The 144,179-nt window shown below is 35.6% G+C and overlaps 1 pseudogene; it reads left to right on the forward strand.

The window, feature by feature from the left end:
- Positions 1-3,679: 3,679 nt before the first annotated feature.
- Positions 3,680-118,082, forward strand: LOC138693830 (uncharacterized protein CG3556-like; annotated as a pseudogene).
- The last annotated feature ends 26,097 nt before the right edge of the window (positions 118,083-144,179 follow it).

Below are 144,179 nucleotides of genomic sequence, written 5' to 3' on the forward strand. Positions count from 1 at the left end.
AGGAAATATAGTTCTTCCCACGTGTTCATTTTTGTATTTGGTTTTAAAAAAATTACATTTCTTTGCATGTATCCCCATTTTCTCTGGAACAAGTGAAAGTAGACAGTTGAAATTTCACCATTTTTTTTTATCACAATACATTATGTCAGCCGTGCTAATTAACGTACTGATAGAAAATATAGATTCTGTAGGATTGAAAACTTTTTCAAATTATAACATAATACAAATAGGTTAATTCGACATTGGGTAATTCTAATAAATGTCTATTTCCCTAGTAATTACTTTTAAAACTAATCATTGATTAGAGTTCACGTTAACACTTTGTTAAAAACATAAAATTACTAAGTCACATGTTAAAAAGTGTTAACATTTTTAAAAAAGGTATATACTTTCGACAGACACTGATGAAGATGTAACATCACATCGAAACGGGCCGTCTGTCGAAGGTATATACCTTTTTTAAAAATTTTAACGCCTTTTAATGTGTGACTAAGTAATTTTATGTTTTTAAAACTAATATTGATAATACATAATTTTATTTAAATGAAAATAAATTTCACTGGTAGTTACACAAAAAAGAAACTTAAGTTTGAGGTATATACAATCAACATATTGCCTAATACTAGTATAAATCATATTAATTAACTGATTACATAAATTTTCTGTGTACAGAATGAAAGAATAATAAAATAAAATATGGTATATTGATATAAATTGATTAATTAAAGAAAGAAAATTCCATCTAAATAAGAGGACTTGTTTTCATTACCACGCTGAATGGTGATACCAATTTGCTGACGTAGATATTGACTGCTTCAGGATCCTCAAAAAGCTGCACTAAACTTCTGCCTATGGTGGAGATAAGAGCTTCGGCTTTACACCATGATCCAAAGGTTTCAGCCGCAAAAGGGATAAAAATATAATTATCTATAAAATGTTTATATTTATGATGTTTACTGATAGCAGCACTTTCTGCTGCAGATCCTGGTATCTTAGAGGTTGAAGACAGATGAGAAGGGGCCAGTGTATCCACACATGTGGAATCCCAAATTAAAGATTTGCCAACATGCCACGGGACTAGAGTCAGACCATCAGATCTTTTGCCATCTGAACAGCTGATCCTGGAAGGTTCTAAGATGGATGGAACCCCTGAGGATGTTAATGCTCTTTTAATGATATTATTAAGTGATGAATGATGAGAGAGACGCCCCTTACTCATGACACAACTAATTGATAATTACCATTGCATTTCTTTGGAATATGTACTATATGTCTTTCTCATGTTAAATTTTACCGTATCTGGTTAACATGTTTCGGCCTGCTATTGACCATCTTCAGAACTGTTTGTTGCTGGTCTTGGCGCCTTTTGTTTTGTTTCCTGTGAGGGTGTGTTTGTGTAGTGCAGTGTTGTCAGACAGAGACTAAACGAAGCGGAGTGCTCCATTAGACTGGTTGCATGCTCCGGTGTTTCCACAGACATAAGCAAGTTCACGCTCTGATCTAGCTCCACAACAGGTTTTGGAGCTTACAACTCTGACACTACTGGTGTAGTGTAATGTGGAGTCAAAGAGAAACTAAATACACTAGAACAATACGAAATATATAGACACACAAAAATACATCCAAATGAAATTCTCAACACACAACTCAATTTCAGAACACACATACTCTTTGACTCCACATTACACTACACAAACACACCCCCACAGGGAGAAAAAAAAAAGGCGCCAAGACCAGCAACAACCAGTTCTGAAGATGGCCAATAGCAGGCCGAAACATGTTAACCAGGTACGGTAAAATTTAACACGAGAAAGACATATAATACATATTCCGAAGTGATATAGTGTTAAAAGTTGTGTAATCAAGATGTATATTCCATTTCTATTTTTGGAGCTTACATTTTTGGAAAATTCAATAATTTCAACAGAAATATATCCATTCTGGAATCCTAGAGGATGTTGATGAAATGCCCTTATTTTTTCTTTTAGCTATAAAACGTTCTTTAGTACAATAATTCATTTTATTTTGTAATAGAACAAAATAATGGGTTAAACGAGCGTTGAGGGACTTCCGCTGATTTTGGAATAGATACCGACCCACTTAGGTTAATTTCAATTAAGAAACATGCCAAATGAATTATCTTTGCACCAAAAACGGATGCTCCCTGGACCAAATTATCGTATTTTATAATTATTTGACTGCAACAGAAGTCAGAAGTCTTGCTAAAATCGGCAGAAGTCCCTCAACGCTTGTTTCACCAAATCGAGCTTTGGGAAATCTTCGCCAAAGCGGTAAATAATTATGACAAACCATGATGAGCACCGGCAGAACTATGTTTCCATCTCATCCACCTCAAATACAGTTTTTTCTTATATTAGGCTATGGAAAGAATTCGTCTAACAGATGCACTCCTACGCAATAACAATTCGATACCCGGCCCCGGAACAATTTTTCCCTGGAAATTATTCAGTCTGCTTCACAGGGAACTTTACCTGAAAAACTAGACTTGCATAATAGGCCTATATACGTTACTGTAGGTATGTTAATAGATAACCACAATTCTAAGTTGCACAGAGTTTGTGTACACTCAATGTGAGTTTCTGGCGTATTTTCAGACTCGAGTTGTGTGGATATAAGGAGAAAAATTGAGACGATGTCGGGTGGAGGTCCTGGGTAGATCAGTTGATGGAGTGCTGGTACATTCAACCAGAGGTCCCAGGATCGGTACCCGGCCCCAGAACAGATGAAATTATTGACGTCTGCTTCACAGGGAGCTTTACCTGAAACACTGGACTTGCATAACAAACAATTCATTCATAGCATTCTGCCCAAGGGCAGATCTTTCACTGCAAACCCAACATTCTCCAATCTTTTCTATTTTTTGCCTTCCTTTCAGTCTCCGCATATGATCCATATATCTTAATGTCGTCTATCATCTGATATCTTCTTCTGACCCAAACTCTTCTCCTGTTCACCATTCCTTCCAGTGTATCCTTCAGAAGGCAGTTTCTTCTCAACCAATTCCTTTTCCTCTTCCTGATCAGTTTCACATCATTCTCTCTTTCCACTGCCGCTTCCGCTTTCCATGAAGTTTATTTTGTGCTAACAAGCTTCTCTGCTTGAAACCTGGAGGATCAGAGTAATTGTTTTGTTCCTGTTGTCTATTAGGGCCTAGCATTATGTGCACAGCTTTAAATGTAAGGATCAAGTTTAATTTCGGAGAATAAATTAATGCTCATTCAAATTACTGGTATATTTTGTCTTAAATTATGTGTGTACCTCTTGAATATGCATTGCAGATTCGCATGTTGTTTCATTACCACGTAATTAAAATGATAGATTTTTTTTTTCTGTTTCGTAATTAACACTTTATTTGTTTTTGTACGTAATACAATAGGATCCTAGTATGAAAATTTAAAATGTAAATTTCTGGAACTCTTAAATGAACAATTATATTAATTGTTCTTATTTAATCAAATTCTTAACTCAGGGTAACTGAAATAATACGGAAATGATAAAGAATAATCTACTGTTAAGTAAATTATTACAGGATGAAATTAATAATGGACTGGAGACCCTCCTTTTGAGGTAGTGTCACCTAGAAGCAAAACTTCGTGGCATTACCAAAGTATTGCCAAGTCTTCAGATCGTGCATTCTGATGCCCAGAAACTTGCTGAGATGATAACATTTACTTCAAGTCTGGCAGAGAATGTTAGTGCTAAAGTGCGTCGGCTAGATATTGCCAGGGTGAGTGATGATTTTAAACAGAATACATTTTCTTTTCGCGAATTCAGAGAGATTACAGTTATAAGTGATTTAACATTTGAATTTCTTAGATGGATAAGGGATGACTATGGTATGAAAGGTGGATAAGAGCTGACTATTGGACGAGGGAAAAGAAATGAAGCCAATACTGAAGGAGCTGGAGAGCTCCCATCTGTAAGAGAGTGCTGAAAGATCTATGGACAAACAGAGAATAGTGTATATTGGAAATCAATGAATGTGGAGTGTTTTAAAACCCTTTTATTACATATCTGTGCATGCGTGCGTGCGTGCGTGCGTGTGTGTGTGTGTGTGTGTGTGCGTGTGTGCGCGCGCGTGTGTGCGTGCGTGTGTGTGATGTAGCCAATTTCTCTTTAATTTCCTGTCCAGTTTCAGCATTATTGTTTCTTCACCCACTCTTTCTAGCACTGCTTCATTTCTTATTTTGTCTGCTGTCTCATACAAAGTCACATTCCACCCAAAACTCTTCACTGGTCTCATAGTTCTTCTTCCAAAGTTTCGTAGAAAATGCTCCTTTTTCTATTAGAAACTTCCTTTGTCATTGCTATTCTCCTTTTGACTTCCTGGTAACGGCTCATGTTCCTACACTCCAAGTATCTGAAGCTGTCTACTTGTTACTGACTCATTTCGAATTCGCATATTTATCACCTTTATTTTTCTACCAGTAACCATGGTCTTCGTTATCTTCATTCCATACTGCTCTCAGCTCTCATTTAGCTCCATTAGCATATTCCTTATTATCATCTTCTTTTTCTACTAACAATGCCATGTCATCAGCAAATCTTATGCACTTTATTCTCATGTCAGCTGCTGTGTTGCTGTGAAGAATATTCAGAGAAGAATTTTCTTGCTACCTCGAGAGAAGGTGGGTTCATTTTGCCATGTACAATTCTCATTTTGTAGTACAAAGAAAGAACATTGAGAGTTCATATTTAATACATATTTGTACTTTTACCCCATAAAGTACTATAATCAATCGCGAATAATTTGGGTTCTTGGTGCATCCTGAAGTTTGTGGTTTAGAGAGGTTCCTTACAATTGAGACACAGAAATCAAAAACTCCCTAATTCCAATAAGCCAAATTTTACAGGAGAGACAAAAAACTTATCATCTGTCATACTAACTTTCAATATTATACATTTATCTATTAATATTGTGCAAAATTACATTTTTTATCACTTAAATACTTCAAAACCTAAATTTTTTAGATTATCTTACGCTACAATTTGAAATAAACATTGCTGGAATTAGTGATTTTCTGATTTCCACAGTGTATGAATTAAGAAAAGTGAATAAATATGAGCCATGTGAAGTAAAAAGATAAGTATATCATAATTCCCTGATGATACAATGGAATATATGAGAAAATGGAAGTTTATTATTAAGATTAACATTGCTACATTTTTTTTAAATTTCAAATATATGAGACAGAAAATCACAAATTACCATAAAGCACATCAAAATCACAAATAAAACCACAAAAAATATTAAAATGTTAACACAGTCTGATTCGTGTTACAGATTCTGTTCTCTCTCTCTCTCTCTCTCTCTCATGTTCTTCGTGTGCATCTAGATTCTAGATTGTTACTGTCCACAAACAGAGTTTGGTAATTCATCCTACTTTGCTCAGAAATAAACTGCATTAAATTTTGCAAGTCCTTTAGCTTTCTTCTTTCAATGGCAGTGCTGAATTGTACTTTAGTTGACTGGAGAATAATGCATCTGTATTGCATTTCTGGAAGTTAAATCGACTCCATATTGTGCCTTTCATAGTCTTACATGGATTTCATAGATTTCTGTGAGATTCTGAATTCCGTATCACTTTACTTAGCTGGTTGAGCGATAGTGTTGCCACCTACCGGGAAGTTAAGCTTGGAATGCAAAAACACTTTTATTCCATGGAATAAGTGGAGTTCTGACTTCCACGAGTTTTAAAACAGCCCCCAGAATGCAGATGAATGTCGAAATTTGTGTATTCTTGCCTTCCACGCATACGGGGCAAACTAAACAACACCATCCAGCCCAGAATGAATTTTGTCAAAAATTGGAGTTAGTGAATTTTTTATCTCCCTATCTCAATTGGTGATTCCTCTGGTTATGTTTATTGTGTTTTCTATATCCAAACAGTGTCAGGGGTGAAAGTTGTTCCAAATGTTGTTGTTGTTGTTTTCTAATGCCAGGCGTTTGACAATAAAGTCATTTGACCTCTTGCACTCCAATACTTTTCAAAGATATTATCATGGTCAGCCACTGAAGCACAGATTTTGAGGTGTTCCGAATCCATTTCTTGGTTTGAGTTGCACAATGGGCAGTTAGGGGACTGATATATTCCAATTCTATGTAGGTGTTTGGCCAAACAATCATGGTCTGTTGCCAATCTAAATGCAGCTACAGACGATTTTCGTGGTAAATCGGGAATTAACTGTGGATTTTGATGCAGAGAGTTCCATTTTTTCCCTTGAGATTGTGTTATCAAATTTTGTTTGTTGAAGTCTAAGTGTGTGTGTGTGTGTGTGTGTGCGTGTGCGCGTGCGTGTGCGTGCGCGTGCGTGTGCGCGTGTGTCTAATGCTCTGGATTTAACAATGAAGTCATCATCCTTCTTGCTTCCCAATATTTTGATGGAAGGTCCACAAATGTCCTAAGAGTTTCACAATTAGCCAGGTGCTCCATCTCCATGTCCTCTTCTCTGGTGCACAGTAAGCATTTAGGTGAATTCAGTACTCCAATACGATGGAGGTGTTTACTGAGGCAATCATGACCAGTAATTAATCTAAACATGGCCACGGCAGATTTTCGAGGTAGATCAGGAATTAGTTTTGGATCTTTGAATGATTCTTTCCATTTTGAATTTTGATATTTTGCCTGGTCGCTGCAACTTATTCTCTTTATGACTCGCTTTATTGATTCATATGGGAACTTGAAATTTGTTTTTAAGTTGATATAAGTTCCTTTCTTTGCTAACATATCTGCTTTCTTGTTACCGTTCAGTCCACAGTGGGCCGGGATCCATTGGAAGACCACTTTTTTATTTAGCATTTGAATTTGTTTTACCATGCAATGAATTTCTTTTACTTTTTCCATTTTAGGGGATGTAGTTGAGCTGATGGACTGGATTGCAGCTTTGGAGTCAGACTATGTTTTTGCACTGGTTTAGCCAAACAAATACATTTTGAAGTGATGTATAATGGCTTCAACTTCGCCATCAAAATTTGTTGTGTACTTGCCAACATTTTTATAAAGAGAAAAGTATTGGCAAGTAGCTCCTGCTCCAGCTCCTTCATTTTGATCCATGAGAGATCCATCAGTGTAAATGTACAACCAGTCCTTTTGTGGATATTTTCTATTAATTATTTGTAGGGCAATGGCTTTTGCTATTTCTGGATTTATATCTTTTTTGTTGAAGACTTCATCAAGATCAAGGCAGCAATCTACTTTGAAGTTATTAAGTGGATTATATCGAGACATCAAGTTTTCCTTTTCACTTCGTATTTCTAGAATTTGCTTAAGCTTTTCTACCTCTTGTATGTATCCATTTTGGGTCCTCAATGTAAATTTAGAATCTTTGTATTTACTCCATTTATCCCAATTTGGAAGCCTTCTTAATTTTTCATAGGTTAATAGGGCTTGTGTTTCAAGATCTGTTACAACTGGTTTATTAGATGTGATTATATGCATGGCTTCAATTGGAGTAGTTTTAATTGCACCAGTGATGAGACGTAAAGCTTGGTTTTGAGTGCGTTCTAATGTCTGTTTATTTGTGGTTGATGAGGTTATTAGTGCTTCACCACAGTACGTTAAGATAGGCTTTATGTATGTGTTGTAGGTTGTATTGAGTGTACTCCTTGAGCTACCCCATTTCGTTCCTGCCAGTCTTTTTAGTAATTTAAAACGATTTGTTGCCTTTGTGCTGATCTGTTCAATGTGATTTCTCCATGTGAGCTTAGTGTCGAAATGTATACCCAAGTATTTTGCATTTTCAGTTCTTTGTAACTTATCATCTCTATAGTTTAGATTTATTTTCACTTGTTTTTTTCTTAATGAGAAGAGTTGAAAATTTGTTTTCTGTGTGTTCACTGACATGATATTATTTGAACACCAGGTTTCAAGTGCCCCTAACGATGACTGGATGGAATTTTGAAGTTTCTCTACTGCGTTGGTTTTATGTGACATCCAAATAACCAAATCATCAGCAAAGAGTGCTGTTTTAGTGTCATACTTTTCCAGCTCTTGTGGTAGGTCGTTAATATATATGTTGAATAGTGTTGTGCTTAATACTGCACCTTGAGGTAAGCCCAAGTGAGTTTGTTTATATTTAGAACTTGCTGATGTATGTAGATTTAATAAATCTTTTCACAGAGTAATACGTAGATTTAGTAACAGGTCTGTAAGTAGCAGTGCTGCCCTTCTTTGCTAAAGCATCCGCATTCTCGTTTCCCAGGATTCCACAATGGGATGGTATTCATTGGAATACAATTCTTTTATTGAGTGATATTAATTGAGAGAGCATTTTAGTTATTTCTGCTGTTTGAGATGAAAGTGTGTGTTTAGAGACTATTGATAGAATAGCTGCTTTGGATTCTGAAATATAACTGCATTCCTAAATTTATTGATGTGGCATAGAAGATTCCTGAGACATTCACTTATTGCAATGATTTCTCCATCAAAACTTGTTGTTCCATACCCAAGAGATCTATAAAGTGAGAAGAGACAGCACGTAACACCTGCACCGGCACCTTGTTCTCTGGAGATCAAGGATCCGTCAGTGTATAAATGAAGCCAGTTTTGTGGAGGGTACCTAATATTAATTGTCTCTAAAGACAATTGTTTTAGTATTTCAGTGTTTACTTCTGACTTTAGTATTTCTTCTGTTAAATTTAGATTATATTCTATATTTAATAGAGTTAAAGGGTTTGGTTTAATTTGTAGGTTTTCTTTTAAATTCGGGATATTGATTTTCTGTTTAATTCTTGAACAATGGATATGAAACGTTTTTGAGTTTTCAATCTACAGAGAGGACTGTATGAATGCCAATTGTTTCCTGGTAATCTGATAAGTTTTTCATATTGAATCAGTGCTTTTTCTTCTATTGTCATTTTGATGCTGTTAATGTTAGTGAGGAATCTCATAGAATCTATTGGAGTTGTTTTGATTCCACCAGTAATGAGTCTGAGAGCTTGGTTTTGAACATATTCTATTTCGTTTATGAAAGGTGAAGTACCGGTAATTAAAATTTCTCCGCAGTATGTCAGCACTGGCTGTATAAACATTTTGTATGTAGTGTTCAAATGTGACTTTGCAGAGGCACTTCTATGACAATGAGGGGTAGAATGATGGCTGGGATAATTTTAAAGGCAGTAACCTATGATACCTAATTATTTCTTCTCTATGCATGTTAGAACAATAAGTTAACTGCAGTTTGGGGTGTGTGTCAAAGCATTTCTAGTAGAACAGAATTCATAATTAGTAAATCAATCTTTAATATCATTACTTACGGAGATTTTAATGAGTTTTGCCGTTAAGAATCTTACAGAATGTTAGCTTGCAGTTTCAGTTATGATTAAATGGTCGTATAAGACATTCTAATCAATGAATATATTATCTCGACTTACGATGTGGTTACATCATTCTCATGAATCTGTTGTAAATTAAAAATATAGTAAGTCGAATATCAACATGACATGATAAGTAAATAATTACCGTAGCTAACTAAATACCAGTAATTGAGAAGCAAATAAATACAAGTTCTTGAGTGTACATTACTGTACAGTATAGAATATGTTTTACAGTACATTAACAGTGCAGTATATGCTTTAAGTCGAAATATAGTAAGTCAAACCATCGTAAATCAAGGAACATCATTATTAACAGTTGAGAAACGGAGTATGGGTGCAAGTGTATGTAATTCAGATTATTATATATATTTACTGATTAATAAAGAGCCTTGTAGTGGCAAAAAAAAAAAAAAACCGGACCAATGGAATAATCAAAATCCCCCAAATGAACTGCTGCGCATGCCACGCCCGCATTCACAAGATAGCGAGTAATCTATTGAAATTGTTGTAGTTTCGACTGCTGACGTAGCCCATTTCGAAAGCCATTACAAAATAAGCTGGTAAAATTCATGTTCTGGGAATAATAAGTTAATTAAGTAGTAAAATATCGCTGCAATCGAAAAGTATTGGGAATAAATTTGAATAAGGAACAAAAAAAGTTTCCTTCCCAGGCAGGATTCAACCACGAAAGTCTTAGTTACCAGTTTATCTTGGCTCTGGAGTAAACAAGGCTCTGAAGTCAGCTACAAGGGTCGGTCCGGTTTTTTTTGCCACTATTGTACATAAAAACGGAAATTCACTAATAATTCATGGCACCAAAAATAAGTAGTGGAAAAACCAAATACTAAGATACGGTTAATTTATTGATTCCTTCATAACATTATAGCTTGACTTCTTATGTTCATAAGGACTGCATTTTATTCATAACTAACATATAATAATGATGATGTTCATGGCAGCATTATGACATGAAAACAAAGACTGATAAAGAGGAAGAGGTGATCATGATGGATGTGTATAAAGAGTTCAATGAGAAGATAGCAGAAAGCCACAAAATCCTGCAGTTCAAATCCCGCAAAGTTGACGCAACTACGCATTTGATATTCCAGGAGTACCTGGAGGTTGTATACCCTGTAAGTAATGGGAAGGAAAGTTCTTTCCATGACATTGATTCTTGCATGAAAGGAGAATTAAAAGTAGTGGTTTCACAGAAAGATACACGAACAGACTGATCCAAATTTTGGCATCATTTCTAATGAGAAATGTTATTACTCATGGGTTTCATACAATTGTTGTGGAGATGTAATATAATACCAATTTGTAAAATCTTTCACAGCTCTGATTTAGCTTTTGTATGTTCACAGGTTGTCTCATGCTTGCTCAGGGGAAATTATGTATATAGACGAATCCAAAATTTTCAGTTTGCATAAATATTCAACAAGACAGACGTGTTCTATTTCTAAATTAACTGTTGCTACTTCTTTCCTTGGTTTAAATACGTTTTCCTTGCAAATTTTTTGTCCAGTGGTTCCTTCCCTTACCTTACACGAGTTTTGTGTAATAAAAGTAGTTTTATTGCATTTCATTTTTAATGTTATAATATATTATAATAACGACATTTTCTACTTAGAATACAAATTGGACTGAAAGATATTTCTGTATTAAGTGTAAAGTGAACAACCATAAGAAGCATTGATTGTTTATGTGCAGGCTAATCAGCCAATGGTACCAAGTGATCTGCAGGGCGAGGCATTCAGCCATGTGTTTGGCACCAATACAAGTGAACTGGAGCATTTACTGTGGGGTCTTGCTGGCTAGACCTGTCTGCTGGTGCAAAGTCGAGGTGCGTACCAAAGATTCAAAAGGGAGATGTCTGGGCTGGTATTTTTACTATTTAACATTTTCAATTAATACTCATGCTATAAATAGGGGTGTGATTTTTTAGTATTAACAATATACACGAAATGTGTTAAAAACTTAATTCTATGCATGGAACTTGCAATTCCCTTAATGGAAGTACAAAATTAAGTGGAATATATCCGCGAAACTTGTAGAAATCAATGAAATTACTTCAATAATCATGATATTTTCAATAAAAAGCAGGTTTCGTGGAGAATTCGCACGAAAAAAGACTCTGTCTTTCAAACAAAACGTAATTTTTTTTCGTTACAAGATATACATGAACATTTCTATATATAGGAAAACAGTGTAGTCTACAATTTCATCACATAAGGTGAGGTTAACATTTCTTTTTCTAAATGTGCTGTGTTGTATAAAAATTTAAGTACTGTACAGTGAAACCACTCTCTTATTCATTTATATAGTTTTCTCAAATATGCTACATTTTTTGTTCGTAGAGTCCTGGGAACAGGTCAAACAAGGGTTGCCACCTTTCAAAAGTCAGAAGTAGGGACATTTAATGCAACTATTCGGGGTAGGGAATGGGAGTGGTCCTTCCATGTATGTAGTATCAGTCCTAATGAAAAGTGATTCATATGTGTATGTGTATAATGGATAAAGATAAAGCATAAAGAATTGTGACCAATTTAAATAACATATTATTGTAATTAGAGTTAAGAATTTTAGATGCTGCGCCTTAATTTATTTTTTTCTGTTGAAATCCCCAAATTGACTTGTCTTGCAAAGAAAACATGAAATAAACTTCCCCAATTGTGTTTTAGTTGCACCTTTTGTCAATGTCACTATCTTTTTGTGCTTTTATCATTTTTTTTTTTTTACAGAACATTGCATGTTTATCAGCAAACTGGACATTAAATCCCAGTGCAGGGAATCTAAATAATTTAAATACAAGTGTATTGGGTTAATTCAACTGAATGTCAGAAAGTAAATTACGTAATAACAAATAATAATAAATAACACAAAGGTTTTTTTTTTCTCTCCCCCCAAACTGAAATACGAAGGGTTGAGGCAGATAAAAATAAACACATCTTACCTGTAACAAGTCTAAGAAATTTCATGCCGCCACCATCTGTTGTGCTCAATGTGCTGACCACGGTTGTGTACTATCACCCGACAGCACAGTTTCCATTGAAGCAGGCTCCTCCTGATATGAGCAAGGAAAATATCTTGCCACACTTCTCTACAGGCTTTCCATAGGCCTCCTACTAGAAAGGTCTCTCTTTGGTAGACCAAAGGCACAGAAAGGATCATCAATATTCCAGATTCAGCTTCCATTTGGCAGTAGAACAGCAGCGATAATTTCACAGTATGGCTGGATGCCTTGTCCATATGAATGTTTATGTTACTAGGATCTCTGCCATAAAGCCATGGGAAGGTACACTGGTCTCAACACCTCCTCTTGGAAGTAAACTGCATTGACCTTTGCTCTGCTGGCCACTCTCTTAATTTTCAGCTGACTCCGGGAGCAATAACCAGCCACCACCATAAACCCTGTAGAAAACTTTTCCTTGGATTGTCGTATGAAATTAGAGCGGCCTTTTTTTGTCCACATTTCTATTAAAATATGATTCGAGGTTTATTGGTATCATCAAGATAGATCCATGCTTCATCTAATATCACCACCCATTGCCATCTGTCACCTGCGAGATGCTGTTCATACAGCTTTCTTGTGTTTGTTAACCGCTCTTGAATGTGTTTCCCAGGCGATGATCATATGCTTTGATTTTCATGGATAATGTGTTCGACAGTTCGGGGAGATATTACTTTTCTTCTAGCAATGTTTCTTTGGGTTGGAGTATTTTCCCTCAGATCTTCAGACCTCACTTCTTTAATTATGCTTTGGGTGGGAACTCTGGTTCTTTTAATTTTTTCTCTGAAAGTAGTTGTGCACGAAAATACGAAAGGGGGAATACCTCTCCCCATTCTTTCTTCACATTTTCTCTGCCATCTAGTGATTGCAGACCAAATCGCATCTCATCAGTGATTGATGCTTGCTTTCACTTTTGCATTGTCCAGTCATATTTTCTCGCACGATTCTGTTGAGTGAGTTTTGGACCCTTGGCATCTCTTCTGGAGAGATCAGCTTCTTGCAATTTTTTCAGGCAGTTCTCTTACAGATTTTGGGCCTTCTAACTTGCTGAAGTCGATTTCAAGCTTCAGTAGCAGTGGTTTGCTGGTTGCAGAGAAACTGTAGCTATAGGAACTAAAACAGATGTTGCTCTTTCTTATTCTGATCACCTTTGAGTAGGGTAATTTTCTCTATATCTTCGTATAGTCCTAAAAATCGTGAAAGCAGTAGTTCCCAACACTTTTGCATATTAATAAATCTATATTACATCAGTATCTGCAAAAGGGTATCTGTCGGATAAAGGGGGGAGAGCCATTAATCCTTTCCATTGAAGGCCCTAAGAACCAACCTGGACAAATACCTAATGTCCCATCCCTACCTTCCCGTGGTGCAGCTGTTAGTAAGCATAATTTTACAAGCTGAACTAAAGGGAGGGGCTACTCATCAGCTTGATGAGTTAATGACTGAATTTGGTATAATTTTCCTCTATTCAATACCTAATTCCCTCTTTACCCTTTCCTATCCAGTCCTCTGACTGAACTCTTACTTTCTTCGACCCCGACGGCTTTAGAGCATTCGAGGCCTAGGGATACATTTCACTTTCCTTCCTCCTCTTTCTACTTTTCTGTTCCTAGTGCTGACCTGCTATGGCACTAAAATCGTCCTCCAGTGGCTTAAGGAGGGAAAGCTGGTGATCAACAAGATCTCCCAGCTAGGTCCAATGGACCCGTCGACCAACAGCAGGTGTGGTCCTCCAGACATTCTGGGGGTTGTGTGTGAATGAAGTAGCCACCAAAACGTTAAAATATGGTGTTCACTTAAATCGGCTACAACTTGCCATTTTCAAATATTGGAGTGCAAGAGGTCAAATGACTTTATTGTCAAACGCCTGGCATTAGAAAACAACAACAACATTTCTATATATTTGACCCTTCAGTATTATGTGCCTGTGACATTTGGCAACAATGTATGCACAGTTTCAAGGACTACTTCCAGGGAACACCGCAAGCAGACAATGGTCATTTCTCTTTCCCGCAACAACTGCCTTTCCATTTAACATGGAATAAGCATATTTTGGCTGTCTGAGAAAATTGCTCCAATGTCTGGTATTTTGAAATTTAATTACCTTACTCGCTTTCCCCCAATTTTATAATTAAATGATCTGATTTATTTCTGCAGAATTATACAGGGTATTTCAGAAGTAATGTTAAAAAATTAAGGATGAGAAGTAAAAACGAAAAGAAGCAAAAAAGTTCCAGTAAACATAGGTTCGCAAATTAACCCTTTACGAGATAATGCCATTTTTTTGCTGCTTGGGACTGCCAGTGAACCGAGCACCTGGACATGGTTAAATACAAAATTCATGTTTTGTACTCTTCCTTCTAAGTGTGAGATGATATATAAATAGACGATATCGTAAACAGTGGATGGGTAATTGAGGATCTGCATCTAGATCACTGGATTTAAATTCTTTGGATTTTTGTGTGTGGGGTTATGCAAAAAGCCTTGTTTACACAATAGACATCACCACACCTGAAGAATTGCAGCATCGGATTGTAGATGTCTTCCAGCAAATGAAGAATGGCCCAGAACTGCTCGAGCACATTCTTGGGTCTTTGCAGAGAAAATTAGACAGATGCATTCAAGTGCATGGTCAGTATTTTGAATACCTGCTGTAAAATTATTCAGTATCATGTTCATACTGTACTGTACCTTGTTTATCTACAAACTTTACTGTTGTTCAAACAAAAAAGTTTCTTTTGTGTGTGTTTAATTAGATTTCTATGGTGTTGAAGCCAAAATTATGAATTTTATTGTCTCTTGATTGATAAATAAAATTGAATTATCATTGCGTTTGCTGGAATTAGTACTTAGTAATCAGTGGGCCCCAACCTGCACAAAATGGCATTATCTCATAAACAGTTAATTTGTGGATCCATGTTTACTGGAATTTTTTGCTTCTCTTCGTTTTTACTTTGCATCCCTAAATTTTTTACCATCACTTTTGAAACATTCTGTATATGGATATATGTGATATATGTACAGTTAACACTAAATAATGGTTTCTGTAAAATTATCTTTAATATATCTTGGGAGTCAGTGTTCACAAAGCTTGTATCATTTCCAAAGCACATAGGATGGGTCTGTTCTATACAGGATTGTCAGATGTCTAAACATGCTTGGATTTTATTTTGCATGAAAAGAGCTCCTTGTATTGAGAATTATTGTGGTAGAATATCGTAATATAAGTATGGAAACTTAATAGATTTTATTTTTTCTGATACGTACACATGCACACACTCGCACATGCGCGTGCATGCACTCACTTGTGTGCACGCACACACACACACACAAGTATACTGTGTAAGATTGACAATCATTCTAATAACCTAATGAAATTCTAGAAACATTTTTTCCTTCTTAAAGAATTCACTAATAGACTTGTTGCTAATGTGTGCTTGGTATATTGTGGTCAGTTCATTAGTTCTTTTAGCTTCTGCGTTTACCACTATTCAGAATTCTGGTAGCAAAGTGAATGAGAACATATGTTTCTCTCTACCTTGTACTGTCTAAAATTATTGCACATGCATGAGAATTGTTAATGTCTGGCAATCTGATCTACATTAAAATAGTTATCAATTTATCCACACATACCAGTTGTCACAATAATGACATTCTAATTTAAATACAGTGTTGCTAGAAAGTTTAGGGACACCTTATAATTCTTATGAAATGCTGTCATGGCCTTAAATTAGTAGAGAAACTAACTATGTTTTTAACTGTTGATTAACAATAGCAAAGACTAATTTTTAGTGCAGTTTCGGTATTTATATGATGACTGTTAGTCCTTATCGAGAATTTATAAGTTTTTCAAACAAAATAAACAGTCTTACATTTTCAGTATTTTACTAAATCTACTCTGTGAAAAGATTTATTAAATCTACATACTTAGACTTCAACAAACAAAATTTGATAACCCAATCTCAAGGGAAAAAATGGAACTCTCTGTATCATAATCCACAGTTAATTCCCGATTTACCACGAAAATCGTCTGTAGCTGCATTTAGATTGGCAACAGGCCATGACTGTTTGGCCAAACACCTGCATAGAATTGGAATATATCAGTCCCCTAACTGCCTATTGTGCAACTCAAACCAAGAAATGGATTTGGAACATCTCAAAATCTGTGTTTCAGTGGCTGACTATGATAATATATTTGAAAAATATTGGAGTGCAAGGGGTCAAATGATTTTGTCAAATGCCTGGCATTAGAAAACAACAACATTTTCAGTATTAAAGTTGAAAATGAATACTTACTCGCTTTTAAGGAACCCGGAGGTTCATTGCTGCCCTCACATAAGCCTGCCATTGGTCCCTGTCCTGAGCAAGATTAATCCAGTCTCTATCATCATATCCCACCTCCCCCAAATACATTTTAATACTATCTTCCCATCTACGTCTCGGCCTCCCCAAAGGTCTTTTTCCCTCTGTCCTCCCAACTAACACTCTATATGCATTTCTGGATTCGCCCATACGTGCTACATGCCCTACCCATCTCAAACATTGAAAATGAATGAGTAACCTAATTAATTGGTGCACTATTCTCAACTGTTGCTGGATGATGTAGGATATATTACTCTTTAAATTAGTAAAGCTCAAATATTTGTAAAAAATTTCTTTGTGAATGTCCTAGCACTTTCTAAGGTTTGAAGTTTTAAAAAATGGGGACTTTTGTTAATAGTCGGTTCTTCTGTGACTGCTGAATAGAGACAGTACAGTAATAGTTATGAGGTTTGCACAGCTGCGCCTCCCTACCACTGTAATCCCAAGGAACGCAGCTCCATTCAAGAGTTACAGATGAATCAACCAATAACAAAATGTCCCCTTTTTTTTTTTAAACTTAAAACTTTAGAAAGTGCTAGGACATTCACAAAGAAAAGTTTTTTTACAAATAGTTGATCTTTACTAATTTAAAGAGTAATATATCCTACATCATCCATCAACAGTTGAGAATTATGCACCGATTAGTTATTAATTCATTTTCAACTTTAATGCTGAAAATGTAAGACTGTTTATTTTGTTTGAAAAACTTATAAATTCTCGATAAGGACAACAGTCCTTATTATAAGGATTATAAGGTAACAGAATTATAAGGTGTCCCTAAACTTTGTAAAAACACCATATACTTGTAGTCAGGTACAGTTTTGTAAGAAAGGAAAGGAAGTTTATGCTTTGTTATTTTTCATTTGTTTTTTCTCGTTTTAAGCAAAAGGCAGAGAAATATTAATGAACACGAAGGACCTCGTGGAGAAGATGAATTTTCAAGTTATTTATGGTGACACAGATTCGATCATGATCAATACAAACTGTCTGGATTACGATCAAGTCTTCAAGATAGGCCACAAGTATGTACAATCATCTCATTAAGACTTAGATATGCAACATATTTTGGAATGCGTAAATTAAACTATGATTGTAGGAGATACTTTCATCAATTGACACTTGGAAAAGTGTTTAATATGCAAGGTAATTCGAACAAACCATGTTATATGAACACTGTAAAAATCCATATGTTGTACTATGAATCAAGCTTGTAACATGTTTTCATCTTAATAAATAGCGTGGCCAGACTAAGGAGAGTGAGATTCTGCTGAAACGTGAAATACAGAGAGGTCAGGTCTGGTGACATCAGTTGTCGATAAGTAGCTTAACAACCATTTTGTGATGTTACATTGGAAGAGGTCCCATTAGAGACCAGGCGATGAATGTATTATCAACATGATGGTGTCTCCCTTCACTTTCCTCGTGTAGTAGCAGTTCACTTACGAAAGTACAGACTTGAGAACAATTAGTTGCTGATATTGTGAACACTGCTGTGCTTATCAACTAGACTGAGCTATGAAATGCTATGCTAGTGATTCACATCTGTGCCACAAAGTGCATGAAGTGGAAGGAGGAATATTTGAAAATGTGCTTTCAAACTGAAATTTGCTTAGTTTCTGTTTAATACCAGTACAGTATTTTTAATAATCTTTCCATGGATGAATATATAATAGGATGCGAAACTTACTGAGTTTTCCGTAACACATGCTAGAGGTGCTAATGTAGAAACTGATCTTGCTACCATTTGTTGGACGGTGGAAAAATTATTACATCTAGCAACGCACCTGGTGACGAAAATGTTAAACTATGCAGAAAATATTCCTTCTCTTCCACCCTCATCGATATTCTCAACTAACCCACTTTAAAATAAAACATTTACATTTTTATTTCTCACACCATCTTCCACTGAAAATTCTTACCAGAGCCAGCAGGAAGAGTAAAGAGATGATCTTTTTTACACTACCCAATTAAAATATAACCAAACAGAGACAGAAAATTAAGCAAAAGGTTAGATAATTGGGATTGTATTCTTTGGGTATTTAGTGTACAGCGCAATGGAAATTCTGCAAAAACTACTTACATAGTTCAATTTATTATATTACTATTACTTTACAATACATTCAACAACACTATTTTTACAACGTCCATAAACATCACTGTTTAACATACAGTGCTTATACACACATTTAATATCACTTTATGTCCACTCATTAGCAAGTTTCTGGTTGCCATTTTGTCTTCTCTAGCATCGTCTGTTCGTCTCGAACGAACAGATAAATAAAGAACTCTGGGTAATCTACCCAACACGTAGTTCTAATGTTCACCACACACTACGTCGGGCGCTGATCATCTTATTTGAACCCCCTTCTGTCAGATGGTGCTGACTGCAGTTTCGCATCCTATTAAATATTCATCATGATCTTTCTGTGTAGTTTTAATTGATTCCCATTAATTCTCTTCACAACTGCTTCTACTTTCTTAGGATTGGAATAGCTGTAGTTCCTTAAATATTCATCATCGTATGTATGTTCATGTGACAGTTTTTCTCACAATGACCTATAAACTGATTCCTAATGCATGGGTCATGAATCATCCTGCATAGTACAACTTCTCTTTTACACTTCTCAAGGGACCAGGGGAAACATGGTGTAAATTGAGGGAAAGTGCAAATCCAAGGAAATGATTTTATATAAAATTACAGTAACTTACAGATTTCATAATAACTCACTTACAGCAGTGGCGTGCGGATCCTATTGCATTAGGGTAGGCTCTTCATGTTTGCATGCTACATAGGTATACAACTTATAATATCTCGAACATATTGATAATAATTTTATATTTGATATAATTTTAGTGAGTTCTGACATCAAACCAGAGCAGCAGCCAGAAGGAGGGTAAGAAAACGGAAACCTTCGGAAACTAATGATAAAATAAATTAGTAATTAAATAAATCATACCTTATTTACTTTAAGGTGAACTCCATTTTGCGTCCTTTTTAGAAAACTCCTCAATGACATCGCTGTGGAATGTAGGGGATTTTCGGATTTCTTTCAGCTTTTTCTTCTCAATGGACATCAAGGCTAGACTACTCAATCTTTCTTGCCCTTGAGTTGATCTTTGAAATGATTTAATCTGCTTAAGGGCAGAAAATGACCTCTCAGTAGATGCAGATGTGCTTGGTATGGTCAAAACCAGTAGGGTCAATTTGTACAATTCGACAAATGCGGTGTGGAGTTCTTTTGATTTTAAATGTGTTAGCAGTTCATGAGGGTATCTTCCACGAAACTCCTCCATTGAATATAGGACTGTCAGTTCATTTTTTAGACGGACTATGTCAAACATTGCACTGTACTTTACATTCAGCACATCCAGGGAGGAATTAGGAAAATTTAATTTATAAGACTGAAATTTGGTTGGATCAAGCAATGAAATGATTTCCAACTGAGGGAGATTTCCAAACTATCTGTAATATCGTCGTGTGAATGCAAGAACTAGGTAACTTGATTTTTCATATTTTGTGACATTGCCTATTTACTTATTTATTGCACTAAGGAATAAGTCTCGTTTTCATTCACCTATTTGTTATATTGGAAAATAGATGTCGCTGGTATCGTTCAATCAGGTACCAAGTTCTTGCATTACATTTTGTGCGATTTTTGCTATGCTATAAAAGAGCTAACTAAAAAACGCAAATTTCGAGTTACCTAGTTCTTGCATTCACACGACAATATGGTTTGTCACATTGTCTATTATTTCAAAAAATATTCTCCTGTATTTTATGACATCATTTTCTTTTTCGCTGCACTTCTTCACATTCGACTTCATTACAAATGCATCAAATCTGTCTCTCTCGTGTAGAACAATACGTTTTGTTTCATTAAACTTTTCTACACAATACAGAATATCCAAATGCTTCGTTTGAAGAATGTTGTACAGAATATCAGTGTATGCAAAGATCTTTGATAACACATTTAGAAGAAATTTGGTCTCAAACTCTGAAAGGAAAGACAAATATCCACGCGCAAGAGCAACAGTTTCACTTTCCCAGTCTGATGAGTTGTTGAGTATATTTTTAAAAAAGTCCACCAGCAATTCACGGTTCTCCTTTACAACATTGACTATTCTGGAAGAGAAATTCCATCTTGTGGGTGCATTTCTTGGAATTATTCTGTTGGAATATTCAGTAAGAGCATGCACACGTTTTGTAGACTTGGAGAAGAAGCTACTTACTCCATTCAATGTTTGAAAAAAGATCCGGCACTCCTTAATACTCATAGCTGACTGAGATAAGACTAGATTTAGGACATGACTGAAACAATGAACAAATAGAGCTCTAGGATAAATGTCTTGAACTTTGGTTGTAAGTCCATTAATTTCTCCAACCATCACTGCCGCACCGTCATATGTTTGACCAACTAATTTGTCTCTGATATCATAAGATGCCACTATGTCCATTACATGATTAAATAAACCATTAGCGGATCTATCTGCACTCACATCAGTGAAGGAAATAAACGTTTCTTGAACCTATGCTGTCTGGTCATGGACATACCTGAGAGTGGTGGATAGTTGTGATTTGTTGCTTACATTGGATGTTTCATCTAAAGTAATTGCAACATGCTGGGCCATGGAAATGTCATTCTTAATAGATTCCATCAACACGCCACTGATAGCAGTTATCAGGTCATTTTGAATTCTGTTCGATGTTAAATGTTAAAATGTTATGTTTTATTTAACGACGCTCGTAACTGCAGAGGTTATATCAGCATCGCCGGATGTGCCGGAATTTTGTCCCGCAGGAGTTCTTTTACATGCCAGTAAATCTACTGACATGAGCCTGTCGTATTTAAGCACATTTAAATGCCATCAACCAGGCCCAGGATCGAACCCGCATCCTTGGCATAGAAGGCCAGCGCTATACCAACTCGCCAACCAGGTCGACAATTCTGTTCGATGTGCCCTTAAATGTTGCAGACGACTCTAGATGTTCTCGAAGAGTAGTGTCGTAGCTGCTCAACAAATGTAAAAGTTCTATATAGTTGCCTTTGTTAAGTGAATCTTCACTTTCGCCATGCCCTCTGAACGGCAGTTCTTGCATGGCTAAGAAGCACGTTGCGTCGATTAGGCGTATCAATATTTCTCTCTTCTTCTTCACCATTTCGGAAGCGCCAGCACTGGTCTTCCCCCACAGTTACAATTTCAACTTTTTCGCTAAATGATCTACAACCGAAAGGCTTTTTAAAAATCTGTTCAATTATACAGTGATCTTCTGCCATATTACAACAATATCGCACTAGTTATACCTCACTTTGTTCAAATAAACTCTATAACACACTCACTTTACCACCAGAAGTTCAAATAAACACTATAATACAGTAATTTCATCACCAAAGCGCTTTCAATAGCGCCTACCAGCCTAGCGTATTACGGCAATGGGTAAGACACGTAAATCAGGGCGCATGCGCCAGCTGTTCTAATGTACTGACTACGAAGGGGAACACTACGCTCACTGCAGGGCCGGGTAGGCTGTGGTGCCAGGAGCTCCACTCTCCAGTGACGAAAGATGACGCGAGGGTGAGCACACAGCGGAAAATAATTCAAATGCGACGTACAGTACCAGCCAAAAGGAAATGAAAATAGGATGCCAAGCCAAAGTTTGCTGAAATTAGTTAAGGACTCTGCAGACTTTCTTAAATTAACAGTATTACTTTTAAATACAAATTTAATAAATTTCTTTCTGTCTGTCTGGGTAGGCGCAGCAGACCTAGCCTACCCAGAATGCACGCCACTGTAACTTGCTGCATACAAAACACGTCGAACGCATTCAATTGCGTTGATTTCATGGAAAGATAATTTGGGATGGCGAATTTCTTTTTCATTTCTGAAAAATGTGAAAGAATGACAATAAAAAGAGAATTACTTCGAGAAACCAATCTACAGTACATACAGGATGATTCATAAATTCCTACTAGGGTTCGGAAATCGATACCACAGTTATCATAAGACACAGTAGAAGCAATCGACTCACATTTAGTGAATTTTAAGACACTGGAAATTTTTTACTTTTCACCAGTGAACGTCATGTTTTCGTTATAACTTCCCACCTAGTGGTTAAATTTATAAGTATACTATGGAACCTATTACGAATACAAACTTGGTTAGATTATTATTTACCGATATGAGTGTTTTTGCTGTGTAGGTTATGGTTATTGAGCTATCAACTTACGAAACCCCGGAGGGATTTATAAATCACTCTGTATAGCGTTTTTTTTTTACCAGGAATTTGACTTGCACCCGCTGACGTTTGAAACCAGTTCCTTGTAGTGAAGCCAGAATTCTTAATTTTTTCGAGTGAAATCCATTACTGATAGGCGATCAGCAATTCAATAGGACTCGCTGTGAAAAGCTTTAGATGATCGAACCCAGGTCCTTGGTTCTACATACCAAACGCTCTAACCAATGAGTTACGCAGAAGTTCAGTTCACAGCACCGGATTGAATCCCCCTTTTCTAGTGTTTTCCTTTGTGGCCTTACACCATGTTCAACATATAATATGTTGAGATATATTAAGTCAACTGCCATTATACAAGGAGCGCACTCAATTGAGTGGCTTGGTGGCCGAGATTCCACAGTATTATGCACTGTTGGGCGAAGAATCTACGTAAAGATTGGTTTTTAGTCCTACAGAATTTATCTGTTATGGTAACAATGGTTATTAGAGGAGAAAAATTAGCTCCAGCGCCGGAGATCGAACCTGGGTTCTTGGTTCTATGTACCAAGCGCTCTAACACTGAGCTGCATATATACTGTGGAATCCCGGCCACCAAGTCACTAAGTTGAGTGCGCTTCTTGTATAATGGCAGTTGACTTAATAGTCAACATATAATATGTCAAACAAGAGGTACAGCCACACGAGCTACATTTGTAGCAAGTTTTCTGCGACAAATGTAGCTGAATTATAGACTGCATTGAGTTAAATGCAAGTGGCCACACGGAGCAGTAAATGTAGCAAGTTTGGCGCATCCCAAGGTTGTGTCGCAACTCGAATGGGTCCCGGTCCATTTCTTCTGTGACATTTACTGCTGTTGGGTGGCTACACGTGCAGCTACAAATGTCGCTGAGATGTGCGGTATGTCAGTATGTTTGTCATTTCGTTACATATTGTAGCCAGGTCATCATTCCTTGTAACCTGGAAGTATATGACTTCTCTGCCTTCGGTTTTCTTCGCATAATTGTTGCATCCAAACACGGCACAATCTGGCATTTTGTAGTTATTAAATCATACGTAGGAAAATCTTGTATAAACTTTTTATATACATTTCTTAATTTTACAATAATAACAATAATAATGATAATAATAATAATAATAATAATAAAAATAATAATAATAATAATAATAATAGCAAGCAATGATCAGCGATAAAGTCATTAATAAAGTGATATTCGTGTGTCTCTTTATTCAACGAAAAACTTTCAATTTATTTAAATATCCTGTAAAGTTATTCTACAAAAATTTCCTCTCATTAGACTACCCGCACGTAATAACAATCCATTATTAGTATAAAGTTAAAGTTTAAAAATATGGATTTCATAATAAGAAATTCCTAGTAACTAACAACAATGTTACTTCGTTCAAGGAGGAAAATTATTGGTCACGAATAGGCCTAACGTGTCAGACGCTTGTCCCAAGTTTTATATTATTACTAGCCGAAAGCACCCAGCGTTGCCCGGGTTTTCCTTCCTGCTTCTATTTTTAATTAAACTGCCAAATGCCTGCCAGGGTTAATTCAATTTAAAACAGTTGTAAATCAGGCACCGAAAAGAAAACATTTCATCATGTGCCTGACGTTAAACTGTTGTTTTAAATTTGTTTATTTATTTATTTATTTATTTATTGTTATTTATTTATTTGTTTTTATGTATTTATTTATTTATGTTGTTGTTGTTGTCTAGTGCCTTACATCTGGCAATGAAGCCATTAGCAGTCGTGTTTTCCAATACTTTTGAACTGTAGTTTCTTCTGATCTTAATGCTTCACAGGTCTTCAAGTGATCTTCATTCATTTCTGCTGGATCGTTACACAGGACACATATTGGTGAAGCTGAGATACCTATTCTGTAGAGATGACTTGCTAGACAGTCATGATTTGTCAGTAGTCTGAAGGCTGCAACTGCTGTTTTCCTTGGTTTCTGAGGGATTATATCTGGGTTGGAAAGTAGTGTAATCCATTTTTTGTCTTTAGCATTTGATGCTATTTCTTGTAGGTATGAATGAGAAAATTTTGTAGTGATAAAGCGTTTTATTGAGGAATATGAGAAATTAAATTTAGGCTTTTGTTTTATTGTTGTGCCTTTCTTTGCAAGTGTGTCTGCGGTTTCATTCCCCATGACTCCACAGTGTGCTGGAATCCACTGGAGATGGACAATCTTATTAACTTTTTGGAGTTGTGTTACATTTTGTAGCATTCTCTTATTTTTGTTGACTTCTTTGTAGCATTTGAACATATTCCCTGAATTGCAGCTTTACAATTTGAAAGAATTACTGTCTTGTTATATTTATTTAAGGGAAGATTTAATAATTGTCGGAGAGCAATGTGTATAGCCTCTATGTCACCATCATAATTTGTTGTGTCTCTGCCAACAGAATGATAAAAGGAAAAATGTGTACATGTAACCCCAGCTCCAGTAAGGTTTTCTGTGGTGGATCCGTCGGTATATATATGTAGCCATTCTTCTGTAGGGTATCTAGTATTGATCGTTTCCAGTGCTAGAAGTTTTTGTATTTCTTTTGGTGTGTCTGATTTACTTATTTCCTCTGTTAATTCCAAACTGAAGGTAGGTTGCAATAATTCCAATGGATTTTCTCTTATGATGAGTACATTTTCTCTGATGTTAGGAATGTTCAATTTGGATTTAATCTGTGTTACCTTTTCTAGGAAACTACTATGAGTTTTAAGAATTGAAGAAGGGAGGTTCTTTCCTGTCCATTTAGAGTTTGGCAGTCGTAACATTTTCTCATGTTGGAGCAGTGCTTGTTCTTCTATTTTTGTTGTTATTGATGGGATCCGTGTTAAGGTAAGCATGGCATCAACAGGTGTGGATTTAACTGCTCCAGTGATTAGACGAAGAGCCTGATTTTGTAGTTGTTGATGTTAGCATTTGCTGCTGTTATTAATGCTTCAGAACAGTACAAGAGGTTTGGTTTAATATACATTTTAAGGACTCTCCTTGAGCAGCCCAATTTAGCACCAGCTAACCTTTTCAGGATTTGCAGTTTCTTTTCAACCTTTTCTGAGATGTTTGTTATATGAATAATTTCGAGGGAAAAATTGTTCCGGGGCCGGGTATCGAACCCGGGACCTTTGGTTAAACGTACCAACGCTCTCCCACTGAGCTACCCAGGAACTCTACCCGACACCGATCCAATTTTTCCTCTATATCCACAGACCTCAAAGTGGGCTGACAACCGTCAAGCAACCAACATTTGAGTGCACACTAACTCTGTGTGACTTTAAATTGTGGTTTTCTGTTACGTACAGTGACGTGTATTATGCAAATTAAGCTTTCAGGAGTTAAATTTATAACTATACTATCACACCTATTACGAATACAAACTTGGGTAGATTATTATTTACTGATATGAGTGTTTTTGCTGTGTAGGTTATGGTTATTGAACTATCAACTTCCGAAACTCCGGAGGGATTTATAAATCACTCTGTATAGCATTTTTTTTTACTAGGAATTTGGCTTGCACCCGCTGAGGTTTGAAACCAGTTCCTTGTAGTGAAGCCAGCATTCTTAATTTTTTTCTTCGACACTAAGACAAATATTGGGATGAAATGCAATGAAAATGGGCGACGAAGGTAATCCCATTCTTTAAATTTGTTTTGCTGGTACTTCTTACTATTTTCATTTTCTAAATTTTCGTTGTTCTCCTCCCAGGAGCTCTTAGTTCTTTAACTTCGCTGTCTGTAACATGTTCATTGTTTTTACAGATTCCCACTGAAAAAAATGATTTGTTAACTAAGCAGTGGGTTTCACAAATGAAGAGAGAGAAATGATTTCCCACAATACATAGTGTTTTGTGCTCCACACATTTCGATAGAAAACACATGTATTTTGTAAATGAGAGGAGACGTTTGTTGCCCAATGCAATAATAACTATGAATAATTTCGAGGGAAAAATTGTTCCGGGGCCGGGCATCGAACCCGGGACCTTTGGTTTAACGTACCAACACTCTACCAACTGAGCTACCCGGAACTCTACCAGACACCAATCCAATTTTTCCCTCTATATCCACAGACCTCAAAGTGGACTGACAACCTTCAAGCAACCAACATTGAGTGCACAATAACTCTGTGTGACTTAAATTGTGGTTTTCTGTTAACGAACAGTGACGTGTATTATGCAAATCAAGCTTTTAGGTATGACGTGTATTATGCAAATCAAGCTTTCAGGTATAACTCCTTGTAAAGTTGATTTCAATAATTTCGAGGATAAAATCTTAAGACGACTATGTTGAATAATCATATAAAAGAGTACTGCAGTTTTTGTTCTTCATCCAACTCCGCATTTAATACTATAAAACATGTAATTTATTTACTTTTAGGGTCTCCTCAGCATCATGAGGTGGAGCTGGATTTTGAGTTTGCATTTTCTTCTTTGGCTGTATGTAGCTCTGGAGCACATGTTAGAAAACGACAGATACAGTGTCTCCTGGATATCGCTGTAAGGGCCAGTGACCATAATGTTGGTAAGTTATTAATCTTTCATGATAACCTAAATATACAAATTCTCTCTATATGATTATACCTATAAATAATTCCTCATAATTCATGCAAGTATTGTTTTGAGAAAGTATAAAACTTAACTTCGAAGGTGTTTCACTTGAAACATCACCATCATCATCATCAACATCATTATTAATTCACAGCTATGAAGATTCTCGTGCCTCGGTCTCAAATTCCTCTGTTTCATTCACTCTGTTTTTCGAGTGAAATGCATTACTGATAAGCGATCAGCAATTCAACAGGACTCGCCGTGAAAAGGTTATGTAACAATGATTATTAGATGAGAAAAATTCGCTCCGATGCTGGGGATCGAACCCGGGTCCTTGGTTCTACATACCAAACACTCTAACCACTGAGTGACGCAGAAGTTCAGTCCACAGCACCGGATTAAATCCTCCTTTCCTAGTTTTTCCCCTTGTTGCCTTATTCCATGTTCGACATATATGTCGAGATATATTAAGTCAATTGCCATTTTACAGGGAGTGCACTCGAGTGACTTGGTGGCCGGGATTCCACAGTATATATGCACTGTTGGGCGAAGAATCTACGTAAAGATTGACTTTTAGTCCTACAGAATTTATCTGTTATGGTAACAATGGTTATTAGAGGAGAAAAATTCGCTCTGGTGCAGTGCCGGGGATCGAACCTGGGTCCTTGGTTCTACATACAAAGTACTCTAACCACTGAGCTGCTTATATACTGTGGAATCCCGGCGACTAAGTCATTCAATTGAGTGCGCTCCTTGTATAATGACAATTGACTTAATATATGTCAACATATATGTCGAACATAAACGAATGCCACAAAGGGAAAAACCAGAGAAGCGGAAGCAGATCAATGACATTTCAGCCGTCATTTTTCTTCTATCATAACCTGTGAAAGAATATTTCAGTAAAATCATAGTTACCGGTATTTTCTTTATGGGATAACTTAACTACTAGAAACAGCGCAGCAAGCCTGAACTTAATTAAATCAAGATGTAAAAATATTACTAGACAAAATGATTTTAGTGGTATCAATGAAATGCATTCCATAATATTTTAATGAATATAAAACGATATGGGGATGGAGTACATATATAGTTAATATGAAAATGAAAGAAAGATTTGGACTAGCCTGGTTCAGACTGGGGATTTGGAGATTAAGAAATAATAGAGGTAATATACCTCAAGGCACGTGCCCATTATGCGGACATAGCGAAGATGACATTCATATTGTTTTTGAATGTCAATACACAAAATAAATACGGATGAAATTCATAAATGAAAAGTTCCTAGAAATGAATAAAGAAATAGTTGTAAGAAAACTTATCAATAATAATAATAACATAAAGTTACAAAGGCAAATAGGTCTGCATCTTTTTTGGTCAAAAAATTAGAATGGAAAGAATAAATTAATGAAATAGCTAGAATTGAATAAGAAAAAAAAAATTGGATAAGAAAAAAGTTAAGTTTTTTAAATAGCACTGTCAATAAATAAAATAAAACATATATGTATTCAAAAGTTTTAAATATACTAGAATAATGGAAGATTTATATGTGATAGCTGCACATTGCAGATTGAAACGTGAAGTTCATCTTAGGCAAGTGAGCAAAGACTAATTGTAACAACATATTAAAATGAGTTGAGTCTTGCACAAAACTAGTTGCAAGTGCAAGACAAAACATCTTATATTAAAGAGTTAAGTTTAGAAATTATATTAAAAATTGTATATCTATGTAAATGTAAATTATAAAGTATGTAATGTAAGGCTTCAATGATTATATGTATACATATTTTTCTTTTTTTGTCTATGAACTATAATAAATATATCAACATCATAGTTATTTTCCTATGATCTGCAGAATGCAATAAACATTCCCGTAACTCTGGATACTTCTTAATAGGCGTACTAGTCTCTGATGTAAGTCACGTATCCACGAACCGAGGCTGCCTCGTGATGCTTGCTGCGCTCAGTGGATAATTTTCCTCACAATAGTGCGCGACTGCCTCACCTATGACTCATAGGTGAGGCAACCGCGCACCAGCTGGATTTGGCTCATAGGCTATGAGCCAAATCCAGCTGGTTTTTGGATGGGATCAAAGATGTCTCGCAGTGATTAACTTGCTCCGTGTGGACTATTTGTTGATAAAGATGACATCAAGCAACCCGACGTTAACTGCTTCAATTCCCGCGCACTAACTGGTGGCTGACACTGCTTCGCATTCCTGCCTCGCTACCAAAAGAACAAAACCGCGAGGCAAACAACAAGAGAGGCTGCCGCAAGAAGCTGCCGCGCGTGACAGCCTCACTTCGTGGATACGCGTCTTAAGTATTATGTCGAAGTTTTAACGTTGTGTGAAATCCACAGTCATGTATTTGCATCTGCTTTGGGCATAGGCATCTATCCTCTGTCAGCATAATACTACATTCTAGTATATACAGTCACGAAGCTTGAGTTGTGAGGTTGCTAGGAACAATAGATTGTGCAGGTACTATTCCGCATTGTCTGTAATGAGGCGATAGTAGTGATCCTAGTGGTTAGCAACTATCTATGGATGCATATTTACTACGTATTGAGCTTCGTGACTGTATATACTAAACTGTGATAATACCCTGTATATGCACAAGTCAGATGTGACTGTCTTCCAGCAATTGGGTGTAGATAGTCCAATATGTATCGTGAACACCCATGTTAAAGGGTGAATACATAAATACATTTTCGCAAACTATAATGAAGCTATTCTGTAGTACATCAAATTAAAATCAACGAGGTACATGAATCGTTCTTTTGGGTCAATTATATTAAGTATTTTCATTAGAAAAAATATATATGACCAAAATTTATCATTTTTCTGTCTATTGAGTTATAGTAAACTAGACTGCTGATAGAACTGATAAATTATAAAAAATATTATTATTATTATTATTATTATTATTATTATTATTATTATTATTATTGTTCTTTATTAAGCATGTAATATATTCAGAAGAGCAACAAAATATTTAGGAACACTTGTGTCTGTATGTCTCAGATTTAGAGTAATTATTACTCCAATGATATTGACGTAAGAAGAATCAAGAACTATTGGCAATTTGCACTCTCATTTTGTTGTCTGGTCCCTTCAATGCTTGCACTGCGTGTAGGCCTACTATAGAGGATTCCAGATGAAAAAAGCATTAGTCTTACGGGACTTGCCTAGTACGCTGTTGCCTTAAGATGCCTTCGTTAGAAGAAAAAGTGAGATATAGTACCTTTGTCTCACTCTCTTCCTAACACGTGCAGTGTTCTCGCAAGTTTATCGCACAAGATAGGTACGCCGAGTCCGCTTAAATGATAAAAAAGATAAATTAATGCCATAATGATTCCTGAAAAAAATATACATTATAAGTAGACTTCAGACATTTAGGCCATTAATCAACTTTTAGACACCTCAACTAGGCTCTAAAGTGATCATAAGTAGGCACTGAAATACAGTTTTAGGTACCTAAAAAGTTAATGGAGTTAATAATAATAATAATAATAATAATAATAATAATAATAATAATAATAATAACCGGTTAGCGCGTCTGGCCGCGAAACCAGGTGGCCCAGGTTCGAATCCCGGTCGGGACAAGTTACCTGGCTGAGGTTTTTTCCGGGGTTTTACCTCAACCCAATTTGAGCAAATGCTGCGTAACTTTCGGTGCTGGACCCTGGACTCATTTCACCGGCATTATCACCTTCACCTCATTCAGACGCTAAATAACCTGAGATGTTGATACAGCATCGTAAAATAACCTACTTATAATAATAATAATAATAATAATAATAATAATAATAATAATAATAATAATAATAAATAAAAAAGAACTGTGTCAAACATCAATACAGTTATTTTATTCGATTAAGAACCGTTTATAATACAGATTTAAGATTATGCACAGCACATGTTTTCCGTCATTAACTGTTCTGTTAAGGGGACACTCTGGATAAAAAAAAAATTGAATTTTAGGTTTTTTTTTTAAATCGCATCTTTAGTATTTTGTGAAACATATCCGCAAAGGATTTGACAAAACTCCAATTGTAAGTGTGTTAATAGTAATATGCGTTACAAGAGCAGTACCGGTATGTTGAAGTTTTCATGTTCGAGGAAAAGTTTGAAAAAGCGAAACGTAGTTGAGCTTTTTTAATTTCCGAGAATTGAAAGAAAACATACCGCTCGTATATCGTACATTATTTTGTGCGAAGATCGTTTATTACATACTTGAAAGAGGAATTTCTAATTAGTTGCAATGAAATCTCCATCTTGGTTTCTGTTCAATGACGGCAAATTAGCAAAACAAAAATATCTATCTTCAACATTGTTGCTTTAAAATGTTTTCTGTGTTTACTATACTCCAGCAGGCCGTGATATACGTCTGTCTCCCCCCCCCCCCCATTCTATAAATGCGAACTTCAAACAAACGGTAAGGTTATGTAATGATTTATATTTCATTTTAATATTTTAACAATATTATTTATATAACATATTGCAGTAATTACATTGGCATCTGGAATCTTGTTGATTTTTTCACGGCTTCCTTAATGTTACTTGCATCACGAATGCAATAACTTTAGTGGAGTTGTAGAGTTTACTTAATTTTTGCAAATATTTAAAAACAATAATTAACAGTGCAATTTAAGTGAAATTGCAGTGGTAAATTTCCAATTTACAATTATTACTATATTGAACGTCTCTAAAAAATAATATGTTAAAAGCACTGCCATCGTGATCTAGACCAGGCCGTAATGCAGGTTGTGTGACGTCACTCGATGAGTCGGGCTTTTCTATTTGAGTATACGGAGCTGAGTGAAATATATTACTTTATAGCGTGTCGGCGCTCAATTTTATTTAGTGTAATGTGTGTATAAGACCCCTTCACACTTCTTATTGCATAATATGTTGCAGAAATAATTACAAAACTGTGTTATTTTAATGTGAACGGAGTTTTACATGGTAACATAACCTGGTTGCATCAACATTTTAAGTTTGGAATGGAAGCTATTTTGAGATTTAATAAAGAAGAATTATCTATATTGTGATTTTAATTTAGCACATCTACCTTCCTTACTTGTAGGTACAAAATTTACCACAGTCCCTCCTATGAAATTAGTGTATGTACAGTTGTGTGTTAATCTGGTAGGTTAGATAAATACAATTCATTACAACCCAGTATAGTAGGGAACAAATACATAATACAATTAAATTTTTATTCAATGTAATATGTGCATAAGTTCCATTTATGTGTTGCATAATGTGGCAGGAATAATAAATAAAACTGTGTTATTTTTATGAGAAGAGAATTTACCATGTTAACATAAGCTATCTGCGTCAACATTTTAGGCTTAAGTTGAGAACGAAAACGGTTTTGAGATTTAATAAAGAAGAAAATATTTTTAGGATAAACTTCAGAACACGGTTACGTCCTTACTTATAGGTAGAAAATTCGCCACAGTCCCTCCTATGAAATGTACATACGTTATATTACTTAGTAGCGCTGAGGTATAGTTCCGGTAATTTCTGAACTGAAAACAGTTGAATTTATTTTTTGTGGAGATGCATTTGATCCTATAAGCAAGGCATATTAAGATCCTGAACGAACCGAACTAATTTGTATATGCAAGATGTATGAATACGAAGGGAACTACCTCAGCGCTAGTTTAGCCCTAGTAACATATTAAACTAATCAGACTTCAGACTGGAGTACCGTCTGAAACGAATAAATACAATTGAAGTGTAGACAAATTGCATTTATAAGTTATACGTAGCGTTATGCTTAATTATAATGCATAATTGCGAATACGGAAATAAGGCAAGTACTGATAGAATAAACATAACCTATAAATTCAACACATTAAAATATGCGTGCGATGCAACTGAAAATTGTTGAAACGTGCATAAATGAATGTGCAAGAATTTCGTAATGAAGCATGAGTGCTTTATTTCAACTAATTACAATTCTAGATACTGTAACAGTAATGAAAACTATAGGGTATAATTTTTCGTAATATACTATATCTCGTTTTTAGTTCAAATTGTGTATATTATCAAACGTCGTATTATTTACTCGTATAATGTAGGTTATTCACAAATAAAAAGGGCGCAATAATTTAAATTTAATAAGACAAATACGGTAAACTAGCAATAATGGATTAGACAAGAGTAACATCGGTAACGCTGCACTTAGGCCTAATCACAACTTACTTTACATGCCAGTCAATGTTTCACTTTCACGTATATATTATTACACATACTTAGCCTACTGTTTATAAGACCAAAATTTCACTTAACCACATAAGGGCGCAACATTTAATCGAAATAAAGGCAGGTATTACACATACGAACTTTGCCTGTAACAACGTAATTTTCACACCAGAAATAATATTATACCTTAAATTGCAAGTAAATTGTGTCACAAGTGTCTCACAATCACTGTTTAAAATTTTACTGACGCAATTACACTGCATTTCAGAGAAATATATGTTATTCTTCATGCACTGCAACTAATTCATATGGTTGAAAGACCGCCTTTCGCGATCAGCTGTTAAGCGAGTCACGTGGTCTGCCTTACGGCCTGTATTAGATCACGATGGCAGTGGTTAAAAGCCCAAAGCAGTAAAATCAATATCCCACTTAAACGGTAAGAGGAGGGAAATTGTTATGTGTGTTTGGTTGGGAATACTGAATGTGGAATTTTACACTTTCCGCGGATTGGTTTTGTGCGGAAACCAAGCAAATACGCACGATCTCGCACAAAAATTATTTATGAAATGCTTACAGAGGTGCGGTATATATGACAGCTGTCGTTTTGAGAAGAGCTTGATCTCGGCCTAGATCATATATACTAACAGATAGCTCTTTTATATAGGCTTTAGGGTTTGCAGTCGAGGCCGGCTTGATGTAGTTCAATAATCGTCAACAGATGGCACAATGACCAACACCATCACGAGACACGAACTCTGAACCAGACCGGTCGGTCTAAATCGATTATTTCTTGCTTACGAGATATTCTCGTAAGCAACGGTATGTACTGTCGACAATTGATGACCATGGATAAATATTATCGGCCTATATGACCTAGGCAAGTTCGGAACGAGGGAGTTCTAATTATAGTTGTCACGTGGGCGAAGCGGAGAGATAAGATAAAGTACCCCTTTGTATTGAATAGAATACAATGCAGAGTCTCGCGCAAAGCCAATCTACCTAGAATTTTTAGACCATGTTATAAAGTTATCGGTGGGCTAAATTATGATTCGTTATCTCTTCTGTTTTTATATATTTGTCGTGAATATTATTTATATTATCAACGTGTATAACATAATTTATCCGTTAATTGATATTTCACTAATGATAAATCCAAAGAACAATGGGAAATAAGGGACTAAACACTGAAAAATAAATAAAATAAGAGAATTTGACGTTCATGATTATAATGTTGTCGGAGTTTTGTTATACTTTACTTTGTATTATTTTAATTTGCACCACAAAAACTTATGAAAATTAATGTTAACATTACCTATTTAGTTATGATAGTAGTATATTGGAAAATTTGTGCATATAGCCTGATTACAATATATAAGTAATCCTATCCTAACCTAACCAATGGTAGTCTCGTTTATTTCAGACATGTTCGTATAATTATACAAAAACAAGAATTATCTAGTTTGCAGCCTGTGATATTGTCTCGTTTACAGTATTATATAATATACATATTACGATATTTACTAGGTACTTTAACAATATATAGTTAATAATATTATAAAATATACAGGCCTAATCCATTACCAAGAAATAGCCCTTCCCTCACATGTTCAATACTGTTTACCTCAAAAGGCCTTCAAACCTTAAAAACTATTAGAAACTGGATTAAAATAGTCATGTTGATGTAGGCCTATAACATTACATTTTTTGTCACTACTCCTGATCCCATTCTAACAGTTTCAGGTTTTGTAATTTGTAACAATACTAACAATACTGATGGGTCATTCCATAGTCACACACGTAACATTTTCGAAGTAACTATGATCTTCACAGGATACTTAATCAAATACTTAGGAGTTCATGAAAGACACATCATTGTTTTTTAACGTAAGCATTCCAAAATATAAACAGAAAATCATAATGAAAAGGAATAATTAATAATGTAAAAAATATTAAATATTATATGGTGTGACACATGAACATTTTCTTGCCACTTAATTTATTACCAAAATGGAAAATGTTCATATTATTGTGCCAAATGTCATAAATGCATTTAATTGTTTTTGAAACAATTAAGACATTTGTGAAGTACATGTAACTGCTAAATCGCATACTTTAATAAAAATAACAGTGCCATTAACAAATAAAATATTACAAATTATATTGTGACACACGAACATTTCTGTCAAGTTGATTACTAATCTTTTCAAATGCATATAGAGATTTACCGTATACACTGTGTCTACAGTTCTTATTATACAAAGCAACACTTGATTACACTAAAGTGTCCACACCTGTGGAGTAACGGTCAGCGCGTCTGACTGCGAAACCAGGTGGCCCGGGTTCGAATCCCGGTCGGGGCAAGTTACCTGGTTGAGGTTTTTTCCGGGGTTTTCCCTCAACCCAATACGAGCAAATGCTGGGTAACTTTCGGTGCTGGACCCCGGACTCATTTCACCGGCATTATCACCTTCATATCATTCAGACGCTAAATAATTTAGATGTTGATACAGCGTCGTAAAATAACCAAATAAAAAAAAATTACACTAACGTACACTTTCAGATTTAAAATATCCACGGTTGTTTACAACTATATGTGGTGATATCTCCTGTGTAATGTCACGTAACAAATACATCAATATAAGCTATCCACTTTGTCTGCCATTTGTAGTACGCTTTAAATTCTTCGCCACTACAAGCTTTTGTAACTTCCTCTTCTTATCTGACGTCTTTTTTTAAATTGATTATTTAACGATGTTGTATCAACTACTAGGTTATTTAGCCTCGATGGAATTGATGATAGTGAAATGATATTTGGCGAGATGAGGTTGAGGATTCGGCATAATTACATGACATTCGCCTTACAATTGGGGAAAACCTCGGAAAAACCTCAACCAGGTAACTTGCCCCAATCAGGATTTGAACCCGGGCCCACTCATTTCACGGTCAGATGTGCCTACCATTACTCCACAGCAGTGGACCGAACATGGGTTATGTACATTAATTCTTTTGACTTTCGGTTAGCTTTCTTAAGAATACGCATAAAGAAATGTAGTGTTTTCCAGGCTATCCTTGTAATATTAGTGACTTATTTCAACCAGTTTGTTACTAAAATATATACAGTACCTAAGTGTTTACTTGTGACACTGGTGATCCATTTAATTGGTATATGAGACGAATTTAATTTTGTGTTTTACAGAAGGATACATATTGATTTACTTTTGCTCACATTGATTTTAATTTTATTTGTTGTAGTCCAGTTTTCAATAACGTCAAGCTAGTTTTGCAAGGCGGTGATATAAGATTTATCACTAATTTTTTCTGTATATTATACAGTCATCCACGAATAACCTTGCCTGAGAAGTGACATTTTTAGTCAAATCCTACAATAATTTTCAGTAAATATTTTGCACCGAGAAGCTATTATACATTTAATTTTACTTCTGAGACCAGTGAAATATATGCCAATTTTATTAGAAAGGTGCATGTATAATTATCCAATAGCATGATATTATCTGCAACAAAAACTAAAGGGCATGAAAGAAAAGAAGAAAACATTAATGCTGTGGTTCTTAGAGTTCCATTAGAGTTACACGTTCATTGTCCACTGAAAGTTGTATTTCTCTATTGAAGTGTAAAAGAGAAACTGTCATAAATTATGTCAGAAACAAAGAAAGGCACCACCCAAATATGTGGGATAATTAATTTAATAATGTTATTACCGGGACTTGAAAAAAGCAATCATATGTAATGGGTGGGGAAAAAAATACTTTTTAATCGCGCTTCTATAGTTCGACAATACTGACTATTCAGAGTTTTGCCTGACAGGTGAGCTACCATAAATTCCTTGAAGTCCTAGTTATTACTGAAGCCAAATGTGTGTCTCTTGTCAAGAGTCCATTTTATTTATACTTGTTAAGACATCATTCATAGACTAGTTACCGCTTTCAGTTTTGATACTACATACACTGAAATTAAACTATTGTTATTCGTCCTATTTATACATTTATATTGAATGATTCGGTCTACCTTCATAACACATCTCATCAACAATACTCGATAAGAGTTGAATTAGCTTCCATGCTGCGTTGTATTTATTTTGTCATGTTCCTATAGCAGGAATATTAAATAGGAATTCTTTAAAACAGATTTATATTCACTCCTATGCCTTTATATAGAATACCAGTACATATACTGTATTTCTTAAGATTTGGTTACTTTATAAACAGTATGTTAGTGCAAGAATTCTTTTTTTCATATTTAATGATTCTGGCATGTGTCAATAAATATGCTTGAGACCTCTGTCTCTCTGAATTACTCTTTACTAACTGGAAACATATTCCAAATTTATATTTTAAAAAAGTATTAAAATATCCTCACAATTTAGAGCATAACAATTCCCGAAATAATCATCCTACATTAAATTATTAAGATAAAAATGATTCAATCTATCGCTTGTAACAATACCTTTATGGTCCTAATAAATTAAGAAATAATTTACATCCAACAGATTTATTTTAAAATGGCCTGCAGTTATTATTTTGAATTTTATTGTACCTTAATAAATTGAGTTAAGGTACAATAAAATTTCATCAAGTTTCAAACAAAGTAATTCCATCTTTCCAACAGGGGGACAATAAATACTTAAAGTAATGCTAAACTCGAAAAACTTATTGATGCAACTTAATTTCATATTCTATACCACTAACACCAAAAAAAAGTGTCCTATTGTTCATACTGATTCAAGATGAATAGTTTCTTAGTGTTTGTCCATTCCACTTTTTTTATTGTCCTTCCCATTTCTATTTCTCTCATTTTTAGTAGGTACTTCACATGTAGTATATGTTTTATTTTAATACATATAATGACCATGAAGATATTTGGATATGTCTTACAAAATTCTTGCTGAAGACCATTGTGGTAATATTCTGCCGCATCTGTAGTTAGTACATTTCGAAATTTTCGTGCTTCAGCCCAGAATTCAGGCGGGGGGAGGGGAGGTTGATGTGCCAATGTAGTTTTCCAGAATATAATAATATTCAAAACATTCTCTAATAGGAGGGGCCTCTGATATTAGCTCTGCAAAAAATCTGATATCGGTACTTCTGTTGCTGGTAAATAAGAAAGAACGAAATATAAACATTTTTAACCACTTTCGAATTTCAGGTGCTTTGTGTCTCAGCTGCTGGTTTGATATACTGTTTGTTTCCTTTAATTTTCCAGAGCAAAAACTGTCCTAAGCGAAATTTACACTCTGTAATTTTAAATTTTAACACTGGGAACATTTATTTTGGCAGCATTGTGTGATGCTATTTCATAATATAACAAGAGCTTTGAAATGATTAACTGCTAACTACTTACCTGGGTGAAGCGGTTCCTGTGATTTCTGAAGTGAAAACCGTTCAATTTATAAGGAATTTTTTTGTGGAGATGCATTTGATTGTATATGCAAGGTGTAAAAGTGCCTAAACTAACTGACCCCAGTGCTGTCATGGAGGCCACACGTGGCCATATATCGTATGGAACCTACAATTTTTTTTAATTAATCGTATGGGGAAATGAAAATTTTGTCCGTAAGGAGCCATACGGCATATGGGTGCCTAAGTTTTGTACGTGGAGATCTATACAGATCTTAGATCATCTCTTCCTGTTCCTACTGTACCTACCGGTACCTATTTTGATGTTCATAAACAAAAATTATCCACCTCTTCAGCACTGGAATCCAGAATTATATAAAATAATGGTTGAAAAATAAGAAGTGCTGCAAATATACACTCCAAGATTCATCGAGACAAATGTGCATCTATGGTGGTGCTACATGGTGTATTCTTTAAATCAAACTTGTACAATTAAATTGTAAAGCAAAACAATTTCTTTACTTCTTCTTTAATATTAAAAAAAAATAATTAAATGACAATTGGAGAAATAGAGAGAGGAGAGTAAAATATATTTCAAGGGAGAAAACAAGGGGTGGGGTGTATGGCCAAGAAAAAAATTACCATGACAGCACTGACCAAACCTAACCTGTTACAGACTCATGTATGTAAGGTGAATAAGCTGAGTATGAAGGAAACTACCTCAGCACTAATTTAACTCTTATAGATGAACTATATAAAGAACTTCAAGTGTCAATATTGTCTCAAAGGTTTCTGTGTAACAAATTTCATTTAGAAATGCCCATCTGCGATTATGTTAACTGTAGAAGAAGGAAGAAATATTGTTGTCATATGAAGTTACTCAAATTTCCAATTAAGGACAAGGAAAGGCTACAAAAGTTATTTTTGATTTCACCCTTATAAATTGAACGATTTTCACTTCAGAAATCACCGTAACTACCTCAGCACTAGTTTCAGTAATTTAAGGACCAGTATAAAGTAAATTTGATTAAAGTGAGAAAGAAATTCGTAAGGGAGGCGGTCAGGAGGGATTGAGGTTGTCTACTAATTCGTTGCAAACAACTATTATAGGCTATTTCATTTGACTAACGATGATTTGTAGAGAGCAAAATACCTACAGTAGGGTAAAGAATCTAAATCAGTACGTTTGAGAACGGATATAAAAGTGTCAGGAAAATAACAGAATTACCGTATATTGCAATTAACTCTGCATTGGCAGAGAAACCGCACAGGGTATCGTAAATCAGCTGAAAATTAGAAAATTGTGTAAAAAAAATGCATTCAGAGCTAATTTTCCAGCCTGATAATATCTCGCCCACGATATGGACATAATTCAATACCGTAAGACTGATATGAAACGAATACTAGAACAATTTGTTAACCAAAGACGATGTTCAGTAGTTATTTAACAACATACAGAGCAAATAAAAACACAAACGCATATTCTAGCAATAGTTCAGATGAAAAGAAAATGATTAGTACGACCGCTTATTCGTAAAAAGAACACTGCCAGCTGTGTAGCCTACGTTATGAACACGTTGAATTTAATGTGGACGAGAAACGTAGAGTTATTATTTATCTGCTTCCATATCGCATCATATAATACACCTGTAAAATGAAAACATATAGGCCTAGAAAAGAGGAAACAAGTTTGGGTGGAGGGAGTTGTAATTCTTCCCCTTTCGGATAAATTTCAGAAGAGGGATACCTGCTTTTCCTTCATATTCAAAAATTGTAATCTTGTTCACACAAAATAAATTAGTGCCTTTTCGTGAGCATCATGATGTGCATTCAACAAACGCAGACAAATCTGATCTTTTTAGTATTTTGTGATAATTGTTGCTAGGGAGGTATTGTATACTGAAAATTAAAAACAATTAGATTTCGTACATCAAATTATGACAGATTATATATTGAACGCAAACAACATTATATCAGCATTTGTACCAAAATGTCATCTATGTGTGTTGATGAATTTGGGTAAAACAAGCTTCTGTATACTACAATTTAGCGACACATCAAAGTCTTATTGTAACATAACCTCACATTACAATGAGAAAGAAATTTGGAGGTGGCATGACGTAAAAAAGTCATCCCACAGTCGTATTACTCTATGTACTGTTCAGGTACTCTGCCATCTAGTGTTTGTTATTGCAAGCTCATTTCTCGACACTAGCGACGCATAGCGTCCGTTATTTTCCAGTTGCGTCTAAATTTAATATAAGCTTGGTCAATCTGTTTTATATATGATCTAGGATCTCGGTAGACTCTATCTCAGTGCCATAGTCTTTTGCTGTATTCTAGTTTTCAACTGTTGCCTATCCTGAAAACGCTACAGTACTGTATCTACATCTGTGTGAGAAGTTGAAAACTGAGAAACAAATGAGTTTGTGGTTTGTTGTGATGTTGTTGGTGCGATATTTATTTTGTTATTGTTTTGCGCAATACTGCTTTCTAATTGTATATGTTGTAAATTATAATTTTAAACTGTTTTAGTATAAATACAGTGATAGGATAAATAGTTGAGAGGCAATACATTTAATAGGCATAGTGTGGATAGTTCACAGGCAGTGTATATAGTACGTACAGAGTAAATCATTTTTAGGAGTATAGGTTAGGTTACACTCACCTCAGATGTAGGCTAACAGTGTATATAGTGTGTATTTCTTCATTAGGTTAGTAAAAACAAGGTGTGTACTGTGCTATCTATTATCTAGTGTATTATTAATATTTCTGTGATGGGAAATTGGTCTAATTCTAAAAAGGCAAAAGCCAAATCTGCAATTTTATTGCTGCCAGGCGGACAAAAAATAGGGTCAATCTAGAGTTTACAACAGCCACCTCCAACGGACTCGTAACGAATATTCACATGTTTATCACTGGGATTGTGGCGCTGGAAATCAATTTTGAACACTTTTATCACAGCCGCTGCTTCTTCTTCTTCTTCTTCTTCTTCTTCTTTCCGACGCTATATCGATCCTTCTTTCGTTTTTGGCTTCGTGAGTGTCTTGTGAAACAATTATCGGATCTGTAATTTCAAAGGATATTGAGAGTCTGACTGTATTTTTTAAATTTTCATTTTACAAATCTTCATGTGGGTATGTAAGAGTTTTCCTATCTGGATTTCATTTTCAACTAGTATGTCTGGAATCTTCCAGGGTCCAAATCCTAGTTTTTGGCTGATGTCGTGTATTAGTTGGTCTATGGATTATTTGTGTAGTTGACATTGAAAGAACATATGGTTTATTTCTCCTGACTGTTGTTGACACTCACACAAAGAAGATTCTCCCCTTCCAATGAGGTATAGGTATTTTGGAGTTACTGCTGCATTATGCTTCATTTTGTTAATTACTGAAATGAATGGTCGTGTTAATTTTTTGTGTAAATACCATGGTTTGTCTGCCTGTGTGGCTTCTGTGTTTGTCTTATATTTTGTTTTATTAAGTCAGTGATCTGAATGTTTATTGATGAGGCAGGGTTGGATGTTATGGCTGCTTTCGCAAGAGAGTCTGCAATCTCATTACCTAGTATGCCTTTATGTCCCGGTATCCAAATTAATTTTACTTTGTTCTCCTTTCCTATGTTATATATTAACTGTTTGATGTTTATTACTATCCAGGGGGTCTTCACAGAAAGGGCATTATTTTTATTTTTTGTAATGCACTCACAAGGAGAGGACACGCTCTGTATATCACTGAATGGAATAAGATTGTGTGAGATGGAAGTACAAGACGTACTGTTTGAAGTCATACCTGATATGGGTGGCCAATGACCCCTCGTTTTGAAAATATTGGCTATTGTTTGTGACATACTTCCGTTAGGTGCTCAATAGGGAAGCATTAGCCTGTGTAACAGCGTAGCCCATATGGTTGATGCTGAGTTGTCATCCAGGCAACCCGAGTTCGAATCTTAACTGGTCCTATATTTTTTTCTTTTAATAATGATTAATATTGTGATCACAGTTATCTATTTACATACCTATATCATATTTCTCAATGTATTGAATGCTTCATCATGTTTTAAACAAATTACTAATTAACTACATTGTATTGTAAAGGATAAACAATGAAATACTGCTCACGTAGGAAGGTAAGATGTGTCACTGGTGTCTGTTCTATTTCTGTAGCAGCTATTCCATTTCATTTTGTACCTGATTCATTATGATGTCATAAAAACATACATATTTTCTGCACCATGCACAGCAAATGAAAGAAGGTTGTCCACAGTCACACACATTTTTCCGCACTTCTGCTGCGAAACAGATGCCCTTCACACTCACAAACACTTCTCGTTCGTTTATCAATTTTGATGCATACAACGCATATTTCAACATGGCTTTGAATATAGGAACTGACAACTGAAAGTGAATTAAAATAATAATAATAATAATAATAATAATAATAATAATAGGCCCTATCAAGCTTTAAAAAATGAAAAGGCATTAGAATTCGAACTCAGGTTGCCTGGATGACAACTCAACACCCAACCATATGAGCTACGCTGTTACACAGTCTAATGCTTCCATATTAGGCACCTAATGGAAGTATGTCATAAACAATAGCCAATATTTCCAAAGCGAGGGGTCATTGGCCACCCATGCCAGGTATGACTTTAAACAGAGTGTCTTGTACTTTCATGTCACAAAATCTGATTTAATTCGGTGATATACAGAGCGTGTTCTCTCCTTGTCAGTGAATCCACGAATATGAGTATAGCTTTTTCTGTGAGGTGCTTTGCTGAGATAAGGCCTGCCGAATTGCAAATAATTCTGCTGTGCAGATGGACGACTCTTTGTGGAGTTTGATTTTCCCTCTACCTGCTGTTGTTGTATTTACAAATGCTGCACCCACCCATCCGTCAGTGTAAATCTGCACTATATAGGGCTCCTGTTCTTCCATGTTGGTTATAAATTCTCGGATTCGTCCCGTATTTGTCTCTTGTTTATTGAAGGTTATGGTGTCTCTGTATGTATGCTTTTTTGGAAAACCTCATACTGGATGCAATATAGTGGAAAGCAAGGGAAGATTGGACAATGTGGAGTGCAGTAATATTCTGTAAAAGTTTGGATTATTTGGGGAATTTGATATCGTATAGGATGTTCGCTGTTTTGGATTAAGTGTGTGATTCCTTTGAGCTTGTTGTATATTGGGCCTCTTGAGTTGCAGAAACTGTGAATATGAATGAATCTGTGGCATGCTAACTTTCTCGTGTGACGTAACGACTGGTACTGTCATCCTCTGAGGAGTTTAGTGCTGAGAGGAATGTGGTTCCGACTAGTCTAGCGCGATTCTGGAGTGACAGCGGCAGTCTGGAAGGAAGTACAATCATACTGAAAACATTCGCTCAATTTACGAGAGCGTTATGCCTATTAGTTTTCTAATGTATTTTTGGCGAGATAGAGATACAACCATTCCTACTTACGTGTTCAGAGAAGGCAAGTATTGTAGAAAATTTTATTTATTTATTTATTTATCTATTTATCTATGTATCTATCTATCTATGTATCTATCTATCTGTCTGTCTGTCTATCTATCTGTCTCTCTGTCTATCTGTCTGTCTGTCTGTCTGTCTATCTGTCTATTTTGGTGAAGTTAGGGCCATCACACCACCAGAAATACAAATACAATAAAATAAATCAAAAGAAAAATCATAATACAACTACAGTAATATAAATGAAAAGAAGAATCATACTATAAAATTTAGTGATTAGTAGAATTGAATTAAATTTATAAAGTAATCAATTTAAATATACTGTAGGCTACTGCTGAACTCACTTGAGAAGTAAAACTACTTGATTTGTATTAGAAGATGCCACCAACAAATGATTTTCGCATGACATTATAGGAATCTGTTTTTCACGATACCAATCATGCATATTCTAAAAATCCAATGTAATTAAACCAAAAACTTTTTTACAGCATATTTCCTTAAAAATGACTTGTAACGGTGACATATTTAATATAAGTAATTCATATAATGAAATTTTCTCATGAAATTTCGGCCAGTGTATGGGACCAGTGCCCACCCAGCATCGTGATGCACTTGTGGAGCTACGATAGTTAGTGAAATCCGGTTGCGAATGCCAGCTATAACGGCTGGGGGGATGATCGTGCTAACCATACGATACCTGCATTCTGGTTGGATGATCGTCCACCTCTGCTTCGGCATGTGGGCGTGAGGCCAGCAGCCAGCTGGTCAGTCTAGGCCCTCCAAGGGCTGTAGCGCCACAGACTATTATTATATTAATTCATATAATATTAACATAGCTGACATCAAGGAGATGTATGACAAAAATTGCAACAATACATTTAATATATTAATAACAAAATCATATAGGCCTAGGTAAACAATATGTATATGACATATTCACACACTACTACAAACTGAAGACTGCATATTTTTGGACGATTAATACTTCCCACTCTACTCGGCTCGGCTTGGTTGTAGCAACAAAAGAATCTACCTGCAGCCCCCCCTCACCGATGGCAAGAATACCTCAGGTCCCAGCACTAAACTCGTCGGAGGAAGACAGTAGTTTATTGTCTTTAGTACAGAATGGGTATATGGTTACAAAAAACACTACAAATTTACAAAGTACACTACAATTTTACACACAGAACTGAATAAGATAATAATAATAATAATAATAATAATAATAATAATAATAATAATAATAATAAAATGTAAACAACAAGTAAGTAGAAATCAGACATAATATATAACATACAGAAAGAAAGAAAAAAAGCATAATAAAATGTGAACAGCAGGTCAAAATAAATTAGACATACAAAGTATAAAAAATAACAATTATTGATAATAATAATAATAATAATAATAATAATAATATATGATGATGGTGATAAAAAATAAGAATAGTAATAATAATAATAATAATAATAGTAATAAAATAGTGCAGTACAAAGCATACAATGAATACAATATTTTAACGTACACACAGTAAGGAAAATTACGATTATATATAGCTCAACTTATCACATTATAGATATACCATTATCGGAAAATATGAAAACAAAAATACAAAATAAATTGAATATCACTAGAACATAAAAAATGTGAATACGTGGAAACATGCAATACAACACTTGTCATAATAGTAAGTTAGTTTGGCAACTCGTCATAAGATAATTTTCTAACTTGGATTTGAAAGATTTCAATGTTCGGCAGCCCTTGACTGCAGGCGGCAGAGAGTATTGGTGTAACTTTTGATGGGAGTTGGATGAAGAGATAATTTACAAATAATTATGGGATGGGCTGTGTTATAGACATTCTGACAGACCTCGTAATAGATTTTGAGATTCTCTCCAAATAAGCTTACTGCCATAGGCCCTACATGTTTTTTGACAGCAAAAAATCTTGGCAGTGGGAGTCCAAAATTCCATTTTTGGTATATTGGGCACAAATCAAAGTGTGATGCCTAGGAATTATTTAGGGCCATCTCCAGCAATGGAGGTTGAGGCTGGAGAGAGGCTCTGGGAAAGATCAGAGAAACTGAGTTTCGATATACTATGCTTTTGTCAGATGGTGAGTCCAAGACGTTCAACCATCTGCAGAAACTAAATGTATATGATAATTCACATCCCATCATCAAAGATGAGTGCCTGAACCATATTTCTAAGAGGTTAGGTTCTGGCATAAGAAGTGAAATAAAAAAAATGGAAGACAAGAGGTATAAATTTGGGAGGCAACACTCGGGGTAACTTGAAAGACACTACGATAGTGAAGCTAGGACACTATTATAGGGAGACTATTCTATCCACTATTCCTGATGTTGTAAACATGAAGACTGCTGTGTTGGCCACTCTGTACCATTGTAGAAGCACAGATTCCAAGCCAGAACATGATAATTTAAGTGCCCTAAAGGAGTGAACTCATGGTGCTTCTATGATAAAACCAAAGTGAAGGGAGAAAAGCCAAATTCCCATAAAGAAATGGTCAATACTCCCTTTAATGACACCCGTGTGACTAAAATACTACCTGTATACCAGAGATTGTCATGAGATACCATTTTAGCAGATGTACAGGAGAAATGACACAAAATCCAAATGAGAGTTTGCATAGTGTCAGATGGGCAAAGTGCCCAAAGAAAATTTTGTGTCCAAAAAAGAAAGGTACATCTGGCAGTAATTGAAGCAGTTAGACAATTCAACCCGGGGTCATACCAAAGAGAACTCTCCAGGAGACCAACACAACCTGTGTCAGAAATAAAAAAAGAAAATTTGCAAACAATGAGACCATTGCCGCATCAAACAAAGTATTTGACGTTGTTTGGAGATGGAGAAACACAGAAGACAGAAGGAAAGGGTTGCCAGAATTCACAGGGAGAACGTTTTGAAGCAGAAGGAAGGAAAAACTTATGGTTGTGGTGAGTGCCAATTATTAGCATATAATATATAGCCTACAATAAACTTTAAAACAAATTTCCCGGAACTTTTTTTTTCATCATTTTGGCATGTACTTTTTATAGTAAATATAATCCAATCGTCTTGAAATTTTTACAGTTAGTAGATACCTTGCCCATAAACATGGCCTAGTATGAGTTTTGCCAAATTTTGATTTTGAACAATTTTAAGATTTTTTCAAAATTAATTTTTATTTAATTTTAAATTACAAATTTAAAAATTAGGCCTATATAGTTTTAAAAATAATAGTAGTAAGACAAAATTGATACTAGGTATTATTCTCCTGCCGTTCTTGTACATGTTAAAACTCTGTAAAATTAATTTAAATTTTTGACCCAAAAGTATGTGTTAAAAAATTATGCTTTTTGTTTTTTTTCTTCTAAAAGTGTGTGTGTATGTGTTTTTTTTGCAGTATATATTTCAACATGCCCCATTACATAGGTTGTAATATTACATGTTTTGACATTTCTAGATAATTACATTTTTAAGATTGCAAATTTACCAGTTGCGTAATCAATAAATATCTTTGTGATAAGATATATGATGAGAATAAAATTATAGTTAAATACCATTCCAAATTATGAATCCTTACACCTTCCTACTTACAAACTTACAAATTACATTAGCATTATTAATTCAAGATTATAAGACCCTATGTTTCCCTAGTTACAATTTTAAATTCCATTAGCACCAATAATTTAAGTATATATCACTCCTACATTTTCCTAGGTACAGATTTCAATTCAGTAAGCAATAAACACTCAAAAGGATAAAGATAATATACCAGTAAGTTACACAGATAGATCAAAAGACATTAAGGACATGGACATAGTTCCACAGTATCAGTTTTACAAATTATACATACAATTAGAATATAATCATTTTAAAATATAATTACAAATTACCAAACCCCACATAAGGATAGAAACACACTAAATTATAATTAAAAATTATCAAGACTTCACTTTCACTATCCTATGTACAAGTTTTGCAATTTCACTGTCAAGTTTGATGTTTCACAGAATTGTGAAGTCTATACTACAGACGAAGGTCGAAAATATTTGTAGATAGTTGGAGGCCAGTGCTTCGCACGTTGTTGGCCACTTGCCTCCTGCTTCTTGGATTTTTCTTATCATGTCGTTCCTTTGTCTGGTCACTATGCTACAATCAAATATTACGTGATTGACTGTTTGTTCCTGCTGTCTGCATGGGCATATGGGAGACTCTATTATTCTAAATCTGTGGAGATATGCCCTCAGCTTCCCGTGTCCTGTTGTCATTGCTGTGAATTCCGGGGAAATGGGTACCTTTCGGCTCAACCTCCTCTTGACTGAGGGAAAAAAGGCTTTGCTTATCCTTCCTTTCGTCGAATTGGACCATTGTTGCTGCCACATGTCGAGCCCCCTCTTCTTCTCTCGTGTCAGAATAACTTGTGTGTGTGTGTGTGTGTGTGTGTGTGCGTGCGTGCGTGCGCGTGCGTGTGCGCGTGTGTCTAATGCTCTGGATTTAACAATGAAGTCATCATCCTTCTTGCTTCCCAATATTTTGATGGAAGGTCCACAAATGTCCTAAGAGTTTCACAATTAGCCAGGTTTTTCTAAAAGTATGTATGCAATGAAATTGAAATCTTGTGCATATACTTACAATGCATAGCCAAAAATACTGTGAATATTTGATTGAAATCGGAACAATAGGAAAAAAAGTTTCTTATAATGGCAGAGTGTCCCCTTAAGAAGGGTTATAATACTGATTTTAGATTATGTGCAGCACACGTTTTCCGTTAACTTCACACTATAATCAAACAAGAACAATAAACCAATATTATTATAATTTTTTTATTTGTCCTATATAAAAACTTTGTCGTTATTATAACAAGACCTTAAGTTACATACCTAATGTCTTTGTTGTCTTGCTGACAGTTAGACCTAAATTTTATGTAATAAACGCAGACAGTGTTGTATATGTTTTAACAGTGTGCAGTTTAGTCTCAACTCTACCATCCCAACTTGTCTGTTAAATTCCTCAGTGGGATGTTTTGCAAGAAAGCGAAAGGCTATTCCACCAATTTAACTGTTCCCCGTTATTCATAAACTAAACATATGATAATTTTAGAGGTGTAACAATATTTTAGCACATGAAATCGCTCTAGTTCTCACTGAAATTATGTTCTATGGATTACAGGAAGCTATTTAATTCCCATTTCTCAAGAAATGACTTATAAATAATTGATGGAACAGGCCCCATAAATATAAAAATTGGAAATTTATCTTTTGAAGAGGTGGAGAAGTTCAAATATCTAGGAGCAACAGTAACAAATATAAATGATACTCGGGAGGAAATTAAACACAGAATAAATATGGGAAATGCCTGTTATTATTCGGTTGAGAAACTTTTATCATCCAGTCTGCTGTCGAAAAATCTGAAAGTTAGACTTTATAAAACAGTTATATTACCAGTTGTTCTGTATGGTTGTGAAACTTGGACTCTCACTTTGAGAGAGGAACAGAGATTAAGGGTGTTTGAGAATAAGGTGCTTAGAAAAATATTTGGGGCTAAGAGGGATGAACTTACAGGAGAATGGAGAAAGTTACACAACACAGAATTGCACGCATTGTATTCTTCACCTGACATAGTTAGGAACATTAAATTCAGACGTTTGAGATGGGCAGGGCATGTAGCACATATGTGCGAATCCAGAAATGCATATAGAGTGTTAGTTGGGAGGCTAGAGGGAAAAAGACCTTTAGGGATACCGAGACGTAGATGGGAAGATAATATTAAAAAGGATTTGAGGGAGGTGGGATATGATGATAGAGAATGGATTAATCTTGCTCAGGATAGGGACCAATGGCAGGCTTATGTGAGGGCGGCAATGAATCTCCGGGTTCCTTAAAAGCCAGTAAGTAAGTAACAGGCGCCATATGCTCAATGCTTTTTTCTTAATGTGGAATCCTCTATATGTAGGCCTACAGCTACTCTCTGATTCTTGCCACATGGGTAGGCTATCCTATTTCTGGCTTAATCGGGATAAAGATTTCTATGGTAAGTACATTAAATGTTATCGATCATCATGCAGCTATATGATTTTGAGGCATTACTGTTCTATCTTCACCACTATCGCTGAGGAGACGATAGAATTGTTGGCTTCTTTGTAATATCACATACAGCAACTCTATTTGAAATGTCTTTTGCTTTGCGATCAAGGAACTTATAATACAGTACTGGTAGATTTTATCCAAAACAACATGCTGCACAAAAGAGTACTGTATGTTTGCTAACTTCTCACTAAATACACTTCTCAACAATAATGGAAGTCGGCAGTCGTATTATTTCAGTCATGACCACTTGTACTGATTCTCGTAGTCACTGTGATAATAAAATTCAATAAATTATTTAAAGATTACATTGAATTCCGGAAGGAAGATCAAAACTAATCAAAATGGTAAAAGTTTATATGGATCATTCTGCACTTCCATGCAAGGTTTAGGCCTATACAGAAATACAATCAATCAGTCAAAGGACATTATGGAGCATGTCCACTCCATGTTGATTTCACAAAACGCTTCCACTCTGTTCAGTCTTTTGCTAGTTCCTTTTAGTTGGTAATTCGCATTTCTATGCATTCCTTCTGAATTTCATCTTTCCATCTACTTCGAGGTCTTCCCAGTGGCCTTCTGTTGTTAAAAGTGTTGATATATATTTGTTGCAGTCATCCATACGTATAACATGTCCTGCCCAATTTAATCTTCTGGTCCATATTACATGTACAATTGACGGTTGATTATAAAGTTTGTGAATATCATTATTATGTCGAATTTTCCACTTGTTTCCAAGTATAAAAAATTGGACCAAAATTTTTCCTCGACACTTTGTTTTCAAAAACTATTAATTTGTGTTTTTCCTTTTTAGTTAAGCTCCATGTTTCCGATTCATATAATAGTACAGGTTGGATTAGTGTTTTGTAAAAAACGATTTTTAAATTTCTGGTCAAAAAATGGGAACGTAATAAGTTGTGAATAACATAAAAAGTTTTGTTTGCATTATGTAGGCTGTTAAGTATTTCATGTTTTCTGTCATTAGAATTGTCTATCAAAACACCAAGATATTTGAACTGATTGACTATTTCAAAAGTATAATTTTTTATTTTAAAACTATTGTGAATCCTTTTTGTTTTAGTGATTACCATATATTTTGTTTTACTCGTTAATATTTAATCCAATGTTTTGTGCTTTTTCCATTAATTCAATAAATAGCTGTCTTATTTCAAGCTCATTCCTTCCTATTAATAATAAATCATCAGCATATGCAAAAATGTTATGTTGTCCACCCAGGTTTATTCCATCTGGTATTAAGTCTAACTGTCGTATTATCTTGTCTAATGCTATATTAAATAAGATTGGCAAGAGAGCGTCACCTTGTTTTAATCCTGTTTGATTTACGAATTCTTAGTATTTAGTATTTATTTATTTATTTAACCTGGTAAAGATAAGGCCATCAGGCCTTCTCTGCCCCTTTACCAGGGGATTACAAGTATAATATGAAGAATAAAATTACAATTAATATTAAATTTACAATTACAATTACAATAAACATTAAAGTACGACAAGATACCTGATTAATGAAAGCTAGAGATTTTATCATAGAATATTTTTGTATTTACTGAATTACAAATTAAACCTAGAATATCAAAATTCTATAGTGATGAAATTACCGGATATTGAAATATTTTGTGATAGATTAAGAGAATTATTTACAAGAAACCATGTCTGAATGAGTCTCAATTACTGATCAAGTGCCTAGTAAGTTTTTGTTTGAATTCAATTTTATCTCGACAGTCCCTGATGCTAGCAGGTAACGAATTCCAGAGTCTTGGCAGGGCTATTGTGAAAGAGGATGAGTATGAGGAGGTGCGATGGGATGGTATTGTTAGTACTGTTTCATGGCGAGAGCGTGTGTTCAGATTGTGGTGGGAAGAAAGGTAAGTGAAGCGAGACGACAGGTACGAAGGAATAGAAGAGTTCAAGATTTCGAAGAGAAAGAGAAGTGAATGTAAATTTCTTTTCTTATCTAGTTTAAGCCAACCTATTGCTTCCAGGGATGGGGTAATATGATCATATTTACGAACATTGCTTACAAAACGTACACACAAATTATGAGCACTTTGAAGTTTCATTTTGTTGTCGCTGGAAATGTCAGTCAATAAAATGTCAGCATAGTCAAAATAGGGAAACACAAGTTTGCACAAGGGACTTTTTTAAGCAAGAGGGAAGATGAACATTTATCCTTTTTAGCACATGGATAATAGAATATACTTTTCTGCAGGTTTCTGTGATTCTTCTGATATAATTCCATTTGTTACTACTTTGCTTACCATATCTTTCATACATATTTTACATAATCTGATTAATTTCAAAGGTATTCCAAATTCGGCCATTATATTCCATAGACTATATACAGTCTATACAGAAATATGGTGTTTGTAATTCAATTTTAGATCAGATTTCAGATTTGTTTGTTTCATTCTGATTGATTGTGATGTGATTTACAGATACGCTGTCTATGGTATTGCTTGCTCTGAACTGCATTGTTCGTGACCACCGGAACCGAAATCTGGACCACTAAGTAAAGAAGCCTAGTGTAGGTCTGGCAGAGCAGCAACATCCTGACGGCAGCTTTGGAAACCTCCACAGCACAGCTCTGGCTGTACAGGTACAAGATCTTATTCAAACATTCAAACCGAAGGTGGATTTTGAGAGATGTGCACAAGAAAATCTCGTTGCTCTTGCACACAGGTTTACAATGATGAGTTTTAGAGGTGGCTTGCCTATATAAAGAATTAATCAATCTGAAATGTAAATGAATTATTCACTGTATCAAGTAATTACGTATATTTTAATAAAATCGATTATTTTAGGGCAGGTACTTGTATTTAACATTGACCATTGTACCGCCTTCACATATTGATATAAATGAGCCGTTCAGAGCAGAAGTGGTGTAAGTCAGGAATGGGTAATGAGGGTTAAAGTAAACATTCTGTAAAATACAGAGCAAAGTAGCAATTAATATTCAGTTTATTTAAACTATTAGTAGTCAGTGAATAGCAAGAAGGACTTATTAATTGCTACTTTGCACTGTATTTTACAGAATTTTTACTTTAAACCTCATTACCCATTCCTAACTTACACCACTTGTGCTCTGAACGGCTCAACTCTACTTGCTAAGTAATTATTTTAAAATGGTAGAGCTGTGATAATTATAAATAAAAGCATATCTGATGATTTAGTGATTACTATGCTTGCATTTCAACTCAATCCTGGAATAGGATGATGGATTTTTAGACAGAAAGATTTTTTTTTTTTACATTTTCATTTCATTTATTATATTCCATAAATCTTACATTAGCAATGAAGATTTAAGATGTGGAACAAGTTAAAATTTTACAATATTACAATTACAATTACAATTTTTACAATTTTGCAATTTTCTACAATATTTTGGCGAGATGTAGTGAGATGAGGTGAGGTCCGAGGATTCGCCAAAAGATTACTTGGCATTTGCCTTATGGTTGGGGAAAACCTCGGAAAACCCCCAACCAAGTAATCAGTCCAAAGGGGGTTAAATGAAGTGTGGCCGAGGACTCGCTATAGACTATCTGGCATCAGTCCCACGGTTGGGGAAAACCTCGGAAGAAACCGACTTTCGTTGGATGAGAGAATAAATCTGTGGGCCTCATTTACATGGTTAGGTGTATGTAAATGGTATTTTTCTTTGATATTGAAGACAGAATTCTATATTGGTAATATATGGAGTGTCTCAAAAACAGATCATCGAAATAATTGAAGGGGGTTTTTTTTTTTTTGGAAAAAAAATTAAACATGTCATTTCTTAAGGTGTTACAGAAACTTCGGGAAACTGAAGTACATTTATAACTTAAATTGCCTCATAGAAATATATTATATGTAAATATAGGTAACTGTGGAAAGTGGTTGTTTTAAGAAAAAATTCTCTCTTGTGGCTGAAATGTGCCTCTCCTTTAATCTTCTTTTTCTTTATTACATCCTATTTATTCTCTTTTCGTTGTTTACGTTTCTTCCATGGGGTTACTTCTGCACCTAAAGATGACTCCATAACTAATACAACAATTCGCGTGTTAAAGTTTATTTTTTTTTAGATGACTTTTGCTGTGTACATAAAAAGCAATACTGCCAGTCTACTACAGTTTAAAATTGTATGCATAAATGTTTCAAGATGATATGAATGGGATATTTGTAAATGCTACCATCAACCTGGTCAATGGCTGTGTTCACAAAAAGTCTTTGGACTATGGTTGTTTTATGAAAACCATTGAAAATTTCCACTCCTATAACATAAGACTAAGGTATTTTTTTTTTTCCACTAACAAATAATTCAGTATAACAGGTGGTTGTGGAACTTGGACTCTCACTTTGAGAGAGGAACAGAGGTTAAGGGTGTTTGAGAATAAGGTGCTTAGGAAAATATTTGGGGCTAAGAGAGATGAAGTTACAGGAGAATGGAGAAAGTTACATAACACAGAACTGCATGCATTGTATTCTTCACCTGACATAATTAGGAACATTAAATCCCAATGTTTGAGATGGGCAGGGCATGTAGTACGTATGGACGAATCAAGAGCTGGGGAGGCTGAGACATAGATGAGAAGATAATATTAAAATGGATTTGTAGGAGATAGGATATGATTGTAGAGAGTGGATTAATCTTACTCAGGATAGGGACCGATAACGGGCTTATGTGAGGGCAGCAATGAACCTGCTTGTTCCTTAAAAGCTATAAACAACAAATAATTCAGTAGATAGCCACTACAATACACTCACCACATGCTTATTATCTTAAATTTGCAATTTTTGAACTATGGTTCTCTTTTAAAAAGCCCTTCAATTGTAATAATAACCACAGGGTTAAGAAATATGCCAGTAAAAATACCATATTCCTATTTAAAATATTTTTCAAGTTTTCGTTCTCTGAATTTGTTAAGCCCTAGTCCCAATAATGAAAGTTAATCAATGTTTGAAAGGCCGAAAGAAGGGCAAAGAGTATGTGTTATTTGTAGAAAAGACATTCCCTATGTTTTGTTAATTTTCGCTCAAATGTTTTTCATTTTTTTAATAAGTAAAATTATGCGAAATCAACCTAACTCAAGAGTGATTAAACAGATACGGAGAGCTGTTCTCTGATTGGGCGGCAAGTCAGAAGTTGAACAGTTCAGAGCCAGGTATAACGCTAATCACAAATTATGTTTGATATCTCTAGAACTACTTGAGTTCGAAGATTGAAACCTTCGGCTTTTGTGTGTGTTTTTTTTTTAAATTCAGGAACATTCCGGAAATGTCGGTTTATTTTTTAGACACCCTATATATGATCACAGTAACTTTATAAGAAAATAGTGGGAACATGATTCATAGTCTCACTGTGCTACTGCACTCCATCTGTGTTCTTTACAGGTTTGATGTTAAGTTCCATCATGATGTGCTCATTTCTTCTGTGATCAAATTTGGTGTGACCTGCAATCTGTCTTATGAAACTCATTCCACAAGCTGTCATTCTGCTTATATCCTATCTTTTTAAGTCTAAGCTTCTCTTACATAAGCCTATCAGAGGACAGATCTCGCGAGCGGCTTAAGCGAGTGTATTAATTTTTGGCCTCTGAAGGCTTCAATAGGCCTACATTGTAGATAATACCCATTGTTTTTGTGTATTTTTTAATATCATCTCCACCTTTAATGGCTAGATTATATCCCAAATGATTAAATTCATTCACCCTCTCCAGAATTTTGTTGTCTGGATAAAAAATTTCACTTCGGATGGGTTCTTTACTACAGAATGCCATGATTTTTATTTTTAAGATTAAATTTTCATATTTTATTATTTACTCATTTTATGAAGATTATAAATTGAGCTTGGTAAGTCATTTTCTGAAGGTACCAATAACATTAGATAATTCTCAAAAAGTAAAATATCGGTTGTAATATTTCTGTTTATTCGTATACTGCAATAAGATGTTTGTTTCCATTTATTGATGAGTGCATATATTCACAATAAGTAAGATAGGTGATAAGCCACATCCATATCTTGATTGGTCTCCAGTCTGTTAAAATATCTTCAATTTTGATCCATATTTTGGTGGATTTGTTAGAATTTAAGAAATAAATTTAACGTTAATGTACAGTATTTCAGCTGAAGAAATATAGTTTTCTCTAGGCTAATACAGAGTCTCTAGATAGACGTTTATCTGTCATTGTGCATTCGCATGTGTTGCTGGCAGAGTCGGATATTCATATCCCCCTGAGTCAAGCACATAGATTGCTCATACAAATTACAAACTACAATAACCACCTACCTTTGTCATAGAAAATGTTTGAAATGATGTCCTTGTGCCACCACACATCTTAAAATTTCCCTTCTTATATTGTTTCTCAGGTCTTCCAACGTATGAGTGTTATTTGAATGAACTTTATTTTTAATTTCCCCATAAATAGAAATTGCATACAGTAAGATCTAGGGATCGTGCTTGCTATATTCCCTCACTGATGGCCATATCTTCAAAGATTTCCTCAAGTAAAGCTAACGACAGATCAGCTGTATGCGTTATAGAGCAGGCTTGTGAAAAAATTCCTGTGTACAATCAATGTCAGTTAATTCATCAAGGAATGGTGTGATTATGTTATCCCTGTGCTTTTGTGCATTCACAGTATTTTTTTAATATAATCAATCAATCAATCGTTTATTAATGTCATGAGCAACAGTTTGTTTTAATAGATACAAAATAAAATAATATTTTACATAAAATATAAAAACAGATGAATACAACAATACAAATGAAATACAATACTGGTAATAATAATAATAGTAATAATAATAATAATAATAATAATAATAATAATAATAACAATAACCAATACTAATAATAATCGTAATAATGAAGAGCAAATATATCTTACAGTGGAGTCAAGAAATTCACTAATACTATAGAATGGATGGTTGGTTAACCAGTTATACAAAACAGATTTAAATTGTATATAACTTGTATGATGTGCCTTTTGTGGTAACTTATTAAACATTGTTATAGCAATAGAATTGAACCATTTTTTGGACTTACTTAATCTAACTCTAGGTTATGAAAGACAGTAATTGTACGAGTATCTTGTATTATAGTAATGAACTTCTGTTTTAGGGTGATAAGTGTTAAGATTTTTCTTAATTTTCATTAGACATTGGAATAAATATATATATATATATATATATATATATATATATATAAATTTATGACAGTTAAAATTTTTTCTTGAATAAATAGTGGTCTACAATGAGCGTCATATGCAGACCCTGTTAAAATACGTACCGGTATAGCTTTTTTTTTTTTTTTGTATAATAACAATCCTGGATATACTACTGCTATTTCCCCAAAATGAATACCATATGGTAATATACTATTGAAGAAGATGTAATAAGAATTTATGAGGTAGAATTTTGGTATTAAAGGTTTTAAATGTCTTAATAAGTAAATTACTCTTGATAGCTTAATACTTAGCAAATTAATATGTTCATCCCATGCTAGTTTAGAATCCAATACAAATCCTAACAATTTTACCTATGACTGAGCTTTGGCGTTCGATGTATTTTTCAATGAAAATATTATATTTTGAGTTTTATTTAAATTTATACTGAAACCATTCACCCAAAACCAATTTACTGCAGTATTATATGATTTCTTCATTGCTGAATTAAAATTTTTATATCGTGTGTGATGAATAAAGAATTGTATCATCTGCAAATAATACAGATTCACAATTAACATTTTCTGGAAGGTCATTCACCATAATCAAGAATAGGAGTGGTCCCAAAATGGAACTGTGAGGCCTGTAAGGCCCTATAAGTCTGTAAGCATTGGCATTTCGTCTGCAAGATCGGGTTTTTCTGCACTGTAACATCTGTTCTGTGTTGCTACGTGACCATGTAAATAAAACCGTGCTTCATCCGGGAAAAAAATTAAATGTGGATCAATAGAGCCATTATTAACATTATACAACACCCAATTACAGAAATTTACTCTATTCATATCACATGGCTGCAATTCCTAAACAAGTAAGGTACATTAGCCACCTGCGTGGCTCAGTTGGTTAAGGTGCTTGCTTGCTGGTCTGAAGTTGTGCTCAGGCGCGGATTCGATCTCCGCTTGGGCTGATTACCTGGTTGGGTTTTTTCCGAGGTTTTCCCCAACTGTAAGATGAATGCCAGGTAATCTATGGCGAATCCTCGGGCTCATTTCACCAAATACCATCTCGTTATCACCAATGTCATCAATGCTAAATAACCTAGTAGTTGATACAGCGTCGTTAAATAACCAACTAAAAAAATAAGGTACATTGCTATTTTCGAGATCTTATAGTGGATATTCTTGCATTACTGTATACATTTTCTATTTATGGAAGAACTTAAAAAAATAAACTGTATTGGATTAATTCGCATATGTTGAAAGAACTGAAAGACAATATAAGAAGGGAAATTGCAGCAAGAAGAAGAGGTAATGCGTGTTAATACAAATCTTCTTAAAAGATGTGTGGCAGCACAATGAAATGATTTCCAACATCTTCTATGACAAAGGTAGGTGGTTACTGTAATTTGTATGATCAGTCCATGCACTTGACTTAAGGGGCTATGAATATCCAACTCTGCTAGCAAATAGTGTGCTTCCTGAACTTCTATTTGAAGGCTCTGTAATATTTTCAGTGATAGGACATATACCAAAGTTATACAGATGTAATGCATTTCGAGGTATTTCAGAGTACCAGTAGTTGTTTAGTCAACTGTCCGAAGGCAGGTCTGAACCTCACAAGTGATACAAGAAGGCACCATTTATGAGGCAATTAGGCCAGGAAATAATAAAGTAGAGTGGTCAGTTTATTTCTGCCTCCATTGTATACATCACCGACTAGCTACATATAACACTAATCAGACTTTAGATGCATACAAACAATTGTTCTTCTTCTGACATATATCGTCAAATGAGATGTACTGCCTGATAATAGATATACATATCAGCCAGAACTTCGATTAGAGGATTATTTCAGAGTAATAGGGTAAATTTTTATTTTGCCTAGTTTGTCCATTTAAATTTAAAAACTATATTAGGTCCGATAAGCTGTACAAGTTATCAAAGATTTATTGTTAAAGCCATCAAACTTATAAAAAATTACATAGTAATGAACACAAATACTGGTATACAATTATTTACATGTTGGATGAACGTTTTCGGTTCAAAGAACCATCATCAGGTATCTCGTAGACACTACAAACAACTTATGTTATAATGTAAACAAACTGTGTGACATAGATTTTAAATGTGAAATATAATTGTACACTTTGATTGATTATAACCAGGGAACGGATTTATATGGACTAAAAATATATGAAATATGTAAATATATATGTAGTTATTTTTACCAAAATATGGAATTAAATATGGATTTTTACCAAAATATGGAATTAAATATGGACTTAAAATTATAAAAAAATGACTATGTACATTAAATATTGGTACATTTTAATCAAACTAAACAAAAAATATAATGGACGTACCTTATCTTCCAATGTAGTTTCAACAAAACACAATTTTTATTGTCTGTTACCATAACAATAGGTTACAAACATTTCTTTCAAGTGCTGAAAAGTGAATCTTCTTCTATTGTCTCTGAGGATAGATTTATACTGACTAAAAGAGCGTTCGACGTCACAAGAAGTAACTGGTACATAATTCAATTTCACAATGTCTGCTGGGGATAAGTCCAAGTTAATCTTCACTGTTGATTCACCACTCATCACAGCAACAACCTTTTGTAGTTCTTCATATCCAGGGTTTTTTGAAAGTTCAGTGTCCACCTTAGCTCTTACTGCATCTGCAACTTTACCTCTACCACGATTCAGTTGTTCCACAGTACTATTTATAATTTCAAAACTTTCAGATAGTGAAAGGTGCCTATTTTGGAGACTTTTGAGCGTTTTTATGATGCATGAAAATGTATGCTGAATGTGAGCTAAGTCATTCTTCACACTTATGTCACAGGTAACTGTTTTCGCAGTATCAATTGAGACTGCATCTTCAGAGTCCAATGCAAGGAGAACATTGTTAATAGAGTCTATATGTTCGGCATAATATTCAACTGCTTCTAGCCATGTACCCCATCTAGTTAAAATTGGCTTTGGTGGCAATGGAATTTCAGGGTACATTTCTTTCAACACGTTAACTCTACTGGGAGCTTTGAGAAATACTTTTTTCACTGATGAAATCAACAAATCTACTTTAGGGAAATTGTCTCTGACCACTTCTGCCACACGATGAAATGCATGCGCCACACAAGTAAAATGGGTCAATTTAGGATATACAACAGATAATGCTTGTCCAGCTTTGACCATATAAGGGGCAGCATCGCTAATAAAGAATAACACATTATCGTACATAATACCCTTTGGCCACAGGATACCCATAGCTTCGTTGAACAGTTTAACTATAGTTTTGTTATTGCACTTTTCTAGAACATCACAATGTAAAAGAATTCGTTCAGAATATTGTTCACTTAACAAACCGATAACTACATTACCAACAAGTCTACCTTCTTTGTCGGGAGTCTCATCAATGGAAACCCAAATTGAACTATCTTTAATTTCATCTCTTATCTTCTGTATTATCTCATCGTAGATGGATGGAGCATACGTCTTCCTAAGTGTTGACTCATCCGGGATTGTATGTTGAGTATATTTTTCAAGGAATTCCCTGAAGACCTTATTCTTTAGTTTGTAGAGAGGAATATCAGCAGAGATGAGAGAACGGCACAGGTCGATGTTAAACTCAGATCTTACATTCGATGTTGTTGGTTGTGTTAAAAACAGTTGTCTCTGCTTGGAATTTAGTTGTTTGTTGGCCTGATGTTTACTAGTTGTAATGTGTTGTTGCACCAGGAACTTTTGTGTAGATGATACTGCACACTGACACAAATTACAAAATAATATTTTATTGTCAGTTGATAAACCATCTTCTTTAAATTCTGAAATGTAACTTGTTAGTTTTGATTTTAAATTGACTGAATGACGTACTTTTGGCATATTTACCGTCTTTATAGTATGATTTACAAAACTGAACCTATGTGTACTCTGACTGGCATTTAACTGTTGAGCTGCACAACTGAAGTCTGTTAAAAATTTTAAATTAAATTAATACAGTTTTGTAACTTACTTTCCCATTGTTGATAGGACTGCTAATTTTCAAATAACTCTGATGTTAAAGGGATTACTGAACATGTGTTTAAATCTCTATTGTTGAAATGTATTTTTAAAAGTTAATGGAATTTTGTTTTGTTTTATTGTTAAACCTAATATAATATGGACTGTTTTATATGAAATATGGAAAATATATGGAAATTAACGAAAATATGTACTAAACTCTAAAATATGGAAAAATATGGAAAATAAAAGTAGGATTTTTCAACCCTACACATTGTGAAACATAAAGATAATGCAAAATATAAATTATATTAGCTTTATAAGTAAATATGTATTTACATATAAATCCTTTCCCTGATTATAACAATGCATTTGAATAGGTAAGAAATAGTAATAAAATCTATATATACAGAAATAAAATTGTTAAAATGTGATTAATCGATCAAATATGTGAATTAAAACTATATAAGAGGTGACAGTAAGACCAAATCCATATGATTAAAATACGTATAATAGAAGTAACATAAAGACTGCATTTACAGGATGTCAAGTCGGTGTGCAGGTACAAATGAATGGAAGTAGATATACAGCTTCAGATGTAGATAACAATTTCTATGTCACCTCACATGTTTCGAACGTTATGTTCTCTTTATCTTCACATGAAACTGTACAGTATCTACTTCTATTAACATAACGTTCATGAACATTTGTCGCTGGTCCCTCTACAATACCGGACACACACTTTTCTCAATCATTTTCGTAAGTATTTACTTCATTTGTGTTCCCCCTTATTGCAATTTTTACATTACTTGAATGGGTTATTTATGAAAGGGCCTAAGTCTTGAATACTAAATTGTTAGCAATTAAAGAAAAACTGCTTATAGGCCGAAATTTTGAAATTAAGGCTGAAATAAAAATTGTATCATAAATTGTACTAAGCATTTAGAGTGTGAAACTTAGTCCTCTTCATATCTAAATCAATGTATCTACACCCAAAGAGCAGTTATTACATTACAAACTCATTTTCACAAAATAATGACTTAGGCCCTTTCATAAATAACCCATTCACTTGATTTTCAAAATTTATTAACTCTTAAAATTAAGTTTTCCTAACATAGTAAAATTTCTACATATTATTTCAGAATACAAGACTTCAAATTTTTCGAACGTTACATCCTCTTTACCTACATATGAAGCTGTATATCTACTTCCATTTATTTGTACCAGCACATTGATTTGATAACCTGTAAATGCAGTCTTCATATTGCTTCTGTTATACATATTTTAACCATATGGATTTGGTCTTATTTTCACTTCTTATATAGTTTTAATTCACATATTTGATCGATTAATCATATTTTAACAATTTTATTTCTGTATACTTAGATTTTATTACTATTTCTTACCTATTCAAATGTATTGTTGTGCAACCGTCACTTAGGTCGCACTGATTGCTAGCCGGATGGCTACTGCGTTCGTCTTCTGCTCATTCTCGTCAGGATTTCTGACATTACCATTGTACACAACAATGGAAAACTACTTTTCGGGAATAACTAGAGCTCTCAGGATACTATAGGAAGCTACATGACTACTAAACTAAGTCTGAAAATGATTGCGTTATTGTACACTACTTGATTTATTCTATATTTACAAAAATATACAAAGTTACTTACAATGTATTTCATCAGATGACGCCATGCCGCTCAGATTCACGCTCTCTGTGAGTCTTCACCAACTAACCAACTGCCTCACGCGTCTCCTTTCCAACACTTTTTATGTTTCGGTACCCGTTTCCCACCCGGGTTACCGACCACGCCATCCACCAAGTGAGATGGTCTTAAAACACTTTTGACTTCATGTACTTACAAATATCGTCTTAATCAATCATTTCTTATACTTAATTTTAATTTAGTGCATTATAGTGACAAGTCACTATAATGAAATTACGCGCAAGAAAAAAGTCCGAACAATGCGTGACATAATTTAACCAATTAAAATGCATGCTTTGTCCTACTGGACCAATGGGATTGGGCCAGCAACAATCTGAAGCGTAAGAATACTTTCGTTGTAGGCAGTGATTTTACCATGCGCCCGACAAGACTGTCTATTAGAGTCGGGCAAACAGCCTCTTACTCCCGCTCGTCTCGTAGGCGAGACTGGCTGGCCGATAACGCCAGTTCCGAGAATCGTATTCTCGAGATTGGCACTCTCGGGAACGAGGAATACCGGGTCCCGGCCTGTTATCGCACGGCCGACTTATCGCTACGAAATGCGTACACTGACTGCCGGCTTAATTGCCGCTCATCACTGCAATTCGTGACTCTTTCTGAAATATTAATGTTCATGAAGTAATTTAAGAAGGCACAGCAGTGTGGTATGCAATAATACAGCACATTATGATTGTTGACATTCTTACAGAAGTCACACTATTTTTAATGAACAACACTTTCAGTCGTTACCTAATCCTAAGCTAGTCTAAAACAATAACAAGTTATGGTTGGAGCTATGATATACTTTCTCGCTATCAGCATTTCGTTGACATTCCATATTTAATCATTCGATAGTGTTTTGTATACGCTATAGTAATGGATATCACACGACTGTATTATTATTATTATTATTATTATTATTATTGCGCGTTCACATCTGGATGTTTCGTTGTTATGCAAGGGCATCTTCATCAGCATGGGTAATTATTGCGCTGTGTAAGGACGAAATAAAATAATTAATACTTATTTATATTATTATAAAGAACCAAAGACTCTGACAAAAGATATTTTTGTTTCCCAACTGATAAAATGCTGAATGTGAAATGGAAAAACTTTTGCAAGGGGAAGGACAGAATTACGAAATAGAGTACATCCTTTCACAAATTGATCATAATTACTTACAAATGCATTTTAAGGAACCCGGAGGTTCATTGCCACTCTCACATAAGCCCGCCATCGGTCTCTATCCTGAGCAAGATTAATTCAGTCTCTACCATCATATCCATTTTTATATTATCTTCCCATCTACGTCTCTGCCTCTCCAAACGTCCTTTCCTTCCGGCCATCCAACTAACACTCTATATGCATTTCTGGATTCGCCCATACATGCTAGATGTTCTGCCCATTTCAAACCTCTGAATTTAATATTCCTAATTATGTCAGGTGATAGTACAATGCGTGCAGTTCTGCGTTGTGCAACTTCCTCCATTCTCCATCCCTCTTAGCCCCAAATATCTTCATAAGAATCTTATTCTCGAACACCCTTAACCTCTGTTCCTCAAAGTGAGAGTCCAAATTTCACAACCATACAGAACAACCGGTAATGTAACTGTTTTATAAATTCTAACTTTCAAGTTTTTTGAGAGCAGGCTGAATGACAAAAGCTTCTCAACCGAATAATAACAGGCATTTCCCCCCATATTTATTCTGCGTTTCCTCCTGAGTGTCATTTATATTTGCTTTATCATAACAACAGAGAATAAAAGAGGGTTATTATTATTATTATTATTATTATTATTATTATTATTAAATTAGTTACTTTACGACGCTTTATCAACTGCTATAGCTATCTAGCATCTGAATGAGATGATAATGCCAGCGAAATGAGTCCAGGGTCCAGCGCCGAAAGTTACCCAGCATTTGTTCTCAATGGGTTGAGGCGAGAAACCTCAGCCAGGTAAAGGCTGGTTCACAATAAACCGGGAACGGAAACGACAACGAGAAATAATCTATACTAATAATAAATCTGTAAGCGAAATTTTTCTGATAATTTTCGCTTTTCCAAAAATAATTGGTGTTAACATATATAATTAATTAATCATCCTGAAACCGAAAATCGCTTTTTTTTTTATTTTTGTTTGTATGTCTGTCTGTCTGGATGTTTGTTACCTTTTCACGCGATAATGGCTGAACGAATTTCGGTGAAAATTGGAATATAAATTAAGTTCGTTATAACTTACATTTTAGGCTATGTAGCATTCAAAATACTTTATTTAAAGGGACGGTTGTAAGGGGGCCTGAATTAAATAAACCGAAATATGTCGCTTATTATTGATTTTTGTGAAAAATGTTACATAACAGAAGTTTCTTCAAAAATGATTTTCGATAAGTTTTATTGCAGGCAAAATTTTGATAGGACTGATATTTAAGGATATAAAAGAGTTTTAAAATGACAATACAATACATTTCCGCCGCCGCCTCAGATTATAGTGTCGTTGTTCCGTAACTGCTATGTGCAAAATATTAAATTTTTTAGTAGGAAGAAAAATAAATTTATTCGTTCCATAGCAGTAGTGCATAGGAGATCGTGAATTCTTACATTTTTACACAATGAACTCTATTAATTTGGAGTGATTTATTAAAAGATGCATTCAAGACTAATTTAGAAAAATGTTAAACGAGTTATATTTGCACCAAATGAGTGGTCTCTGGACCAAAATGATAGCATTTTAATTATTTAAATACAATTTAAATTAAGTAACATATTAAATGATTTATTCTTCTATCAAACACGAATGTTCCCTGGACCCAGTGTTCTATTTTAATTATGTAATTACTTTATATTTATTTCTAATAAGTGCAGCGGAGCACACGGGTACAGCTAGTGTTAAAATAAATGTATTTAAATGTGAACATTCACAATTAACGAGAAGATTGCCGGAGCCCGGAAACGGGAACGTGAAAGTTAATTGTGAATGCTCACATTTAAATGTATTTATTTTAACAATATTTCCGTTATCGTTGTCGTTTCCGTTCTCGGTTTATTGTGAACCAGTCTTAACTTGTCCCAACCAAGATTCGAACCGGAAGCCGATCGTTTCATAGTCAGGTGTGCTAACCGTTACTCTACAGCGATTATTATTATTATTATTATTATTATTATTATTATTATTACTATTATTATTATTATTATTATTATCATCATCATTATATCATTATTATTATTAGTATTACTGTTATCATCATCATTATCGTAATCAATGGGATGATTAAGATTATGATTATCAGGATTATTATGATGATTATTATTTATTACTGTCTTGTAAGTTATCATTAGGTACAAGTATTAGAAATCTGATTAATTCTTAATTTGTTATTCTCGTTCCTATAACATAGGATAATTATTGTAAATCATATAGGCCTATATAATTTTATATTGTAACATGGTTAGAATACAATAATGATTGTTCTGTAACAATAATTTATAACGTGCACACCAATAGAAAGTGTAGTTTTCTATAGTATAGGCTGGTTCACAATAAACCGGGAACGGAAACGAGAACGGAAATAATGTTAAAATAAATGTACAGTATTTAAATGTGAGCATTCAGAATAGTTAATTGTGAATGCTTACCTTTAAATACATTTATTTTAAAAATATTTCCGTTTTAGTTCTCGTTGCTGTTTCCGTTCTCGGTTTATTGTGAACCAGCTTTTAATATTTTCATGTTTCATATCATTGTGTTACAAACAATTTTTTTATTTAGTTGCTATAAAAGATAGCCTAATTACTATAAAGTGTAAACCATCTTGGACTATATGGGTATAGCCTCATTTTCAACTACCTTTATTAAAATACCAATTAATACTATCCGTACAATAACGAGTTTTCATGCGTTGAAGGGTTCCGTACAAATTTTACGGAACAAACGTTTGAATCATGAGTCCTGCGCTAACAGGTTAACTCGCCGTTATTCGAGAACCAGTAAAAATTTTGAGTGGCCATCACTTTTAAAAGTAATTTCCATAATTTTTTCTCAACATTTCTCTCGCTTTGACCCCCCATCTAACGTGAAAAACAAAAAAGTTTGCCGCTTACCAGAGGTGAAATCTGAACAGATCAATCTCCATCGAAGTTAATATTTTTTTTTTTTTTTTTTTTTTCACTTTCCAAAAATGATTTTCAGTTCGATTTGTTTTTCTATGCTTTCCTTATACATTGGGCAATCAATCCAAAAAATTACAGCGCGATTGATTAAGTACTATAGGATCTACGACATGATATATATTTAAAGAACCGGGAAATGTATAAGCCAATGCTTCCTATAGCAGCACGGCCCGAGCGATATTGCTTCCTTATCAGTACTACAGTCCCGCCTAGACGTCCGAGACTGTCGGGAGTGATCTAGTATCGGTAATCTCGGGACCAAGAGAATCTCGTGTTCTCTATCAGAGTCATTTGGCTGCGTTAAGGTACTCGCGCACTGCTCGGGACTACGGAGATTACACAACTGAGAACGGGCGATAATATGAGGCAGTCTGCCCGACTCTACTGTCTATACCGCTGGCTAAGCATCCCAAGACCGTGTATTCCGCTGACACTATTCCTGTCTCCAATTTAATACTTCACAGGAAATCATGCCCTGGGGCATAACAGTATCATTACAGTCGACCCATGATATTCATATGAGGAGTGTCCATATTTTGGAGGTGTCCGTAAGGAGAGGTTTCACTTTATAGTAACAACATCAAATTGTCACATTCTTCTGTGTAGCTGACAGAAAAACTATTTTCACATTATAGGCTTTAGAGGCTGCAGATAGTGAACTTGCTGGCAATGGTGGCAACATTGTCCCAGTGCACTGGAACCGCAGCAGTGCTATAAACTACCTGGTATCACGTCAGGCTCCTGATGGTTCATTTGGAGACGTGTTTACAACCACTGAAGTTGTGCTTGGCTTGGGACCACGACGACTCAGCTCTGTTAGAGACCTCAATTGTGGTAGTGGTAAGTGTAACATTTAATGAACAGTCAAGTGTTTACAAGCACAAGAAAATGAAAAGGATTCAAGAAATATAGAATCAAATAGATCAATCACAAATAGGTACCAGTATGAATTCAATAAAATTATATTGATATAAAATAGGCTAGGCCTAGGTACTAACTTGTATCTCTAACACTGGTAATGTAATGATTAGGAACTGGATTTTTATGTAATTACATATTATATTCCATTCAAAAGTATTGGAAAGCACGACTCCTAATGGCTTCATTGCCAAATGCAAGGCACTAGACAACAACAACATATTATATTCCTTTCAACCTAACCGTATATAAATAGCAAATCTTTGCCAATCTTGTAATCACCATTAATATATTAAAATTTGATACTACATATTTTTTTCATATTTACCCACATTACATATTATGGCTTGGTATTACATAAATCTACATATTTAGGGGTTTTATTCATTTTTACTTCTCTAAAAGGAAAAGAAAAACTTCTGCTGTGGAAGTTTACAATTTGGAATACACAGATTTAAAAAGCCCTTTTACCTACTCAAGAAAGGATATACAATATTTCGGGACAAAACATAACATTCTTAGTTCCAGAAAGTAATACAGGCACTCACCCCATACCACCCACTATAAATATGAGTGAGCAAAAGGCAACCTTTCTCATACAACAAAATCACTCAAAAAGTAGAGTTGCCTTCATGTGATGGAGTGGGACGAGACGACATGATTTGTCTCGAACTATAATTGTTCTGCACACATCTTAACAAGCCGTTCCCATGCAATTTGTAACCTTACCCACCCTCTTCCTAATCCTTCCAGGGAAAACCCGTGTCAAGTCTGACATGAGCCACAATAAAGTAGCCGACTTTTGAAAAGAAGCTGGAAAGATGTTGAAAGATTAAAATAAATAGGTTTTCAGGTTATTGCTTGACCTCTTTACTTTAAATTTAGTAGACCTATACGGAAATGGGATTTTCCGAGCAATTAGAAAATATGGTTCTCGGCTGGAATAATCCTACCCTTCTGAATGTGGCAGGAATGTCACTTTTCAAACAACAGTTTGTAAATACCTATGGTTTGAGGTTTTAGTAGGTACTTTGTTTCTTACAGGGAGCAGCTAAAATGCATGTGTCCCACATCTCCTCTTACTTTCTCCTAATCCAGTAAAGCGAAACAGTGCTTGCAGTACTGTTGTTCAGTCATTTCACTCAGTTCTCTAGCTTTAGAATTTACAGTATAAAGTGCAAGTGAGTTTATCTACTGCTTTTAACTAACTAAAATGGCCTCTGTATCTTCATCCTTAACGACAAAAATAAAATTATGGATTGCGATGGATGAAGCTTTCACTACAGATGGAAAAATAGTAATGTGTCAAGTGTGCGGTAAAAAAGTTGGGTGCTCTATGAAATCACAACTGGAGAGTCTTACCTATCCTATACCTGCCAGATATTGATATTAAATATTTTCATGATTTTACATATTTTGATACATATTCAGCTTATTTTTCTTACATAAATATGTACATATTTCACACCTTGATATTACATAAAAATCCGGTCCCTAGTAATGATAATCAACACAGGTTGATATTTGATCTTTGATATGACGAACATAAAGTAACCTACAGCATTGCTAAGTTCATCCTGTGAACAGTAGTAAATAGTTCAGGAATTTCAATCCCCTTTTTAATGTCTTAATTAATATCGTTTTACATCAACCATTAAGCAAAAAGCTCTACACTAGGGTTTCCCTTATATGGGCAAAAAAAAATATTTTTTATGTATCAGACGCATACCCCCTAATGTTGTTCTATATTTTCACAATTTATGTAAAATTTCGACTTAATTGCATGGCTTTAAATCATGCCGACTTTGCTTTCGAATTTTAACTTCATTTCAATTTATTGATGATTAATGAACAAATCAATTTCGCAAGTTTTCTTTATTTTTCTTCTGACAACCATGGTCTTTGTCTTGTTTGAATTTATCTTCATCCCATACTGCTCACAGTTGTCATTTAACTCCACTATCAAATCCCTTAGTATCGTCTCCTCTTCTACTAACAATAGCATATCATCAGCAAATTTTATGCACTTTAATCTTCTTCCTCCTACTATCACACCTCCCATGTTCTGAAAACAGTTCTTTACCAAATTCTCCAAGTAGATGTTGAACAAATAGGTGATGAAGGGCATCCTTGTCATACTCCTCTCACTATTTCACTTTCTTCAGACATTTCTTCTCCTATCCTGACTTTGACTTGTTGTTTCATATAATTATATTGTTGTTGTTTTCTAATGCCAGGTGTTCGATAATAAAGTCATTTCATCTCTTGCACTCCAATATTTGTCAAAGATATTGTCATGGTCAGCCACTGAAGCACAGATTTTGAGGTGTTCCGAATCTATTTCTTGATTTGAGTTGCGCAATGGGCAGTTAGGGGACTGATATATTCCAATTCTATGCAGGTGTTTGGCCAAACAGTCATTGCCTGTTGCCAAACTAAATGCAGCTACAGATGATTTGCGTGGTAAATCGGAAATTAACTGTGGATTGTGATGCAGAGAGTTCCATTTTTTTTGCCTTGAGATTGTGATATCAAATTTTGTTTGTTGAAGTCTAAGTATGTAGATTTAATAAATCTCTTCACAGAGTAATACGTAGATTTAGTAACAGGTCTGTAAGTAGCAGTACTGCCGTTCTTTGTTAAAGCATCTGCATTCTCATTTCCCAGGATTCCACAATGGGATGGTATCCATTGGAATACAATTCTTTTATTGAGTGTTATTAATTGAGAGAGCATTTTAGTTATTTCTGCTATTTGAGATGAAGGTGTGTGGCTAGAGACTATTGATAGAATAGCTGCTTTGGAATCTGACAATATAACTCCATTTTAAAATTTATTGATGTGGAATAGAAGATTCTTGAGACTTTCACTTATTGCAATGATTTCTCCATCAAAACTTGTTGTTCCATATCCAAGAGATCTATAAAGTGAGAAGAGATAGCAGGTAACACCTGCACCTGCATCTTCTAAGTTTTCTTTTAAATTCGGGATGTTGATTTTCTGTTTTAATTCTTGAACCATGGATATGAAACTTCTTTGAATTTTTAATCTACAGAGAGGACTGTATGAATGCCAATTGTTTCCTGGTAATCTGATAAGTTTTTCATTTTGAATCAGTGCTTTTTCTTCTATCGTCATTTTGATGCTGTTAATATTAGTGAGGAATCTCATAGAATCTATTGGAGTTGTTTTGATTCCACCAGTAATGAGCCTGAGAGTTTGGTTTTGAACATGTTCTATTTCGTTTATGAAAGGTGAAGTAATTCAAATTTCTCCGAAGTATGTCAGCACTGGCTGTATAAACATTTTGTATGTAGTGTTCAAAGTATTTCTAGATTATCCCCATTTCTTTCCTGCTAGTCTTTTCAGAAGGGAGAATCTTTTTTGAGCTTGTGCAGAAATATATTTCGAATGGTTGCTCAATATTAAATTACTGTCGAAATAGATGGAACAGTATGAAACAGATTGCAATGAAAAGGAAGGAAAAAAAAATTGAAATTATTTAAGCAGCAGCAAGAGCAGCAGCAGTCAATAATAATGAATTTGGAGGAGAAGTATGTGTAATCATTATATTTTACTCTAATAATAATCTGTGGCACTACAGCCCGTGAAGGGCCTAGACTGACCAGCTGGCTGCTGGCCTCACGCCCACATGCCGAAGCAGAGGTGGACGATCATCCAACCAGAATGGAGGTATCGTGTGGTTAGCACGATGATCCCCCCAGCCGCTATAGCTGCTATTCGCAACCGGATTTCGCTACCTATCGTAACTCCCCAAGTGCATCACGATGCTATATTTTACTATATTCAGTTGTATAGCTTAGACAGTGACAATTAACTCTGGAAACACGATTTGTCTTTTGTTCCAAGGACAAAATGAAATGTAAAAAATGACTTTAAAGATCTACATATCATTTTATTCGTTATTTTCACTATAAAATTATAAGCTTCATTTGTTCTGAGACATTCCCTAGTCCTGTCAGAAAATTTTCACCTAGGAATTAGTGTATTTTTCATGTATTAATAGTTCCGCCAACACAAAATTGTGGACAGGTTGAGGTTATTAACCTGGCCTTCTTCAGAGTGGTATTTATTTATTCCTCTATACTTTATTAATTTCTCTTCCTTTATTAGTTTGCATATTTTATGTTTATAATTCTTTAGGTAGATTATATGAATTATATGTAATGTAGTAACAAAACTGTACAAATAATCAAAATGTTTAATTCAGGGAAAGTCAAAACAACACTCATATTTGATAAATGTTTGCTCTTCCAGTAGCTAAACTCCAGCCGTCTACAGCAACAACACTTCCTCCTACTGCTGTGGCAAGTGCGGATTCAAATTTGACAGTGGAAGGCACGACTCCTCGACAAAATCCTAAAGGAGATGACCTTGCAACTGTGACATATACATTATGGGTTGGAACAAACGTGACAGAGAATTTCACCATCAGTGTGACAGCTGAGAAGAATTCGACTTTTTATCACATAATGCAAATAGCTGCAGATCAAGATTCCCACTATGTGTGAGTATCATTTGTTACCACTACTGAAACATAGATAGCCACATTCTGATGCCTCCAAATGTGGTCTGTGATGTAGTCTGTATAGATCCTCCTGAATTCCGATATTCTCTAACACATTAATTTTGATAATTATTCACTTCATTTAAATACCAAAGTAGAGTAGAATTAATTGTATCTGGCAGTTGTGGGACAAAGCCAGTGCCAGATAACTGATTTTTCCGGATAATTGGAAAATACTTTTATAGGTTATGTAAAGACACACTGTACTGCACAAACATTTTTTTTTCCATGTTGAAATTGAGTAATTTTCATATAGATAATTAAAAATAAAGTTTTGAAATACATACAATGTTTATTTTTAGTACTGAATAAGGTAATGTACATTCATCAGTTAATAATTATTGTAATACAGTAATACAAAATAGCGTAAAAATACTAAAAGTTTTCGTAACCTTATGACAATTTTAAGTGGCTGTCATGTGAGTCATGTGATGTGATGAGCAGAGTAGCCAACATCGCAACTATAAAGACTATGTACTAGCACTCGATGATTTGAGCGTAAGAACATTTTGCTTGCATTTTGTGGAATCCATTGTGCAACAGCAGCACTTAGCGGTAATAGCCATTATATTATCCTTCACTCGAATGAAATTTTTACGCATTGTAGGAACAGAGAATTTCACACTTTCATATATAGACTCATCCAACACTCCTTCGCAACTGACAAGTTCAAGTTTTAAATTGAAAGATATTATGCAAATCTAGTCTTTCAGGTAAAGCTCCCTGTAAAGCAGATTTGAATAATTTCAAGGGAAAAATTGTTCCGGGGCCGGGTATCGATCCCGGGACCTCTGGTTGAATGTACCAGTGCTCCACCAACTGAGCTATCCAGGAACTCCACCCGACACCGTCTCTTTTTCCCTTGAAATTATTCAAATCTGCTTTACAGGGAGCTTTACCTGAAAGACTAGATTTGCATAATATATACGTCACTGTGTACATTAACAGAAAACCACAATTCCAAGTCACACAGAGATTGTGTGCACTCAATGTCAGCCCACGCGAGTTGTGTGGATATAAAGGGAAAAGTTGAGACGGTGTTGGGTGGAGTTCCTGGGTAGCTCAGTTGGTGGAGCGCTGGTATGTTCAACCAGAGGTCCCGGGATCGATACCCGGCCCCGGAACAATTTTTCCCTTGAAATTATTGAAAGATATTGCCTCCATGCATTGTTTGCAAGGTCCAAGTGACTGGTACCGATGCTATCCTCTACTCCAGGGACATAACAGTTCTTTTTTTTGTTTATTTTTTCACGGGTGAACAGTGTAAAGAGTAAACACAATATTCAGCATGTGCGATCTATGAAAACCACTCACATCTTCGTCAAAAAAATGTTTGTGCAGTACAGTGTGTTTTTTCTCTTTCACATGAATTACTTTTTTTTTTTTTTTTTTTTTTTTGCCTGGCCAAAAGTGCCGTTGTTTTGGTATTGCTGGTTATTTGGGTGCCGGATATGAGAGATTTTACTGTACCTACTTATTAAAACCTTTTTTTATTAAAAGAGTTGTATTCCAAGTAAAATGTTGAGATACGGCACAGTTGCAATTATTCAATTCAGTTGCAGCCCAATTCTTTCGTTCTTTCTTTTTCGTAACTTGTTGTGTATATCAATTCTCGATGCCCGTGCGTCCTACTTTAAACGGTTCAAACCTACCCGCGCAAATGAGAGTCGCTGTTTTCTCTCTCTCAGAAAGCAGGTTGGCTCGCTTTTTTTTCCCTCTTGTGAGGGAGAAAGCAAAGATCGCGCGGCGACGAGTCACGTTGGCAATAGAAATACCCCCAGGCACTGTGACGTCAATGGCGTCCTCAACCACCATTGTTCCGAGGGGTATAAATATAACGCATCTCCGCGACTTCAGTTACTCGTTCGTCAGATGGCAAAGAGGTAGCTCTAGCGCGACCTCCGTCACTGACAGCAGTCTCCCAACCAGGCCTACGCTATGGTTGTCTTTTGTTCGGACGTGTCTGCACACGGCCACCACTCCGGGAACAGGGAGCCAAGCTGCGCCCCTGTCTCCTGTATTCTTTCCTACACTAGCCTCACTTCTTACCTAAACTTATTTTATTCTAGTCTCGCTACAAGCCTCATCACCACCTCCAACCCGCACACTTCTCTCCCCTGATCACCCTTATCTCTCACCATCCTGACTTCGACTCCCAGCTCTTATCCCGGCTTGTTCGAATAAACACAACCATCTCCTCAGCCCCCCCTCTAGAGTCGGTAAGTCGCGAGTGCGCTCTGTTGATCCGTCGATGATAGAGGTCACCCTTCCCCGCTCCTGAAGTCGGTAAGTCGCACAGTACGCTGTGTTGATCCTCCGATGCCAGGAGCTTGTTCTCGAAGTCGGTAAGTCGCACAGCACGCTGTGTTGATCCTTCGAACTGGAGAACTAACCTTCTACCTCAATCCATCTCTCTCGTTATCCTACCCCCACAACACACCTGAGAGCAAGCCGATTTTCCCCAGGCACTCCCGTTACCCCTACCTCCCTCTCATTCAAGTCGTACTTTACTATCACCCCTCATAACTCTCCTCGCATCGATGCCTCAGGACGAATTTCTAAACTATCAATTTCTATCACGACTCCCCCCGTTACCCCTACCATAGAACTAGGAGGGAACCACAGTTATACTTTCTTTGTTAGCCTATTTCTGTAATAAACAAATGTTATTTTAAAAAAACAGCCTTTCCTTTAAACTTCACCACAGTTTCTTATCATCACCCCACCCACCAGCTGCAGCCATCTTGTCACGTCACTCCCGTTTCCCCTCCCCACCTCGACAACACGTCGGAGAGCGAAACGACCAAGAGTCCGGCGTACGACAATTGGCGCCCAACGTGGGGCCATTTTCTCAGTTGGTACTGAGACGAATCCACATACACCCCATAGCTCTTCACTCTTCCGAGAGGAGTAATTTTCTCGGTGGCGCCCAACCATGTTTACACGCACCAGAGACCAGTGCTGCCAACGGGGTTGCCCCGGACGCGGGCAATACTACGTCGACTGCGGCACCTGCCCCACCTTCTACCACGCAGTGTGCCTCGGGCTCGAGGACGAGCCCCAGCTCCGAGAAAGCAACCCGTTCATTTGCGACTGGTGTCGCAAGAAGAAGGATGAAGATAAGATGGAACTCGAGATGCTGCGGAGACTCATGCACAGTCTTCGCCCCGCCGAGGTTCCACAACCACTTGTGCTCCCCGAGTTCCATGGATTGGAGCACGAGGATCCGGCCGGCTTCATCTCCAGATGCCGCGACCTACTTACCGAGGCGCACATAGACCCCTCCCAGTGGTCACGCCTCGTTCAACAGCAGCTGAAGGGACCAGCCAGGGACTGGCTACTGCTCTTCAGTGGCATTCCTTTCTCCTGGGAGGAACTGCAACAAGGACTGACTCACCGCTTCGACAGCCTGGCTGTAAGGGCTACTCTCCAAGCTTCTCTCTACGGGAAGCACCAGCGAGAAAACGAGGCTGCTGATCAGTTCATCACGGGAAAAATTTTCCTTTATCGGCGACTTTTTCCTAATGCCGATCCCAACACGATCATTCCAGTGATCATCGAGCTTCTGCGGCCACAAATTCGGCCGTTTCTCAGACATCCGGTTCCGACAACTACAATGGAACTAATACATCGTGCTGTTCCTCTGGAGGGCGACATCAAGCACACCGCTGCCAAGCATCATTCCAATTCATCATCAAACGCTCCACAGTGCCACTACTGCCCGGGGTACCACTACAATCGGGACTGTCCGGTCCGACAGCAGAGACGCACCGATCCTGCTCGCCACATCCCGATCTCCAGCCCCGTCGCGCAGATGGCCCTAGCTCCCGATGAAGAGGAAACGGTCCCGAGGATTGACATCCGAATGGGACCCCTCGCAGCCACAGCGGTCGTCGACAGTGCCGCCTCCAGGAACATCATCAATGCTGCGAAAGTTCCAATTGGCAGCACCATACGAGCCCGACAGGATGTCATCCATCTTGCCCAATGCGAGCAGACAATGGCAACCCAGGGCGAAGCTGAGGTCCCCGTCACTCTTGCAGGCACAACGAAGTCCATCAACTTCCTCGTCGCACCAGAGTTGCGTGCTGATGCGATTTTGGGGACCCCATGTTTGCGAGACATGTCAGCGCAACTAGACTATCGACAAGGACAGCTGAGATTGGGAAGCGGTGCAGTAGTACCGTTGATCAACAATCCCAGAACCGGAGAGGGTACCAAGCCAGAACCATACAGGGACACTGCTCCTGACGGAAGGCAACAACCGCTGCCCCCTGTCAAGCCTTTAGCAGGAGATCCCGCTAAGGAGAAGCGGTACCAGCATCTCTCCGGCCATGTCAGTGGCCCTCCCTCACGGAGCGGATGCAAGGAGGTTCCTTCAATTCCGAGGCCACTAGAGCTCCACCTGTTGGAGAGAGGAGTCACGAGCGACAGCCACGCCCCCACTGCAGCTGAGGAGATCTGTTGCTCTGAGGAGGTACCACAGGTGGAGGACCCACTTGAAAAGGGAGACCCTGGCGGGTCCCAGACAGTGGCCCAAGATGTCGCTGACACCAGGCACAAACTTACTGCACCCACTGCTACAGAAGGAATGCCGGATCAACTCCGAGGCGGCAACCCGACATCAGATGGCCCATATTCCGAGGTCACAAGCAACACCGACATCCCTCGGTACATCCGGTCTGCCGAGACCACAGGGACGACCAACGAGCTCAGCGGTCCAGGATGTTGGCGCGCTGTGACCACCTGCAAGGAGGCGGAATCTTCCCCGCCTAGTCCAGACCGACCTGCGGGCACACCAACACCATCCCAGACGACGCCGGAGGCTGCTAGGAGCGACGCTGCAGCACCATTGCCGGTGTTGCCTCCACAAAGGAGAAAACGCAGTGGCCAACCTGATCAGATCGCCGTGTGCGCGCTCGCGATGTGTGATCAAACCGAACGAGCTATTGATGCGAGTGTAGTGGTGCCGCAAGGCAAACGAAACAAGATCGTTGACACACGATCAGTGTACACAAACCATGATCCAAATATACAGACCAAATATGATAAGCACAAATGGGGGCCGAGACCTCCATAGATTAAGAAACATGAATACTCCGACTAGGCAGCATTAGCCTTTCAAGTTATTGTATTCATTCATTGTGTATTTTCTCATGTCCAGTGTATTCTTTTGTTTTGTGATACTCCACTTCTGTTCATTGTATTTAATTGTCTTGTTGTAAGGGTTATATTACATAACTTACTAGTAGTACCGCACGGGCAAAAACAGGAGGGGCGATTGTTGTGTATATCAATTCTCGATGCCCGTGCGTCCTACTTTAAACGGTTCAAACCTACCCGCGCAAATGAGAGTCGCTGCTTTCTCTCTCTCAGAAAGCAGGTTGGCTCGCTTTTTTTTCCCTCTTGTGAGGGAGAAAGCAAAGATCGCGCGGCGACGAGTCACGTTGGCAATAGAAATACCCCCAGGCACTGTGACGTCAATGGCGTCCTCAACCACCATTGTTCCGAGGGGTATAAATATAACGCATCTCCGCGACTTCAGTTACTCGTTCGTCAGATGGCAAAGAGGTAGCTCTAGCGCGACCTCCGTCACTGACAGCAGTCTCCCAACCAGGCCTACGCTATGGTTGTCTTTTGTTCGGACGTGTCTGCACACGGCCACCACTCCGGGAACAGGGAGCCAAGCTGCGCCCCTGTCTCCTGTATTCTTTCCTACACTAGCCTCACTTCTTACCTAAACTTATTTTATTCTAGTCTCGCTACAAGCCTCATCACCACCTCCAACCCGCACACTTCTCTCCCCTGATCACCCTTATCTCTCACCATCCTGACTTCGACTCCCAGCTCTTATCCCGGCTTGTTCGAATAAACACAACCATCTCCTCAGCCCCCCCTCTAGAGTCGGTAAGTCGCGAGTGCGCTCTGTTGATCCGTCGATGATAGAGGTCACCCTTCCCCGCTCCTGAAGTCGGTAAGTCGCACAGTACGCTGTGTTGATCCTCCGATGCCAGGAGCTTGTTCTCGAAGTCGGTAAGTCGCACAGCACGCTGTGTTGATCCTTCGAACTAGAGAACTAACCTTCTACCTCAATCCATCTCTCTCGTTATCCTACCCCCACAACACACCTGAGAGCAAGCCGATTTTCCCCAGGCACTCCCGTTACCCCTACCTCCCTCTCATTCAAGTCGTACTTTACTATCACCCCTCATAACTCTCCTCGCATCGATGCCTCAGGACGAATTTCTAAACTATCAATTTCTATCACGACTCCCCCCGTTACCCCTACCATAGAACTAGGAGGGAACCACAGTTATACTTTCTTTGTTAGCCTATTTCTGTAATAAACAAATGTTATTTTAAAAAAACAGCCTTTCCTTTAAACTTCACCACAGTTTCTTATCATCACCCCACCCACCAGCTGCAGCCATCTTGTCACGTCACTCCCGTTTCCCCTCCCCACCTCGACAACACGTCGGAGAGCGAAACGACCAAGAGTCCGGCGTACGACAAACTCATTTCTTGAATAAAAAAAACTATCACAGAGTGATGTACTAATTGAGTAACGAAAATCATCTCTGAAGATGTGTAGGTATGTTTAATGTTTTCAGTTGAATTTCAATTTTAATTTACTTTTGTGTTTGTCAGACTGTGATTAAGCACACACTAACGTGAATGTTGAAAGAAAACGAAAAAAAGATCGTCGATTTAATAGAAGTTTAAGTTCAGAAATTGTGAGAATTAAATGATGAGATCCCTACTAAAGATAAAAATTGACTTTGAGAGTATCATCATTACTCAAATTTCTGAAAAATCTATTTGCATACTTACCGACTCCAAGAATATACGTACCAATTGAAAGGAAGAATATATGGTCCAGTTTTTGAAAATGGATTATGGAGAAAAAGATATAATGGGGAATTATATAGCATGTTTAAAGAGCCCAATATAATAAATATAATTAAAACCAATAGATTGAGGTGGGTGGGACATGTAATGAGAATGGATGCATCAGAACCTTGTAAAAGAATTATTCTCACAAACCCTGGAGGGCAAAGGAGACGAGGACGACCACATCTGCAATGGATTGATGGAGTGGAGGAGGATCTTGTAAGATTGGGATACAGAAATTGGAGGACTGTTGCACAGGACAGAGACAGATGGCAACGCCTACTGAGGGAGGCCAGGGCTCATAACGGACTGTAGTGCCAATGATGATGATGAAATATGTACCAAACCTATATGCATATAGAATTATTCCAATTCAGAAGCAAGTAAGTAAACTGAAAGAACTCCAAAAGGAAATAACATTTCAATGGATACCTAGTCATTGTAGTATACCTGGAAACGAGAAAGTTAATAATATTGCAAAACAAGCAACTTATTTGCAACCAAGACCTCTTCAAGTGATGTCTCTATCCGGTGCTTTTGCTTCAGTAAAGTCTCATTTTACAAACCTATGGATCAACAATTGGCTCTCTTCTGACAAAGGAAAAATTTTACAGTCTGTACAAAAGAAACCAAATGACCTGGAAATGTACAAAAACTTGCCCAGACATGTTCAAACATTTTTAACAGGAACCAGAACAGGTCGCATTGTCACTCAATTGTATGTGCACCGATTTCACATTTCTGATAATCCTACTTGTCTGTGGCGTAATAATCATGATGAAGATCTGGAACACATTCTTCTATACTGTCCATCCATAAACCACAAAAGAAGTAAATTAAAATCATCAGTACCAGTTGCAGAAGACACAGCCCTGCAGTATATATTGACTACACCCCAATCCTGGCTACTAGCAACAGGCATCTATAATGAACACCAATCAAAATACCCCTCATTTCTCGTGAAAAACAACAACTGAATAGACTACAGTGGACTATATGTTGTCAGCAAACAGCTGGATACATTAAGAAGATTGATTTGATTTGATCATTAGTTCTTCCTGTGGATTTGTGGTTGTTGTATCCAGTGCTGTCATGGAGGCCATACATCGTATGGGAATTTACGATTTATTTAATTAATCATATGGGGAAAAGAAAATTTTGTCTGTATGGAGCCATACGGCATATGGGTGCCTAAGTTTTGTACATGGAGATCTGTACAGATCTTAGATCATCTCTTGCTGTTCCTAATGTATTTCGTTTGATCTTCATAAACAAAAATTGTCTACCTCTGCAGCACTGGAATCCAGAATTATATAAAATAATGGTTGAAAAACAAGAAGTGCTGCAAATACGCATTCCAAGATTCATCGAGACAAGTGTGCATCTACAGTGGGGCTACATGGTATATTCTTTAAATCAAGCTTGTTTTACAATTAAAATGTAAAGCAAAACAATTTCTTTACTTCTTCTTTAATATTAAAAAAAATCAGGCGTATAGCCAATGGAAAAATTACCATGACAGCACTGGTTGTATCTAAGCCTACATTCTTTCCTTGTCCAGTATTTGTAATTTATTACTGCTCTTAGGAATGATACTTCTGTCAATTCAGTCAGTCTTTCATAATTGAGTCTTTTTCTAAATTCAGTTTTCGAAACCATAAAGCTCGAATAACCAAAAGGAAAATATAGACGTTGTGTAGAGGACTGATCAACCCCTCACTTTAACCCTACAGTAGTTGCTTAAGTTACTCTGCCACATAGTAGTCACTGTGGACTGGCACTGCGCAAGCAAATAAAAGGTTTAAATTTATTTACAGTCCTAAAGAAGTTATGGACAAACATTTTTGTGGAAAATATACATCTTAAAAAAATGATGTGCGAAATCATTGAATCATTGGAGTCTATCTATGTGGATGATAAGAGACAAGATGCTTCGTATGATATTGCTTGCACCCATGTAACCAAAACATTTTTACATGCTTCTCGAGTTTTGTCTTTGTCGCAGCAACACATGGAAGTCATAATATAAATATATACATGTATTAGATTAGATTAGATTAGGTCTTTATTAGCCAATAGAATTACGAGCATATTAACTTACACTGATTAGTGAGGACTAATTGTAGCAACAGTAACTGCTGCAGTTTTAACTGACATTACAAGTCGCTGCGGACTCTTTACTTTATTTAGCTAGCTAGTAGCAAACTGAGTACAAATTAAAATTATAAAACAAAAATGTTTGTAGCCACTACTGTAAGAGCCAGGCTCATGTACAGTGTGGTCTTAGTCAATAATATAACATAAAATTTACAAGGACAGTTTACTAAATACAGTAAGTAATTTAATTCAAACCGATGAATAACACACAAGAGCAGCAAAAAAAAAAAGAAATAAATAACGACGAAAGAGAAAAAGAGAGAAAAAAACACAATTTAATATAAATTGACAATCAGACAGAAGCCAATGATATTCAATAAAAATATGAATATAGTCGACAGAAATAGAAAGGTAAAAAATATACACATTTGTTAATATTATACATCATGAATAATTTTATAAATTTCTTTTTTAAAAGGTTCAATTTTAAAATATTTCAAATTTGGAAAATGGTTTGTAATTTTATTATAAAGTCTTGGGCCGAAACTAGCATCATGTTTAAGTGCTGCACTTGTATGACATTTAGGCTAAATTAATGGGAAAGTAGACTTTTGAATAACTCTTCTCAGGTTCTCAGCCAGGTGAGTTGGAGATTAGCTTCCAACTTTCGACGGCTAGCTCTGCCATCTTCTTCAGGGAACGAAGTGCTGTGGGACCATGTCTGGCTGGTATATATGCAAAAGTAGGGCTTCCCGCTGCGGGCCAATCAGGAGCTAGTTCCTAGTCCCGACCGCCAGGCGCATTCTGGTTGGTGGAAGCTGCAGCCAATCAGGAACTACTTGCTGGTCCCGACTGTCTGCCATGTGCTGGTGGTCTAAGCGTATTGATGGCAGGTTTCCATGCTGTACTCAGCTGTAGACCCCCGTCTCTGTTGAAATTATTGCCATCTAGATGGATTTCGATGGCTCCCTTGATAACTAAGTCCCAGTAACCTGATGTCTTGTCAAAGATGGTGGTGGCTCCGAAATCTATCTTGTGACCAGTTTCTAGGCTGTGTTGGGCTACTGCAGACTTATCAGGGTAATATAGTCTTATGCAGCATTGATGTTCCTTGCAGCGTTCTATAATTGTTCGTCCCGTCTGCCCGATGTAGCGTTTCCCACACTCACAAGGTATTCTGTAGACACCAGGTGTCCTAAGACCAAGGTCGTCCTTAACTGGTCTCAGCAAGTTCTGGATCTTTGTGGGAGGCTTATGGATGGTCTTAATCCCGTGTTTTCTTAGCAGTCTGCCAGACTTGCCCGAGATGGGCCATAGAATGGGATGTATGCCATGCCCTTCATCTCCTCTTGTTCCTCGGCAGGTGGTTTGTCCGAAAAGGCCCTTCTGAGGGCCGAGCCGATTTCCCTGTTGCCGAAGTTGTTCTGTTGGAACGTCTTATGTAGGTGATGGATCTCAGAAGGGAGCCATCGAAATCCAGCTAGATGGCAGTAATTTCAACAGAGACAGGGGTCTACAGCTGAGTACAGCATTGAAACCTGCCATCAATACGCTTAGACCACCAGCACACGGCAGACAGTCAGGACCAGCAAATAGTTCCTGATTGGCTGCCGCTTCCACCAACCGGAATTCACCTGGTGGTCGGGACTAGGAACTAGCTCCTGATTGGCCCGCAGCGGGAAGCCCTACTTCTGCATATATACCGGCCAGACATGGTCCCACATCACTTCGTTCCCTGAAGAAGATGGCAGAGCTAGCCGTCGAAAGCTTGGAAGTTAATCTCCAACTCACCTGGCTGAGAACCCGAGAAGAGTTATTCTATATCAAACTCCGAGAAAGCCTCAATTCATATAAGTAGATTTTTGTCTTCGAGTACGATATTCATGTCTATTAGATTTGTTTTATTAGATTTCTGTGATAGTAAGTTAGTAAATTATATTATAAATTTCTTCAATAGTTCATTGTTCCTCAACTGTTGAGAACTGATAAGCAAATGCGAGTTCAGAGCTTAAAATTTGTGGCAATACTGAGAAGTCTTTTGTTGAAAGCTTTGAAAATAGGGAAGAAACTGGGATGACAGGTACGCGGGAAAACCATATTAATAGTTCTCAGTGAAGCGATAGTCCGTGTGGAACCACTGGAAGGTTAAAAAAAAAAAAAAAAAAATGTTGAAGACCTTAAAGAGAAAGTGAGAAAAGTAAAGTTAGCAATTCGGAAGCATAATTTCAACTTTGGTCCCTTTAGGTCACATTGTTGTGGACCTTGCTATACTTATGAATTGTATTTTATTTTAAGGGTTACAAGATGGATGACACACAGTTATGTCATTCAGCTGGTTTGCCTGAACTGCTTGTTAAATTTGTCACAGTTCATAGAACCAGTTGTTAATTTTTTTAAGTGAAAATGTAAGCTTCTTTACAGAAATGAAAAACATTAATTCGACAAAAAATTCCCCAGCGTTTAATACTGCAGTAAACATAATGCAAAAATAAACGACAATATAGCTCGAAGTGATCATATTATTATTATTATTATTGTTATTTCTCGACTAAGTATGCAAACAATCAGAACAAGAATATGATAATTATGCCTACAACCTTGAAACCCATCTGCAATTACGTCGACAGTCCTCTACCCCTTCCGCTTCAATGCTAATAGCGCATATAGAACAATGAAATGTAATTAATTGATGAACTAGTGGACTTACTCGTGTTAAATATGAAATATCTGTCCGGCTTACAGCTGTTTCAGTGCTTCACGCACCATCATCAGAGCCTACTAGATCGCGGCGTCATCTCTAACTTCTCTGCCTGTTAGGAGGGTGTGTTTTATTGTTGGAAGGTGTTGAATTGTCGAGTCGAATACTGTGTACCTATCAGACCCCTAATCAACTACAGACAGGCACCAGCACACAAACTAGCCACACACATGGACAAAATCATCAGAAACAACATAAAATTCAGAGGACAACAATAAAGAACACTATAGACCTCGTCAACAAAACAAAACAACAACACATACCACACTGTGCAACACTAGCATCATTCGATATCACCAACTTATACACTAATATACCAATACAAGACACATTACAGATACTAAAACAAATGCTCACAGATAACAACACACCACAAGAATACATTGAAGAAATCATCGAAATCACAGACATCATAACAAAGCAAAACTATTTCACACACAACAACAAATACTACACCCAAACAGAAGGATTGCCAATGGGATCACCCATATCCAGCATACTAGCAGAGATATTTTTACACAACATAGAACAAACATACATACTCAACAATGAACACAACAAGTATGCAGACAACATAATATACTGGCACAGATATGTAGACGATATACTCATACTATACAAAGGAAACAAAAGACAAATACACAAACTACACCAATACATAAACAAATTACACCCAAAACTTCAATACACACTAGAACTTGAAAACAACAACTCCATAAATTTCCTAGACATCACCATAACAGAAATCGACAACAAACACACCTTCAAAATATACAGAAAACCAACCACCACCACCACACACATACACAACACATCTAACCACCCCACACAACACAAACATGCTGCATTCAGGACAATGGTACACAGATTACTCAACATACCCATGAGCCAACAACACTACAATGAAGAAGTGAACACAATCAAATACATAGCACAAGAAAACGGATACAATCCAAATATAATAGACAATATCGTAAGGAAGACAAAACAAAAACTTAACAAACACAAAAATACACAAAACACAACACAAACACAAGAACACAAGAAATACATCACACTAACATATGAAAACAAAAGCACACATAAGATCACATCTTCATTCAGAAAACAGAAATACAACATAACATACAGAACAGAAAACACACTACAGAGACATCTCAACACACTAAAAACACAAACAAATAAATACGACCACACAGGTGTATACAAACTAAAATGTAATAGTTGCGACAAGTTCTACATAGGACAGACAGGCAGATCATTCCAAACACGCTACAAAGAACACATTAAAGCTATAACCAGAGAACACAATACATCTACATACGCCGATCACATAACCAATACTAACCATACATACAATAACATAAATACGGACATGGAAATCCTACACACACAACCCAAGAACCAAAAACTCAACACACTGGAACAATATGAAATATACAAACACACTAAAACACACCCCGATCAAATCCTCAACACACAGATCAATTTCAGTACACAAACACTATTCGACACCTCAATTCAACACCTTCCAACAATAAAACACACCCTCCTAACAGGCAGAGAAGTTCGAGATGACGCGGCGATCTAGTAGGCTCTGATGATGGTGCGTGAAGTACTGAAACAGCTATAAGCCAGACAGATATTTCATATTTAACACGAGTAAGTCCACTAGTTCATCAGTTAATTATATTCAAGTGTTAAAAGTGGTGTACGCAAGATTCAAAATGGAGAATGAAATGTAGTGTTCAAAAACATAATTTAGCGAAATTCGGAGAGAACAACTTTGCTTATGTATGCAGATGATATGGATCTTGTATTGCCACATAAACAAAATCTTTAAAGAGCTTTGAATGCTTTGACAGAATGGGCAGGCAAAATTAATTTATGCATGAATGAAAGAAATACAGTCCAGATGGTCTTTAGAAGAGAAGGCCGACTTGCAAAAGAGGACTCAATAATGCGTAGTGTCAACAACTTCAGATTGTCAACTCCTTCAAGTGCTTAGGGATCACCCTACAACCAACAACAACGTCATACTGCATTCATATACAGGACAGAACTGCAGTTGCAACAAAAGCTATGTTCGAAATAAAGACCATCACTGTGCTCTCATTGTACACTGTCACGGTACTTTTCTACTGCAAAATTGTCCCTATACTGATAATGAGGTATGGACTAGAATTAATTGGTATAAACTAAGTCTCAAAGGCCTAATCACTATTCAGCAAGTGAAACCTTGGTTTCTCGAAATGTAGGCTACACTTTCCCAGCGATTTCCGAACTGGCCAAGGAAACTTTTCTGCTTGAAGACCTCAGGATGCGACTCTCACCACCCTCTACCATCCACTCATCAGACCATCTATATATATAATTTGAACTGGTAATGGAAATTATGGGAAAATGGCTGAACGGATTTTAATAAATGATCCCTCATTTTGAAGTTTGAAATCCAAAGCTTTTCAGAAAAATAATTGTTTTCAGTGAAATGTCAATTTTCCTACATCATTTTCCTATTTTCCAAAATCCATCTGTCGTCAGTTTTGAGAAATAATGGCTTTTCAGAATAAAACAAAACACAAACACACTACAATAAACAATATCACACGAAGGCTACGACCTGTAGGATTGCTGACATATTTAGAGTTCAGATGGCTCAGATTCTCTGACATCATAAATATGTTGACCTTCATTTGTGTAACTTTTTCAGAACGTTTCTGTAATATTGGTTACTGAAAGCTTGAAGACTAGCTAAAAAGAATTTACAGGTCAGATTCTCTGGTGTGTAATTTTCTGAGTACAGCTGTCTGTGTATTGGATATTAAAAACTACAAAACTTAAGAATGTTTGATGACATTATTACCATTAAAATGAAATAGGAGAATGCAGAAAGTTACACAATGCAGAACTACATGCATTGTATTCTTCATCTAACATAATTAGGAACATTAAATCCAGATGTTTGAGATGGCATGTAGCATGCATGGGTTAATCTAGAAATGGATATGGAGTGTTAGTTGGAAGACCTGATGGGAAAAGACCTTGAGGGAGGCAGGCGTAGATGGAAGGATAATATTAAAATGGATTTGAGAGAGGTGGGATATGATGGTAGAGACTGAATTAATCTTGCTCAGGATAGGAACCTATAGTGGGCTTATGTGAGGGTGGCAATGAACCTGCGGGTTCCTTAAAAGCTATTTGTAAGTAAGTGATATAGATATTTATATGTGTGATTCTCTTCAGTATTGTCTGGAGGAAGCACAAAAGTTATAATGTCTAAGGAAAGACCAAAAGGTATTACTTACTGATAAAATAAGAGGCCTACAAAATGTTGTAGTGTCCCGATCACTTTAGCAAGATCTCTTAGTAGAATAAAATGATTCTACCCTCTACATTTCAAGATAGTTAACGAAACATGCAGCAGCTATACCAAGATGCTATGTCTATTGTTGGAAAGCAAGGCAAACCTGATATTTTCTTAACTCTCACCTACAATCCACAATAACCCGAAATAGCTACTGCTTCACTCCCACATGAAAAACGGACTGATCATCCTGATTGTTACTTGTATTTTCACATTGAAACTCAGGAACTGAAGATGTATAGGTTCAATAAAAAGTATTTAGCAAAAAGAAAACCTTCAGAAGCATATGGAAGCAAGTAACTACCAAAATGTCTGGTATTCCTCATTGGAAATAAATTTGAAAAATTTTAATTTGAACTTCTAATGAACTTAGTTTGCAGTATTTGCTGCACAAGCCACTAGTCTACTAGGAAGACGCCTGAAAAGAGAAGAGATATGGTCTAACTTCTACTGCACAGATGCTATGATGGATAGAGTATGGACACAACCAAATTAAGATCTTTGACATACACTTATAAGCTTTGCAGTTCATGGTTACCACCACAAAATATGCAAGACAACCTGCTACCATACACCTGATGATGACTGTGTGTGTTCTTCATGTGAATCACATTGCGACAGATACCACATAACAAAATGCAGAAATTGATCTGTATAAAAGAATATAGCAAAGTGTAAACACTCGACAATATGCACGTTAATGCACTCTTCCTCTTTATCAAAAACATAACTTAAAAAATATATAGACTTTCTACTACAAAATACAGAGTCTTTCATAAGTAACGAGTCTATCGAAAAATCAACTGTTTTGGATAATTTTTTGAAATGATGTTCATCCTCATGAGAAAGAACCCTTCCCGGTGCCGTACAGTCGATTTGAAAACAAACTCCCCCTCCCCCGCCGCCACTCAAATTAAGCATTTACTCTGTAGACGAAGTGTTTCCAGGCAGGTGGATCAGCTGAACATGCTCAATCTGTTGGCCTCCGTGATCACCTGATTTAACTGCCTTGGACTTCTTTTTCTGGGGATTCATCAAGGATCTATCTATGCGACTAAGCCATGCACCATTCTTGAATTAGTGGAACGAATTGAACACACAATACAAATGGTTATGCATGACATGCTCACCAGAGTCCATGAAGAGTTGATACGTCGCTTACATTTGTGCATTCAGTGAATGGAAGATAGTTTGAAAATTGTACACCATAATTTGTCAACAATTGAAACTGGTTTTACATTTCTGTGTTTTAATCAAGGTTTAAAACACTAACCATTCTTTCATTTAATAGCTCTGGCAGCGAGGGGAGGGGGTGTTTGTTTCCAAATCGACTGTACGGCACAGGGAAGGGTTTTTCTCGTGAGGATGAACATCATTTCAAAAAATTATCCAAAATAATTAATTTTTCGATAGACTCGTTACTTATGAAAGACCCTATACACTATTAAGTACATAAATAAGATACCGTCATCCCATAACTATAGTCCTGGAACACAACTATGGTCCATTCAAATTTTGTACTTCATAACGTAGTACCTCATTTATCTATGTTTTTTCTGTACTGTAGTTTGAAGTCAGGTCACTGCAGCTATCTACAAACGGTCTATATTACTTCTACAATGTTCTTTGAATAGTTGTATCATGTACCATAGTTGTGTTCCCAGGATCATAATTATGGGAAATGACGGTACTTAATTTTCCTGTTTTTACACTTGTCCTCCAATTTTTAATTCCATTTTTATGAAATAAATTCTTTTTTTATTATGAGTATGGCAGTGGCAATACTGAATCTTATGTCTGAATCTCTTTTCTCTTATTTGCAGAGAGCAATCAGTGTAGTGCTGTAGTGCAATGAAACGTCAAAACATTGATCAAGTTTTTTTTCAGTAGTGGAGGTAGCAATAACACTGAAAAAAGTTGTTGTTTTCTAATGCCAGGCGTTTGACAATAAAGTCATTTGACCTCTTGCACTCCAATATTTTTCAAAGATATTATCATGACTAGCCACTGAAGCACAGATTTTGAGGTGTTCCGAATCCATTTCTTGGTTTGAGTTGCACAATGGGCAGTTAGGGGACTGATATATTCCAATTCTATGCAGGTGTTTGGCCAAACAGTTATGGCCTGTTGCCAATCTAAATGCAGCTACAGACGATTTTCGTGGTAAATCGGGAATTAACTGTGGATTTTGATGCAGAGAGTTCCATTTTTTCCCTTGGGATTGTGTTATCAAATTTTGTTTGTTGAAGTCTAAGTCATCATCATCATCATCATCCTTCACGAATTAGGCCTCTGTAGACCTGTTTCGGCCCCATCTAGCAGTCTTCTTAACGGTCTTCCTGGTCGACGATGTCCTCTAGGTTTATATTGCATCATAATTTTTGGGATTCTTGAATTTTCCATTCTTCTTACATGATCTAGCCAATTGAATTTGTATCTGCTGATTTTTTCTTCTACTGACTCTACTTCTAATTGTTCTAAAATTTCTTCATTCCTTTTTCGGTCTAAAAGAGTATATCCTGCTGTCCTCCTGAAAAATTTCATTTCCGTTGCTTTGATTCTGTTCATGTCTTTTTTCTTTAATGTCCAAATCTCGCTTCCGTATAGAAGGGTGGGTAATGCTAGTGTATTATATATTTTTATTCTTGTAGATTTTTGTACTAATTTAGCTTTTAATGTATTGTTTATTATTCCTAGAATTTGTGTAAATTTGGTAATTTTCTTGTTCACATCGTTTTCGTTTTGATAAGATATTTCACAACCCAGATAATTGAAATTTTGCACTTGTTCGAGGCATTGGTTATTGTGTGTTATCTTACTTCTGACTGGGTCTTGTCCTAAAAATGCCATTACTTTTGATTTTTGTGCTGAAATTTCCATCCCAAAATCTTTTAATATTTTATTTAATGTATACAATTCTCTTTGTAAATTATCCTCTGAATTGGAAATTATGACTTGATCATTGGCATAGAGTAAGGTATTTAATGTTAGAGCACTGGTTATTTTGATTCCTGATGTGTAGATTTGGTTCCATTTTAAAATAATTTCATTTATATAAATATTAAATAAAGTTGGTGATAGTGGACAACCTTGTCGAACTCCATTATTAACTAATTTTCTTTCGGATATACAGTTATTTATTTTGACACTTATTTTGCTGTCTGTGTAGATTTCTATTATATTTTGGAATAGCAAATTTGGAATATTTTTTTCTTGTAATATGTCGAATAAAAGGTCTCTTCGGACTTTATCAAAAGCTTTCACAAAATCAATAAAAGCTATATGGGTTTCTAAATTAAATTCTCTTCTTTTTTCCAACAATAGTTTGATACTAAATAATGGATCTACACATGATCTGCCTTTTCTAAAGCCATTTTGAAGTCTAAGTATGTAGATTTAATAAATTTTTTTCACAGAGTAATATGTAGATTTAGTAACAGGTCTGTAAATAGCAGTGCTGCCCTTCTTTGCTAAAGCATCCACATTCTCGTTTCCCAGGATTCCACAATGGGATGGTATCCATTGGAATACAATTCTTTTATTGAGTGATATTAATTGAGAGAGCATTTTAGTTATTTCTGCTGTTTGAGGTGAAGGTGTGTGTTTAGAGACGATTGATAGAATAGCTGCTTTGGAGTCTGACAATATAACTGCATTCTTAAATTTATTGATGTGGCATAGAAGATTCCTGAGACATTCATTTATTGCAATGATTTCACCATCAAAACTTGTTGTTCCATATCCAAGAGATCTATAAAGTGAGAAGAGACAGCACGTAACACCTGCACCGGCACCTTGTTCTCTGGAGATCAAGGATCCGTCGGTGTATAAATGAAGCCAGTTTTGTGGAGGGTACCTAATATTAATTGTCTCTAAAAACAATTGTTTCAGCATTTCAGTGTTTACTTCTGATTTCAGTATTTCTTCTGTTAAATTTAGATTATATTCTATATTTAATAGAGTTAAAGGGTTTGGTTTAATTTGTAAGTTTTCTTTTAAATTCGGGATATTGATTTTCTGACACTGAAAAATGTAAAATAGATGATAGAGTGGTTGGTGTTTCGGAAAGTGAAAAGTTAGAGGGTGTAAGTGCATGTGTAGATCATTTTCAGATGTTTCAAACAATTTGTCAGTGTGGTCAGCAGTGTCAGCTCCTGCATATTTCTTAAGAGGAGGAAAGAAGTTAACAGCGCAAAATGACACATTCTTGAGAGAAACATGCTATAAATTAGCCTAAATGCATACATGTAAGACCAGGTAGTGTTAGAGTTGGCCTTCTCTTTTGTATAGCAATAATCTGTTCTTGTAAGCTGATTTTCCTAAATTGTCCAAAATATGTTTTCACTTCCATTCATTGTTGGATAATTGTACAAATTAACAATTACAAGGAAATTCATAAACTCGTAGCATTTTTCGCGCACACTACAGCATCACACGTGTTGGAAGAGACTATAGCTACTAACATACAACCAGAACTGTTTTACGGAAGTGGGAATGGGAAATAATCTGTTAGGAAAGTGAGAACACTGCACCCACTCACGTGGTCTGTGTTGCCACATGTACATTTTACAAGTTCAGTATCACATGCTTTTGAAGAATATCAGCTCTTGTAAAGTCATACCGCTGTGGTCATACTATCATTATTGTTCAAAGCTGCAGGTGACCGATTAATTTTTTTATGTTAAAAATAATGTAATTTGGAGTACTTTCAATTTCAAATATATTTGTACAAAACTGACAACTTGGCTGTTGTCCTGTCTAGTAGACAATGAATGGAAGTGAATTTCAGGGGATCTGGGATACTAACGTAGAACTAACTACTTCCTCCTTGTTTTATATAAATCTAACTTCAACTTTCAGATATTCTCGAAAGTTTCACACCATGAATAGTAGGTTATATAAAGTGCAATGAATAATATGTTTCCTTTTATAATTAAAAAAAAAAAGTTTACATGATGTCTTTCATAGCTTTACGTTAAAACTATTTTTATTGTGCCTCCTCCTAGATGTGTTATAGTCTGGTTGAATGCAGCATCGTTAGATGGCAGTGGTAGCGAGCTTGCTGCACGACCAGTCGGTTTGTATATTTCCCGCCCATGACTGATTCAGAGGAGGATCTCCTCCCTCTCCGTTCATTTACTTGTTTTAAAACTCTGCTTCTGTCTCTCGCCGCTAGTGCGCTGTTGTCTATGTGTGCTAACTGCAGTAAAGGAGGAATGGATTGACTTTCCTCCACACAAACAATCTCACATCTTTCTCACAGTTTTCTAGTAGCACATGATTGCGCGTCGTTTAAAACTCAATCAATCGAGCGAGGTTTTCTTATAGCTGTGAACTTAAAAATTATCGAATCTTCTTCGAATTTCAAGGCAGATATTTCATTTAGTATTTACTTTCAAAAGAAGAAAAATGTGAGGAGGACGTTCCTCCCTTCCCTCCCCCGAGAAACCGCCACTGGTGGTCAGATATTCAAAGCTAGTTGATGTTGCACATATTCTATATTTCTCTTCTCTCAACATTTGTGAGTTTTTAAATAACTCTACACATAATTCTTCAATAGCATGTTGCTGTGCAGTTTCTCTTTATTTATAGTTGCTTATTGTTTCCTTACTTAACATATGATGTTAAATTGTATAAAGTCATTGACAAACAACAAGACGTTTTTGACCTACAGCATGATTTGGACAGACTATATGGAGTATCGATAATTTTCTTCTGTTAAATCTTAATAAATGTTGCTTTATGACGTATTCTAAAAATAAGACAGTTGCTCAAAATTCGTATGAAATTAATGGTGTGAAGTTATATCATTTAAGGATTTGGGTATTTATTTTACACACAACGTATGTTTTAAAATGCACTTAAATCACGTAGTAATTGATGCATATAGAAAATTAGGATTTATAATCAGAAATAGAAAAGAATTAAAAAACATAAATACTATTGATACTCTATATAAAACTCTAGTTAGGAGTAAGCTAGAGTATGCATCTGTAATATGGTCACCTCAGTTACAGTGCCATCAGATGCAAATAGAAAGGATACAGAAAATATTTTTACTTTATTTATATTTTAAAAAACATCATGTGTCGTCTTATGACAAGCAAATTTCATATAATCAGTTACTTTTTTAATTTAATTATAAAACTTTAACATCTCGACGATTAATAAATAGTCAAATTTTACTCTATAAGACTGTTAATGGTATATTGAATAACTGTGACTTTCTTAAATTCCTTCAGTTCAATGTAAAAAAAAACAGAATTACGTCATAGGCAACTTTTTGTTATTCCCATTCCTAGAACTGTTTACTTCAAGAACTCTCCCTTGTTTGTTATGTGTAATACTTACAACTCTCTGTCTTTAAACTGTGATTCTCAATTAGATTTCAGTTTAGCAGTTGAAAAATTTCATACAATATTAAAAAGAATTGTATTTTCTTAGATATTTAAATTATGAAGAAGTGTATTATAATGTTTTTACTCTAGTTTTTAAATAATTTTGCATCATTATATTGACATTTGGCACTATATTAACTGCAATACTATATTCTAGCATCTATTACCGTTATGAATATTTTCTTTCTTTCGTTTGTGTTGTTTGTTTGTTTTTTTTTTTTCTTATTATGTATTTTGTGTATGTATCTGTGTAAGCCACCTGTAATTGGAAGCCTGCTTCTGTTGGTTGTGGATTTAAATAAATAAATATTTCATATTAAAATTATGAAATTTGGGTCATTAGCGAAAGAACTCTTTGTTAGAAAATTAGAATGTCACCACTGATTACACATAAAATAGCTTCCTGTACAATTCTTTTTGCAGTTTTGAGGCAACAGAGTGGCCCAATGGACATTATGTACACACCATAGCAGGCTACAAGGAGGAGCCATCTTGTTATCATTATTGGCTGCTGTATCAGGTCCCCACACTGCCTGAACCAGCCAGTCCTCCTGGAAATAATTTTGTCACACCAGTCGGTAAGTTGAATTACTGTGAAACTGATGCTCAGATAGTATATCTTGCTCATATTTAAAAATGGTAGCAGGAAGACCATGCTAAAAGGGATGAAGTTACAGGAGAATGGAGAAAGTTACACAACGCAGAGCTGCAAGCATTATATCCTTCACCTGACATAATTAGGAACATTAAATTCAGATGTTTGAGATGGGCAGGGCATGTAGCACGTATGGGCGAATCCAGAAATGCATATAGAGTGTTAGTTGGGAGGCCAGAGGGGAAAAGACCTTTGGGGAGGCCGAGACGTAGATGGGAAGATAATATTAAAATGGATTTGAGGGAGGTGGGATATGATGGTAGAGACTGGATTAATCTTGCTCAGGATAGGGACCAATGGCAGGCTTATGTGAGGGCGGCAATGAACCTCCGGGTTCCTTAAAAGCCAGTAAGTAAGTAAGCAGGAAGACCATATTGATTTCAGTTTTTAGGATTTTTAGGTTATGTTTTTGAACATTTGAGAGAAAACAAACCTGTTTCATTCATTATACAGTACATGCTCTGGGACCTGGCATGAATAAACTCTGTTCTTATAACTCCTTTCACGACGTACATATCTTATTTTATTTTTCACATCATTTTTGACACAATCATTTACACCCCACCTCTGGCTACTAGCAACAGGCGTCTATAATGAACACCGATCAAAATACCCCTCATTTCTCGTGAAAAACAACTGAATAGACTACAGTGGACTATAGTGGACTTTATGTTGTCAGCAAACAGCTGTATACATTAAGAAGATTGATTATTATTGACACATTCATTCATAGTGTTCTGCCCAAGGGCAAGTCTTTCAATTCAATTTATTAAGTCATTAAACATACAGTGATAGGCTTCGTCACAATACAGAAGGGAGGAGAAAAAACATAGATTACATTTGAAAATACACATATAATTGAAAACAGTAAAGTTTAATTAGAATGAAAACACAAAACATTTTGAAACTCTAAAATTAATGAAAACACTTCACTCCTAATGTAATAATTGTAACTAAATGTAAATAACTTTATTTATTAGAAAACAATTTCGTATGAATTTATGTTAAGAAACTCATCTACAGAGTAGAAAGGATTAATTAAAAGCCAATTATAAAATCTAGCTTAGAAACTATTGGTTGGTAACTTATAATATTGACTGGGAAGCTTATTATGTAATTTCATCCCCATGCCAGAAAAATTTATACTAGTTTTATGTAATCTACAATATGGAATATTAATTTGTTCACTATTTCTAATTTCATGATCATGTATATTGGCTATTAATGAGTAATTGTCTATATTTTGTCGAGTACAAACCCAGCATTCTCCAGTCCTTCCTACTTTCTTCCTTTCTCTTTGTCTCCTCATATGATCCATATATCTCAATGTCGTCTGTCATCTGATATCTTCTTCTGCTCTGAACTCCTCCCGTTCACCATTCCTTCCAGTACATCCTTCAGTAGGCAGTTTCTTCTCAGCCAGTGACCCAGCCAATTTCTTTTCCTCTTTCTGATCAGTTCCAGAATCATTCTTTCTTCATTCACTGTTTCCAACACAGCTTCGGTTCTTACTCTGTCTGTCCATTTCACATGCTCCATCCTTCTCCATATCCACATTTCAAATGCTTCTATTCGCTTCTCTTCGCTTCATCGTAATGTCCATGTTTCTACCCCCATACATGTTTCTGCTGCACTCCACACAAAGCACTTCACTTCCAGAGATCCGCAGAAGGTGCTCCTTTCTCTATTAAAAGCTTCCTTTGCCATTCTTATTCTCCTTTTGACTTTTAGCATATTGTACTTCTAAATATTTCTTCACAATTAGATCGTTACAACAGTTTCTCAACAGCAGTATCTTAAAGACAATATATTTTGTCCATTTTCATTCCTACAGAATAATATTTTTTGGGGAAATTCAGCAGATAGTAAAAATATAGCCTTTTCTTATTACCAAAAAGAGCAATTAGAATAGGTAATATTTGGAACAAAGGCTAGAGAATCATATAGACCTTTTTTTTTTTTAATGAGAGATTCTGACCTTAACAAATCAGTTGAAGCATTCAGAGCTAAAGTGAATCAAGTCACAAATATTCATAAATTGAATTTAAATCGTTTTCTGATTATCTGAAGTTGGATCTTTTCCGAGGAGTAATGGATGAAGTCCTAATTCCAAGCATTTGCCGGTAGGTGACACCAGTCACTTTTGGCTCAGATTATTTGTTCACGATGTTCTGAGCCATATTGGATCAAGTCAACAGAGCGTTGCATCAATTAACATCACAATATTATGTATGTTTTATAAATCTAGAATTTGAGAATGAAGCAATAAAATTATTGCTAGTCAAATTAGATAATCCACTAGAGCAAGTCAACTTTAAGTCCTATTATCTCAAAACTACGTCTCATGGACTTGATCCACTTTAGCCCTGAACGCCTTATATATACTTCTTAATAAATTTCCTCTTATGTAATAAAGAAAATTTTCCAACTAATCCAGCCATATATAGTATATATACTCGCAGAAAGAATGATTTTCATATACCATCGTCATATTTATAATGCTATGAAAGGGGAGTACTGGTATGTTACATGGCAGTAAAAATTTTTAATAGTCTTTCTGAAGACATTATGAATCATAACCAAAATCCTGCATTATTTAAGGTAAAACTAAAAAAAATACTTAATATCTCACACTTTCTATTCTGTAGATGAATTGTTGACATTTCACAGTACTGTGTAAATATTTAATATTATTAAATGGTAAACATATTTCATTGTATAATATGTTACTTGTTTATCCTCTTCAAAATGCTCCCCTTCACCAGCTTTCTGACCGGTTTCTCAAAAATGTGGATAAGTTAATTAAAAGTTCAGTGAAGGAAATTTTATGTTTGCCAGGAGACACGCCCGACGCGATGTTGTACACAGAACGTAAATATAAAGGTCTCAGCCTTTTCAATGCTCAATGGAAGCATATTTACAGCATCTGAATATTTGCGACACATTATTGAGAACCTCGAATCCTCTTGTCGTTTCTACAAGGAACATAGCAGCAGAAGAGAAAGTCTGTTCAAGGAAGTTAAAAATTCCACCTGAAGATCTGGATATAAGTAACATCAATGTCCATAAACTACGACAAAATCTTAGGAAACAAGAGTACGATAAATGGTGTGCGCTTCCTCATAAAGGAAAAGGTGTTATTATATTTCAAGAATATACTCCCGGAAATAAATGGATTTTTTCTAAGGAGGATCTGTCTTCCTCTGAATGGCGGGACGCAATTAAGATGAATGCTAATGTAGCATCAGTGAGAAGTCTTCATGGGAGATCCTTGGACGGTTACCGTTGCAGATACTGCAACGAGATTGAAACCTTAGCACACGTCCTAGGATCCTGTCAGCATGGAGAACTCCTAAGAAATTCACGCCCTCATAATATCCGAAAACTAATAGCACAGGCCCTTAGAAAAAGATCCTTCGAGGTCCATGAAGAGGTGCACTGCTTTGGGTCTGAAGGCGGCAGAATTAGAAGAGCGGACATCGTGGCTCTAGACAAGACTAATAGTAAAGCCTTTATACTGGACCCAACTGCTAGATTTGAGATGAGTCAGACCCAACCATCTAAGGTTAACAAAGAGAAACAACATATTTATGAGCCTACTATTCCGAATTTTCGTGAAAAATATCAGATGGAAGGCACCTGGGAAGTACATGGTTTAATGATTGGAGTAAGGGGCACCATCCCACGATCAACTGTAAACACTATCAAAACATTTGGAATCCATGATATCATTCCAAAAATAATTACTTCTAGCATTAAAGGGTCTGTGGCAATTCTGGAAAATCATTTATATGGAATATCATAATTTCCCCCCTTTCTATCAGTTAGTGTGTGATTGTTACAATATATGTACAAATTTATTAATTCTTAAATTTAAGCTCTGAGTTCACATTTCAATTTGACTCATCTATTCACTGTAATCGTTATTATTCTTATATGTGCATTATTCTGTGTTTTTGGCAACCCAGGATGCCTGGGCAGACTATTTTTTGGAAATAAATTACATATTATATAGTTTTAATTTTGTATATATATCATATTAGCATCCATCCAGAAAACTTGTAACCTTACAGCCACTTCAGGTTCAATGTCACTCCTAATGCTAAAACCTATATTTCCATAAAAGTGTGCTACTCATATCAGAATCACCATTAACAACTTTCAAAACAGTAGTGTCGTCTGCTAAGATAATAATTTTCCCTGGAATGCAGCTGGTAAATCATTGACATCAACAATAAAAAGAAATGCACACAAAATTGAGCTTTGAGAAAGTTCAACATTGAGAGTAGGCCTGTACTGGGAAGGTATTTTCTCCTCAAATTCAACAACTTACTGCCTATTCATAAGATAACCATTCTACTAAGGAAATCTCGTTTCCTTTATACCATAAAATATAAGTTTATTCTTGACGGCCTTATCTCTACCAGGTTAAATAAATAAATACTAAATAAATAAGTAAATACTAAATATCATAAATAGAGACAGTCAAAATTCTTGAATTAAAGGGGCTAAAATTCTTGATTAAAAAGGATAAAAATTCTTGAGTAAACCTGAAATTTTCACTCTGTTTTATTAAATTATTATGTTGCTTAAGATAATTGACAATTATAATTATATATTCAAAGCTTTACGTTGACAACAATTCTAAGATACTTAACATTATTTAACATTCATAGTTATTAAACACTACTCAAACTCTCACAGATTACATCCCAATACCAAAAAAACTGACAAATTTATCAAAAGTGAATTACATAAAAATAATAAAAACAATATTACTAGTACAAAACCTGAAATATTTCATCAAAATTTTACTTCCAAAGAATTAACTCTAGCTTTACAAAATTTAAAAACCAAGAAATCTCCTGGCCCCGATAACATTCATTCCGAATTTTTTAAACATCTGGGGGAAAAAGCCAAGTCTGTACTTTTATCCATTTTCAATTTATCATGGAACACCTCAGTTCCTGCAGCTTGGAAAAAAGCAATCATTGTACCAATTCACAAAAAAGGGAAACCTGCTCATGATGTTAATAGTTATCGACCAATAGCACTATTAAGCATGATAGCAAAAACCATGGAGTCCATGATCTCCAACAGATTAACTTGGTATTTAGAATCCCAAAATCTTTTATCACCAAGGCTTTCGACAACTACACCCTACCAATGAACAAGTCATACGCCTCGGCCAAGAAATAAAAGACAGTTTTAACAAGAAAGAAGATACCTTGGCAATATTTATTGACTTTCAGCTAGCATATGACTCTGTTTGGAGAAATAAATTATTACTAAAACTCCAGAAATTAGGTATCTCCAGCAATATGTTCAGATGGATATCAGAATTCCTTAGTCAACGATTCATTGCCACTAAATTCAATAACTCACTTTCTAGTTACAGACAAACATATCGAGGTCTACCTCAGGGCGCTGTCCTCAGCACAACTTTATTCAATATTTATATAAATGACTTACCCTCCCTATTAGAGGAATCAAACATGAAAACAGCACTATTTGCAGATGATATAGTTTTGTGGACTTCCGGATCTTACAGACATAGAGACAAAATTCAAAATTCTGCTCTTAAAGCTCTAAATCAACTACATGAATGGAATACATCAAATTTGATGACACTTAATTTAAGCAAAAATAACTACCAAATATTTTCACTCGGTAAAAAAGAAAGAGAATTCAATATCCAATACAATGGCCAACACCTTCCTAGGACTTATGAATCCAAATATCTTGGAGTTATTTTCGATAGTAAGTTAACATGGAGCAACCATTTGAAATACATTTCTGAAAAAGCTCGTAAAAGATTCTCCCTTCTAAAAAGACTAGCAGGAAAGAAATGGGGATGCTCTAGGAATACTTTGACCACTACATACAAAATGTTTATACAGCCAGTGCTGACATACTGCGGAGAAACTTTAATTACTTCACCTTTCATAAACGAAATAGAATATGTTCAAAACCAAGCTCTCAGACTCCTTACTGGTGGAATCAAAACAACTCCAATAGATTCTATGGGATTCCTCACTAATATTAACAGCATCAAAATGACAATAGAAGAAAAAGCACTGATTCAGTATGAAAAACTTATTAGATTACCAGGAAACAATTGGCATTCATACAGTCCTCTCTGTAGATTGAAAACTCAAAAAAGTTTCATATCCATTGTTCAAGAATTAAAACAGAAAATCAATATCCTGAATTTAAAAGAAAACCTACAAATTAAACCAAACCCTTTAACTCTATTAAATATAGAATATAATCTAAATTTAACAGAAGAAATACTGAAATCAGAAGTAAACACTGAAATGCTGAAACAATTGTCTTTAGAGACAATTAATATCTGATACCCTCCACAAAACTGGCTTCATTTATACACTGACGGATCCTTGATCTCCAGAGAACAAGGTGCCGGTGCAGGTGTTACGTGCTGTCTCTTCTCACTTTATAGATCTCTTGGGTATGGAACAACAAGTTTTGATGGAGAAATCATTGCAATAAGTGAATGTCTCAGGAATCTTCTATGCCACATCAGTAAATTAAAAAATGCAGTTATATTGTCAGACTCCAAAGCAGCTATTCTATCAATAGTCTCTAAACACACACCTTCATCTCAAACAGCAGAAATAACTAAAATGCTCTCTCAATTAATATCACTCAATAAAAGAATTGTATTCCAATGGATACCATCCCATTGTGGAATCCTGGGAAATGAGAATGCGAACGCTTTAGCAAAGAAGGGCAGCACTGCTACTTACAGACCTGTTACTAAATCTACGTATTACTCTGTAAAAAGATTTATTAAATCTACATACTTAGACTTCAACAAACAAAATTTGATAACACAATCCCATGGGAAAAAATGGAACTCTATGCATCAAAATCCACAGTTAATTCCCGATTTACCACGAAAATCGTCTGTAGCTGCATTTAGATTGGCAACAGGCCATGATTGTTTGGCCAAACACCTGCATAGAATTGGAATATATCAGTCCCCTAACTGTCCATTGTGCAACTCAAACCAAGAAATGGATTCGGAACACCTCAAAATCTGTGCTTCAGTGGCTGGTCATGATAATATCTTTGAAAAATATTGGAGTGCAAGAGGTCAAATGACTTTATTGTCAAACGCCTGGCATTAGAAAACAACAACAACAACATTCATAGTTATACGCAGACAACAGTTCTAAGTTTGTCATTGTAAGGTTTGTTCTTCTATTTGTTAGCACACACGAGAACTGTGAAAAAAAACTTTCCCAGTCAACATTAGAAACTGGAACCCATATAGCTTGGAGTGCTCCATCCACAAAATCACTCTGATCTTCATGTAACAACAGCAAACCTTCTCGCACTGAAAGTCCAGGACTATTTTTAACTATGTGCATTTTTCAAACAGAACTTCTAAAATTTCCAGATTTAGATAATGTATTTATTAATTGCAGAAAAATTGCTTCTTTTCGCGAATAACAGCAGAAAATATGCTAAATTCGCGATTCATAGGATTTTTGCGATTTTTCGCGAGCATTTCGCGAGTTGAAACGTGTAAGTATGTGATTATTTTTACGTGAACCATGTTTTAAACTATGTTTATTTGGTTTTTAGGTTTCTCGCGATTTTGCAAGTCACGAATTTTGACTATCTCTAATCATGAGGCAAGCGATCAAATGCCTTACACAAATCACATAAACAAGTCAGCAAATTCTGTTTTAATTCAAGGATATTGGTATTGAAAACCTATAGAACAACATTTTCTACCATTATGGTAGTTGATTTGCCATATCTAAATCTGCCTAAAACCAACGTATTGCTCATGAAGCAAATTATTTTCTTCAAAATATGTAAAAACTGTCTATTCATGACATCCTCTAATGCTTTGGATAATTGTTCAAATTATATACCACAGTCTAATAGATACAGTCACGCAACTTATACGTATAAAATATGCCAACATTTGACAGCTGGCGCGACAGTAGCCCTCTAGCGGCAGGCAAGTTAAAAGTGTGCACACGACATATGATAACACATCAGAAAACGGGTTTTGCGTAATTTATTATATATTTTTATGCTATACAATAAGTGTATATGGTTCTTATTAATTCTACTTCAGAATCCTGGAAGAATTTCACACGCAGTTAATCTACAAGTTTCAGAAGCTGGGAATAAACGTAATTCTTTCTGCTCCTTACAACTGAATCATGGCCCTGATCATGTATCATGGTTTGAAATAATATAATTGTTCGTGCGTGGTCGGTTAATTCAGTTCATTCCTAAATATATTTATGAATCATTGGAACTTTGTATTTCCTGTGAGAAGAGTAAAAATTAGTAGCTTCAAAATTGTAGGGCATATCGCGTGGTGAACTCTTCTCCCCATTTCCTGAGAAATTAACGATTTTGCATACCGCAAATTGGGGTAAACTCGGCCGCTGAGATAAACTTGAAAATAAAGAAAAGAGGAGGATTTAAACATTAATATGAAGTTAATTATTTTTCCATTTCTTAAGAACCGGTATTTCCTTTATTATTTTGAGTCACAAATAGTGCTGATGTATGGTTTAAATTTTTATGCCAAGTTTACAGCATTTGACATTACATTTCCAGTTTTCACACATAATGCCCAATTTTAACTTATCCTACCTATATAATACGTAATTTACATGCACTTACTGTTAATATGACGTAGGTGAAAACAAGTAAATGAACACACAATTTTGTTGAAAAAATTGTAACTTCAATTAACCCAGAAAATGTAGGCCTAATTTTATTTTCAGAGCAGAAGTGGTGTAAGTCAAAAATGGGTAATGAGGGGTTAAAGTAAACATTCTGTAAAATACAGCGCAAAGTGGCAGTTAATATTGAATGTATTTAAACTATTAATAGTCAGTGAATAGCACGAAGGATATATTAATTGCTACTTTGCGCTGTATTTTACAGAATTTTTACTGTAAACCTCATTACCTGATTTTGACTTATACCATTTCTGCACTGAACGGCTCAAATAATCACTGGGAATGTACAATCAACACCAATAACAGTCATGCAAATTATTACAGAAAAGATTGCTTTTTATATTAAATTTAAAAAGGCTCTTTTATTTCTTGAGAACCTAATACGTCTGCCACATGAATCTACACCAACACATCAGAAATTTAAAGACACAGTCTGGATTTATTCAAGAAGTGAATATTTTGCAAAAGGATTACTATACTCCATGAAATCTTGCAAAATTAACACCATGATACCTACTTGAATGCTATATAACATTCAACTTTTGAAAAATATAAAGAAAAAAGCACGAATACAAAAATTATGGAATTACTTGCATTAAAAACTGTAGATATATTATCCAAAATCGGAATGGTTACACATTTACACATATGATCTCTGCAAAAAATAATACAATGTAATAGGTATTTACTTTGTTTTTATTTAAACTGTCCTTCCTGACATACAAATAGGTAACTGATAAATAATAAATGTTTTAACGAACAAAATACGTAGGGTACCTACAACGTGGATTATTGGTTATGACTGAGTTACGATTTTCTCTTGGTCTTTAGGGAATCTGAGGAACAACAAATTCGGAGATTTAAACTTGTTGTTACTGCAATTTTCGTCATTGCACACATTGCCTTTATTCCGACGCATGATTAAAACGTTATTATAACATCTCGCATCCCTTTAAATCACGTGCTGGCTGTATCACCCCTATGACCAGTGCCTTGCCTGCCGCTTGGGCGCTAGTGTCGCGAATGTTGGCAAAAAAAGTGTTGAAGTTGCGCGACTGTATATATTAGACTGTGTTATATACTTAAGTAAATAAGGATATTATAATGTATCGGGTACCCATATATTCAGATACAGTAGTAATATGACTTCAAAACTGTTAAAATTCCATTCTGTTACAATAAATTTGCCAGTACAGTAATTAACTGAAGTGTATAAAGTATTTTAATTGTTTAATAGAATTTGAATTGAAATTCTAACCAAAATTATTTACAGACATACTGCTGCAAAATTCTTCATAAATATGTTCGAAATAATGTAAACACAAAGTTTTAATCAGCGAAAAGAACATCCTGATTTCTTCAGAGTTTGTACGACAAGATTCTGTGAGAAGTGACAGAGTATATTTTGAAAAGCAATATGACTTTAACCCTACAAGAGGCTATTTAGCATCAGTATTACACTGTGGAAACATGCTTATGTATAGTTTATTTTGACAAATTAGATTTCGTTATTAGAAAACTGACCATATTTGATAGTACGGAAAATTGAAATTACTTCAGACTTCGTTAATAATAGTATTGCTTCCTCATCACTTAATGTTTTGTTTTGGTAATGCATTCTATCATTGTAAATGTAGAATAATTGAACATAAATACTGAGTGGGGCAGATGAAAGTAGCCCACCTTCTGTTTGAATCGGAATGTGATATTTTGACTGCTTGAAATTCCATTATTGTATTCTATCATAGAGGAAGTGCAAAGAAAGCTTGCCCATTTGACTGATGCGCAGAGAACGATATTTGGTCCTCGTGCCGCCATGCTCGTTACAGGGCTGATAAGAATCACCTAATGCTGATTACAGGGCGCATTCGAAAGTGCGGTCTTGAGCCGTTTGTATTGTGGAGTGTTGCTGTGCAGAGCGGGTAGAAGCCACCGTGTGCTTTACATATTCTGCATTTTATCCCTGATATCAGGAGTTTTATATAGTTCAAAGTGTGTTTGTTAAATAACAGAGTTCTGTATAACATTCTATGCACTTAACAATGCCCCCATTTCGCTCTAAATTAGGAAGTGCTAATAAAATGTTACACAGTCAAACTAGAGAATTGTTTATAAAGTTTATAAATTTATGAAAAACGAAACAGGCTTTGCTCGTAACATAAGGAGTATATACAGATTAAAATAAACCGACCATAGTACCCTAGTTACCGGAACATTACATAGTATTAGTGTTTTATTACAATGTCAAATATCACTAATTACACTTATAACATCTTTGTCATTTCATTCATTGATTTTATGTGTAAAAAAATTCGTGCTTCTGTATTTTCAAAGGTTATATACAGTATTTCTTATAACATCTTTAGCATTTCATTTAGTGATTTTATATGTAATAAAAATGTGTGCTTCTGTATTTTCAATAATTACATATTTCTTACAACATCTTTGTCATTTCATTCAGTGATTTTATGTGTAAAAAAATTCGTGCTTCTGTATTTTCAACAATGTTATGTTATTAGTTGCTCTGCAATAAGGTTTACGTTACGTTACACGTGCTGTGATAAATCTCACTTGAATCATCAAGCCAGCAGACGACTGAGAACTGTTGACAGTTTGTCAATCGAATTGAAGCGAGGTCGAGTGCACCCGAACGTTTCCGAAAGTTCGCGCAGCTTTCCGTGGCAAGCTCTTTTTGCATCTACTCTATCATAACGAAATGAGTAAACAGCTACAATAATGGACAATTTTATGCAATAATCGATTGTTGGCATTCTGCAAAATGATTTACTCGATTCAAGAAAGAGTGGAAATTGTGGAAGCTTATGTGAGAACAGGTTCGATTAAGGAAACTTACGAAATTTTCAGGGACAAGTTTTCTGGATAGAGGACAACCGGCAAAGAGAGCAATAGAGGGTTTGGTAAAAAAGTGACTAAGATCTGTTCAAAATGTGAAAAGATAAAGTGTTACTTCAATTCGCACACCAGAAGTTATTGAGGGCATCCGCCAGAGGACTATTGCATAAAATTGTCCATTGTTGTAGTTGTTTACTCATTTCATTATGATACGATATGATAGAACACAATAATGGAAATATCGCATTTACATTCAAATGGGAGGCAGGCTACTTTTATCTATGCCACACTGTACATTTTGCTGTATAATCATCACACTTGAAAATTCGGTTATGAAATTGTTTTTCTTTCTCCTAGTCTTTATTAAAGAAAAGATTTTTTTTTTTTTTTTGAGTTCACTGTACCCTTTATAACTGTATATTTTTTTAACTTCACAATTATTACTTTTCTTTTCAAAGAAGCTCGTTAATGTAGAGCCTGATTTTAAACTTGTGGCAACTGCGCGAAAGACGAATTGGCAACCACTTATATGTACTCGCCCAAGAGTCTTGCTGAGGGGTGTTTGAACAGTACGCTCTACGAGTAAGCAGTCACCCATACACACAGAACCCTCCACTCCGAAGCCTCAGAAAGAAGCTCGCACATGTTGGTGCCATGAGATTGAGATCGGGCTCCACCTAGTTCAAGGTTTCATTTGAACAGTTATTTCTCCAAATTATGTATAGAGTTGGGAGTCCGAGGACACCCTTTAATTTCGGAGACAGAAGGGAAAATGTAAAATCTCTAAGTACCCCAGGAAAGAATAGGTGAAGGTGCTAACATTTGCTAGTATTTTTGGATTGTGGCCGCCATCTTAGAGCAAGGTCACATATTTTAAATGGTAAGGGCATATCAAATGAGACTAAAATGGAATTCATTGCTGTAATCAGATTTGCCATATTAAGTTATGTTCAAAAGTTATTAACACAGAAATTTGAAATTACTGGTTACAGTATTGACGAAAGAGAAAAAGATAAGATTTATCCTGGTATCTGGAGAACGCAGATGCCATATCATATCTGTAGATTTCAATTCCCGATATCCAGAAATTTAGAGCAACTGGAACTGTTCAAAAGAAGCCAAGTATAGTCAGGATCAGTTTACTTAATACCCTAAGGGTGAAACCTAACCACTTTTCCCCTATAACTACATATGCTAGTGAATTATAGTGATTTTCTAGCTCTCAGATTGAATTTTCTTTTACCAACTTCGTTTCGAATTTCGGGTACTGACAAGTACTACAACTGGTAGTTATTTTCTAACTGTTATTTGGTAGCAATAATTTTAGTTTGCAGTATAGGAAACTGATGAAAATGCAAGTAAAGAAATACATTTTTAGTTTAGCTCTCATGAATCGTAAACTCTTTAGTCAAAACAATAAATTTCATGACAAAATACATTTTAATATTAATCATACTAGTCCTAATAACTAACATAATATGCGAGAAGTCCAGGAAGAAAACGTATTATTTAATAAATTATTGAATCATTTAGGAACACCTCCCAACATAAAGATGAGATGTGGTAAATATAAGCAAGACATTGTTATTGTTAATATATTATTATTATTATTATTATTATTATTATTATTATTATTATTATTATTATTATTTCAGTACGTAGCATTGTGATTTTACCCTCTTTGGTGATATAACACTGAAGAGATGACCAAATTAGACTTTTAGGAACTACACTGACGTGATCCTCACTTTAGCAGTTGGTCAAAAACAGCAACCGATGAGAGACTCAACACTAGTCTTGGCCTCATTTGCCAATAGTCCAAAATGCAGTACATTGACATCTTTCGGCAGAAAGTGGTATCAATCAGTTAAATATTGTGTGAATTCTTCATACCAAAGAATGGCACCTGTTCAAGGTCCAAATGCTGCAGAAACTATCAGAGAATGAACCTGATAGATGTGTCGAATTCTGCAAGACCAATGTTGAGGTTTTCAGCCAACTGCTATGTGGCTTGTCTTGAACAGTCCCAGTTGTTCTAAATTTAGATACAGTTCGGCCAGCCATTCCTGGCTGGTGGGATGTGTGTGACAAATTTGAAGTGAGTCTGACCTAGCATGTGACTTACCCGTAGCTGATCCTTCCGTCCGCCCGCCTCCAAGAAGGTTGAGGGACTGTGAGTACAGCCAGTGCAGTGGAACAGTTGAGCGCCTGCAGTTAATGAAGTCGAACGAAATGTTCGGAATATTTACACATAAGTTCTACGCTAAAATAATTGTTTCTTTTTCACTTATAAATATTATACACACAGTTTTACACTAAAACACATATCTCTTTTTCACTTGCACAGAGATATTTAGACATCCACCAAAATACATATGGAACATTTGCACTAGTAAAGAATAAACTGTTCACTCCAATTCTTCTATCCCTGATATTGCTCCGTCTTCTGACTCGCTGTCATTACTATCACTGCTATCATTAACTGTAAATGCTATTCTTTAGATAGCATCTTCTACCAAACCTTCCATTTCGAAATAATCAGGTTCAACTTTTTCTGAATGGCAGCAAACATTTTTCCACTTATCTACTCCAATTTCTTCAAAGCTTTGCCGACATAATGCCATAACATCGGCTATCTTGAATGTAGTGTTTCTACTGGCTACCCACTGTTTTGCGTCAGCCCAAATCATCTCTAAAGGGTTCAAATCTGGTTGGTATGGTGGTAGTCTCAGGACACTGTGACCATGTTCCTCCATTATTGAATCTATGAGATATTTCTTATGTTGGGGTTTGTGCCAAGTTATTAAATCATAAAGCTCGGTCTTAAGCATATTTTCTGTGTACTCAATGCCATTGCTTGTAAGCCATGCTTTCATATCATCTTTCCGAGTGTTTGATGTGAGTGGTTTATTAATCTGTACATTGTGGTAGGAAGCATTATCTACCACTAACACGGTATTCGGCTGTAAATTTGGTATTAATCGTTCTTTGAGCCAACGCTGGTAATTTTCAGAGTTCATGTCATTATGGTAGTCACCTGTTGACATTCCTGATGTAAAAATAAGTAGTACATTTGGAACGAAACCTGATCGGCCACCTGCATGCACGATTATTAATCTGGTGCCTTTGGATGTTGGTGCCATCAAACCTGCCGTGCTGTCATCACTCCAGTTGTTAGGTCTTGTGTGGCTACTATGGATATAAGTCTCGTCTTCATAAACAATCGGACGACCCTCTTCTCGATATTTCTTAATAGCCCATAGGTACGCTATACGCATGGACCTGATGTCATGTCGTTCAGTTAGAGCTGCTTGATTGTTTCTCGTTTTCTTCCATCTGAACCCCATATTTTTTAATATTAATTTTAAACTTGTTTTTCCACCAGAAAAATTGATTCCATCTTTCAGCTTACAAAGGAGTTTGCTTACTGTTGGTACGCATTTCTCTTCGACATAGAAGTTATAAATTGTTCGTCGAATGAAATCTGTATTGAAATTATCTATATCAGTGATCCATTTCGGAACATTGTGTTTCGAATGAAGCTCCCTGTTCTTCAGCACGTTGATAATCCTTCTCATGGATCTCTCAGACACGCAGGTCGCCGCTACAACTCTCTCCTGAACCCTCTTCAGAGGTATCAGTGTCTCTCCGGCCTCTGATTCACGCTTCATGAATGCGTGAACGTTAGAAACGACTTCACGGCATTGACTATGCAATGTCTTGGAAATAACAGGCGGCATTTCAACACGTAGCAACTTTCGTGTATCCTCACTACACTTTACACTCTCGTCACACTGTCCCCACATGGCTCCGGAAATACACTGACACTGCTCATGCGCCACGGAATGTAGGCTCGCACTGTGTGGCGAGACAACAGCGCATCGAGAATCCACCGGCCAAAAAGGAACGGCCGAACTGTATCAGGGATGTGATAGTGTTGTGTGAAATTGGTGGTCTTTCTGGACATTGAAATTTGGGCTATATTACCGCAGCTGCTTTCCCCAAACATCAGAATCACCTCAATCCTCTCCTCTTTTATCATTGTCATCTCCAGTTTACTGAAACTACTTACTACTGTTTATGGCTTTTAGAGAATCCAGATGTTCATTGCTGCCTTCACATGCCATCCTGAGCAAGATTAATCCAGTCCCTACCATCTTATTCCACCTCCCTCAAATCTACTTTAATATTATCCTCCCAAAGGTCTTTCCCCCTCCGGCCTCCCAACTAACACTCTATATGCATTTCTGGATTCACCCATACATGCTACATGCCCTGCTCATCTCAAACGTCTGGATTTAATGTTCCCAATTATGTCAGGTGAAGAATACAATGCGTACAGTTCTGCGTTGTGTAACTTTCTCCATTCTCCTGTAACTTCATTCCTCTTAGTCCAAAATATTTTCCTAAGCACCTTATTCTCAAACACCCTTATCCACTGCTGGTCTCTCAAAGTGAGAGTCCAAGTTTCACAACCATACAGAAGAACCGGTAATGTAACTGTTTTATAAATTCTAACTTTCCGCTCTTTTGAGAGCAGACTGGATGACAAAAACTTCTCAACCGAATATTAACAGGCATTTCCCATATTTAGTCTACGTTTTATTTCCTCCTGAGTGTCATTTATATTTGTTACTGTTGCTCGAAAATATTTGAATTTTTCTACCTCTTCAAAGGATAAATTTCCTATTTTTATATTTCCATTTCGTACTGTGTTCTGAAACATAACCAGTAATTTCAAATTTCTGTGTTAATTACTTTTGAACACTTATGTCAAATCTGATTACAGCAATGAATTTCTGAGAAAATTTTGGCCTTATTTGATATGCCACATGACAACCTTCAAATTAAGAAAAAATGTCACATTGATCTAAGATGGTGGCCATGTTCCGGAAATACCCCGCAGAGGTTGGCTCTGTCATCCATCCTTTCGAGAGTTGGTCAGATCTTTAATTTTCCCTTCCATCTTCGAAATAGAATGGTGTCTTGGAACTTTTTACTCACCTGGTATTATCATACAGATGAAATTGTTTTAATCAAGTTATGAAAACTTTGCTTTTGCTTTTCTCTTATAACTGAGAATTGTTTTACTAGCTATAGATAACAAAATTGGCATTTCCAAGTTAGAAAGGCTGTCTCTGTCCATAAGTACAAGAATAGTGGAGATGAATACCAATATGTAATCAGACGCACATGTAATTCTCAGTGATGTCACGTCACACAGGACTATATTAGGAGATAGAATCACAGTAGTGATTTGCCAAACACTATGTGAATCATACTGTGAATGAAGTAAAAATGAATGAATGATTACCAGCGGGGTGAAACTGAGAGAGGAGTTTCCAGTAGCAAGACTGTGCAGCCTGTTGTTTTGTTGCCTGATCACCAGAAGCGCTAAACATAAATTTTCTGATTGGATGCTAGTGGGAAATACCATTGTATACGAGATATATCTCGTAGGCAACACAGAACAACAAAATAGCAGCTATATTTCTTTTGAGACGAGAGCCTGATGACTGTTTTATAAGTTGTTTGTATGTATATGTTATTTAATTAAAAAAATATGTGAAAATTTCATCAGAACAATTATTTTATTTTATTTTAAAATATTTAAGATATATTGTATTTATACTTCTTTTTTTTAATTTTTACTTATCTTAATTAAATAACAAACACACAAAAATAATAACATTCATCTTTAACAGTCTTTTTCCTAATAATGGGACATCAGGAGCAGGGTATTATATTCCAAAATATCAAGAAAGTTATTTCATACCATGTTCATCCTCCTCCAGTCTTGACACTTAATTGCTAGCTATTGATGCTGCTCTTCAGTGTGTTACTCAAATTTCTGAAATATCTATTTGCATACTTACCGACTCCAAGGGGGCTATATTTAATATAATTAAATATGTACCAAACCTATATGCACATAGAATTATTCCAATTCAGAAACAACTAAGTAAGCTAAAAGAACTCCAAAAGGAAATAACATTTCAGTGGATACCCTAGTTATTGGGTATACCTGGAAACGAGAAAGTCGATAATATTGCAAAACAGGCAACATATTTGCAACCAAGATCTCTTGAAGTGATATCTCTATCCACTGCTTTTGCTTTAGTAAAATCTCATTTTACAAATCTATGGCTCAACAATTGGCTCTCTTCTGACAAAGGAAAAATTTTACAGTCTGTACAAAAGAAACCAAATGACCTGGAAATGTACAAAAACTTGTCCAGACATGTTCAGACATTTTTAACAAGAGCCAGAACAGGTCACATTGTCACTCAGTTGTACCTACACCGATTTCACATTTCTGATAATTCCCACTTGTCTGTGGTGTAATAATCATGATGAAGATCTGGAACACATTCTTCTATACTGTCCATCCATAAACCACAAAAGAAGTAAATTAAAATCATCAATACCAGTTGCAGAAGACACAGCCCTGCAGTATATATCGACTACACCCCACCTCTGGCTACTAGTAACAGGCATTTATAATGAACACTGATCAAAATACCCCTCATTTCTCGTGAAAAACAACAACTGAATAGACTACAGTGGACTTTATGTTGTCAGCAAACAGCTGGATACATTAAGGAGATTGATTTAACAATCTTTATAATTTGATCAACAAGACAACCAATATCGCGTTCAGATTTTCAAATGTTAAGCTTCACAGCCAGACCAGACCACCAGGAGCGCACTCTTTGTTCTCTGCTTCCCTGTCGTAACATGTGCCGTGCACTTCTATTATTTTGTTGTTCTGTGATGATTACTATATACTACATCATACTTGGTGCCGCAATAGCAATTGAAGGTGAATTAATTTTAGTTTTGCTGTTCTGAACCTCGACATGTATTGTTTTAAAGTTCAGAATCAAATAATGCAAACATGTAGTAATAACTAGACCCCAGAGAAAGTATTGCTTATAGGGAAATGCACGATGTAGTATAGGTAATGTTTATGAACCGAGGACTCTTGCATGCATCACTGTGCAGGTAGGAGTAGTGCCGGCGTAGCTTAGTACAACGCAGTCAAAAGCAGTCGACACGGGTCTTCAGAATGCCGAGACCAAAAGTACGCAAGATAGAAGCACTAAGGGAATATGTTCGTCAATAAAGTGTGTTTTCCATCCATGGTAATGAACTGTTTTGTGAATTGTGTCATGTGAAATTGGCAGCCGACATGGCATGCAACGTTAAGAAGCATATAAACAGCAACAAGCATAAACTCGCATGTAAAAGACAACAGAATTTAAGCAAGGTACAGCAGGAATCTCCTTCACAACTACATGAACGAACATTTTACAAAGATATGTGTGACGCGTTTATTGCTTCAAATATTCCGTTAAACAAATTAGAAAACGTGAAACTCTGTGGCTTTTCAGAAAAGTACACTGGAAGACAAATTCCTAATGAAGCAACACTGCGGAAGAAGTATATGCAACATGCATATGAGAAATGTCTACGTGAAGTGAAGTGTAAATTACAAAATAAGAAGATATGGGTATCTTTCTATAGATGAAAGCATGGACTCCATTGGACGTCATGTTGCAAATGTGGTTGTCGGTGCCCTTAGTGCGGAATGTTGCTGTAGACCCTATCTCTTAATGAGTGAAGTGTTAGAGAGGGTTAATAATTCCACCATATGTGAACTCTTTGATAGTGCTATGGAGTTGCTATGGCCATCATGTGTGCAATTCGAAAATGTGTTACTATATGTTACAGATGCTGCAAGCTATATGAAGAAATCTGCTAAGTTTCTTGAAACACGTTATCCGAATATGATACACGTTACATGTCTTGCACATGCATATCATAGTTCATTGCAACGCATCAATACGTAAATAATATTATTATCAGTATGTCAAGTACAATGAAATATTTAGATCTCTTAATAAGAATAAATTAGAATTGCACTTTGTAATCACTGGAAACTAGTCAAAAGGACGCACAAATAATGAGACTTTTATGTATTACTTCATTTCTCATGAACCAAACTGTACTACTGCCAGCGTCACGCTGTCTATCATTATTTACCCCATCCCTCTCAAAGCAAGTATGCTATATTGCATACTAAGCTGATAGCAATACTTTTTCCGGGGCCTAGTAATAACAAGTGGTTGACTATGCAATTACGAAATTAATTCACTCCTTAGAAAAATCACAACGAATTACGTTGTTGGGACATTATGCCTAATACTTTCAGGTTAGGTGAAATTAAAGTCGACACCCTAACACATTTACTTTTTAAATTTTGTAACAGGAAAATGTAAAAACTGCTAAATATAAGAAATTTACTACATAAGAACAGAGTGAAGAGACTGCTTTTTTATAGTTCCCATTTGTTCTGGAAAACTAATAATGATTGTAGAAATTACATGCTGTAGGCCTATCTGTGGGAGAGAATGAAGATTCTGTTAATGTTCTTAAAACATAATTCGAAGATTACAACGAAGGTATTGCAGCCTGAAGGTGACCATTCATCCCAATTTTTCCGGAACAGTCCCAAATTAGATCCTATGTCCAAGATTTTTTTGATAATATGTCGGAACTCGTATTTGTCCCGAATTTTGCCAAGATGTCATTATTTATCCTGGTTTAGATTTGTTTTTGAGAGATGTGAACTGTAAAGTTGCCAAACATTCAGTTGCCACTACCAGTATTGGTAGTAGGCCTATATCCATAGAACAACAAAATAATAGAAGTGCACGACGCATGTTACAACAGGGAAGCAGAGAACAAATGGTGCGCTCCTGGTGGTCTGCTGTGAAAATTTGAATGGGATATTGGTTGTTTTGTTGATCAAATTATAATGATTGTTAAAGATGAATGTTATTATTTTTGTGTGTTTATGTTATTTATTTAAGATAATAAGTAAAAATTTCAACAGAACAAGTATAAATAAAATATTAGTTGTTTTGATGGAATTTTGACATATTTTCTTAATTGAATAACATAAACATACAAACGACTCGTAAAATAGTCATCAGGCTCTCGTCTCAAAAGAAGTATAGCTGCTCTTTTGTTGTTCTGTGTGGCTTTCTATTGCCCACGAGATATATCTTGTATACAACAGTGTTTCCCACTAGCATCAAATCGTTGAAAAGTTTAGTGCTTCTGGTGATCAGGCAACAAAACAATGGCCTGCACAGTCTTGCTACCGGAAATTCCCCTAAGCCTATACAGTTGTTAAAGACGCACATCAAAAACAAAAGGCTTTTAAGTTACTATGATATAGTAAACCTTCACAGTTACTAAAGACGCACATAAAAAATAAACATATAACAAAGCAATCTACTGCCCATGTCTCACATCCTGAACCGAGAGCTCCCTAGTGCTTATAACCATGTCCCTTAGGTCTGCTCGGACTGGCATGGCAGCTGCAGTGTGCGGCACAGCAGCATATTACATGTTCTGAAAACATTATCCTATGCCAGTGCAAGGGTTTTTACTCTTTATAATACCGGATACTCTAATCGTGGTTACCACTATCGCTATTATCTCTGATGGCGATTTCCTAAAATGTATGTAGACACTCGGCCACTCTTTGTTCATTATGGACAACTGCTGAATTACCATAGGGCAGCGTTTCTCAATGTATGTTCCGGGGTTCCGTGAGCTCTATATGATTTTAAATTTTATTCCATACTTTTTTACTTGGTTATTTAACAACATTGTATCAGCTACTACGTTATTTTGCATCGATGGGATTAATGATAGCGAAATGGTATTTGGCGAGATGAGGTCAGGGATTCGCCAAACATTACATGACATTCGCCTTACAGTTGGGGAAAACCTCGGGAAGAAATCCAACTAGGTAGGCCTAATCAGCCCAAGCAGGAATCGAACCCCTGCCCGAGCGCAACTCTGGATCAATAGGCAAGCGCCTTAGCCAACTGGGCTGCTTCGGTGGCTATTTTATACTTAGCGGTTACTGTAAAAATATATAAATATTACGAAAATATGAATCAATAATATCATTAAACCACCGATAATGATATTAATAATAGTAATAATAATAATATATTTGATGAAAATCTAAAACGGAAAATACCCGTAATAATTATCACTTTCATCACTGGTTTCTCTGCGTATGTGTTCAGTAAAACAAAATACCGAAAAGACAAAATGCAGAAGTACAGTAAAAATGAGACTACAACTTTCTGCCATACAACCAGATTGCAAGCTTAAAAAGCAAATACATTTGTCCCACTGAACAATATTGAGATACTAGCTTTCACTTGTCTCTTAACTGTTAAATACTAATAAAATATTACAAGGATTCCGCAGTTACACTTTAGATTAAAAGGGATTTCGCGGTGGAAAAAGTTTGAGAAACACTGCCATAGAAGAAAGATTTTACGGATGTGTACATGTGATAACCTTAATCGCAGTTAGGTCGATAATCTCAAGTAGAGACTGTAGTCTACCACTGGTATTAGTGTTTAGTTACAGGAATTGATGAGAAGGACATAATTTGTTTTGTGAGGGGACAGCCTATACATTCGCTTGTCCATGACTGATCTTGCTCTATAGCTGACGAAAGAAATCCTGAAAAGGCTGATGTGTTGAATGTAGGGTAGTAGGCACATGCGGTACCCAGGACCTCCCACTCTCCCTCTCTGCATCTCACTCCGCAAAGAAACAGCTCAGAAAGTGAGGCACGGGCAGTATATGACTTGTAATATTATTCAGTTCAAAGTTATGGTATTTAATTAGGCCTATGTTTTTACTTCTAAACTTTAAAAAGACTTTGTTTCATTTAATCTATTGAGCTTATTAATAAATGTTATTCGCTTTCATTCTGCAGGAGTCGATGGACTAATTGTTGAAGATGGGGATCATTACCTATTCTGGTACAAGAAGCTCTGAGTGCCACAAGAAGCCACCTACACATCTATACACTGATGAAAAGAAGTTTTCACTTTTATTTCTACCATTGTCTACTCCAGGTTTACACAATATCAAAGATAAAATCATTACAGTAACCTACCAATACTGTACTGCCTGTGACATTTCATTGCAAATAAATGCAAAGATCAAAATTGGACCTACAGCCAGACTGAGAATTTATCTCTATTACCCTAATTCTCAAAATTGTTATGATGGCGTTTGGCAGCTGGACTGAAGAAATTTTCGCACAAATAAAAATATATTAATTACACTTAGAGTACGATCTTATTTTTAAGGAATATGTATCGTAAGTAGGAAACTTTAAGTATGAGTCTAAGAAAAGTACCAATACAGGATTTTTCCTTCATTTTATAAAATCAGCATACTCTCGACACACAAAAACACACTCCAACGAAATTCTCAACACACAACTCAACTTCAAAACACACACACTCTTTGACTCTACACTATATCACAGGAACACACCCTCACAGGTAACAGAACAAGTGGCGCCAAGACCAACAACGACCAGTTCTGAAGATGACCCATAAATAGGTCGAAACATGTAAACGAGGTACGTTGAAATTTAACACAGGAAAGTCTTACCATACATATTCCGAAGTAATAATATGTTTCCAATCTCTTATTTTGCAGGAAATGTTTCAATCTTTAATTATTATGACGCAAAATTATATTCTAATGAAAACTGTTCATGTTTAAATTTAAATAGTAACTTAACATTTAATAGTGCATTATGCAACGAGCCTATATTGGTAGTAATTAAGACGCAAGTATGATTGCTTATGAAACGAGCGCAAGCGAGTTTCATAATTTTCATACGAGCATCTTAATTACCATTATAGGCAAGTTTCGTATGACTTTTTATGCTCGACCATATCTTTCTAACTTGAAAGTATTCAAAATTATGGTTATGTGCGAACTGACCTGAATTGTGAGATGTGCGCAGAAGCGAAAGTATTGATTTTTTACGAGGCCGAATTTAATTGACTTTGGCACAGAATAAGATGAACATTACTCTGGTACAACCTAAAAATTGATTTAGAATTGAAAAACGAGATGACAAATTGAATTTATTTGAATATTATTTACAATTAACTCTAATTATTATAGTAACAGAACATAACCTTCTGCGACAGTATTGGATTTCCAGCCTCCGTGACTTTTCGCTAATTCTCTTTCGATTGCATATCCGAGAATAATCGATACTTGCGGTTTTATAACGGTACAAAGCTGACTTGTCATTGGCTGAACACCTGTACTTTAATGAGTAGGTGTACTTTAATGACATGCATTAAAGGACTGCTACCAGGTGTATAATTACTACATTTTGGCATGGTCGAGCATAAAATATAATAAAGAAGATGTTAAGTTCAAGGAACAGTTCAGATTCAGTCAGTTTCTCTGAAAATAATTTTCCTACAAAAAAAATTCTTGTCCATCTTTTCTTAAAAAAAATTATAATGTACGTAGATTGGTTGCTAGTGCATTCAGATGTGAGTGATTAGGAATGACGTGATTGCCTTGGACACCTCATATTCCTGGTTGAGACAAATTACCTGATTAGGGTGTTTTCCGAGGTTTTTCCTCAACTATCTGAAGCAGAATTGCTGGTAACTGTCATTTCACCTCATTAACATCATTTCGTGTACCATCTAAATAGTTACAGATCAGCCAGGAGATCGTGACAGACATGGTTCCAGGATTCGCCTACAGGTGTCATCTGTCTAGGGGAACTACACAAATCCCAGGGAGCCATAGGGGCTTCAAGAGAGTGGATTACGACATACCAAAGAGTGTAGTTAATTCAGACAGATGATGCCATGGTGAGTCACAGAATCTACAGTGGCACAGCCTTCTGGGCAAAGGATGCAGCAGAATGCAAGCAAGTGAATTGTGAACAGATGGCATCGATCTGAGGAGATAGCATATTAACAGGGAGATGAGGGACGTTCCTGTTGACACAGACTCGTCAGAACTGGATGTCATTGCCGAATTGATAAGAAGGCATCAAGCAGTGAATCACCTGCTTGAAGAGCACTTCAAAATCATCACAAATAAGGAAGTTGCATAATAAGCCTAAGGCTACAGTGCTTGCTTATAGGCCCTCCTCTGAAGAAAGAAAAAGATTATTGTGATCTAATACTATTTTCAATTATTTAGGTCTACAATAATCTGTGTTGAAATTAAGACAGAGTAATGTAATGCGTAACATAATATAATACTAACCATACATACAATAACATAAATACAGACATGGAAATCCTACACATACAACCCAAAAACCAAAAACTCAACATACTAGAACAATATGAAATATACAGACACACTAAAACACTCCCTGATCAAATTCTCAACACACAGATCAATTTCAGAACACACACACTATTTGACACAACTCTTCATCACACAAACACACCCACACAACAGCAGCAAAGTTGAGATAGCGCCGAGATCTAGTAGGCTCTTAGGATGGTGTCAAGTAGCACCGAAACAGCTGTAAGCCACACATGTTTACATAAGTAACACGAGTAAGATCGCCATTTAATCAATTATTTTTATTTTTTACTGTGTACATTTTTTATTGGATTATCGGCTTCTGTTTTTGTGTGATTTGTATTTGATTCTAACAACATTAATATGTATTCGACTATGTTTATTTTTATTTTATGAGGTTCATTCATTCATTCATTTATTTTATTCCATAGATCTTACATGAGCAATGAAGCTTTAAGATGTGGAACATGTCAACATTTTACAATATTACAATTACAATTTTTACAAATTTTTATAGTTTTACAATTTAGTAATTTTCTACAATTTTTACAATTTTGTACAATTTTTTTACATTTTTTTACATTTTGGCGAGATGTAGTGAGATGAGATGAGGTCCGAGGATTCGCCAAAATATTACCCGGCATTTGCCTTTTCGGTGGGGGAAACCTCGGAAAAACCCAACCAGGTAATCAAATCAAAGGGGTTGATGCCAAGGACTCGCCATAGACCATCCGGCTTCAGTCCCACGGCTGGGGAAAACCTCCGAAGAAAACAAAGTCCAAAGGGGGATCCAACCCAAGCCCAGACGCAGCTCCGGATCAGCAGCCCAGCGAGTCTGTCGACTGAGCTACATCGATGGCTCTACTAAAAGTATACAATACATAGCCAATCAGATTATTAAATTTACAAACGCAAACGATCATTCATAAGTTGAACTATATTATAATACAAAACAATTTAATTAAATTTAAGGCATAAACAATTCAACCAGTTGTGATATACAGAAATTGATAATACATATCATGCAAACTACTTCAAATTACAAACACAAACAATTTATCAGTAGAGCTATATAGATTACTATTCAATTTAAAGCATATACAATTCATCGGCCAAAACTATACAAATATATACAATACAAAGTAGCATACTTTCATTAAGCTATACAAATTTGTGCAATTAATATCAAGTAGATTAATTCAATTTATAATCATAAACAATCCATCAGTTGAGCTATACATATTACCATTCAATTTACAGTAGGTCTATATACAATTCATCAGTAGAGCTACACAGACTAGTAATCATTTTAAGAACATATACAATTCATCAGCCAAACTATACAAACATATACAATCAAATTAGTTCAATTTACAAACTTATTTTCGTTAAGCTATACAATTCATATGAAGTAGATTAATTCAATTTATAAGCTTAAACAATTCATCAGTTGACCTATACAGTATACTATTCAATTTACAGTACATACAATTCATCAGTTATGCTAAACAAAAAATACAATACATAGTAAACAGATTAAGTCAATATAAAAACATATTTTAGTTGAGCTATATAAAATTGTACATGTCATTTAAGTAGAATAATTCAATTCACAAGCATAAACAATTCATCAATTGTGTAGATGAGTATGTAGAAATTTGGTTAATTCTTTTCTGAACCTTTTCTCGTTGTTCTTCAAATCTTTAAGATAATTAGGCAGTGCATTGAAGACTGTTATACATGAATAGCGAACTCCTTTTTTAAAACAGCTTAGACTAACAGAGGGTAGATGAAGATCTGATTTATGTCTTGTATTAAAATGATGAATGTCTTGATTAGTACTGAATTTATCTTGGTTCTTAATATATAGCATCATTAGGGAAAGAATGTATTCACAAGGTAAAGTCAAGATTTCTAAGTTTCGGAAAATATTTTTACATGAGGTCCTTTTATGCACACCGGCCATTATTCTTATAGCTTTCTTTTGTAAAACAAAAACGTGTTTAGCTTCAGACGAGTTACCCCAGAATATTAATCCATATTTCATTACAGAGTGAAAATATGCAAAGTATGACATTTTAAGTAAGTTTATATCACCAATAGTAGATAAGGATCTTAATGCATAACAGGCAGAGCTCAATTTACGAGTAATACATTCTATATGCGTTTTCCAGTTCAAGTGATTATCCAATTCTAAACCAAGAAACTTTGTGCTTATAGATTCTTTGAGATGAGTTCCATTTAATCGAATACTGTCGGAAACCTGAGCACTATTGTGTGTACTAAATTTGACTGCACTGGTTTTATCAACATTAAGTGCTAGTTTATTTGCATGGAACCATTCATTCATTAGATTCAGCACTGTATTAGAAGTGTTTATAAAATGATCGTATTGTTTGCTTGAAATAATTACACTTGTATCATCTGCAAATAAAATTACATGGGATGAATTGTTTATGGTCAAGGCTAAATCATTAATATAAACTAGAAACAACAATGGACCTAAAATTGACCCCTGCGGAACACCATGTTTAATATTTCTAAATTCTGAATAAGTAACTTTATGACTATTTGGTACATTTATTTCTACTTTATGTTTTCTATTTGATAAGTACGATGTAAACCAACCCAACATCTCATCTTTAATACCATAAAACTTCAATTTTTTTACTAATATACTATGGTCTACACAATCAAATGCTTTAGCCAAGTCACAAAAAAATCCCACCTACATGTAGTTTCGAATTTAATGAATTTAATATTTCATCCACCAAACTAAAAGCAGCATTCTCTGTCGATTTTTGTTTTCTAAATCCAAACTGTTCTAAAACTAATATATTGTTGGACTCCAGGTAATGATATAATCTATTATACATAACTTTCTCAAACACTTTTGAAAATGTTGTTAATAATGATATGGGTCTGTAATTAGCAATAGTACATTTATCTCCCTTTTTGTATATTGGTTTTACTATTGAATATTTGAGTCTTTCTGGAAAAATGCCACATTGCATTGACAAATTGCATAGATAGCTTAACGGAGGGGATAATATTTCAGAACAAGCTTTCAGAACTTTACTTGGAATTTCATCATATCCAGAGGAATATTTTGTTTTTAGTTGTTTTATCACATGCATGATTTCTGCTGCGGTAGTGGGAATAAATTTGAGACCTAAAAACTCAGTGTTAAATGCATCAGTTAGGTAACCAAGTGCAGCATCTTCTGCACAATCTTGAATGTTTAAGTTCTGAATAATATTTATGTAGAAGTCGTTAAAATGATTTGCAATTGATTTTGAGTTATCTATTTTACTATCATTGATTTTAATGCAAGTAATATTTTCACTCTTTGAATATCGATTAGTTTCATTTTTAATAATATCCCAAATAGTTTTAATCTTATTATCTGAATTTTGTATTTTTTCATTCAGATACATTTTCTTTGCATCTTTTATAACTTTTGTCAAAGTTTTACAGTAATTCTTGTAGTAATTAAGAACATGAGGATCATCACTATTCCTACTCATTAAATATAGATTCCTTTTTCTAGCACATGATATTTTAATTCCCTGAGTTATCCACATGTTTTTACTTTTACATTTTTTCACCACCTTTACTGGAAAACATTCATTGAAATAATTCATAAATGTAGTGAAAAATGCATTAAATTTAGTATTAATATCAATGGTATCGGTACTATATACATTTTCTCAAGATTCATTTTGTAGACATGTATTTAAATGATGAAGAGATTCAGCATTTATAATCCTTTTTTTTATTTTTAGATTAACACTTTGGAATTTTTCACTCATATTGAAAACACTTAGAATTTGTGCATCGTGAACAGACAGGCCATTGACTAATGGTACTGTTGAATAGGAATTCAATCTACTTTTATCTATAAATATATTATCAATGGCAGTACTACTTCCAGCTTGTGTTCTGGTTGGAAAACTTACTGTGTGACTAAGATTATAAGTTTCAAGAAGTGAGTTTAATTTTCTTTTACGTGAGCTTTCTGATAGATAATCTATGTTTATGTCACCACAGATTACAAATTCGGTATGTGGTTTATAAAGTCTTTTCAATAATGAATCTAAGTTAGTTGTAAATTTCTTATAATCTCCCATTGGCGCCCTATAAACATATAAGATAATTAAATTTGATATCTTATAACCAATTTGTATTCCACAGATTTCAATATCTTGTTCAAGGCAAAAATCAGATATATCAATTTTACTAAATAATAGATCCTTTCTGATAAAAATACAGGCACCCCCTTTTTGGAAGACATGTCTACAGAAATGAGAACCTAATACATATCCATGTAAAGACAGTTGTAGTATTTCCTGTTGCTTCATATGATGTTCAGTTATACATAATATCTGAGGTTTATGCTTTTGAGTTGCTAAAGAAGTGATCAATTCATCAGTTTTTTGTTTTAATCCCCTAATATTTTGATGAAAAATAGTGAAGTTACTGTGTTCATTACTAGAAACATCAGAGCATTTACAATTTAGTTGAACTTGTTTCAAACACCTTACTGGTGGGAGGTTTAACCTAAAAAAGGAGAAGCCCTAGCATTAACTAACACAGGAATATTACAACTCTGCTTTTTAACATGGCTGCCTCCGATGCTATTAGCAATAAGAACCGAAAGATGCTCCTTGCTTCTACCATTCAGATGCAGGCCATGTGACGTATATTCATACCTTCTTATAGGGCTTACATCTATCAAACCAATGTGTGATGCCCCAGGCCTCATCAGAGCCCGCTCAAGCCGCATATTCACACTCCGCACCCTCCTGTGAAGATACGGCTTGTCGTACCTGCTGAAAAGACTGAGAAATCCCACATTGGTAAATTTTTATGTAACTATCCCTTTTGATCTCATTATGTACCTAAATCATATCAATATCTAATTACCAGAGAGAGCATTTGGTGTACGTAAACCATTGAGTTAACTGCTACACGCACTAAATCGTAATGTATTAGGGAGCAAGGAAGGGAGGGGAGGGAATGTCATCCTGTCACTACAATAACAACGACTGGAGTACAGTTCCTGCAGAAAATTATTTTTACTATTCAGTAATTTCACTTTATAATATTAAATAACCTATTGTTTATATTTAACATTTAGTTACAACATACATAGTTCTGTGTTACATGATATTAATGTAGCTACATAAGAACAATATATTGCATATAAATACAACATAGAAAACATAGTATTTTACTTTGTACTACTTTGCTCTTCTTCATGACTGCATTTGTTACAGTGCACGACAATATACTTCATTAAGCTTTCCTGGTTTCAAATCGTCAGACCACAATAATCGCATTGATTTTTCAAACATAGCTGCAATGGTAACATGATTTACTTTCTCTAGCTCCTCGGATGTCAATAGAAACATTTTGCCCACACCTTCAGTTTGAAGTGCCCCAACAATAATATTAGCAACGGATCTGTTTGCAATATTTGTCATTTTGTCTATAGATACCCACAATTTTTCATCTTTTTAAGGTTTCTCTAATGTCACGTAAGACATCTTCATAACGTTTTGCTAAATAACCCGTACGGAGAGTAGATTGTCGGGATAGTGTTCTACCTGTATATTTTTGCAAAAATAATCTGACACATGGGTGTTTCAGTTTTTTAAATGGAATATTTGCCCTAAGGAACATGTGGCCCAAGTCTTGATAAAAATCACATTCCATATTTGAACTCGTGGGAATAGCTTCGACTTTCTTCAAATTCAACAACTTAAAACATTCCTTGTGTCTTTTAGAGTTGTAGTGTTTTTGTACATGGTATCTCTTGTTCCCCAGTAGATCGACTTTACATACCATGCATGTAAGTTTTTTACCATCCGTGGAAAAGTCCTGTGATCCGAACTCCTCAACAAATCGCTGCAATTGTACATGCCGAGACTTCTTTTTTTCCGCATATCATAAACTATGTTGTAATGTAAAGGCAAATAAATGCTTTGCACTTAGGTAAACACAAGTAGAACTAATTAGAAGGACTGCGATAGGAAAAAAGTAAATACAGGAAATAGTGTAGAAGGACCAATAAAGAAGAATATGAAGAAGACAGGAAATTCAAATACGCCAGGAAATGCACAGCTATTGAAAACTATCTAAGACAGCACATATAACATCTGAGAGCTCTGTGCATACAATGACTGTACCTTGTAGGTAAGACCCATTCCCCCACCTCGTGACGTAGTCAAAGCTCTTGGTATAGTAAACTTTTGTCCACTGATAATGTACCCCATCTGCTCTCTTTGGTAATTACTTAATTCCGATCCAGTTGTATGTTCAACTATGTAAGCAAGTTTTAATCCTGGTTGAGTGTAAGAGAAGGCCTTATAGCCTTAACTCTGCCACGTTAAATGAAGCCATTATTATTATTATTATTATTATTATTATTATTATTATTATTATTATTATTATTATTATTATTATTATTATATAGCTCAGTTGGTAGAGCAGCTGGCTACGGACTGGAAGGTCTACCTCCATGCCCCCCAAGTGCCTTCATGGCATGTTACGGGGATACCTTTACCTTTAACTTTTATTATTATTATTATTATTATTATTATTATTATTATTATTACTATAAATATGTAAATTTGATCACACTCAATTTGAATACACCAAATATACTGTGTTTATCCGTATGTCTGCTCCGAACTATGAAAAAAAGCGTTCTATCTATTTTGTGCCAGTGTGACATATTTTATTTATTTATTTACTCTGGTGGAATGAAGACCATCAAGCCTTCTCAATATTGAAGTGTGTTAGGAATAATAACCAACAGAAACTTGTGTCAGAAACTCTTGTGGATAAATTCGTGAAACCTCTACTTAGTAATGTAAGGAAGTTCCTCACAGAAAAAGTTTTCCAGTTTTTTTTTGCTTTCAAGAGCAGAGAATATAATGGATTAACGAAGAAAAAGAAGATATTAAAATTGCGAAACAAAGTAATATTATAATTAAATACTACAAACATAAATCCTAGGACCTATATCCACAAGCAACTTCACTAGCTGTTAGGAGCTGCCATCTAACGACAATTTTTTTTCTATTCATGTTAATATGTTTGACCATTGAATGAGCAGACAGTATAAGCAACCATCGGATGTGTTCGAGCAGGCGGTGCTTAAACACGATGAATGAATTATCACTAAAGTAAGTTTGAAGTTCTAGACCAGGTGTAATTTAAAATCCCGCAGCACACTCATATACTCTAAACCATTGGTTCCTATCCAGGGGGGAATTTTGAGGGTTTTAGGAGGAACATATTTACTGAATGGTCTGTGGAGAAACTTCCGGGCTTATATTGCATTGTCTTGGTGCTAGTGGCTGACGTTTCGACCACTGTGTTGTGGTCATCCTCAGAGCAGTCGAAACCTCAGCCACTAGCACCAAGACAACGAGGTATAAGCCCGGAAGTTTCTCCACAGACTATGTACACTGGCTGCGGAAGCCTATGCCAATATTTACTGAATGTTAATTTTTATGTCACATTCGCTGAAAGTTAATTCTTGTGGACTCACTTTTTTACCCCTCTTTTCACTTTCACTTTTTTCCCTAAGGCCACCTTTACTATTTTCGTTTTCTCACGGCACACCAGTTGAAAAAGGCTGTTCTAGACTATGGATCTATCAGTTTTTTTTTTTTTTTTTTTTTTTTTTTTTTTTTTTTTTTTTTTTTTAGGAGGGGTATGAAGGCTAGCACTGCGGCCTAAGGCTTATTTACCACTCAAAATAGTTCCTCTCCTGGTAGATATCATAATTCAGCTACGTAGTGTCATCTGTCAATCCAGTAATGTAAGTTCAAGTCTGAAGTCCCACTTGAACATCTTTTCACCCCTTCCCCCCTACAAATAGTGTACTATGCATCCCCAGACTGATAGTATCTGCATATCAGTCACGATACTACATGTAGCTGAAATAATTATGAATATTGAAGAAGGGAGTGACAGCGGAATTATGAAGGGAAATGGGAAAACCTCGAGAAAAACCTGTAGGAACCTTGGCTTTGTTCACAAATATGACTCCATCATCTCCGCGATTTGAATCCAGGTCTGTAGTCATCGTTTGCCAGTGCTCTGTCAACTGAGTTACCAAGGTGATCATTGAATGTTAGGTTACAGCTTGTCCAATGCTACTACGAAAGCAGTAGATGACTTTCCCAAAGCATAAAGAAATTTAGAACAAGTAATAATTAAATAGAAAGTTCCTATTTCTTCAAATAAAATAATAATGGAAAAATAGAGACTTAACAGGAAGCACTACTTACAATAACATGCTGAAGAATTTCAATCTCTCCAAACAGAAATTACGAACTGGAAAACAATTTTGATACAAAATGGAGCATTGCTATATATCTACATCCCTGTATAACAATTAATTAGAAAGATTTTGGCGATCATGTCATCAGACAGGCACTATCTAACAATCTGGTCGCCACAATGGCCAGATCCTAACCTGTCCGACTTTTGGTTGTGAAGGAATTTTCATAGCATACCCAGCAACACTACAGCATCTGAAGAATACAATTTTATAAGAAGTAAATAATCCGAGACATTTCCTGCAAGATACTGTACATGATGTCTCAGAAAACTGTGCATTTTATTTGGTTACTAAGGCCGGTATTACATTATCAAAGTTCTTTGAACAAAGAAATTTGAGAATTTGATACAAGAACTTGGATGAAAACTATCTTGGACCATTCTTTGACGACTTTCTGCATGTCGTTACATTTGATCAAAGTTACCATTGAAACAGCTTGAAAATGGCAGATAAAAATCAGCTGTTATACGGGTAGGTAGGGAAGTAAAATGACATCTGTCAATATGACCAGCATAATGTGTCTTCTTTCAATACAAAATAAATCTAACTGAAACATAGAAGGCACTAAAACAACAGCTGAAAATAAAGAGTGAAAATGACAGAAAATTTTAATTATAATGTTGGAGTCCTAAAAATACTTATAAATTCATATGAGAACGAGTTTCTTTATAACTGGAAATGCCTGAATTATGAAAAGCCGGGAACTGTCCATTCACAATTCTATTTCAAAGACCTGCGAACGACATCTTTTCAAAAAGCTAACATATTTTCAACCATCCTCATACGAGTTCATATGTTTGGTAGAGAGAGAGAGAGAGAGAGAGAAATAACTCGTCCGGCCTTAATTAAGGATGACCACGAGGATCCGGAAATTAATAGCAAAGAAATATAATCAAATATGAATATTGTTATAAAAATAAAATGTAATAATTAAGCACCATTGATTATCAATTATAAAATAAAATCTGGGAAGATGACTATAAAATTATACTTATAAATAAAAGATTTTATTTAAAATTAGCATATCCTTAATTAAGGCCTTCTGAGTGGTATAAATGAAACTGTATAATCTGCAGGGAATCTTTAAGAATTTGCGAGATGATTTTTTGAATTTCAAAAGATAATATTCATAATTGTTTTAAAAAATGATATGTAAATTTTGATAAAGAACTCCGAGCACCAAAAAATAAACCTGTCACTGACCAATTGAAGAGAGGAATATTATACTTGGCACTAAGGTAGGGAATACAAGGTTCATAAATGGCCCTCTTTTCCTGATCAACCTGATGAGCTTGGTTTAGATCTCTCTCCATGTGTATAGTTGGATCTATGATAATAGCCTTTTGTCGTTGCCTGTTTATTGCTATTATATCCGCTCTTCTGTGAGAGTCGTCTTCAGAAATGCAGTGGACCTCTTCATGAACTTCCCAACCCTTGTTCCGTAGAAGACAGGCGATAGCTCCACGGACTCTATGATGCCTGTTGTTACACAATAACTCTCCTTTCCGACAAAAGCCCAACACGTGGCCAAGAGTTTCTTTCTCATTGCAGCCAGGTTGACGGCAACGGGTCATGCTGAAAGCTCTGCCAGGAACAGAGCGCACTGCAGTAAGGTTGCAGGATATCTTGATTGCATTAATATATTCCGAAGACGACAAATTCTTTTTGGTGCTGACCCATGAATTGGCTCTTGGATATTCTTCATAGATGACTACACCTTTCCCCTTATGAGGTAACTGACACCAGGAGTCAAACGATCTCTTTCGCAATTCATCACGTAGATGTCTGCCAGTAGTTTAAGGTGTTATGCTGGCTTCAGGAATTTTCAGGCGCTTGAGAGCAGTTTTCTTCTTCAAGATTCCTGACAAGAAGGAGATGATCATCACTGACTTGTGAGAGTCGTTTACAGATGTTAAAATGCTGAATATTAGCTTCCCATTCAGCCTTAATAAGTCCTAGGCCACGTACTTTTATAGAAGAATATAGCATGTCATTAGATGTATCATCAGGAAGAGAGATCATTTCTTTGACGGCACTTCTAATTACTTTATCTAGATCTTTAAGGAAGCGGTCAGGGAGCTGATCGAGTGGAGCACATTGCAAAGGATAGATGAGCCCAGCCCATATATATTCTTCATCTTACGATGTTTGGTGACGTATATGTCACCAAACATGACTAGATCAGACGCTATGGACAGTACTCTATAACAGAGTCGCCAGTATGAAAGGATAATTCCAAGCCTTTGGCGTGAGACGAACTCGATAGCTCAGTGGTAGAGCACCTGACCGGAGAACAGGAAGTCGCAGGTTCGATTCCCGCTCAAGGTTGTGAAGAAATTTTTCTTTTATACCATGGCATGATTGTGACTATAATAGTATTTAAATTCATCAACCATATATATTCATTCACAATCTTCAATTTCTGATCAGGCTTCAGTAATGGAGTTTGTGTAAGAATGTTAAGATCACGTGTTAAATTTCTTATAATTTTCTTTTTATCTAAGTATATTTTGTCGCGAAAATCAACTCCCAGATATCGAATTGCTTCAGATTTATCATCAGTACTCTATATAGCTTACCCATGAAATGAAATGAGAGCTCCTTTAGTTAAAATACCTCTTTCGAGAATTATACACTTGCTTTTAATAGTGTTAATTTCAAGACCTAATTCATCTAATTTACTTTCAGCCATATCAATGAGAGCTGTTGCTGACTTTTCATCTTTTCCAACGAGAGCCAAATTATCAGCAAATGCGAAAGCACTTAGATTTTGAAGATCAGTGGAAAGTGTAAAACCATATTGTTTGCTAATTTCATGATCTGTTAAATTTTCAAGAACGCAATTCAGTGCCAAATTGAAAATTATTGGAGATAATGGAGATCCTTGAGCAACGCCTCATTTTACGCTTATTGGCTTGGTTTTTGTGTGGTTAGTTTCTATTTGAATTGTATTATTAGTTAATAAGGAACCAATAAGTCTGAACAGGTTCTGTGGAACGTCAGATGATTTAAGGGCTCTAAGAATATGTTCACGGCCAGCAGAATCAAAGGCTTTAGACACGTCCAGAAACAAGCCACAACAGTCCTTATTAAGTTTAGATGATTGAAGACAGCCATTTATTGAAGATGCATTGATATGAGTTCCAGGTATATTAATAAAACCTCTCTGATGAGCATTTAATACAATATAAGATCGAAGCTTAATGCCAAGGGCTCTTTCAATGACTCTTCGAATGATGGAGTGATTGTAAGGCAAACATACAACAATCAACTATTGCTTCACAAACAATTATTACAAATGATTGATAATAATATGGTCATTTTTCATTATATAAAAGATTTTATGTACAGTAAGAAAAGTTCCTTGTATTTAAGAACAGAAACAATAGGCTAAACAGTTAATGTCATTTAGATAATATATTTTTGGAAACAACATACAAAAACATTTCTTTGTGGATATTTAAAACTGCCATCTTAGGCTGCAGGGTGTATATATCACGCAGTACCTATATTACTCATACATAATACAAAACTGAATTAGGCCCGTTACACACTTGAAGAGATCTCGCTAGCGAGAAATGTTTGCGAGAAAGAAGCGAAGAGCCCTCCTCCACACACTTGGTGAGTTCTCTCTATGATCATCTATGCACTGCCTTCATGCAGAGAATATTTTTCTGATTGTATAAAAGCACTCATTGGGGGAAATAGTACAGGCTATGTATATTATCATACTTTACAAATGATGTACGAACGCCATTATGTTGAATCTGAATCTTCAGGTGATGGAGATATGAAGGTATATGAACATATTTTGTTAATTAAAAGAAAATGTAGGCCTAAAATTAAAGCCAGAAAAGAATGGATAAGAAATTACATTTATCTCATGAAGATAAAGGCGAGTTTCAGTCACTGATTTCGGTCTTTCGGATTTGGATGATATGTTTAGGCTTTATTTCAGGTTGAATAGATCTCAGTTTTTTGCAATTCATGATATGGTAGAGGATTCTGTGCTATGTTCTGATTAAAATTATGCAAACTGTAGAGACATAGATACAATTTCAAATGTTATAATTAATACTATTAAAGCTCATCAAAATAAAATATAGCCCTAGTTATTTTCAGATAATCTGATATTTGTCTCCAGATTTCGTCTTTAAGTTTAGTGTTTTTATAGTTTTCATCCCATGTATCATATAAATAGGCTTATGGGCAGGGCTGGGCAAAATACTGACATCCAAGTATTTCAAATACAAATACAAAATACTTCAAAGAATAGTATTTGAATTACAAATACAAAACACTTTTAAAAAATTAACCAAAATACATTTGTATTTCAAATGCTCAAAATACATTTGTATTTCAAATACTCGATACAATATATAAAGAAATAAGAATATTACTGAAAATCTAAAATATTATATTAACATTCAAAATATTTTTATCTCGAAGTTTTATATGAACACCTTAACTGAACATTCTTCCTTTTCCCAGTCAGCAATGAAATTATGCTACATCTGAATAATTACTGCTCCCTTAAAAAAAACAACAGTTTCTCAAAAAGTTCATCAGATGAGGATCCCTTTGCTTGTTGTATGAATAAATCCTGCAAAACAGAACAGTCTTTCTACAGGCGCAGAGGAACACAAACTTGTATTATACTTTATAAAAGCTTGTTTCACTGTTGGGTAATTCTCTAGAGTGCACAGGGTTGTCCCTTTGCCGTTGAAGAATTGTATGAACTCATACTCCGCAGCAGACAAGTTCTTTTCTTTTTGTTTTTCAAAGTCTGTTGTAAAAGTCTGTTGTACTTGAGTAGAAAACATAAAAAATTTGTTCATCGTCTGAACTGACCAAAAGTGTAGTAGAAAACTGCTCAGCTGATTTCAGACACATATTCTGTATCCTCTACTCATCATTTGGCGAGGCAGTGTCAGATAGCCTTCTCATCTTAAATGATGGGTAGAAGCATACTGCCAAAATAGCTCAATTTGCTTTAAATTTTGATGAAAGCAAACTTATTAGGATTAGAGTTACTTGGAATAGATGGCGTAGATTACTAGATAACAGAATATATAATCTGTTTTTGAGGGAAATTAATGTGGACAAAAGTTGGCCGTAATAACACGTCTTCTCATTTTGTATTAAATCAAGGGCTATGACAATGGGTTTCAGAACTGCACAATATTCTTCAAGGACTGAAACTCAACATCCTTGGCAATCCCAGTTTTTCATATATACTGTTTATATCATGTTTGAATTGCAATATTTGAGAGATTGAGTCATAAAGAGAATTCCATTGAGTTGGGCAAGGAAACTTTAATGAATATTTCAAGACGTCTGATATAATTTCTGAGGATTTGAGTCTCCTAAACGCATTCCATAATGCTGAAAATTTATCAAGTGTTGGGTGATGGATCCTTGATGCTGTTGGAGGTTTCTTTACGGCATTAAGGAAATCAGTTGTGGCAAGAAAAGTAAGTGTATGGCTAGCACATCTAAAATGGGTAGGCAAATAAGACAAAGTTCATTTTTCAAATCCAAATTCAAAACTTGAAGGACAAGAAGAAGAAGAAGAAGAAAGTATTTTGAGTATTTGAAATACAAAATACATCAATGTTATGTATTTAAATACAAATTACTTTCGAAAATCCTTACAAATTACAAAATACAAATTTCAAATACTGCCCAGCCCTGCTTATGAGTGACATCACACTAGTTCGATAAGTTTGTGACTACAATTATCAGCCATCTCTCCTCATTGTCAATAAAAACAATACAATTCATCGCCACTTGTGATATTACTTCTTCATCTTTTTCTACATTCAATCGTCATAATAAGTATAAATGTCAAACATCTTCGATAAATGTGTCAAGAAAATTCGCTGAGCTACAGATTTCAGCGGGAAATCGCTCGAGGTTTTCACTTCGAACGAGAATCTCTTCCAGTGCGTGGACGTCCATTTGAATCCATGTTATCTGTCTTTGAATTTTCTCGCAACACATTTCTCTTCAAGTATGTAACAGACCTTATGGTGGCTGGTGGAGAGTAAAATTGGAGGGTCGTAAAAAGCATAAACACAAAGAAAAACACATGCAACATATTGTATAACCAGGAAATAAGACAAAAATATCCTGATGCATGTATCTGAAACCTTAATGTTTGTATATCAGATGAACTCACTTTTTTTAGCTGTAGCAAATTCTTCAATAACCTTGTTGAATTCAGGAATGTCACAAATCACTTTCTTCTCCAGAGAGAGCACAGCTAAAAATGTTTTAATATGATTAGGGTTGAAAAACAATGCTCACTTTCAACTGTTGTCATTGGATGGTAATTATTATTTTCAATATGACACATTCCGAGAAAGTGCACGACATGTTATTTTTCCAAACAATTGTAAAAGAGCAGCAGCACTGGCTGCTCTGTGCAAATCTTGACGTCTGTATAAAACCTGCAATTCGGTTTTCAGTTTCTCGGCATTTAATGTAGGATAAGCTTTGGTAGTGTCTTTGGGATCATTTGCTGGAAAGTAATTGCACAGTACTTGAAATAATTACTAACTAAAAACAATTTTGAAGCACTAAGATGGTCCGAAAATTGAAATCTGTCTTTAATATTGTTGACAATAACATCGCATACTTCAAGAGCATGAGCACGATTGTTCCTTGGATTTGTGTATTCACTGTATCTTCGTTTGTTGTTAGGCTCATCAGCTGTCACCTTCTCTGATTCATAAGTTTTTCGAATTTCAGAAATGGCATCATTAAAGTTATCTAAAAATTCTCTAACTTTAAGTGCATCAATATTTCTTTGTCAAAGAAAATAGCTATGTGAAGCATAACTTCATGGTAAAATTCTAACCAAAAGAGGAACTGGGGGATCCTTTAAAGTACGAGAAAATCCCGCTGCCTGCCCACATGTATGTCTATCATTTATTTCTGTGTCTCGAATATGTTGAAAACATTCTATTAGACTGTCCTGTGCTGAAAGTATCATCTCGTCGGGGGAACACAAGCGATCCTTTGAACAAACTGAGCAAGATAGTCCATTCTTTTAGGTGATCTTGAAAAAAATGGACCTATTGCCTTGGATGTCTTAAAAAAATATTCTACTTTGAGAAGATGACGATATAGCATTTTGTAAAATCAAGTTGCCTTGATGAGCATAGCAATATACAGTAAAACCCCAATAAGACGCTGTTCAAGGGACCGGGTGTAAACCGTGTATTAACCGGGACCGCGTAATAGGCGGGTATACTAATTTTGACTTACATACAGTATCTATTAACATTTTTCTTTATTGAAATACATGATTCATGAAAGGTAATACAGTATTACTCCATTATGTAATTACTGTACTGTACATCAAAGACATTTACAGTATGTACTGTACTTGATTCTTTCGAAAAAAAGAAAAAGTCATTCATAGATGTTTGCCATGTGCATGTACTCTAAGTCCTCATGTTTACCACACTTCAGTTTCTGCGATTACATCCTCCCCATGTCACAGCTGTAGTGAGTGAGTCGCGATTTTTTATTAGCGTTCTTAATGTCGATGATGGGATTCCTAATGAATCAGACAGTTGTTTCTGATTGAGTACAGTTTTCATCGTACTTTCGTAAGATTTCCAATTTTTCGACACGGAAAGCACTTTTTGTTTAACACTCATTGTAATCACATTCACAGACACTTCAATACACTAAAGGACACAAACTGCCCAGCAAAAAATTCCAGAATTTTAATATGGCCGAGTGAGGAATGCTGTTTGAGAGAGAGGGTTAGCAAGAGGGTGAGGTATTGTAACTGTATGTAGGCTTTAACCACGCAGATAAGGAGTCGAATAAGAGAGCATAACAAGAGGGTGGGATATACTAAGGTATGAAGTATGAAGATTTAAATGTGCAGGTAAATGGTCGAATACCAATACTTTTCAGGTTAATGGCACCTGTGAGTTCAATGACCAAGATGTTTCTTTGCTGTTACAGTACATTGCTGAAAATTACATCGAAAATATCCCACAAAACAGGGTATTATGTGGGACTTGAACGCAACAAATGGGATGTTTTATAAGGGCGTTATATATGAAATGTGCAGGGACTGGACAAAAAGGCATATTACATGGAATAGTGTAATAAGTCTTATCTAGGTTTTACTGTATGTAGTTTGCATTAGGATATTGTTTCTTGACCAGACATTGCACACCACCCTTTTCCCCTCTCATAACAGAAGCCCCATCATCTCGGGAACCTTGTCCACCCCGATTTCATTTAGCTGCTGCAAAATTATTTCTGTTAAGCCCTGAGCACTCCTATCATATACCTAAAATAAGCCCCAAAATCGTTTTTTTAATTTCACTTCCGAACACATATCTTAAAATGATTGTTAGCTGAGATTTGTGCGAATTATCTGTTGTTTCATCAGCTTGCAACGATATATTATAATCAACTCTACTGCTTTCAGTTTTTATATGTTGCTGATATACTGACAACATACTAGATAACAAATCATTTTGAATAGTTTTTGAGGTGCCTTTGAACATCTTCGCTTTTTCTAAAGATCTCTAGGGCACTATCAATTGTAGCAGTATAATTTATTAACTTTTTGGACACACTCACGTTACTCGAGTCCTCAGTTTCCTCATGACCTCTTAAGGCTAGTTCAAATTCAACACAAAACTTTACTGCATCAATAATGCATGACAAAATATATCTGTTCTTGTTCAGCTCTTCATTGTGCTTCCGAACATAAATTCTGTAGCCCTCATCAAGTTGTTCTCTAATATTAATTTGCCCTATTAATGCTAAACTTAATTCATCGTCTAAATGAGATTGTGAAAGACCATGTTTTTTAATTTTGTCAGGCAAATGTTTCAAATCCGTAATACCAGTCCTTGTCCACCATTTATCGTCACCCCAAACAGCACACACGGAAATAAAAGAATGCATTACTCACTTCACAGCCTCAAATCCACTCACACTTTTCGTACTGTACAACGATTTGTTGAAATATCTGGTGTAAGCCCTATTTCTATCACTACACTCCTGTTTTACATTCAGAAAGTGTCTTTTTGATTGTAAATACTTCATCATCATCATCATCATCATCATCATCGTCAAGGTTTAGGCCTGGTGGCCTGTTCCTTCCTCTTGGAAAGTGTCCTCCCATCTATTGTGGGGTCTTCCGACATCCCTCCTTCCTTCCGGTCTGTAGTTCAGTATTTTCTTTGGGGAATCTGTCTTCATTCATCCTTAATATATGTTCTTTCCAGTTTTTCTTTTGTCTTGCTAATCTGTCGTGTAAGTTGAAAATTCCCAGTTCCGTCCTTATGTCTGTGCTTCTTTTCTGATCCAATAGAGTGTAACCTGCCACTGATCTCAAAAATCTCATCTCTGCAGCCTCTATCCTCCTCCTTTCTGATCGAGTTAATGCCCCGTTTTCGCTGCCATACATAAGAACAGGGACTGCCATTACTTTGTAGAATTTTAGTTGGGTCTCTTTTAGTGTTTTCTGGGATAAAATTCTTTTTATTGTACCGCACATTCTCTGGAATTTATTTATCTTGTTGTTAACATTGTTATTTTCGCAATAGGATACGTTACAAACCAAATAATTGAAACTACTCACTTGCTCAATTATTTTATCCTCTATTACTATTTTGGTCCTTAGATGCCTAGTCCCCAGAAAGCCCATTGCTTTAGTTTTTGTTAAAGATATTTTAAGATTATAATCTTTAATAACTTTCAATACGGTAACTTATTTGTTGCTATTTGCAAACAGTCCTTTGAATTACTTAAAATCGGCAGACAGAAGAGTGTCTATGCTCTCTTTGCCGACTATAAAATGTTCTGTTAAAATACTTTGTCATTCTTCAATGGCTGCGTCTATATATACATTAAAAATTGCTGGTGACAATGGACATCCCTGTTTCACTCCCTGGTTTATTGCCACCCTTTTGTTCGTAATTCCTTGTCCATTTTCTATACTTATATATGTTTTCCTATACAGACTCTGAATCACCTTAAGTAGTATATGTTTTGGGTATCCTTTATTTTCTATTATATTCCATAGTTTATTTCTTATAACACTATCAAATGCCTTTTCATAATCTATGAATAGAATATATGTTGGCAGGTTGAATTCTCTTCTGAGCAGCTGTAGCATTATAAATACACAGTCTGAACAAGAACGTCCCTTCCTGAATCCGCATTATTCTTCTTTCAGCAGAGCTTCATTAATTACGTTTATTCTTCTCGTTACTATTTTTGTATATATCTTATAAGCTGAATTCAAAAGGTTTATTCCTCTATTTTCTTTTTTAAAAATTGAAAATATTTTTCCCTCCAGCCATTCTTCAGGTATCCTGTATGTTCTCCAACATATGTTCATAATATCTAGAAGTCTATATTTGAATTCAAAGGGTAAATACCTACTTAAGGAGCTACTTTATTCCATTAATTATAAAACACTAAATAATCATACAATATAGACTCGCAAGTTACGGTATACACACGGAACTCATTGAAGAACCATATAAATTTAAACTATATTTCTTAACTTTACTGAGTAGCAATTTTCTAATGTAACATATTTATTTTTATTTTTAATATATACTACAGGGCTGTGTCTTCTGCAACTGGCACTGATGATTTTAATTTACTTCTTTTGTGGTTTATGGATGGACAGTATAGAAGAATGTGTTCCAGATCTTCATCATGATTATTACACCACAAACAAGTAGGATTATCAAAAATGTGAAATCGGTATAGGTGCAATTGAGTGACAATGTGACCTGTTCTGGCTCTTGTTAAAAATGTTTGAACATGCCTGGCCAAGTTTTTGTACATTTCCAGGTCATTTGGTTTCTTTTGTACAGACTGTAAAATTTTTCCTTTGTCAGAAGAGAGCCAATTGTTGATCCGTAGGTTTGTAAAATGAGACTTTACTGAAGCAAAAGCACTGGATAGAGACATCACTTGAAGAGGTCTTGGTTCCAAATATGTTGGCTGTTTTGCAATATTATCGACTTTCTCGTTTCCAGGTATACCACAATGACTAGGTATCCATTGAAATGTTATTTCCTTTTGGAGTTCTTTTAGTTTACTTAGTTGTTTCTGAATTGGAATAATTCAATGTGCACATAGGTTTGGTACATATTTAATTATATTACATATAGCTCCCTTGGAGTCGGTAAGTATGCAAATAGATTTTTCAGAAATTTAGGTAACACACTGAAGAGCAGCATCAATAGCTAGCAATTCAGTGTCAAGACTGGAGGAGGATGAACATGGTATAAAATAACTTTCTTGATATTTTGGAATATAATACCCTGCTCCTGATGTCCCATTATTAGGATTTAGAGATCCATCTGTATAAATTTGAAGGTGATCCTTATATGTACTGCAGAGTAGTTCCATGGCATCTAACTTAAGAATGTATTGAGGATCATTTTTGGAATGATTTCCTGGAATTTGTATGCTATGTTCTGGAATCACCCATTTCCATGGAGGAATTTCGGCCCACTATATTTTTCACTGTTTATATTCATGGAGTCCCTCAGTGTAAAATTCTCCGGAGGTAAAATAGTCCCTCAATCGGATCTCCGGGTAGGGACTGTACTGAGAGATGCCAAGAATCGTACTAAAGTACTTATTTGGAACACCAAAAGTCACACCATCCAGTCAATCAGAGCCAAATTTAATATTGAAAAGAACCATATAATTAGACAAAGAGGTAAATATAATACCAAAAGGATTGATATGGAACTCATTTAAGAACTGAATAAATTTAAACTACAGTATATGTCTTAACTTTAATGACTAGCAATTTTCTAATGCAATATATTTATTTTTATATTTTAATTAAAGCCGACATGCACTGCCGCACAGACCAAAAGCACGAACTCAACTAATCCCTTTTTCAGTTACAAACTTTCTCTCAGTTGAAGTGAGACAGTTCATCACCCTGGGGATCAACAAGGTTGTAAATTTTCACCCTCCAACCAATGTCACCCACCTTGACCATAGCAAGCCAGTGCCTCTGCATCCACTTCAAGGATGAATGTATTTTTCTGACAACATGCCCAACAGTTAACTAACAGGAGGGTATGTCTATTATATTGACAGCGCAGACATTGAGTGCTGTGCTCCTGACCACTAAATCTGTATAGGAGAAAAGCGTTTCTGACTACTGAATCTCTACATGAAGCGTGCTATTAGATTGAAGCAAAGTAGAAAGTAACTTGAAAATAAAATCTTATCGACTAAGGAAATTCTGATTTAATAACATTAAATACAAAATATTTACTTCTAAATTAACAGCAGGGCAAGAAGAGAGAGTGTGTGACCCTGTGGCCTTTCAAAGGAGCCGTGCCTGGCTGTATCTATTATGAACGTAAATGACTTTGGTTTTTGAACATAATGAAAACAATTTTAAGATCTTTTGGGATGTTGATAGTAATACGTGAAAATAAGATTTATGAAAATTAGTAGTAGAAGTCTAATGCTGAGGATCTTGGATAATTTCCATTCTCCTTCTTGCTTCTCACAAGGGAAGGGTTTCGGCTCGAACAGGAATTTCGTATCCAAAATTCGTTTACAGCCCCATCTTTACATCTCTGTAAAGCTCCCAAAAGCATTCGTTTGTGTAATGTGTGGTTTGTCTGTTAGAGCACTGTACAAGTTGGGGGGTGGGGAGAGCAATGCACAAGTTAAGGGGATGGGACACCTTACCCGTAAGCCTAGCCTAGCCTAGCCTAGCCTAGAAACTAGTGCGAGTGGTAAAATGTCTAAAGCCCATTTAAGAACATTTTTCTCCAACGTTCTGTCTGAAAATATTGCAGCTAATCAAAAGTATACACTGTTGTGTGAGTTATTGGATGCGCACAAGGAGACGACTTTAATAAATGGATCATTCCAAGGCTAGGACTTGGAATGTATGATCATTCCACCTAAAAAACTAAATTGGGAAATCGAGTGTTTATAATGAAAATGCACTCTGTTATTCATAACCAGTTGTCTGCGCCAGTATGCTTCAATATTCCTGGCAGTCAGCTGGTTACGTGAATTGTGAACAAGTTTCGGACTTCAAAAATGTAATTCAGGTGGCATTTGATTTTTCAGCACTGGAGTGTGGTTCAGAAGATTGATCAGGCGTTGCTTCTGTGTGTTGTGCTTATTGCTCTGCTCCATGCTGTTTCATGCAGTTTATACTCATGTAGGATACATTTTTAAAGAAGTGTATTGACCAATACCAACCAAACGGAGAGTTACACAAATGAATGCTTTTATGGTCTTCATCACCATTGTGAAGTAAGCGTCTGTACAAATTTTTAACCAAAAATTCCTGTTCGAGCCGAAACCCTTCCCTTGTTAGTCCAATTTTGACGAAGTTTCATGCCGAAAGTTTTCAAGTGCAGAGCATTTGATTACTCTTGTTTTCTTACGCCTTGATTAAGAAATACCTCTGATTGAGTTCTGGCTGATATGTAGGCCTACATCTAGCCCTATTATCAGACAGTATATCTCACTTGACGATATGTGTCAAGGAAGAACAATACATCTGAAGTCTGATTATCATAGTATGTAACTAGCCAGTGCTGTATGCAATGGAGGTGAAAAGGAACTGACCACCTTACCTCATTATCTCTTGGCTTAGTTGCCTCATAAGTGATGTCTTATTGGTGTCACCACTTATGAGGTTCAGATCTGTCTTCGGACAGTTGACCAAACAACAACTATTAAGAAAGCCGATATCAGAGCATACGATGCATGTTGGAGTTACTTGGAAAGTGAGAGACCCATCCTAAATACCGCAGTTTCTTTTATAGTGGATTGTAAGCGAACTTATATGAGCACCCATTAAAAATGCTCTGATTGGCTACATAAAGCACATTTTATTACACCAGGTTCTGACAGAAGTCGTAGAAGTATTCTTGCCAATGTATGATGGAGGAAAATGTGCACGAAGTCAAATAACGCTGTTGCAGGTTCAGATAAGTAACTATGGCAGTTTGTGACAGATGTGATATTATAATAAGGATGTGTAATAGATTAAAGGACGAGAAGTATAAAACAGTGTTGCCAATCCTAGGGATTTATTCCTAGTTTTATGCAGTCACTTTAGTTCTAGGGAATTTGAGTGCCATTTGGAATAATTATAGGGATAATATTAATCCTAAATTCATTGTTTCTATGAATTCTTCGATTTTCCCTTTATAACTGAATCTTTCCTTTTATTTCATAATCTTAGTTTTATGTACCTATTTAAAATTTGAGTCAAACATTTTCTTTAACCCTCAACTGGTATTGCTTTTTAAAATAATGTACATTAACGATATCTGTCCATATGGGTCTATATTGACCCATAGATACCAGTTGAGGATTAAATTATATTTCCTAACAAAAATAAAAAAGTCTCTTTCCAATTTTAATTTATTTCTCATTGCTATTAGAAAAGAAAACGTGTCATCACAGATCATATGACAGTCCTTCTCTACATTCTTCACTTGCAACTTTTTCTCGTAGGAAAGTGATTACACTGAATAATAAAAAAACATTTTCGGTGGATATCTTGGTATCCAACATGAGTTCTAAGACAACTGAAACATGCCAATTCCAAATATGCAAATCATTTGTCTCTATTACCCACCATTCTTGAGATATACGACATCATTATGTATAACAACTCTCAGACAGGAGTTTCAGTAGAGTATTTATTGCTACATGGAGTACTAATGAACATGGCTTCAGCTAAGAAAATGGTGCAAATGCGCCACTTGGCACATAATTATTATAGCAACATAGTTTAAGGTATAATACACGTATAAAATACATACATATAGAATATACTTCCTTAATAAGTGTGTTTGGTTTGAATTTCTTGGCTGTAGACTTTCGTTTGCACTGAGCATATGGCATGTTGTGCTGAAGCATCCAGCAGTAGTCAGCCAACATCGCTACATTCCATCGACCCCGATAGTGTGATTCCATCACCAAGATGTCCTGATGAAAACATTCACCATGTTCGTCGCTGACTGAACCTAGGTTCTCGGGGAAGAAATGAAGATGTGAGTCGAGGAGATGCATTTTGAGGGACATGTCGCAACCCAGCTGATGCACTTCTGCACAACATTCACATAGTCAGTCGATTTATTATTTCCAAGGAAATTGGCTACGACTGACTTGAATGCCATATACAGGATGGACCATTTAAGTTGATACTGTACAGTATCTCCAAAACTAAGCGTTGTAAAAATAAATGTCTTGAATAAAAGTTGCTTAATATTACAGGGGAAAGTAAATGCCATTTGTCGTGTTTTATTTGGAGGACGCTGTGATGGTTATTTTAGGGTCAATTTAATTTTTTTAAATAGGAACCTATATATTTTTTTGTTGTTTTCTCATTCCTCATAAAAAAACTAAACAACTTTTGTATGAACCACTTTGTGATTGTTTTTACACCAATATTTCGTTACTGTAGTTACGTTAATAGAAAACCACAATTTAAGTCACACAGAATTGTGGGCACTCAAAGTTGGGTTTCTGGCATCTTGTCAGCCCATTTGTGTAGTGTGGATATACAGTGAAGAATTGTGACGGTGTGTGGTTCCTGGGGTAGCTCAGTCGGTAGAGCATTCGTGCGGTAAGCGAAGGGTCCCGGGATCGATACCCTGCTCCGTAATAATTTTCTCTTGAAATTATTAAAGCCTGGTTCAC

This window comes from Periplaneta americana, unplaced genomic scaffold, assembly GCF_040183065.1.
Source record: "Periplaneta americana isolate PAMFEO1 unplaced genomic scaffold, P.americana_PAMFEO1_priV1 scaffold_22, whole genome shotgun sequence".
NCBI classification, from domain to species: Eukaryota; Metazoa; Arthropoda; class Insecta; order Blattodea; family Blattidae; genus Periplaneta; species Periplaneta americana.